Source organism: Sus scrofa, chromosome 1 (genome assembly GCF_054392235.1).
Source record: "Sus scrofa isolate SSC_HxYL_T2T_F1_AM1 chromosome 1, Sscrofa_HxYL_maternal_Yorkshire_Landrace_v2.0, whole genome shotgun sequence".
NCBI classification, from domain to species: Eukaryota; Metazoa; Chordata; class Mammalia; order Artiodactyla; family Suidae; genus Sus; species Sus scrofa.
Genome location: NC_139383.1, coordinates 156551387 through 156693374, shown reverse-complemented (window position 1 = coordinate 156693374; position 141988 = coordinate 156551387). Strand labels below are relative to the sequence as shown.

At 50.9% G+C, this 141988-nt stretch overlaps 1 protein-coding gene and 2 long non-coding RNA genes across 11 annotated transcripts; 2 read left to right on the top strand and 1 right to left on the bottom strand.

Annotated features, from left to right (window-relative positions):
* Window positions 1-62737: 62737 nt before the first annotated feature.
* On the top strand, window positions 62738-104412 carry CTDP1 (CTD phosphatase subunit 1). 4 transcript variants are annotated; one of them, XM_005660586.4, is made up of 13 exons: window positions 62738-63210; window positions 70607-70690; window positions 71561-71654; window positions 73782-73910; window positions 75441-75591; window positions 77999-78089; window positions 80109-80275; window positions 80771-81709; window positions 82959-83100; window positions 83243-83446; window positions 89752-89914; window positions 100468-100646; window positions 103677-104412. In XM_005660586.4, the coding sequence occupies exons 1-13, from the start codon at window positions 62906-62908 to the stop codon at window positions 103816-103818; spliced, it is 2790 nt and encodes a 929-aa protein (XP_005660643.3). In that variant the 5' UTR covers window positions 62738-62905; the 3' UTR covers window positions 103819-104412. The 4 variants fall into 4 exon arrangements, 3 of the variants coding, with proteins under 3 accessions (XP_005660643.3, XP_013849438.3, XP_013849439.3); XR_002345811.2 differs by lacking the exon at window positions 89752-89914; XM_013993984.3 differs by lacking the exon at window positions 83243-83446.
* A 7920-nt stretch (window positions 104413-112332) lies between these two features.
* On the bottom strand, window positions 112333-125885 carry LOC146406810 (uncharacterized). The gene is made up of 2 exons (XR_014840585.1): window positions 124745-125885; window positions 112333-124596 (listed from the first exon to the last, which is right to left on the bottom strand). It is a non-coding gene; the product is annotated as an uncharacterized LOC146406810 (long non-coding RNA).
* On the top strand, window positions 124224-141425 carry LOC102165209 (uncharacterized). 6 transcript variants are annotated; one of them, XR_014840558.1, is made up of 7 exons: window positions 124958-125093; window positions 127652-127720; window positions 128340-128434; window positions 132586-132732; window positions 133504-133641; window positions 137630-137794; window positions 139090-141425. It is a non-coding gene; the product is annotated as an uncharacterized LOC102165209 (long non-coding RNA). The 6 variants fall into 6 exon arrangements; XR_014840571.1 differs by lacking the exon at window positions 137630-137794; XR_014840565.1 differs by lacking the exon at window positions 127652-127720 and having other exon boundaries at window positions 124973-125093.
* The last annotated feature ends 563 nt before the right edge of the window (window positions 141426-141988 follow it).

The following is a 141988-nucleotide window of genomic DNA, read 5'->3' as shown; positions in this document are numbered from 1 at the left end:
CAACAGCAAACAAGGGTTCTAGTTTCCCCACACCCTTGCCAGCACCTGTTGTCTGGTTTGGGGCTAACAGCCATCCTAAAAGGTGTGACATGATCTCATGGTGGTTTTGATCTGAATTTCCCTGATTAGTGATGCCGAGCATTTTTCATGTGTTTATTGGCCATTTATATGTTTTCTTTGGAGAAATATCTATTCAAGTCCCTTGCCCATTTTTGAATCCAGTGATTGTTTTTGTTGGTAAGTTTTAGAAGTTCCCTGTTTATTCTGAATTCTAACACATTATCAGATACATGAGTTGTAAATATTTTCACCCATTCAGTTGATTGTCTTTTTACTCTGTTGATACTATCTTTTAATGCACAAAGTTTTTAAATTTCCACTTTGCCTATTTTTCTTCTGTTACCTGTGCCTTTGGTGTCATATGAAATGATTTGGCAAGAAATCACTGCCAAAAACAATGTCATGAAGCTTTTGTCCTATGTTTTCTTCTAAGAGTTTTGTCGTTTTAGTCTTTGATCCATTTTGTGTGATGTTTGTGTTATGGTGTGAGGTAGGGGTTCAGCTTTATTCTTGTGCATATTCAGTGTGCCCAGCACCACTTTTTGAAAAGACTGTCCTTCCCTGTGGAACGGAAACCATCCTTGATGAACATCATTTGACAGCACACATGAGGGCTTATTTCTAGGATCTCAATTCTGTTCCTTTGGTCCACATGTCTGACTTGTTGCCAGGCCCACCGTGTTTGACGACTGTAGATTTGGGATTCACTTTGGAATCAGGAAATTATATAAGTCATATTAAAGTGATGTTGGAGAGTTCACGTTGTGGCGCAGCAGAAACGAATCCAATTAGGAACCATGAAGTTGTGGGTTCGATCTCTGGCTTCGCTCAGTGGGTTAAGGATCCAGCGTTGCTGTGAACTGTGGTGTAGGTCACAGATGCAGCTTGGATCTGGCATTGCTGTGGCTCTGGCATAGGCCAGCAGCCCCAACTCCGACTAGACCCCTAGCCAGGGAACCTCCATATGCTGTGAGCGCGGCCCTAAAAAAAAAAAAAAAAAAAAAAAAAAAAAAGGCAAATAAATAAATAAATAAATAAAAATAAAGCAATGTTGGAACTGCTGTCCCGGGTTGAGGGGTAACCTTGGCACGACATTTAAGTTCATCTCCTGAGGGAGTAGACCTGGACCTGTGCACAGGTGGGAAAGGTGTGCTGAGAAGTCAAGATTAAGGGCGAGTATGGTGACAGGGGTGCAATGGTCTCAAGGAGCTCCAGTCTACTGGTGACAGGGGCTTCCCTGCAGCTTTGACCATAGCCCCTCACTCATCTCCCAGGGCCAGCATTGCTCCTGTAATGCTGACACCTTGTGTGGCTGATTCTGCCCAGGCTGCAGCTGAGGAAATGGAGGCTAGTGGGCACAAGAGCCAGTCTGGGCCCTGGTCAAGGATTTGTGAAGCCTCCAGCAGGGTGGATTTGCACTGCCATGGGCACTCATGCCACTGACTGTGGGTTGACCGCCCCCCCCACCACCACCACCACAGGCCCCCCTCTGCCTCGCCTGCTCAGAGCAGGAGCTATAGGACTGGGCCTGGGACCTCACAGATGAGGTCCAGGAGCCCTGCCCAAGGTCTGTCACTTCCTCCTCTTAGGCAGGGAGGGCTTCCCAGCCTCAGCACTTGGGACTCTCTGCTGTGCAATTCCAGATATGGGGACCCCAGGCACACGTGGGTGTTTGGCAGCACCCAGCCTCCCCCAGCTGGATGCCAGTGTGTCCACCCCTTCCTGACAACCACGAGGGTCTCTGGATTGTGCCTGGAGGGGGCCCTGAGCAGTACCCTCATCACTGGGAGCCCTGGCTTGGACAGTCTGGGGGGGCCCACAGTCCTCTGGCCCCCTTTACAGGGATGTTCAGACCCTCCCCCGAACAACCTGGGAGAAATTCAGAGGCATTTCCACTTTTCTGGCATCACTTTCTGAAGAACTGCCGATACTGCGAAGCTTGCTTGGGTCAGATTCCAGGAACTTCCCGTTTTCTGCATCCACAGAGAATCACTGTGCTGTGCGTGGAGATCATGTGTATTCAGAACACACTCTGGCCACAAACACCTACTACTAAGACACATGGGCCTGGACTCCAGGCTCTACACGAGAAGGTTTGGGGTCCCTTACCTTTTGGTTCAGGTGATGCCCTCTGGTGCCAAGATGGCCTTTTCCTTTTTGGACAGTTCACAGCATCTGGCCAGTCAGTGCCACCATGAGGACGCAGCTGCCCTGCCAACATTGTTCTGGGGAAGCAGCATCTTTTTCAGAAAAACAATCCAGTCTTTCTCAGGTTTCAATTGGTAAAGCCAGAGGCACATCCAGTGGACACAGCCCTGGTGGGGTGTCCGTGGGCTTGGCTGTGAGGTCAGGATGTGTCCTGGAGGCTGCTGGCTGCTCTCCTGAGCCTTGATCCCTGTGCCTGTGGCCCACTGTCCCAGAGAGCCCCCGGCATCCACGTCCCCCCCGCCAAAGTCCCTGACATTCAGCTTCAGGTTCAGGAAAAATCAGCCCATCTCTGGTTCTACAAAGTCAAGCATCTGTTCATTGAGTTCACGTTCCTCTTCCATCGGAGCCACTGGAGCTGCGGCTGCTTCCAGGGGCCTGGGCGCAGCTGCCAGTGGAGAGCAAAAGGGGAGGAAGTTTCCAGGCTGGCTGAGCCGGGTCCCTCGACACTCCACTGTGGCAGAGCCAGGACCTAGGGCTCTCCCAGGACAGGCCAGCTGGTGACCGGTTCACATCCATCTTCCTGAGCTGCCCGCCTTGCCCCTCAGGGAGCCCTCTGTGGGCTCTGGGGCCCCTGCTGGCTAAAAGTGAGTTCTGTGTCTCGGTTGCCCTGTGGCTTTTGGACGCAGCAGACTCGAAATTAGTTCATGATGATCCAGACACACATGGCAGCTGGGAAACCACACGGGAGCCCTGCTGGTGGAGAAGCCGTCGCCAGTGCAGCCAGACGGAGATTTATAACAGTGACCTGGGCCTCATCAGGCCCAGTGACAGGGTGCCGACGGAACCGGTGCTTAGTCACCCATTTGCTTGGCAGGGCGGGTGGGTGAGGAAACAGGGAAAGGTCAGACAGTAGGAGTGTGTCTAGACCTTCTATTTTGGACTCTCCTCTGGTGTGTCCTGTAGCAACCTCTGGAAACAGGTCTTTCAGCAACATTGTAAAAAGCATCGTCCCCTGGCGGTGGGGGGGCTTCTCTGCACATTGCAGGCCCACCACAGAGTCTCCAAGGCCTCATTTAGAGGCTGGAGGGAGACCCTGGGGAGGCCCCTCAGAGCCCCTCCCGGCAACGCCCTGTTCCTGGGAAGGACGTACCACCCGGGAGGGGCCAGGCCCTCCAGAAGCATCCAAAGCTCACGGGCAGAAGTAGTTATTTTCCGTCCAGGCCTGATGGGAGCCTGCTTATAGCCCATCTCTCATTCATGTTCTTAGCTTTGAAGCAGAACTTCCGAGGGATGAGGAGGAGAAGTCACACGTGTGGCCTGGCCTCTACCTGCCCATGTCCAGCCACGGACACTGAGGCAAAGGGGAGGGTGGTGAGGAGCCAGGGAGAAAAAAAGAGGCTGCATAGTCTGGCCAGCCTCTCCATGGCCAGCCCGAGATCCCTTTCTGGTGGCCCTCATGCCCCCACACATGAGGCACTGGCTGTGGATGGGGGGGTGCTGCCCAGCCCGTCGAAGGCCCAGGACCCGCGGGCCCTGCTGTTGGCTCCTATATTCCTGAGGCCTGGGCTTTCTGAGCACCTGGACCTGGCTGCTCACTAGAAACACCTTGGCTCCGTCTGATGCGCTCCCCAGGTGGTCCAGTAGCTTCCCTCTTCCAGACAGTTCTTGGGCTGGGGTTCAAGGCCATTCCATCCATATTACTGGGGAAACCTAGTGTGCGTCGCCCTCTGGCTGCTGACCTGGTTTCCAGATACGCAGCCAGCACATTCTCTCCACCTCCTTTGTCTCCAGCGTCAGGTGGCCAATGAACCTGGAACTCTGAACAGCTGCGTGTCTCACTGGAGGCCCACCAAGCAGCAGGGCCATTTCCCAAACAGGTCTTTCTGAGGCTGCTCCCTCTGGGTACCTGGACCTCTCCAGAGACCCTGAGTCGGCAGTGTATCCATAGTGTCCCCCGCGTGGCAGCTCTGCTGCTTGAGGTGCAAACCCATCCAAGAAACCGGCCCTTGCTCCTCCTTGTTTCACTTCCTCTCCCCTTGCCATGCTTGGTGGGGCGGCTTCCCCAAATGCACTTGATGTAAACGTGGTGTCGCTGTCTTGCTGCGGGGCCCAGGGTCCGGATCAGACAGGCATGTCATAGGTTTGCTCCCCCAATGGGGACAGACCCGTCCAGGAGGGGCTTGCCCTGTGCTGTTCTTGTGGAGCTGACCTCTGCTGTCGGGTGGAGTGGTCTGACCATGTGCAGACTCGTGTGCGAGGCTCTGCTGAGAACCTGGGATGCTGCTCGGACCATCTCCCTTACAGGCCTCTTGCATGTGCAAAGTCTGCCAAGCACCCCCCCATATTCATTGAGGGTTAATAATCCAGAAGGATCTATGCAAAGATGTTATAAAAAACAAGGAAAGAGGGATAAAAACACACAGGGTAGACAAAGAACACACACCATCCAAGAACCCCCAGAACAGATTAAGCTGTACTGACTCAGCACTGTAAGTGCAAAAAAATGAAGGAAATAATCACGCTTGAACAAGAGCCCAAGCAGAGCTACAAGAGCTCGTGAAGGTCTCATGAGGCTCTTCAAGGAAAGGAAAAAATAAGAGGCAGAATATAGGAAAGACATGGAAAAGAAAATAAAACTGTCACAGGGTGAGGACACATAGAAGCTAAAAAATAGGAAACTAGACAGCTGCAAACAGAAAAGTGAGCAAGGCAAATTTCTTATGAACAGAGGGGCTGAAAAGATCCGAGAGAAAGTAATTAATATAGAAGACAGATCCCGAGGAAGAGAAGTCACTGGAACCCATCTTGTCCACAAATCTCTGGTGGACCTCAGTCCCCCTGAGCTCCCCTCACCCCTGCCCCACCTCCGTGCCTGTGCCATGTACCTCTCACCAGGTGGCACATGCGCTGGGGGCGGGTGGGGGGGTGCTCAGGCAGAGGCAGCCAGGGATCACCCCTCCTGGACCTGGCTCTTCCATCCCTGCGCCCCCACGGGCTCCTGGTGCCACCATGGCCCTTCTTGGTTCACAAGGCTCTCGCCAACGTGGCCACGTCTGGTGAGCAGCTGGCCTGGTGCATGTGACTCCAGGGAGCCGCTAGGAATGGCCCCATTCCCACAATTGCTGTGGTTTTTCTCATCAAATGACCTCTCAAAGGGACCCCCAGGGAAGAAATTTCCCCCACAGTTAAATTCTCGAAATAGTTGAGCTACTTTTGAATATTGGGTTTTTATTTTACAGACACTCTAGGCATGTTGTGGTTTTTCCCTGCTTGCATTCACTGCCAGGAAGCACAGCACACACTTGGCCAGCATGGGGGGTTGAACAGTGGCCCCCCAAATATGCCCATCAGGAAGCTCAAAAGGTGACCTGGTGTGGATTATGGGTCTTTGGGGATGAAACTCGGATAAGGATCTCAAGATGAGACAGTCCTGGATTATCTGATGGACACATACACCCAGATGAGGGCGGAGGAGAGAGGCCCAGGGCAGTTCGTCCTTCGGAGGCTCCAGCCTCCATCTCGGACTCCCGGCCTCCAGGACGGGGAGAGAAAAAATTCTCTGAGCCGCCTGGTCTGTGGGGCTTGGCTGTGCAGCCCAGGCAACAGAAGCACCCCACAGGGTGTGCTGTGAGTGACGTCAACCCGGATCCCTGCACCCCGATTTCTTACGAGGCTGCTGTAGTCCTCAGGGTCCTCTGGAGTCTCTTGTGGTATCTGCTGTCCACCTCCCATTAGCTGGGCATTGCCGGTGCATCAGGGATGTCAACCTCGCACCCCTGCCCCCGGCAATCCCAGCCTCAGTTCAGCCCCCTCTACTTCCTCACTTTTAAAGGCCATTGTCTAGAACACCCAAGGGTTTCCATCATCGATGTGACGCAGGAGACTCCTGTGGGGACCAAAGGATGGCCATGCCCGAGATCCTGTCTTCCTTCCTGGTGCCCCCAGCACCTCTGATCGGCCCTCCAAACCTCCCTTTGCCACGGCAAGAGGGCAGGTGTGCTAACGAAAAACACTTTCTCTTGTTTGTATTTATTTCTTGTCTGAGAATGTGGCCTGAGTCCACCCTCAGTCCTTAAGGTAATCTGGGCTTGGAGGGGCTTTTCTTTCAGCCCTTGAAAAAACGCGCCACTTCCTTCTGGGCTCCGTGGCGGTGACAAACCAGCTGCCAAAGGAACTGATGTTTTCTAGCAGTGACGTGTCTCCTCTGGATGCTGTCAAGACTTCTGATTTGTCTTTAGTTTTCAGAAGTTTAACCATGATGTGTCTTGACATGGGTGGGGGGTATTTTCCTATTTGGATTTGTTCTGATTCTTGATCTGTAGGTTCATGTCTTTTACCAAATTTGGAGAGTCCCTCTGGGACTCTGGTGACCCAAATTCACCATGTCTTCTCCACTGTCCTACTGGACCCTGAGGCTCCATCCATGTTTTTTTCAGCTTGTCTCTCTCAGCTGTTCAGACTAGATGAGTTCCAACTCCTCGAGCATCCCTGACTCTGCCCTGCCTCCCCTCTGCCCCCGAGCTGGGAGTCATTCTCTTGTCGAATATTTTGTTCTGTAATTTCCATTTGATTCATTGTAATCATTTCTGGGTTTTTGCTAAAACTGAGAATGCGTACCTGCTCGCCAAGTTGTTTTTGCACTAACTGCTCTAAAAGCCTTGTCAGCTGGTCCCAGCGTCCAACGGATCCAGTGCTGGTGACGCTGACAGTTTCACCCAAGTTGTGATTTTCCTGATCCTGGTGTGATGGTGATTGTTAAGTTTTATCCTGGCATGTATCCACTATGGCAGGAGGCTGTGGGTGGTGCTTGACTTATGTTTTAGCCGGCAGTCACCGGTCTAGGCTTGGCCACCCCCGTCCTGGCCACTCTGTGGGCTGCGGTAAGTCCCATGGCCATGCTCAGCTTGGGCAGTGCAGTTGGGTCAGGTTGGTGGTCTGGTGCCTAGGAGGTTACACTGGCCCTGCTAGGGCCCCCCAAGGGGGCGGAAGGGCCTTCCCCCAGGGTCCTGGTGGAGAGGGACTCTCTGGCCTGTGGGAGGAAGGAGCTTCCCGGGCACACATGGCTGTTGATGTGGGCCCTCTCCTGCCCGGCTCCTGGTCCTTGGACAGAGTCAGTCAGAGGGAGGGAGGCAAGGCTGGGCCGGGCCCAATCACTACCTTGGGGGGCTGGTCCCCCATCCTCATTGACTTAGAGAGACTGGTGCCCCTTCTCACTGTCTTGGGGGGCTGGGTGGGCCTGGCCCCCTCTTCCACTGTCTTGTCTCAGGAGGACTCATACTCTGTGCTCTCTGTGCCTCGGCCTGGGCCACCTTCCTCTGGCGAGCTGCTCTGCTGTGAGATGTTTCCCAACTCCAGGTTTGGGCCCAAACCTCTGTCATCCTCTCGGCTCCTACCCCCAGCTCTTCTCTGGCTGCCTCCTGCTGTTTCCAGAGTTTGTAGCTGGGCTCAGGAAGGAACAGAAGGGGCTTGCTCCTGCTCAGGTGAGACATGAGAACCATTTCACCCTGTTTGGAACAAGGCAGAGCAGTGGGGGTGGAGGGGTGGCAGGGAAGCACTGTGGGAGCCCCAGGGGTCCTGCTGCACCCTTCTCTGGAACCCTCCTGCCTTCAAAGGGCAGGGGCCGGCCTCATCCGATCCCTCCTTAGAGGTGCCGCTGGGTCTGGCCTTGTCCTCTTCAGCATCACGGCAGAGGTGAGGTCTGTCCTGGTCCTGGTAAATCTGCTTTTCAAAGGCCTGGACTAACACAGCCTTGCTGGTGGTCAGGACAAGGGGGAATGTCTGCCTAGAGCAATGTCCCCTGCCTCCTCTATCCCCGTGGATGACGTGCTGAGGGTTGGGGGGCCACTCTGGGCAGCCAGGCTCCCTGGCGGGTCCTCGTCTGACCATCACCCTCCTTGGCCACCAGAGCTGGGAGCCCCTTTCCTATGGGGGCTCCTGCGGCTGGTCTACCCCTAACCATGCCCCCTGTGGGGGGAGCTGTGGTTCCAAATGTTTGTGTCATGGCCCCCTGCCCCAGACTTGGACAGAACTGAAGGGCCAACGCTGGGCATCTGGTGAGCAACACAGATTTCTACTTTAAACCATTTCATGAGAAACTGGCTGGGGAGCGGGGTGCACCCCACCGGCAGGCCATTTATCCCATGCCTCCCTGGGGAATGAGGTGGGCTCGGGAAGGTGAGCAGCAGCCCCACAAGGGCTGGCTCGCAGCCACACAAAGGCGGCTCTGTGGCCCCTCCCCCACCCCACAGCCCTGCATCCTGACCCTCCCTCCCCCGCAGGTGCCCCAGGAGGGGCCTGGAACAAAGTGGGCCTCTGGATGGGGCCTACCTTACCTCCCCCCTGCCACCCAGCTCTAGTGGAGGGGCCAGATGTGCTGCCGTTCAGAACCTCTGCAGCCCCACCCGCACCCCCCCAGGGCTCCCATGGACTCCCGGTGCCAGTGGGACCTGAAAGCCTGTACACCTTCCCCAGGGGGGCCCTGGGACCCTGTGTGTCTTTCTGCATTAGTCCCACCCACAGGCTTCTCCCAGGAGAAGTGAGGGACCCCCACACTTAAGAAAGGACAGAGCCCAGGCCAGGCTCCTCTGAGAGATCAGAGCCGGGTGGGTGGAGACCAGCCTTCTTATTTGTAACATAAACGCAGCAGGCAACCCACACCTGGCTGGGGGCCGGTGAGGGGGGGAACCTCTGAGCCTTGTCAGCGGGCCTCTGGTGCCCTTCCAATTACAGCTCCATGTGGGAGGCAGGTGTCGTCATGGAACCTTGCAGACATTCAGCCACTAATTAGTTATGACCTTGGGCAGCTTCCCTGGGCCTCAGTTTCCTTTCGTAAAAGGAGGGCGGGTGAAATGGCAGCTTGCTGGGGGCAACAGGCACAGAAGGATGGGGGTGGGTGTGTTACCACCCAGAGAAACAGAGCCCAGGAGGACAGGGACACACCTGTCAATACACGCAGCCTCCAGACAGATCTCACAGAGCCTGGAGCCTCATGTGCAAAGGGTGGCCCCAAACTGCCCCTCGGGGGCTAGGGATGACTGCAGAACCCAGACTTGCTGTTCCAGAAAATGTGTTCAGACAGGACCCAGCCTCCTGGGAGCCCTGCTCCAGAGGCTCCTCCTGACTGTCACCCACAGGCCCAGGGGCACCACCTGGAGGGGCAAGGACAGCCCAGAACTGCCCTTGGTGGCCCTTCTTTGCCTCAGTCTCCGGCCTCAAGGAAACGTGCTTCTGCCTGGGCCCGATGCCACACAGGAGGACAACGGCCGTGTATCCTTGTGCTTGCGTGGGCTCAGGAGGGGCCAGGCCCCGTCATCACCATCCCAGAGCCCACCCTGCTCCCAAAGCCTCCTTAAGCACCCATGCTCGGGGTCCGGCACTGCCCGTGGAGTGAGCATTGCTAGGAACAGAGCTCAGGGCAGGCAAGCAGGGCCAGCACAAAGCCAGGGGCCACGCATCCCGTGAGTCTGTGCAGGCTCCACCTATGGCCTTGGTGTGGGGTCCCTGGGGACAAATAGCTATCGAATAGCTCTCGAGAGACACTTACAGGCCCCCAACCTTAGAACTCACCTGGGCATCACCACTACCTCACATGGAACCTGGGCTCACCATGCCCCGGGGCTCCAAGTGCCCAGTGAGCGGACAGAGGGGTTGCCGATCACAAACTGAGCCACACAGGTATGGCTGTGGACATTTCACCCACGCCCGCTGCCAGCAGTGGGACAGGGCTCCCCCGGGGGAAGTCCTGGGGACACGGACGGTCCATTTTTTGACCAAATCATTTAAATCCATTTTTCAAAACTCAGATCCCCAGCAAAACGTAATCTGGAGTGCCCATCATGGCTCAGCGGAAATGAAACTTACTGGCATCCATGAGGACGCAGATTTGATCCCTGGCCTCACTCAGTGGGTTAAGCATCCAGGGCTGCAGTGAGCTGTGGCGTAGGTCACAGACGCAGCTCAGATCTGGTGTTGCTGTGGCTGTGGCATAGGCCGGTAGCTACAGCTCCAATTCGACCCCTAGCCTGGGAACCTCCATATGCTGTGGGTGTGGCCCTAAAAATTAAAAAAAAAGAATGTAACCACCTTTTGAGGCCAGGAGGGGAGGGGGGAGGCTGAGGCTGGCTGGAACTCACAGGGACAGCTACAGAAGTGCTACAGGTGACGAGGTGTAACCCCTCTTTACAGGTAGGGAGACTGAACCCCAGCGGAGCCAAGAGCTTTGCTTGAGACTGAGAAGAAAAGAGGGTTTTATCTTGTATGACTACCATCCAACCGTCTGGTCTGTTTCTCATCAGTTTGCTGAAAAGCCCCAACCAAGGGGGCCACAACCAAGGCTCCTGCATCTGGAGGCAGTGAGGGTGGCTTCTGACTTCTTAAGCCAGAGGTCAGGGTGTGGCCAGCCTGGGAGGTAACCCCTGGGGGCTCTTGGTCTGGGTGGGGGGCTTCCTTCCTGCCCTGACTCCCACCCTTACCACAAAGCTGAGCCTCCCTGCTGCCCACAGAGTCACGGAGTGGGTGGGGTTCACACCATTTCGTGGGTTTGTTTTGTTTTTTAACCACTGGGCAGATTCTAAGGTCAAACTGGAAGGTTCAAACTACCAAAGGGAGCCCATCGCAAGTTGCTGGAATGTTTCCTCCAATGAATGTTTCCAATGAGAAATCATCAAATGTAAACCTAGAGATTCTGCCATAGCTTCTGTAACTGGCCAGGAAAATCAACCTGTATAAAGCTTTGTTTTGTTTGAACTATGCCTTATTCCGTAAGAATTTCATTAAAGCAATTATATCTTAATAAATGTGGCTAAGATTATGGATGGCAATTCATCTCATAACAGAACCTGCATGCATTGCAATTAGCAGCAGCAAATGAGCAGGACACAGCCAATTGCTGGGCCTGTGTAATGTTTTCATTACAGGAGTTGCTAATAATCTATTAATCTTCCTCTAAACACCCACCAACACGCACACATTCCTCACCTCAAAGTCGGTTCTATGAAATGGCTTTAAGTAAACAAAATAAGAAGCCAGGAGGCAGCATGTCAGCGTGTGATTTACGGCATGAATTGAACATCTTTGTGTGAACAGAGATACAATTAACCCCCAACAGAAAACTGTCACAGCATCAAATAGCTTCACTCAGGGCTGGCCCTGCAGGGCCTGGCCCACGCATCCTGCCCAGAACCGTCCGTGTGTCCAGAATGTGTCTGTCCCGGCCTGCCTTCCTTGACGAGTCTTAGCCCTGGATTCGCCCTGACCTGCTGGAAGCCCCCTGCAGCTGCCCCCCAGCCCCCAGCCACCTCCGCCACCTTGGAGAACAGGTAGGGCCTCCGAGGAGAAGCAGGCCAGGGAAGCCTCCCCTGCCTTCATTTGAGACAAAAACACCGAATCAGTTCATCTTTTCCAAATGCAGGTAAAACTGAATATTTCAAATGTAATGGGGCTCCTGGAATCTAATCTCACCTTTATCTTCTCCAAGGAAAATCAATTTCTGTCTGATCCCCCCAAACCGAACTCATGGTCACAGAAGACACCGTGGTTGATGAAGGCTGGAGCAGGGGTGGAAGGAAGGAGAGAAGGTGATCTGAGGGCACAAGAGTCCAGAAAACGGAAAGGAGTTAAGAGCTGATGACCTCTCACCTTCAGGGTTATTTGCTGCTCTAACCCTGAGTCAGTCGGCCAGCATTCCTGGGACCCTCTCTGCACCTATTGCTTTGCACTACTAAGAACACTTTGGCCCTGGCACAATCATTTTTAAATATATACGTTTATGGCAGATTTTTTTCAATACAAAAGATTACAAAATTGACTTAAGGTTGAAAGTTAGAGCCGAGGGGTAGAGGGATGGAGGGTGGGGGTGCCCTGCAGGGTGGCCTGTGTCCTGGAGGAGCTTCTTCCATGGGATACTGAGGGAGGTGAAAGGGACATTGGCCACTAGCTGCCGGAGCCCTTGTTGGGACAAGTGCCGGTGGGGAGAGGGGACGCAGAGGACCACCACATGGGGGTAAAGGGAGCTTCTCCTGCTCACACACCTGTACTCTGAAAGCAGCCCTTGGAGAGCCAGGCCTCCTTTCATGGCTGAGGGTCTTTTTGCCTTGTCTGCCAGGAAGCTCGGGGTTCAGGCCCAATCACCCCCCTCTCTGAATTATGAGACTCTTGCTCTTTGCTATTTTCACATTTTCACCCTCCTGTTGACCTGAGTGTGTTTTCTTTGCAGCAAATGGCCTCGAATCCCTCTCAGAAGCGGATGGGCAACATCTGGAGAATACAGCCAGCTAGCCAGTGAGACCCTCATCCACACCGTCCCCCCCACCAGCAGACCTACATCCCCTCTGGACCCTGAGGCCTCAGGGGGCAGCAGGGGGTCTACGGCCCGGCTCAGAGAAATGTTTTTGATGCGTAAAGTAAAAACGTAGGATCACAGCAACTGCACCACTGTTGTGGAAATGTTTCTTTAAAAGCACAGTCATGAGATAGTGATATTAACTCATTAAATAGCAATATCCAGTGACGGTTCTATTGGGTTCCACAATTTGGACATAGAGACACCTATAAATGGTATTTTGAGATTTCTACAACAGTGGCAGTGTGACTCAACCGTGGTCTCTGGTGATATGAACTTGATTCATAGCATCAAGAACCATCAAGTCTCCTTTTGTCTCTAAATGTCCTGTTCTGACACCCTCCAGGTGGTGAGAAGTCCAGGCTCAGCCTCCAGGGTGGCCTTGCTCCCAGGTGGTGCTGGGTCCTGGGGCAGGACGCCCTATGCCTACAGCAGTCCCCAGGCTTTGGGGAGCTGTGTCCCCGACACTCCCACACAGTCCAGCTCTGTCCATATCAGAGCCAAGAAGCAGAGAAGCCTAGCAGGTGCTTTAGGCACCAAGACAAGAATCCCAGGCAGGGGCCTGGTCTGCCCACCTCCTGCAGCCAGGAACAGACACCATGTCTGAGGCACCACCTGTGCCAGCCTTCCAGGCCTGCCCCCCACTCCCTGCAGCCCTGCCAGGCCGGCAGCCTCTCTTCCAGGCTTACGGGGCTCTCACCCCGACACAGGCTGCTTCTGCTTTCGGTTTCTCCCAGGGGCAGCAGCCCAAGGTACCCTTCAGGCCAGAATATGGACTGGTCCCCTCTCCCTGGGCTGTGCCCTCCCAGAGCCCCCAAGAGGGTGACTGCCCCCCGATTTCCCCAGGACTTGGCTGGTCTTCCTGCTGAGAGTCCAAGGTCCTGGCATCCCCTGTCCTGGGCACAGGGTCCTCACAGGCCCAGCATCCACCTCAAGCTGCAGGTTGAGGTATGTTGGTGGTGCTGCCTCTTGCTCCCTGGGGCCTGGGGGGCCGAGGGATGGGGGTCAGTCCTTCCAGGAGCTGTGAGCATAGATTGGGGAGTTCTTGCTGTCCTCCCTGCCACCTGTTCCAGGTGTGAGTGTCCTGGAGCCACAACCAGCGGCTCCCAACAGCGGCTCACTCTCCCCCAGGTTGGAGCCTGGAAACCTGTCTCGGTCCTGCTGAGCTCTCTGAGTACCTGGGGCAGGTCCATCCTCCAATCCAGCCTCTGCGCTTGTCATACGTCACCGCAGTCTCTGGCTCCCATCTCCTCAGGTCTTCCCCTGGGTCTGCACATCCCCTCTGAGGTCACAGTCAGAGGCTGAAGCCTACCCACTCATACAGCGCGACCTCCTCCTAGTGACCACATTTGGGAAGACCCTCCTCCTAGGCCTGACTCTGAGGTCCCAGATGGACATCAATTTGGGGACCATTGCCCAGTCCAGCGCACCCAGCGTCTGTAGCAGGGGCACTGCAGGTGGTCTGGGCACACTTTGGGGTCCTGGGACCCCGTGGAGCCTCGGTGCTTGAGCCAGCTGTGGGGGCTATTATGGACCCTTCAAGGGGGCCTCTGTGAACCCCAAACTGTGAGCATTCGAATGTCCTGAAACCCATCCCCCGGAGCCCCAGGCTGACCACAGGCTGCAGAGCCTGCCTCAGCCTGGCAAGGGCGCCCACTTGATGAAGTGGGGCTGGCTCCCCACCAGGGCTGCTCATGCCGCGCTCACACCCAATGGGCAGCAGACAGCAGGCAGCAGGCGGGAGCTTGTCTCCTCTGCATCTAGACCACCCCATCCCTGACTGAAACCCCAGTCCTGATGCATCACAAGACTCAGGAAGGTGGCCTTGGGGGTGCACTGTCTGTGCCCTGGGGCTTGGGAAGTCCTGAGGGCAAAGCCTAGCAGCCCCCTGCCATGTAGCCACTTCATCACACATGGATGCAAAGAAAGACTCAGGAAGCCACCCTCAGATCTGGACGCCTCTCCCAGCAGGACCAGCCACACTAGCAGTTTCCTGTGCAAGATGCCCTGTGCCTTTCAGGCCAAGAGCTGCTCTTCTGATCCTGTTTGTCCAACTCCTGTCCCAGCCCCAACCTGCTGATGAGGGCAAGTTAAGTCTCATCCTAGGGGCTCCCTCCTGCCTCTGCCGGGGCCTAGGGGCCAACAGGCTCCGGGAAGCCTTTGGGTCCTTGGCCCACAGCAGCTGCTGCCTGTGTTGTCCACATCCATGCTTGGCCCTGGTCTCTGCAGAGACCCCAAGGCCTCCACCACTCCAGGAAACCGAGAGGCCCCTGCATGGGAGAACAATTAGCTCCTCCCCCAACTCAGGTCACACGTGCGGCCTCCTACCTCCGATGTTGGGAGCAGGCCTGAGCTGACCTGGGCCTGGGTCAGAGGCCAGACACCCCTGTGTGGAGTCCCCTTGAGGCTGCCCTGGGGAATGGCTAAAAGCACTCTCCTACCTGCATGAGGTCAGGCTGCAGAGACCAGAGGGGAAGCCACAGCCATCCCCGGGCAGAGTCTAATGGTCAGTCTTGTCCCATCTGCTCCAAGCAGGGTCAGCAAGGGCCTGCCTGAAACCAGGCACTTCACCTGCTCTGAGCCACGTGGGAACCGCTCCACCTGTGTTGGGGGCCTGCAGTAGGAAAGCTGATACAGTCAAGCCTCCCTCCTTGAAACTCACAAACTCAGCGGCTTCGTTACCCAAGACTCCATCTCATCTGGACCCCTGGGGCTGGCACTCAGGAGCCTGGAACTGGCCCCAGAAAAGGCCTGAAAAATCACAAGATGCGGAGTTCCCATCGTGGCTCAGTGATTAACGAGTCCAACTAGGAACCATGAGGTTGTGGGTTCGATCCCTGGCCTTGCTCAGTGGGTTAAGGATCCAGCGTTGCCATAAGCTATGGTGTGGGTTGCAGACGCGGCTCGGATCCCGTGTTGCTGTGGCTCTGGCGTAAGCCAATGGCTACAGCTCCAATTAGACCCCTAATCTGGGAACTTCCATATGCCGAGGGAGTGGCCCTAGAAAAGGCAAAAAGACAAAAATAAAATAAAACACAAGATGCAAGAGGGGAAGTTTTTTCTTTTTAAATCTTATCTGAAGGATGAGATTTTATTCTTTCTGTTACACTGTTGTATTTTAAATTTACTTCTAAAATTATTTAATAATTTTTTTATTTTAGAAGAGTTTTAAATTTACACAAAAGCTACAAAAATATTACATACCCCACACACCTGACAGCCAGCTACCCCAAGGCCAAAGTCACACGTTATGATGGTTTAAGGCTGGAATATGCACTCAATGAACCTGAGTGATGAGCCATACTGACATGTTATTAACCAGACTTTGTAATGCTCAGATGTCCCCAGTGTCCCCTCACGTCACCTCCTGTCCTAGGATCCCCCCAGGTCACCACAGGAAACTTGGTGACAGGGGTTCCCAGGCTTCACTGGCTCTGAAGACCCAGATGGTCTCAGGTGAGCTGGTTGGGTGTCTTGTTCAACGCCCTGAGGTCGGACCTGGCTGCAGTTTTTCACGTGCTGAGACTTGGCTGAAGGGTTGGGGGAAGTCACGTTGATCACCTGAGGCACCTGTTAGGAGTGCCACCACAGGCACAATGATGGGGACGAGAGTGGGGGGGGGGTGACACGCTCCCTCCTGGAGGGTGAGAACCCACATAAGTGTTTGGAATTCACAGATTTTCTGTTCCTCTCTAAACATTTTTTAGCACAATAGTTTCTAAGCTTTTAAGAAAGTCATTGATTAGTCTTTGTTAGAGACATAGGGGTTAATTTGTCATCTTTTTCTCCCAGAAAATGCAGAAGAATGGTTTCCCCTTAGCTGTCCTATTGCTTTAGAAGTGGGGTTGCTGCATGCTCTGTCCCAGGCTGCAGAGGCGGAGGACTACTCCCAGGCCTTGAATCCTGTCCTCCAGCAGGTGGGGGTGACTGCGGCAAGATGCTGTGGTGCCAAACACCTGCATCAACAGCCCTGCTGGACGGGGGACAGGTGGCAGGAAGAGCACCCAGCCTCTGTGATGGGGCCACCAAGTGCCCCCTAGAGAGCTGGGGCCCCCATCGCGCCCCGCCCCCTACCCCAGGCCCACCAGGGACGAGAGCCTGAGATTCTCCTCTGCCCAGGAATGGCCTCTGCCTGCTCACTCAGGGCCTTTATGCAGGAGCACCCCTTCCCCAGACCCAGAGTGTAGGGTGGGGGCTACTCACCCTAGTGTCCTCAGCCCAGGAAAACCCCACGCACTGCTCAAAAGGCTCTGAGAAATGGCCTGCAGAGCCCACCCATGAAGATGAGCAAAGCCCCCAGGCTTCCCAGCCAGAGGTTCCAGCATGAATTCCAGCCCCATGGTGGCCCCACGACCCTAACCTTCACCCCAGGTTTCTCCAGACCGAGGCCCCTCTCTAGGGTCACCAAGTGGTATGGGCATCCACAGGGGTCGTATAGAGGGAGGAAGCCCAGTGTTGCCTGGTGGACACTGCTTCGGGACCTCGGGCCCACGGGAGCCCCAAGAGGTTCACTCGGGGTCGATGTGCGGCCACGTGGCATCCAGGAGCGTGGGCGGGAGGGAGCAAGGGCCATAATCTAATATCTTCCTTCTGCTTAGGATGATCGCACGCTAAGGGCTGCTCTCTCTTAATTAAGCTCGGCTCCCAAACCCTTTTAACCACGCAACTTTAAAAAGAAGCATGTGTCTTTCCAAATTAGCTTTGTATCTAGGAAAATAAGACAGCAAGAGTGTGTTAATGAACTTCCTTGAGCTCTAAGTGCCCGTCTGCGGGGAGTTTTATTTGCTTCAAAGGGAACAGCATCTATTGTGCTGAGAGGGAGATCCAGGCCCCCCTGGGCACCCTTCCCCCTTGTCCCCAGACTCTGCTGTCTGCACAGAGAGGAGACCAAGGTCCAGGGAGCTGCGGGCCCCTGCCTGGTCCACAGTGGCCTGGAATTCGGGACCCCCTGGGTCAGCCCAAACTCTAGTCTGTATTCCAAACGATGTGAAGAGTTTATTCCCAACATTTGTTAAGGCAATATGCAGACTCTGTCTGGAATGCATGCTTTTTATTTAAAAAGTCAGAAGAAAATCTTTTTCAAAGAGTGGAAATTTCACGGCACAGGAAGGGACTCTGACCTACCCAACCTTTCAAGGGCTGCTTCTGCTGCCATCTCAGGCTTCAGGTGTTTGCATTCTCAGCGGCAGATGCCACCACAACCCAGCGGGCTTCTTAGCGGGCTGCTCCAGGAGAAGTGGTTCCCCCTGGCCCCCCAGAGAAGTCTGTCCTCAAGCACAGGAAACGCAGCCACGGGAGTGAAAGCAGAGAGAATGTGTGAGGGACCAAGAAGATGCATGGAGACGGCCGGAAGATGGAGCTGGACCAGGAAGGGACACAGACTGGCAGCGCTGATGAAAACCAGGAGACCAACGCCACGTGAACCGACTTAGCAGAGGAGCAGCCACAGGGCTGACGTGGCTGAACAGAGGGGCTGCGTGATACTGAGACATAACCCCTCTGCTGCAAATGGAAACTCCTTTAGAACAGCTTTTCCAGAGCTTTATACACAGCTTTGGAAATGCCCCCGGTTATAACCACTTGCTGTCCCAGAAAAGGTGGAATTGGCAAACAACAGATGGGGTGTCTACACTGGGAGAGCTGGGGGTCTCCTACATGACCTGGGATGTTGGGGTCCCCCCAGCACTGACCTGGGATATTGGGGTAACCTACATGACCCAGGATGTTAGGGTCCCCCATCACTGACCCGGGATGTCAGGGTTCCCCAGCACTGACCTGGGACGTTGGGGTTCTTCACACTGACCTGGGATGTCAGGGTTCCCCACACTGACCTGGGATGTTGGGGGTCTCCCCACAGTGACTTGGGATGTCAGGGTTTCCTGTGTTTATAGAAAATCCCGGGGTCTCTCAAGCGTGGATTCTTCCCACAGCATCACCTTGGCAGTCTGTTCCTACCACCTGCTTATCACCTGGGGCTTGAGCTTTGCACCCCAAGCTCAGGTGCTGCCCAGTCCCTTCACAGAGGATGACACCCAAGCCCCCATCCCAGCATCATCCCTGAAGCCTGAGCCATCCAGGACCTGCAGGGCCAGGGCCCAGGCCCTAGGCCAACTAGAGGTCAGACATGGATGGTCAGGCCTGCATCACTTTCGCCCTCCTTGGGGACCAGCTCTGTGTCAGCCATGGGCTCCCAGCCTGCCTCACCCTGATTTGGCCCCTGGCAGCTGTGCTGAGGTAGAGGAGCCCTGGCAGGGCAGCCAAGGAGGCTTCACCTCTGCAGCTTGGCCAGGCCAGGTCAGGAGTGACTGAGATGTTTCCCCCTCACTTGGCCAGGCTGGCAGCTCCCAGAGGGTCTGTTTCACCTCCCTCTGCAGCCCATGGACCCCTTACATCCTCCTTGTGCTCATTCATCCACGAGTGTCACCAACCCCACAGGAGAATGGCTTGTGGCCAGAGGTAAAGGGGCTCAAGCCATCCTGCTCGTAAACTGGGCATTTGCTTTTTAGAGGGAACTTAGCAAATTAGCCCAAGAAAACACAATCTGAGAGCAACACCCCAGCCTGCATTTGGATCCAACAGTTGTACCTGCAGAATGTGCTCATTTTGCCCAAAACCCCACCTGGATGGTCCCCTCCCTGTCCTGGTGTGCACCTCCCACTCTGTCCAGGCAGGTGAGGGGATCGAGAATCCCCTGTGGTCCAGCCAAGACCTGAGGCAGGACCAGGGTGCGCCATGTGTGCAGTCAAGTCCCACCCACGGCACTGACACCTGGTGAGTCAGGAGGGAAATCTGTGTAGGTGCGTCTGGTTTGTTTTCTTTTCTGCTGAGGGGTGTTTGTCTCTCAAAACTGTCATTGGTGCTAATGAGCACAGGGAAGGGAGCCTTGGCTGCAGTGCCCTGCTGTGTGGGACGAGGGTGGGGCCCAGGCTGGGCTCTGACAGCCCCTTGACAATGCCCAGGGGAAGAGGCTCCCACCCTGAAATGAGGAGGGTCTCCTTTGTCTGCTCAGAGGGATCTGGCACTTGCCTGGCAGATCCAATGGGTGACTAACACGAGGCCATGGCCAGGACAGTGAAAGCAGCTGCAAGGTTCTGAGACGCATCAGACAGATGGAAGTTCAGTGACCCCACCTGGCAACCCTCAGCTGCTGAATTGGACAGGCTCTTGGAGTGGGATGAGGAAGGGGCTGCTCGGGGTCTGAGGCTGGCCTTGGCTCCTAGGTTGCTGCCAGTGTCCAGGCTTATACCTGACAGGGAGCCCAACCACAAGGCCTGAAAGAAAGAGCTGGTGCTGAGGCCCCGCCTGGCAGCTGGAACCCAAGGCCATCCCAGGCTGGAGGACAGTTGGGTCTCCTCTCCCACACGGTCACTTCCACATACATCAGAGCAAACCCTGGAACCCCTGATGCTCGTGGGAGCTGGTCGCTGGACGGGAGCCCCGGAAGCTGGTGGTGACCTGGCAGGAAGCTGCAGCTGCTATCCAGGGTTATGGGCCTTGGTTTTTGCTCCAGGCCAGGCAGGCGCGACCTTCCCAGAGGCCAGGGTTCCCAGAAGCTTGCAAGGCGTTGCCTGAGGCCACTCGCCATACACAGCGCAGGCAGTGCCGGCCACCATGAGACCTGGCTTGGCTCAGATGCACACCTGAAACCATCTGTGTGAGCAGGTCTTACAAATAACATCTGGTGCTCAGAACAGTAGCTGCTAAAAATGTCTATTTGAGATGAATGTGCAAGACCAGGGAACTTGCTGCCTCCTCTAGCCGGTTGCACGGGTCAGAGATGGTTCTCTTGAGGGTGCCCTTCCCAGCGTCACCCCACTTTGCTTCCTTATTGGAGCAGCTCTGTCCTTCCCTTAGAAGCCGGAAGGCAGGGGCAGAGCATCACCCCCCATCCCCAACCCGGGGTCTTAAACGGAAGGCGAGGCAGGGACAGGTAAGAGGGGAGGGAGTGTCCAGAAACCAGTCTGCTGTCCTTCTCTCTCTCTCTCTCTTTTTCGTCTTTTTGCCTCTCTAGGGCCACTTCCCGTGGCATATGGAGGTACCCAGGCTAGGGGTCAAATCGGAGCTACAACTGCCAACCTACACCAGAGCCACAGCAACACGGGATCTGAACTGCGTCTGCGACCTACACCACAGCTCACGGCAATGCCAGATCCCCCAACCCACTGAGCAAGGCCAGGGATCGAACCCGCAACCTCGTGGTTCCTAGTCAGATTCGTTAACCACTGCGCCACGATGGAACTCCTCTCCGCCCTTTTTTTTAAAGACAGGGTGGGGGTCTGGGCATGACTGTGTGTGACAATAAGATGGTCATGCTGGGTGCTAACTGGCCCTTTCCTTGGCCTCTGCTGAGCCCACTCACCCAGCAAGGGCGATGCTTGAAGGCTGTGCCTGTTAAGGGCATGGCACTCCTGGCTCTGGGCAGCGGACACAGTAAAAGTGCAGGTTGCTGATGGTCACACTCGGGAGGGAGGTTGATGGAGGAACTGCTTGACAGCGAGGCAGAAACAGCCTACCAAGAGTCCAGAAATCGGGAGTTCCCTTCATGGCTCAGTAGTTAACAAATCCGACTAGAATCCATGAGGATGTGGGTTCGATCCCTGGCCTTGCTCAGTGGATTAATGATCTGGCGTTGCCATGAGTTGTGGTGTAGGTCGCAGACACAGCTTGGATCCCGAGTTGCTGTGTCTGTGGCTGGCAGCTGTAGCTCTGATTAGACCCCTAGCCTGGGAATTTCCATATGCCTTGGGTGTGGCCCTAAAAAGAAAAAAAAAAAAAAAGAGAGAGAGAGAGAGCGAGAGAGAGACCAGAAATCCTGTTTAATGACCAGACTTCACATCTACAGTGGGAACTGACAACCACAGGAAGCAGAGCCCGGGGGGTAGACTTCTTGCCCCAGCCCCTCCACCTCACTAGCTCGAGTGCCTGGACCAGGGACACCAGCTGCTCCAGGCAGGGCTACCAGCTCCAGCCTCCTCCTGTACAAAGGGGAGACTCAAGCTCCTCTAGCTCCATATCCGGGACCTCGATGCAAGATTGATGTCAGCAGAGATTAATGAGAACTTTGTTCACAGATATTCAACATTAAAAACACATGGAGACATAATAGCAGAGGTTTCCCAACTTGAGCCCAGTGTAGGTTTTCTCCTGCTCAGTGAGGGCGGGCCTCCCTCAGTGCCCAGAAGACCACGTGGATGGGGACATCCGTAAACAGAAAGCCAGGCTCGCAAAGGAAAGGGCCCTGCGGCCAGGAGTTACTCCCACGTGTTTCACAAACAAGGAAAGAGGGTCTGGTCCACATGGTCACTGGACACGGCTGTCAGGACCAGGACAGGGACCAGGATCTGCGACCCCTGACCTCAGCACACTGGCCTTTCCTCTGTTTCACTCTACAAATTTTCCAACCACCACCAGGCAAATAGCAGCAGTTGGCCAACTGCCAGCATGTGTGACTCCAGCTGCAATTCTGTGGATGCCTGGGTCCACAGATCAGAGCTGGCTCATAGCACCCATGCAAGATGTCATTGTCCTTCTCCATGTGGACGTTTGTTCTGATCCAAGACCCTGGCAGGTGAGATGGCTGGTCCTAAGCACAAGCCCCATGTGGCCCCAGATTGAGCTGGTCCATCACACATATGCAGCGGAACAAGGTAATGCTAGCTTCACTAAAAAACACCCTGGAAAAAAGCAAAAAGTACTAATTTTTTCCCATCTCAACCCCTGGATACAGGTCTTTTTGATATTCTGTGTCAGCAACTGGAAACAACACAGAGGCCTCCTGTTACCTGTGCTCTGGTGCCTGAAGAAAAGCATGTGGTCCGCATGTGGGCTGAACCCGCCCTGCTTCAACTGAAAGAACAACAAAGGGTGGTCATTCAGACATGGGCATCAGCAGACACTTTCTAGACTTGAACAAGGTCAGCCTGTTGCTTTAAGGAAACAACAGGCAAAATTTGTAGATGATGACAAAATTTGAGCTTCCAAACAAAAACTGGAATTTTGGAACCCTTGTAACCACTTTTCTGAGGCAGTTCGTGGTGGTCTGGACAAACCTGACTTTCTGCTATTGTATAAAAAATGTTCAGCCTTTGGGGAGTTCCCGTTGTGGCGCAGTGGTTAACGAATCCGACTAGGAACCATGAGGTTGCGGGTTTGGTCCCTGCCCTTGCTCAGTGGGTTAACGATCCGGCGTTGCCGTGAGCTGTGGTGTAGGTTGCAGACGCGGCTCGGATCCCGCGTTGCTGTGGCTCTGGCGTAGGCCGGTGGCTACAGCTCCGATTGGACCCCTAGCCTGGGAACCTCCATATGCCGCGGGAGCGGCCCAAGAAATAGCAACAACAACAACAACAAAAAAAAAAAAGACAAAAAAAAAAAAAATTTCAGCCTTTGGAAGATTTGCACGACCCAAGGAACAAACTTTCTGCAAGGACCATGCATCCAGACCATAAGTCCAAACCATTCTCAGATGACAAATCCACTCGGATTCAAGGCAGATGAGGAGGCCAGGATGTCACAGTGATTTCACAGGCTGAGAAGCCTGTGGTGTGGTTTCAGATTCCAAAGGCAGCTCACCTTTAAGACACTCTATTGATCAAGTTTTGTATAGTAGCAAAGAATATGCACAATTACCTGCAAAGACAGAACTAGAAATAATCCAGCAATCCATCTTAGGGTTCACTGTGCCCCATTTTCTCTTATATTCCAACCAGAGCTGTCTAAACACAGACACAGATGTGAGAGAAAACAACTGTTAGACCAGACACCAAAGACATTTGCAAAAATGTAAAATGATGCCATTTTTTCTCACTAAAATTTTTGTTCTGTTTCATCAAAAATGTTACTTATGGCAACACTTGTTGGGTTTATTATTGCTCCTTCTAAATGAATCGATTGATGAGTATTTTAAATTTCTCAGTTTTAATTGCTAACACGGTGCATATCACTATGTGCAACCCACATAAACAAAATTGGGTGGGGGCTTTGATAACTTTGAAAGGAGTTATGAGTTTCCTGCAGACTAGTCACACTACCTGGAGCCTCTAAGAAGCCCTTTTGTGACCTCTTATCCCTGTCACAGCTGTAGAGGGCCTTCAGGAAAGCATGATGGGGACTGTCCATGACTGAGGAGCTGCCATGCGGAGACCCTGCCCCTTTCGGGGTTCGCAGCTATCCCTCCGGCCCTGCCAGCTTCTCTCTAGAGCCTGCTGAGCTCTGTCTCCCGCGAAGGTCTCTTTAAGGGTGTCAAGTGGCAGTCAGCCTTGTCTGGCCCCCCCAGCTTCTCTCTTAATTCCTCCAGCTCCAGGCCTTTCAAAAGGCTGTTTTCACTTACCAAAACTTCATTCAACAGGCCACCTGCCCCTGGGCACCGGCTTGCTGCAAACACAGGACAACAAACACAGGACAACTCCCTTCCTTGACACAAGAGCCCAGCGCGCGTGGTCTCCTGGGCTGAGCTTCTGAGTGGTGCCCCCAGATGCCACAGGAACTCGGGCAACTCAGCCAGGCTTTCCTGCCCTGCTGTTTGAGTTGCCGGACAAAATACTGGATGCCCAGTGAAGTTTGAGTTTCAGAACAACGAATAATATTTTCGTTTAAGTGTGTCCTGAATCTTTATTGTTCATCTGAAGTGTGGGCGGGGAGCAGGGAGGGTGCAGGTTCACCTCTTTGTGGCCCCTCCCCATATGAGGAGCCACTAGCAGGCCTCTGGGGAGGGATTCCCTTAGGCCCTGCGGGGGCCCCCAGGCACAGCACACAGGCAAGGGTGAGGAGGTGAGAGGAAGCCAGGGGTCCCGGGGCAGGGGAGGGGCTACAGTGGCCTCAGTGGCCTTGGGAGTCCAGCTGGTCCTCCAGGCCCTGGGACCCCCCCCCCCCAGAGGGGGTGCAGGAGGACTGGTCACTGAGTTTCAGGAGCACCGAGGTGTTGCAAGGTGGATAGCGAGGCAGGCACCTGGTGATGGGCACGTGCCACACACAGAGCACCCGCCTGGCCTCAACTCTGTGGTTCCCAAAGCGAATTCAGGGCACTCAGCCCTGGGTGTCCCGGTGCCTGTGGGATCTGTGCAGCCCAAGGAGTCTGAGAAGCCTGGGCGAGGCAGGCAGCTGACCTGCTGTTTGACTCCAGGGGCCAAGGTTGCTGAGAGCCTTGGGAGCGGGCCCTTCTCGCCTCCCTTGGTGGAGCACAAGGCTGAGGTTTCCCTGCCCACTTCCCCTTCTTTCCCACCCTTCAGGCCCACACGAGGTCCCTCTAGTGTCCCCCCTTCCTGGCGCCTGCCTCAGCTCCCCCTGCCCTGACCCTCAGAGGTTCCAAACCTTCACGGGTGTGACTGCACTGCCCAGATGGGGAGGTGACCAGACAGGGAGACCAGAGGGAGGGGACCTCCACCCCGATAGTCCCCCGGAGCAGGAGACAAGGGAAAAACAGAGCAGGTGGACATCCACGGGTGTGCCCCTGACAGCTCTGGGGAGTTTGGGAGACCTCGTGACAGGTGCGCAGAGAGAGCAACACAACTACAGAACGGTAACAGCCATACAGGGAGGAGGAGGGATTATTGGACAGGGCGGGGGTGGGCACGAGCTCAGGCGCTAACACAGTGGTTTGTCCACACTGCTCCCAAGTCCACGTCCAAAGCCTCCAGTTCCAGACCTCCCGGTGTCCCGTAGGCCCCATGGCCGAGCAGGGAGCACACAGAACACCTTTGGCCATACCGCGTATCAACCAGACAACAACAAGTGTGATGGGCTGTGGGGGCTCAGGGACACCCTGGAGAAACCAGCCAAGCACCATGGCCTAGAATCAGGGGTGGGGGGTAGGTGGGCCTTTCTCCTCGGGGGCAGGGGAGGGGCCTGGCTGCACGTCCTTCTGCACTTTTACCACTTCGATAAAATGGAAAGGAACCCGCAAGATGAAGCCCTCACAGCTGACTGAGTCACCTGCTGTCACTCGAGGCCCCGGCAGCCCCCACAGCCTCCCCAAGCTCTGTGTTGGTGGGGGGGCATCTGGATTCAGGGCCTCGGGGCCCAGGCCCAGGCTGAGCCGGCATTTCCAGTATGTGAGCGAGTGGATGAGTTGACTGAGGAGGGCTCAGCACAAACCAGCAGGCCTAGGCCAGGGGGGTTTCTGACATGGACCTGAAAGTTAGGCTGGTGCGTTTGCGTTGGATTTTGATGGAGGAGATTCTGTCGAGTTTGGATATCTTATCGAGAGAAGAGTTATTTCCCAAACGGGTCAAAGTAAACAATTTATTGTCCACAGAAGCAAGCCTTCCTCACCACCTCTGTCCCCCTCCTTTTGGGAGCAAAGTTTAGTGGTGACATTAAGACGACACACCACAGGGGACCAGGAGGCCAAGGCGGCCACAGGCTTACCTCAAGGCCCCTGGTGTAATTCAGCCCTCAGCCTCCCAGCCACGCTGCCACCACGAGGGGTCAAGTGTGCTCCTTACGAGGGTGGCCTGGCTCGGATGGTGTCACAGGCGGGGGGCACAGCTCTGTGCCCCATTACCTTTGTAACGAGAGGTCTCAGTGGTGTCGCAGGCATTCGGGTCGGGTCCAAGTAATGTGGAAAATCTTCTTTGGATCAATACAGTGAGCAGGGCGGAGACCGGCCTTCCCCGCTCCAGCTGCCAGCGAGCTTTTCTGACGACATCGCAGCAGACAAGCCTCGTCTGGAGTACGAATCGTCTGGCGATAGGTCAGAATATTTTTCCATAACCCTGGAAAGTATTTTCGGTTGACATGTGTGGATGCATTCTCATCCAGCAGTCGGATGCAGCGCAAATTCAAAGTCCCGGATCAACCTGTGACTTTCAGTAAAATGTCAGCAGGAATAATAAGAAAGCCCTGCTGTTCGTCTTAAACCTTCTCATAATGGTCAGTTCGGTTCCACAACAGAAGACAAAGGCCCGCCTGGTGACGCGGTTGGTTAAACTTGGTTTTCCCTGCCTGATGACACAATGGAAGGAAGCCTCCTACTGCAGAGTCTAAGTGAACAGAACAAAGAGGCTGGAGGATTTCACTACGAGGGGCTTTTGTTTCACTAACATGTTCATCCCTTCTCCAGTGTAGTTAGACTGTAGCCAGGCAAGGCAATGGACCAAAATCCGACTTCTAATCTGCTCTTCAAAGACACCGCTACTGTACAGAGCAAGGAACATCTCTTTCATTTTAAACAAACGTTGATAACTATAGCTCTCAGTAAAACAACAAATATGTTTCATTTTATTTCCTCTTTTGATTTTACAAATCAAGAAAGTCTACATGACGTGGTCTTAAAACAGTAAATATAACAAAGCCAACTTGCCTATGTTTTGCGGATGCTTTTCCTGAAAAGCCTACATCGGCCCACCTGCCAGCCCAGGCCACTGCCTCCTTGAACACGTGCTCTGGAAGGTGGGCACAGACAGTGGCCTGGGCATCAGTCCAGTTTCTGTTTAGGCTTTGGTTTCGGTCTAAAGAAGCAACACTTAATCACATATACTTCAATTGTCAAAAGTAACAAAAACTAACAAACAAAAAAGAACCACCCTTTCACCAAAATGTACTGAAAGCCTTCCTCATCCAGAAGCTCCCTCAAGTGCCTTCAATTTGGCAGACTAGGAGGGGTGAGCACAGGAGAAGCAGCTGTGGAAGAGGACCTGAGGAGGGAGGAAGCAAAGCAGCCCCCCACCCACCCATCCCGCACCAGCCGTGAGCCCTTGGATAGAGCGCACAACCTGGGCCCATGATGGCCACTTCGAGGCCAGCTCACAGCCTCTGCCCCTCAAAGGAGCTTTGGGAGGTGCCATTGGGAAATATACCACCTGTACCTGCTTGGGGGTCTGTGCCCTCCTGTGGCAGAGCTGGTGAGTTCTGTGCAAACAAATTGTGAACAGAGAAAATGGGTTTCTGCGTTAATGCCCTCAGAGTCAAAATGGCCAGTGGACCCAGAATCCCTCCCATATGCTTTCTTAGCAAAGAGAGAGGAAGGGAAAGACCTTTGCAGCCTCTGGAGTGATGCTATGTTCTCGTTCCCGCTCCAGTGTCCCCTATGACAGGCACACACTCGCGGTTCATGTCCTCTGGCCCAGCTACCCCGCAGGTGGGCCTGTGCAGCCAGGCAGGCATCCAGGTATGGACCCAGCTCCGGACTGGGTGGAGAGGCAGCACCAGGTGGGGACAGACTGGGCTTGTGGGTCAGGACCCCTGAGGGAGCCAGAGCCTCAGGGGCTTGGGGGCTCAACAAAGACAGGCATGTTAGGGGGAGGGGGATGTTGGACGGCCTAGGAGGACCCCACCCTCAGCTGGGTTTGGACGCAAGTTCCAACAAGAAGGTAGAGTGCCCACGGAGTGTTTTCCAGCTGAGGGGTGACCAGAGCTGGGTGTGCAGGGATCACAAAGGAAACTCCCTGGGACTCGGTCTCCATGTCCCGGAAGTGGGTGAGAGATTATCCGAGTTAACACGAGCACGTGCTTGAGAGGCGCCTGGCACAGTGAGCATCAGCAGAGTCAGAGTGTCACTGTCACCACAATCTGGGAGGCAGGGCAGCACGGGCGAGCTGACACTGCCAAAGCCCACGAGATGCTCTCCCGCAGGGAGCCAGTAGGGAAGGCCTGCTGGTGCCGGTCAGGGAGGCTCACTCGCTCCTGGTGCCACACTTCCCATATGCACAGCACCATCCCTTTCTGGATAAGCAGCTGTGAGCCGGGATCCACTGCCCCACCCTTGACCACGTGGCCCGGACCGTCCTGAAGAACAATCTGAAATGTGCACCAGCACTGGGAAGCAGGTCCCTTGAGTGTGCTTGACACAGGCAGTGGCACTGGACATGGTCCCCTGGCCTCACCACTCAGTGGGGCTGGGCCTGGTGGCCATGTGAGCATGAGAGCACCTCCCCCTGAGCCCCAGTGTGGGTTTTAGGGACATCTAAGAGGATTGTTAAACTACTGTCCCTGACAGGTGACACAGAGAAGCCCATGCTGCCTGTGAGGCCAGAGGGAGGATGCTCCGCCAAAAACAAGCAGCCATGGCTATCCAGAGGAACACGTGTCCAACCCACATGCAGGAAAAGTCCAGAGAAGGCAAGTCCATGGGCAGCAAGCAGCTCAATGGGGCCAGGCTGGACAGAGGGGGCTGGAAGGACAGTGGGGGCTGGACAATGGAGGGCTAAAGAGTCGGGATCAGGATGTGTGTGCAGACAGTAGGGCCAGACAGTGGGAGCCAGATGGTGGTGGGGTCAGACGGTGGGGCTGGACAGTGGGATGGACAGTGAGGGGTGGACAGTGGGAGTGGACAGTGGGGGCAAGACATTGGGGGGTGGACAGTAAGGAGTGAGACAGTGGGGGTGGGCAGTGGGGGCTGGAAAGTGGGTAGCAGGATAGTAGGAGGTGGACAGTGAGAGCTAGACAGTAAGGGGTGGGACATTGGGAATCGGGGGGGACAGTGGAGAGTGGGCAGTGGGGGTTGGACAGTGGAGCTGGGGGCCAGGGTGCAGGGCTGCTTTGAAGAGATGGAAATTTGTAAAATGGACTGTTGGGAAGACTCCACAGCTCAGTGAATGAACTGAAAATCACTGTGGGTTTTTTTTTTTTAAGCTAGTATAAAACAACAAATGAATATAGGACAAAAAAATTTGCCTGCCAGTTAAGTAAACAATGAATGCTGCCCACCCAAGCCATCAGCCCCTCAGGTTGCTGGATGGTACGCCCTGAGGGGACTCAGGGAGGAGAGAGCAGGCAGTTAGGATGCACGGTCAAGACTGATTTCAAGGAGCCTGACTCTTGCATCTTCCCTCACATGGAAAAGCACCAAAGTCATTAACTTGTAAAGTCTTGGGTTTTGTGACTATCAGTGATCTTCTGATGTCTGATCTCAAGGGCGTTTTTCAAGAAAAACTCCTGTATATCCCATCCCCCCTCCCAAAACCTCCCAGCAGCATCTCAGAACTACCATTCCCAGAATAAAACCTCACTCAAACTTTTAGGCTGTTCTTTTGTCTTCAGTCAACAAATGAAAGAACACCTGTGAAGAAAATATGGAAGCAGAATCACTTGCTAGAATCTTCTGTTCTAATTCCTTTGTTTTGCAAATGAAGAAGCAGATCTGGAGAAGCTGGTGAATTTCTCCAGACCCCTTGGTCCTCTGCTCCAGCCCACAGTCTTTCTAACGGTTTCAGCTAATTACTCAGTGTGTGTGGAAAAATGTGCTCCCTATTATCCCTCCTCACGACAGAAACCAGCCACATCTGCACCTGCTGAGACGGGCACACGCAGAGGCTGGTGTCCTCCGCACGCCAGCCCACAGCATGTTGAGGGGCATCAGACTGGAGCCTGGAGTCATCCCCAGTCACCCCACGTCTGCCCCCAGCCCCCTCTCCTGACACCCCAACTCTGTTCCCAGCCCTCTCTAGGCTCCAGTCTCCTCTGGGACCCTCCCCTGACACTCCAATCTGTCCCAGCGCCCTCTGGGGCATCCCCCACTGAGCAAGGCCAGGGATTAAACCCATATCCTCATGGATACTAGTCGGGTTCATTACCATGGAGCCACGATGGGAACTCCTAAATATAACTCATTACTGTCCTAGATACACTGCGGACCCACCTTCAGGCCCTCTGTTTTGGTGACACCTGCAGACAGAGCCATGTGGAGGATCCAATGTACCAAATCCAAGTCCATCCATCTCCCATGTCCCAGTGCTGACAAACCAAGTCCTGCGGAGGGAAGACCAGGTTCTAAAATTCCCCAGGTCACCTGCACCCACAGAAGAAGGCGTTCCTTATGCCCCTGCCCTGTGCTCTGAGGGCAAGACCGCTGGCCAAGGCTGAGAGAAAGAGAACCGGGTGTAAGGGGCCCTCAGGGAGCTGTTAGCTCAGCACTGTTATCTTACACACCAGGAAGTGAGGGAATTGGTCCAGATTCCGTACTCACAGGATCTGCATTTGGGAAGGCTGACCCAGCCCAGCCCTGAGGGGCCATCCAGCACAGCACTCTCCCCTGCCATTGGACATGTAGCCCAAAGATAGCCTCCTAGAGTGGCCCTCAGATCCAGCCTCCAATACTAGGACAGGGAGACCCTCACTCTCACAGCATTGTCAGAATCCCCTGGTGATGGCAGGTGGAACCAGCCTCAGGGTGAAATGGAACCAAAAATTTCAAACAAAAGAAACTATTTGGTGTCATTGAGCTGCTGGATCAAACCATCCCTGAAGCCTGACCCTGTGAGCCTGTCAGCTGTAGGGGCCATAAATTTCCTTTGCTATATTGTCATATAAGTGAGTTTGAATTGACAGAATCCTAATGTATAACAGCTGGAAGTTTAGTTTCACTGAGCCTTGAAGACCCCACCTAGGCCAAGTTAAGCTCTAAGTGGTAATATGTCAGGAGAGTCCCAGCACAGGGTCTTGTAAATCCTTGCTAATCTACAGGGTTAAGGGATGGCATTAACTGGTGCGGCCACCATAGCACCACCTTGGAGATCACGAACCTCATGACGACATATCTGCCATGGGAAATTCAGGTATAGGGGGTTTCTATTTAGAGCCTAACCCTCAATATTAAAGAAAATATTTAAAATATTAATAACAACAACATTATGCTTTTGAGAGCAAACGGTTGCAGTTCAAGAGGCCAGCAACCTGTTCTGAACATTTTTTAAGTAACATTCTTGTGAAGGCAGTTTAATTACAGCACGGAAATCCAGAGAGGCCAGGGGTCAAGGGACTTTCCTGTGAGCCCTCACTGTGAGCTGGGATGTCTCACCCGCAGAGAGACGTCTCTGGGGAAAGAAGAAACAAACCAACCGAAAACACTCATGATGGATCCCAGCTTCCTCTTTCAGAGAAAAACCGGAAGTTTCCCTTCCGTATTCCTGAGGACACCATGGCAGGTGCGAGGACATGGGCCCCTGACTCACAGGCTGGACCCTTGTAGCCGAGTCCCCATCCCGAGCCCGTCACCCGACACAAGTCTGCACAGTCACCTGGGGAGACGATGACCGGCCCTGAGTCAGTCCATCCCTTTGGGTTGAAACTTGGAAAATTTCATTTTTCTTTTTTGGAAAAGTATCAAGAAAGACGAAACAAAACAAAACAAAACAAAAACCCTGCAGTTCTAGGAAGTATTTGTGCTTCCAACGCAGTTAAAGATTCACAAAATGCAGCCACTGAGGCCATGAGGGGGCAGCTCAGGACTGGACAGACAGAGGGAATGGGACTGACAGCCAGGAGCAGGTGAGGACGCATAGCAGCGCGCGGAACGTGACGCGGGCCATCGCAACCAAAGAAGAGATTCTTCGATAAATGGTCCAGAGACCACTGCTCCGCCACCCTCGGAAGATGGATCTGTTCCTGATCCACCTCCAGACTTTGTGGGAACTTGGAGTGTCCCAGCAGGTGCCGAGACCGAGGGACAGCAGTTGGCCACACCCCATGTGGCTCCATCCTCCCCAGATGCCATGGGGGTCCTCACCCCACAGGAGCCCAGTCCTGGGTGGGATCTTGACAGGGGCACCTGATTGGGGTACCTGCCATGTTTGCTGGGGGTTGTGGGCTCAGGGTTCTCTCTGCATGTCCCTCAGTGGGACGTCCAGGCCCAGCAGGAGGCCAGTCTCCTCTGAGTGCCAGGCGTGCTGCACCCCCTCCTCCCGTGCAGCCACCAGAACAGGCCCCCAACCCACTCCACATGTTCCCCTAGGCCTCAGGCCCACCTCTCATTTCTCTGGTCACAATTTCCTTTTCCATTCATTTTACACATTTTATTTCACATGATTTACCTTCAACCTGTCTGGAACTAGGCCAGATTTAAAACAATGAACAAGCTGCCTCTTTAAAGTCTGGTTGGGAGTTCCTGTCGTGGCTCAGTGGTTAACGAATCCGACTAGGAACCATGAGGTTGCAGGTTCGATCCCTGGCCTTGCTCAGTGGGTTAAGGATCCACTGTTGCCGTGAGCTGTGGTGTAGGTCCCAGACGTGGCTCGGATCCCACATTGCTGTGGCTCTGGTGTAGGCTGGTGGCTATGGCTCCAATTAGACCCCTAGCCTGGGAACCTCCATATGCCACGGGAAGCAGCCCTAGAAAAGGCAAAAAATAAAATAAAATAAAGTCTGGTCACTTCCACTTTATGACAGTCAGTCCTCTGCGGGTTGACTGGTCTGGCATGCAGGGCCTCAGGGGACAGGCTCCGTGGACCCTCTATTCTCTCGTGTCCGCTCTGTTGCTCAAAGGAGATGGGAATGGCCTCTGTATCTGAGTGGTTCAGATGCAACAGCTGGCACCTATTAGCGCCCACGCGGCCCTCGGGAGGAGCTGTCAGCCTGGGCTAAGTATAACTGCATCGTGTTCCACGGCCACAGCCATCAGGAAGTCACCGGAGTGTTCCACCCACTTCTGGAATCTGCATTTGGGAGAAGCCTGTGTTTAAAAGCCCCTAACAGACAGCTGGCAGTGTGGACGTCCCCCCCAGCCCAGAGCTGGCCTGATGTGAAGCCAGCTTGACAGACTCATTGCGTCTGGCACTGGCCAGCTGGCCACGCACAGCAACTCCAGCAACTCACGGGAGACGGTCCATTTGAGAGAAGCCAGTGCAGTGACCGGCCAGTGAAGACTTTCGTTTCTAACACCCAAATAAGCAGGTGTCAGGCTTCCGAGAGAATTCTAAATCGGAGTTTTAACTTGAAGTGAAGCAACCGGGATGCATAAGCCAGGCTGGAGGTCATGTTCACAACCCGCCCTTGGAGGAGAAGCCTAGCGATGAAAGGAGCAGACCCAAGCTGCTGGTGGAGGCTGGCCAAGCAGAAGGGGCCCAGCCCGGAGCAAACCGGGGTCTGGCAAGGAACAGCAAGACCCCTGGAGCTGCCGCCAAAAACCATCAGAGGCTTCTATGCTGTGACCCAGTATCGGTGTTGGAGCCTCAGGGACGGTTCTGACAGGCCCTGGGCCTTGAGAAGGGCCCCCAGGCACTGGCTGCCCCAAACTGGCCACTCCACATCTCGTTCCCCGGGGGCCAGAGAAGGAAAGGCAGGGTGGCCCGGCTGGGTCTCAGGTCCCACTGATTAAGAGCCTCAGTTTCAGGTCTGGCTGCTTTGGAGGAGGGTGGGCAGGAGAAACAAGGAACCATGGTTCATGCAGAACCTGCTTGCCTCCTGCAGCCCCTTCCAGACTGCAGGCCAGGCCGCAGACCTGAGTGCTTGGGTGGGTGGTGGGTGGACACATGACCTGCAGGAGGCCAGTCTAGTGGAAAGTGACGGGGGCAGTTCCCATGTCCTCGCCACCCTCACGCCCCAACATGGACGGAATGCACACGCCAAAGGCATGTCCCCAAACCCATGGAAACCCTGCAGACGAGGGCTAAACTGTGTGGACCAGCCCAGATGGAACCCCTCTGGTAGACACCGCACAGGCCCAGGCCAGCAGAGGGCTGCCTGGCGCCAGACCCTGTCTCAGGCAGCAGGAAAGGAAACCGCAGGCCCTTGAAGCCCCTGAGAGTGGATAAGGAGAAAGTTCTGGAGCTACGTGGGAAGATGTAGGAGATTTACTGAAGCAACTAGTTGGCATGAACTGTTGTCTTCTTGGTTTTGAACACCTGCTCCAGGGTGTTGCAAAGACATGGAAACGGTGCTATTAGAGTGAACCAGTCGGGAGAAGATGTAGAGTGAAAACACATCTAGCTTTCATCTCCATTTAAATTTGATCGCTCTGCTCAAGCACAGAGATGTTGTAAAACAAAACGGCACAGACAGGGGAACAGGAGGCAGCCTGGGAAGTGGAGGATGTGTGGCAGCAGGAAGGACAGCCAGATGAACCACCGGCTCCCAGGGGCTGGAAGCCAAGTGTCCAGACAGGCTCTGGCAAGGGCCAGAGCATCTTTTCTGGGACTCCCACCGGCCTGAAGGAAGATCCCCAGGGGAGTTCACAGGGCGTAACCCTCACTAGAAGCTCCCCCCCCCCACACTTCCCTACCCTCAAATAGAAGCAGACCTCAGAGCAAACTCTCCAACGTGAAAAACATCAACTTCCAACAAGAGCTTATGCAAGCAGGCACTGTGCAGGAGAAAAGCTTAGTATTGTTTCAGAAACGTGTCACAGGCAGAAAATATATGCAAACCCTCTGTTTACAATAGAAAACACAGCAAACACAAGGAGCCCTGGAAATTAGAAATATGGTGACCAATGTTAGGAAATCTACCAGGAAGTACAGTTTAAGGAAAAGAAAGCCACAGGCCCAGCCCGGAAGGGCTACATTTGGCTTCCAGGAGCCCCGGAAAGGGGAGCACATTTAAGAAGGAAAAGAGGAAATCAAGCAATAATGGAGAACAGCTCCTTGGAACTGGAGGCGTGGTCTCCAGGCGGACACCTGACTTGATCCTACAGAGACGTGCCGCCGGGGCAGGGGCTGCAGTGTCCTGGGGGACAGGGAGACAGAGTGGGTCTTGGGCTCAAGAGCAAGGCTGGAGGCTGGAAGTCAAGACGGCAGGGCATCATGCCTCAGAAGATTCCAGCGAGAATCCTCAAATCTAAGGATGTGGAAACTGCCAGGATAGCAGTGGGCTTGCTGCAGGCAGAGGTGTGGTGACAGTGCTGCTGGGTCTGTGCCTTGTGCACACGGGGTGGAGGCAGGCTGGGCAGAGGCGCCAGCTGTGAATACCTGAAAGGCAGCCAGAGCAGCTGGTAACCCAGAGATGGAGGAACTGCTGAAAGCAGCTTGGAGATGGAGCAAGTGCCCCTGGAAAGATGAAGCCTGGTCTCTAAGAACACACTCGATACGTTTAAAATAAACGCTGACCTGAGAGATATCATCCTCTGATGGAGAGAGCAGTGCCGGCCGGATAACTCAATAAATGTCACCTGTCTTTATTATCATTGCTATTATCCTTAGGGAGGCTTCACTTGAAATGAGTATATTAATAATTAATATCAAATTGTCTTCTCGTGTCTCCCAGGGAGGAGGAGATGCTGGTGGGATGTGGAAAGTTCATCAGTTACTTCAAGTCTAATCGGCCTTTGCGATCCGGGTCCAGGAAAACACCATTGATCTGCCATGTCTCTCAGGAGCTCTGGACGTCCACGTGCTGGGCTGTGGCAGAGCAACTCTGGGTCCCACGCCAGGTGCACAGCCCAGCACACCAGCAAGTCTCTCCTGCTTGGGACACCCATGTGCCTTCCCCTCAAAGTCACTTCCCAGTGACCCTCTCCATGTCTGTCCTGTTAAACCCACAGCCCTGCCCTGCACTCCGGCAACCTGGTTGCTTTTCGAGGCAACTCATTTCCCACTGGACAGACATTGACTTTGCCTCCTGACTGTCCCCTGGAACTGAGGTCCTGCTGTGTCCCCTGCACATGGTGGGCCTGGATGACTCTTCCAGGCTGCCAGTCTGTGGCCTGCTCAGGGCAGTTGGGCTGGCTGTCACCGCCAACCGGTTACAGACCCTTTAAGGCTCTGGGCTGCTCACTGCTGGGTGGGTGGTCTTGTAGCAAGTCTTGTCCTGAAGAGAAAGGCCTTCTGCTCCTGCGGACACCACTCACTGCTACTGTGGGACTGCAGCCCCTTGACGGCACCAGCCCCAGACTCCCGGCTGGTGGGAGCAGCGGTCAGCCCCATAGAGAGCTTCAGTGGCCAGGTGGAAGCTCCAGGGTGGGGTGACTGCCCTCTCCAGGCCTCCAGACCCTGCTTTGAGCTCAGTCTTGCACCTGCCACACAGCTGATGCAGGCTCTCCTCAAACCCAAATTCACAGCAACACAGGGCTGGGGCCAGGGGTGGGGAGGATGAAGGAAAAGGTGGGAGTGGGTGGCCGGCAGCATCACTCCAAGTTGAGACTTGAGGGAATGGCAGGCTTCTTTCTAGAGCCTGAGCTCAAAGCTCAGCTAGTGTCTGAGTCCAGGAACATGGAGTACCTTGGATCAGTTTTTGTTAATGCTGAAATTTAATCTCATTTGTCCTTTTATGTGAGTAAATTTTTCTTTCTTTCTTTCTTTTTTTTAACAGGTGCACTGCGGACATATAGAAGTTCCCAAGCTACGGGTCAAATTGGAGCTGCAGCTGCTGGCCTACACCACAGCTCACGGCAACGCTGGATCCTTAAGCCACTAAGTGAGGCCAGGAATCAAACCCACGTCTTCACAGATACTAAGTCAGGTTCTTAACATGCTGAGCTACCATGGGAACTCCTCATGTGTGTTTTAATGCTTTTGGGCAGGGGGATTATAAACTTAAAGCCAAAACAGAGAGGTGGATGGGGAAGACATTGTGCTGTGGCCGCCACACCACCCGGAGTCCCTCCCGGAGGCGCTTCTGTCTCCAGGCGGACCTATGCCCAGCCACAAGGGTGGTGAGTCATGTCCAAGGACCCCAGGCCTGCAGGGCTCAAACACTTCCTCTTTCCGAGGCACAGTCAGTGTCCGGAGAGCAGTTTGTCCTGTGTGTTGTCCACCAGACCTCACAATATTTTCCTACTCCTGATGCATGGGAGCAGGTTTCCACGGGATGGTGGGCTTTTAAGGAAGCTAAGGTAAATTACACTCAATATTAGTTTATACTTGTATTTTAAAATATTTCTTAATAGTATGATGGAGTCCAGAAAAGTAAAAGTAGAAGTAAAATAAATGAGAATTCTGACACTAAAAAAAAAAAAAAAAAAAAAAAAAAAAAATCCCAAAATCTGAACGAAGATGCAAATATAGGACAGACATGGAGGTGGGTATTTATAAAGGGCTGGATCACATCCTTTTTCTGTGACAGGCTTGCTCCCTGCCAGGGCTTTGGTGATACCACAGCGTCAACATATATGGAACAACTTCTGTTTAGGGCAAAACTCTCAAGTACAAGGCTCAGGCCATCTTGAGGCAGAATTCTACTTTCAGGGAAAATAACTTATGTGCTCCAATTTACTCTCTGTAAAACATGAAATAAGCTCAAGGAAGTAAAGGGCTGGACGCTTTGCTGGCTGCACTTCCAACCCCTCCCCTCCATCTCTTCCCAGGAGGTTTCCTTCCTGGCCCCCCACATGCACTCACTCCTGCAGCCCATCATCGTCCGGCCCCCAGTGCCCACCGTGAGCAGGGGTCACCCCATAGGGCCGACATGAAAACTACCCAGGTCACCCATGCTGCACCCTCAGGGGAGCAGGAGCCCTGACAAGACCTGGGTGTTGATGAAATGACCCCAGGAGTCCCAGCGGATGGGCCTGGAGTTCTGGAGCCGCCCGGTGCTCCCAGAGCCAAGATGATGAGGAGGGGCCAGTGAGGAAGGTCAGATCACCAGTATTCCTCTGCTGAGGGCACCGCCACCGCCAAGGAGGGCAGACTGCAGGGAAACGAGGGCAGACAGAGCCATCCAGGACCTCCAGGGCAAGGGCGGAGCAGGAGCACAGCTCTCTGATGCCCGCAGACCCTTGGCCCCAAGGACCAGCGGGTGTGGACAGTCCATACCTCGGTCCACATCTGCTGGTCCTGGTGACCTGATCCTCCTTGTCCCACCTCTTGCTTGCATTTCTGAGACCCAGCGGGAAAACCAGGCTAATGTCTGGCTGCCCATCCTGCCAGGATCCTGCTGCCCTGCTCCCAGGCCAGGGCTGATCTCTGTGTCTGTGCTGCCTCCCAGGATGGGCATGTGAGCATCAGATCTGCACACAAGCTCCAGGAGGGAGTGTTCTGTGAGCTGGGGTAGACAGGAGGGCAGGGTTGGGGGAGCGCAGAGAGCAGCCAAGGGTGATGGCAGGGGGCCCCTGTCATGGCTGCATCAGGCCAAGCTAAGATTTAATAACAAAGAGGAACCAGGACATGACCTCACAAAGGGTGCCTCTCCTGGATGTGCCCCAGAGAAGGCAGGCTCCATGGGGCCAAACACCCGGCACAGCTCAGCCACTGGGCGGTGTCTCCCGAAGGAGAGGCTGTCTACCTGGCCCGGGTCTGGTCTGCTCTGCTGCACTTTCTTGTTGTGCCCCCGGGGGTAAGAGGCCAGCCGCTTAGGAGACAGTCTGATTTCTGTTTTCCAGGTGGAAAAGCATTTCTTGGTCTAATCTTCTGTGAAGTTGCTCCAGCTTGTTCACTCGACACACAGAGTGGGGACAGAACAGTCTTGAGCGGCTGTGCTGTGTGCAAAGGAGTGAAGGCGCTGGCTGGGGGGGTGCTCTGGGGGGTCCTGTTCTTGGAAGACTTGGGAGAGGCTGGGCCTGCTGGCTTCTGACAACCCAGAGTGGGAGACACAGCTGCCTGGCCAAGTGGCCGAGGCCTGCATGTGGCCTCTGGCAGGAAAAATGTCCACTCTGGTCTGGTGACACCCCCAGATGTGGGGGAGGGGCCACACCAGTGTCATATCCCAGAGCCTGGAGTGGCGCTCAGACAAAAACTTATCTTCCATGTGCTGGTCCACCAGGTTCTAAGCCGCTGCTTTTAAGGGCTCTGAAGTTGGGCAGCTTCCAGGTTTTTCTCAAGAGGTTTCTGGGGAGCTGCCTCTCTAGGCCTCCTATTGGTGGCCTTGCCTCTCTGGGCCAGAACCAGAAAAGAAGGGGCCTGGGCTGGTCCCCCGGCATTGTCCCAACCTTGTGAAAAATGTTATCTTTTTAAAATGAGAAAGTATGATAGACGTTCTATATAACTATAGAAACTATAGTAGAAAAAATATAGCTATAATAGAAAAAATAAAAATCTTAAATAAATAAATAAACAAAATGAGAAGGTGCTGTTCAACTCCCATTGCTCTGCCATGCATCTTTGCCCATGTCTGGACTCTAAATTAGAAACTCTGACCTAAAATGCTGTGATAGGCTTAAACGTTTGGGTGAAAACATCTCTTGAGAAGTGTCTATAAGGGCACTTATTTTGGGTCAGTGTAAGCCGGGTGGGCTGCCCGGCCTTGCACCTCTAGAGCCCCTCCTGCTGTGTTGTTCTAACTGCTTTTCTTTCCTTCTCCAACCCGGTCACGTGGGCTAAGGAGAAGCTTCTGAAGGGCTGGAGAGGCTCTCAGGACACTCTCTCCCGCCCAAGAGGTGCATCGTGGCAGGGATCGTGGGGAGACAGGCCTGAGCCCAAGTCGCCGCAGGACCAGACCCACTGGGGTCTGAGTGGGAGGAAAAGACCTTAACCTCTAGCTCAGGGTCCCTCTGTGTGGGACGGGAAGAAAAGAGTGACATCTACGTAAAGAACGTCACGAATTCCCTCATGGGATGGATGGAATGCGGAGGGAAAAGTACAGGAAAGGGCATGAATATTGTGGCCCCCATGAGGCCAAGGGTGGAGTGCAGAGTGGAGCTTCACCCCAGGGACGCTGCGGCTCGACACCCCGCGGGGTGCACCTGAAAGAGGGGTCCTGGCAACTCTGTTGTGTGTCACGTTTTATCTGTCTGCCAGGGGAGGGGGACTGGGCCTGCAGACTGATGAGTCCAAAGCAGTCCTCACTTTCAAAGGACCAAAGGCAGCTTCACCACAGGGCTGGTCCTTCTGATAATGGTTAGCTCCTTCCCTGAATTTTGACTCTTTTTTTTTTAATCTTTTTTTTTTTTTTTTTGGCTGCACCCACAGCCTGCAAAAGTTCCCAGGGCAGGAATTGAACCTGAGCCACTGCAGTGACAGTGCCAGAACCTTAACAAGATGTACCACCAGGGGAGCTCCCACTGCATTTTTTAAATTGCAGTAAAAGACACATACAATGTACCATCCTCGCCATGTTCAAGAAAACAGTTCAGCAGTACCAAGTACAGTCACACTGTTGTGCATCTGTCACCACCATTCATCTCCAAAACCCTTCTTCTCTTGCAAGATTGAAACTCTGTCCCCCTTACACACACCACCACCCCTCCCCAGCCCTGGCCACACTCTCTACTCTCTGTGAATCTGGCCACTCCAAGTCTCTCACATGCTGTGACGGGTCCGTTTCACTCAGCTCAAGTCCTCCAGGCTCACCCATGTTGTTGCCTGAATCAGAATCTCCTTCCTTTTTAGCAATAAACAACACTGCCTCGTCTTTTACTGCATTTTGCTCTTCTTCATCAGACCACTTTGGCTCAGGGGACCGTGCACTGGGGACCACACATATCTTTTTGAGATCCTGCGTCAATTCTTTGGTATATCCCCAGCTTCCACTGTATTTGAATAAGCGAGCTCATCTTTCTCTGAGCTACTTTTTACACATTTGTAAATTTAACTCATTTAATTGAAATGTACTGGTAATTACTGTTTTTGACGTTGATAACCAACACCATCTACAAATCGGTTTTCTGCTAATAAAAATCTGTGAAGAGAAAGGAAGACAGGGGGATGAGAGGGAGGGAGGAAGACGGCAGCTCTGGAACCTCTGCCTCCCGGCCGAGGCCAGACCACTGAGTCTGCTTTTCCTCGGCGGCGTCCGGGTGTCCTGGTGGCGTCCCAGCCAAAAGCAGCACCTCCTGCTGGGCCTTTTTCCTTCTGGACCCACAGGCTGTTCTGATGCTGCTGCCCCGGGTTCTGGGATTTTCATCAGGAGTGACGACTCTTAGGTCCCTTTCTAGGTGGAAAATGGCGGGGAGCAGTGAAGGGGGTGCCCTTGCAAACCTTCACCCGGGCCTCCCAGCTCTGGGTCACCTAGGCCCCCACCTCCCGGCTGGATGGTTCACCCACTTGCTGTTGGTGTGACGACCTCAGAGAGGCCCTGCCTTCCTCTCACACTTGCAACCAGGATGGTCTGTTGTTCCAAGTGAAGCAGGGTGAGCCCACCTGAGGCCCCACCCAGGACCCCTGGCCTCAGTGCCTCCCACTCTGCACAGCATGGCAGCCTCTCTAAAGCCTGAGCCTCTCCCCTGTTCATTGAACTGGGTCCTGCCGTTTCCATGTGAGGACACTGTCCTACAGAAACACTCACGGCTTACACGTGTGCTTTTAAAGGTCTGATGGTGCCCCAGTGTGGTGACAGGGAAGAATGCAAACCAGAGCCACGCAGTGCACGTGACCTACACACACCTGAAAGGCAGTGCCAGGAACTGGAGGTAACTAGCGAGGGTGGCAGTGCCACACCAGCTTCTTTACAGAACTCTGGTCTTTGTAAAGTTGGAGGATTTTGTTAGCTTGTTAATTCTTTGAGACCAGGTACTCTGTTATCTAGCTTATTCATTTACTTGTGAAAAATTTCATATTCCTTAATGCATGTGTATCCCCCAAGCATTTCAGACAGATGGTTATAATGGAAAAACACCCTTTCATGCAATATGACCAGGCACCACCACAATGTGTGAGCGAAGACAATGACTTAGTAGTGAATCCCGTCCTGTGGTTGCAGCACTGTGATCCAGAGAAACCCCACGCTGTCTTGGGTTTCTTTTTCTTTCTTTTTCTTTCTTTTTTTTTTTGCTATTCTAGGGCCGCACCTGCAGCATATGGAGGTTCCCAGGCTAGGGGTCCAATCAGAGCTGCAGCTGCCAGCCACAGCCACAGCAACGAAGGATTCGAGCCAACATTACACCACAGCTCACGGCAACGCAGGATCCTTAACCCACTGAGTGAGGCCAGAGATTGAACCCGCATCCTCATGGATCCTACTTGGGTTTGTTAATCGCTGAGCCATGAAGGGAAATCCTGTCTTAGGTTTTTTCACTCCGATGGCCTTCCCCACCAGAAAGCCTGAGGTCACCCCACACAAGGAGACTCAGCGTATGTATTGGGCAAGAACTTTCTCGTGCTGGGGCAGAAATGATTCCGAGAAACTATAACACAGCGAAAGATCCAGAGTTAGAAGACCAAGATTCAAGTCCATTTCTTTGGGACCCATGAAGCTGCTCAGCTGTTCCGAATGTCAGATTCCGCGTTGAGAAAGTGGGAAAAGGCTTTTGCCTCACAGGGTTGTCACCAACATCGTGGGAACACAAGGTGAGCACTCCTAGAGGAGAGTCAGCGGGAGGCTGCAGTGTCCATGTGACCACCAACTAGTGCACACTTCCCAATCTGGCTCTGGCTTCCAAGGTGTGAGCTGCCTCCCAGATCCTCCCTGTCCATCCCCCTCCCCGGTCCCTGTGTCACTGAGTGTATGGTGACAGACAGGTCCCCACTCATGCACAAGTGACCACTAATTCCATAAAGGGCAGGCCTCCCGAGGGTGCTCTGAGAAAAGGACTCTGGTTCAGGGAGGGATGACCCTCAGGCACACTGGCACTGATGGCCTGTTTCTGGAAAGGAAGTTTCCCGCTCTCACTGTGGGGAGGGCTCCTCCCGGCCACTCTTCCAGCGCTGTTCCCAGACTCAGGGCCTGAGCGCCCACACACTGCTTTTCCCATATTCACATGTCGCTTGTGCTATTTAGTTACTTAATAGCTTTCTTTAATTATAAATGTAATCCTTAAAAAACAAAACCTGTCCTCCCAAATAAAATAACACCGTGGGCTTAATGTATTTGTTATATTTTTTCTATATGTATATAATATATAATAACTATATAATGAGTAAAATAAAACATGTTTATCCATGTCACCTAAAAATCCTCTCTTGTACCAAAGGATTCAGTGTAGCAGTTGGGGAAAATTGTTTGAAAAAATTGCCTTTGAGGGAGCATGCCTGCCTCGCCTGCATAGTGGGAGGTACCAGCTCTGAAATCCCCTTCCAGCAAGAGAGCCCCCTGGGTCCCCTCTGCAACCCCCCACACCCCACGGCACAAGTCAGGGGGTCGAATCTGCAGATTCGCTGAAGGGATGTCTCCATCTAGTGGCTGGGCCCTCTCATCACACTGAGAAGCAAGCTCCTGCTCTGGCACCTGGTTGGGGTGGGTGGGTGGAGCAGGGTTTGAGGTTTTTTCCTCTTCTTCTTTTTACATGGCACACACACCATATGGAAGTTCCCAGGCTAGGGGTCAGATCGGAGCTGCAGCTGAAGCCTACACCACAGCCATGGAAACAGGGGTATCCCAGCTGCATCTTCAACTTATGCTGCAGCTTTTGGCAATGCCAGATCATCAACCCATTGACAGAGGCCAGGGATCTAAGCTGTGTCCTCACAGAGATAACGTCAGGTCCTTAACCCACTGAGCCACAATGGGAACTCCCAATGAAACAGTTCTTGAATTAGACAATACTGATGGTTGCTTATCATTTTGAATATACTGAAACCTACTGAATTGCACACTCTAAAGAGATGCATTCTGGAGTTCCTGTCATGGCAGAGTGGAAACGAATCCGACTAGGAACCATGAGGTTGCGGGTTCTATCTCTGGCCTCGTTCAGTGGGTTAATGATCTGGTGTTGCCATAAGCTGTGGTGTAGGTCGCAGACAAAGCTCGAATCTGGCGTTGCTATGGCTGTGGCATAGGTCAGCAGCTGTAGCTCCAATTAGACCACTATCCTGGGTACCTCCATATGCTGCGGGTGTGGCCCTGAAAAGCAAAAAATAAAAAAAATAAAGGGATGCATTCCATGACAGAAGTCATATCTCAGTTTTCCAAAAATGTGAAGGATTCACTATGAACAGAAGAGAAAACACTGTCTAGCCTTCCTTTGGTGAAATGAAATGATCTAAAGCATGGCAAGGGTGTCTTTTTCTCTGCTTTGTCTTGGGGACATGAAGTTTATCCAGGGGCCAGAGGTCTTAAAAGTAGAAATCAATTCTTTCATTTTTGTTTGTTTGTAAACCACAGCTACAGTTCCTATTAAGCACAGTTTTCCCAGGAGTCCTTATCTGATATTCCTGAGTTGTTTCTTTTTAAGGCCATTTCACCCTAGAAAGTGCTTTCCAGCTGCAGCTACACAGATCTGAAATGTGCAGCATATGCCTTTGCTCTTGCTTCGCTGCGGAGTTGTGGGTGTGGTTAAATTATGATGTTTTATTCTAAGGGGAGGCTAAGAAACATCTGCTGTTTGATGGAAACCATGTGTTATACAAGACACTACGTCAGGCATTTTAACACGATGTATTCCTTACAATTACACTTACTAAACAGAACACCATCACAGAATTCCCACTAATGTTCTCATCACACACCAACTCAAGAATCTCCCCTGTAACTCACAGGGGATTGATCAGTGCAATTATTTTGTAAAGGTCTTTGTCAGTGGATTCAAAATAACCAGAAACAGTAATTATTATTATTTAGGATTCAAGTGTTAATTTTCCAGCTGAGAGGCAGCCTCAGCCTCACTCAGCTACAGGTGTGGATACAGTGGAAAACAAAGCCTCTGTGCACAGCTCGTTCTCTGGGAGAACACTGAGTGGTCCCCGCCTGCCAGGAGCGCGCTCCCACAGAGGTGTGTTAGACACATGGCCTCAAGACCTCCAGCGCCCAGGGCGAGCCTTAGCTCTGCCACTGTCACAGCTCACATCTTTGTGCCCTCAGCTGGTCCTCCTCATCCATAAGCCTGGGGAAGTGCCCTCTGTGGGGGCAGCAAAAGTACCAACCCCAATCTGCTCCCCAGAGGGCTTTGCTGCCCCTCTAGCCTCGGTGCCTCAGCCAGAGCCATAGCAGGGGCCTGAGCAGGGCCGAGGGGGAAGCCCATGTGGCATCTAGGGAGAGTTCTGATGGCCACCCTCCCTCCAGTGAGGCCAGCACTGCAGCTCTGCTTCTCCCCACTCAGTCCTGATCCCGCTCCTCCTCTCACACCTCACACCTCAAGCCCACCTGCACGTCAGCCACAGTCCATCAGGCGGAAGACGGCCCTTCACACCAAAGCATCATCTAGCTCAGGGTGTCAACAGGTGTGAAGCTGAGCCATCCTTGCTAGACTAGCCAAGGAGAAAGAAAGAGAGGAGACACGATGGGCAAAACCGGCCGTGGAGGAGGAGCTTCGGCTACCAACTGCAGTGAAAAGGATCATAAGGAAAATGAAGAACTTTATACCAATGAAGAGGAAAGGCCCACATTCCTGCAAAGACACAGATGATCAAAACCAACTTAAGAAGAAACAGAAAATTTGTTAAGAAATTCAATTGGTGATTTGAAGTCTTCCCACAGAGAAAAGGTCAGGCTGGCTGGCTTCAGGGATGAATTCCACCACGTAGTTAAAGAAAAGCTGTTTCAGAAGAAGACGAGGTAACACTTCCCAAACTCGTGCTATGAGACCTGATCACCCTGATACCCAAGCACACAAAAAATTCAAAGAAAACCTCACACCAACATCTCTCATGAACATGGACATAAAAAACCTTAATAAAATACAGCAAACTGAATCCAACAGCGTATAAAAAGGGATTATAAACCATGACCAGTGGAATTTATCCCAGGAATGCAGGTTGGATGAACATCTGAAAATTGATCAATCAATAGATGTGGGAGAGTATTATTGACAAAATATAACACCTATCCATCATAGAACAAAGAAAAACCTCTCAGTAAGCGAGGAAGGAACATTCTGAACCTGGTAATGGACATATGAAAAGCCTATACATCATAGAAAAACATGTTTCTCCTTCCTAAGACTGTGAACAAGGCAAGGGTGTGGATTCTGCCACTTCTACTCAACACTGCTGGACAAAGGAAGAGAAGGAAAGAAAGGAAAATAAATTGAAGAATAAATATTGAAAAGAAGAAATAAAACTGTCTATTTACAGATAACTTGATCCCATATAAAGAAAATTCTGATACACCAAAAAACCCCACTAGAACTAAAAAATGAACTTACCGGGTTTGCAGGATCCAGAGTTCCTGTTGTGGCTCAGCAGTAATGAACCTGACTAGTATGAGGACACGGGTTTGATTCCTGACCTTGCTCAGTGGGTTAAGGACCTGGCGTTGCCATGAGCTGTGGTATAGGTCACAGGTGCAGCTCAGATCCTGTGTTGCTGTGGCTGTGGCTTAGGCCGGCAGCTACAGCTGATTCAACCCCTAGGCTGGGAGCTTCCATATACTGCAGGTGCGGCCCTAAAAAGCAAAAAAAACCCACAAAAGATTGCAGGATCCAAAGTCACTGTGCAAAACCCATTTTCATACAGTCAACCCCTGAACAACATGGGTTTGAGCTGTCCAGGTCCATTTATATGCTGATTTTTTCAATAAATTCATATACGTAATGTATCATCTCTTCCTTATGATTTCTCTTTCTCTCTTTTTCTGTTTTTCTTTGGTCTTTTTAGGGCCACACCCACAGCATATGGAAATTCCCAGGCTAGGAGTCAAATCAGAGCTAAAGCTGCTGGCCTACCCAACAGCCACAGCAACACGGGATCCAAGCCACGTCTGCAAACTATAGCACAGCTCACAGCAATGCTAGATAGTTAACCTACTGACGGAGGCCTGGGATCAAACCTGCATCCTCACGGATACTAGTTTGGTTCATTACCACTGAGATATGATGGGAACTCTCTTATGATTTCTTAATAACATTCTTTTCTCTGCTTATTTCTTTATAATATAGTACATATTACATATAACATACAAAATATGTATTAATCAGCCATTTATATTACAGGTAAGGCTTCCAGTCAATAGTAGGTTCTTTGCTGTCAAGTTCTGGAGGAGTCAGAAGTTATGCACAGATGTTTTCCTGAACAGGGGTGCTCCTAACACTTGTGTTGTCCAAGGGTCATTATTATCAACAAACAACCTGAAAATGAAATCAAAAAGAATTACAATTGCATCAAAAAGAATAAAATACTGAGTATTAAATGTAAAAAAAGAAATGCAAGAGTTTTTTTCCTGCCTTTTTTGTTTTTGTTTTTGTTTTTGTTTTTGTTTTTTTTTAGGGCTGCAACTGCAGCATATGGAAGTTCCCAGGCTAGGGGTTGAACAGAGCTACAGCTGCCAGCCTGCACCACAGCCATAACAACACCAGATCTGAGCCGTGTCTTTGACCTACACCACAGTTCACAGCAATGCCAGATACTTAACCCACTGAGCAAGGCCAGGGATCAAATCTGCATCCTCATGGATACCAGTCGGATTTGTTTTCGCTGAGTCACAATGGCAACTTGCAAGAAATGCAAGATTTGGTCACTAAAAACTATAAAACATAGCTGAGAGAAACTACAGAAAATTTAAGTACATGGAGAGGCATTCCATGCTTATAGATAAAAAGATTTGATATTATTTATATGTTAATTTCCCACAAATTATAGAGAGTCAATGTAATCATTATCAAAATGCTATCATGTTTTTATAGATATTGACAAACTAATCCCATTAATTATATGGACATGAAAAAGACCTAGAGTAGTCAAAACAATTTTGCAAAAGAACAAAATTGGAGAATTTACACTACTGGATTTCAAACTTACTATAAATCTAGAGTAATCAAGATCATCTGGTGTTAGCATAAGGCTAGACACAAAGATCCATGGAACAGGAGTTCCCATAGTGGCACAGCAGAAATGAATCCGACTAGGAAACATGAGGTTGTGGGTTCGATCCCTGGCCTTGCTCAGCGGGTTAAGGATCTGGTGTGGCTGTGAGCTGTGGTGTAGGTCACAGACACGGCTCGGATCCATTGTTGCTGTGGCTGTGGTGTAGGTTGGCAGCTGGAGCTCCAATTGGACCCCTAGCCTGGGAATCTCCGTATGCCGTGGGTGCAGCCCTAAAAAAAGGGGGGGGGGAAGATCAATGGAATAGAACTGGAAATTCGAGGATGTTCATCGTCTATACTATAAATTTTAACACAAGTAACATTTTAAAGAGTCATTGGAGAGAGATTTTTTTCTATTAAAGGCTCCCTCAACCCCATAGTATATTCTCAGGTCTAACTTGTGCTCAATTCAGAGAACGGGCTGACAGGCCATGACTTCAACCTGTTCTGTTTAGAATTACACGAACACAGTCATCTTGGGACCTGCTTTTTATAACTCTCTCCAGTGGCTGTAATGGAAACTTGGCAGTCATAAGATGAGAGCAAATTAGGAAGTAACTTGTACATAAATTACACGTGGAATTTATGCAGGAAGATTATTTCCTCTAATGCAACACTTAAACTTTTATTATGAAAGTTTTCAAACATTCAAAAATACTCATGTTCCCATTACCCGCTCCCAACGATTATCAGCACAGAACCTATCTCCTTTCTGCTGTACCTACTATTCCCGGAACCTACCTGTTTAGAAATAAACCCCAGGTACCACATTATTTCATCCATAAATATCTCAGCACATATATCTAAATGATATTCTTCTTAAATCCATAGCCAAATAAATCACCTGTATTCTCCTATGGGAATCTAAAAAATAAACAGAAGAAATCCTCCATAAGCTCCATGGACTCTGCATTCAGCCTATGAAGCCCAATGCTCTCTGTGAACAGCTTTTTTACACCCATCTGAGGATGTGAAATCAAATGAGTCTCACGCTCACTTCCCCCTTAAAATACACTTTCCAGCAGCAAATATCACAATAAGCAGTGGTCAGGAACCTGCTGTCCTGCCGGGCCCGAGTATGCGAGATAAAATGGACAGACGACCCACGAAACGCACTGGGGTCATCTCAGGTGGCAGCTGCAGCCCTAGGAAAGCTGAGCCTCAGTGCAGAAGAAAGGCTTACCTTCTTGTTCTAAGCCTGATTCAAATGAAACCTGTGCCTGGAGATGTGATCAGCTGCACTCTAAAATGTTTTGGGTTTTTGTTTGTTTGTTTGTTTGTCTTTTTAGGGCCACGCCTGCATCATATGGAAGTTCCCAGGCTAGGGGTAGAATCCTAACTGCAGCCGCCAGCCTACACCACAGCCACAGCAGCTCCAGATCCAAGCTATGTCTGTGACCTATACCATAGCTCACGGCAATGCCAGATCATTAACCCAATGAGCGAGGCCATGGATTGAACCTGCATCCTCATGGATACTAGTCAGGTTCATTAACCACTGAGCCACAGACAAAATTCCTAAAATGTTTTCTTAATAGGACTTGAAATAATTAAAAAATTAAATCTGAGCCATATGGCAAAGCTCAAATAGTCAAATGCTTTGATGCCACTTCTCCACCACTACAACTGAAACCACAGTTGGGAAAGAGGCTGTGTGCTCTCTGGATCATAACCTCATAGGAATTTCCGGGGGAACCAACCACAGGCTTCACAGCACTTCCTTTTACTAGGAAGTATAACAAGAGAGTAGGAATAAGTACAGTCTGTTTCTTCTCTCAGGATTGCCCAATTGCTGCCAAGCGCTAGGAAATGCTCCTGAAAAAGTCACTGTTGGTGCAAGACACAACCTAGAAGATCCCGCCAGACGTGTGTGGGGTTCTGAAGCATACCCTCTATTCTGGTAGGTTTGTGGGATTATTTAAAGGGAATGTTTCTGACTGATGGTTATCCTGTATATGAATTGGCTACACAGCCGACTAGTTGTGGTCTGGAGTCATGAAAGCATAGGCATTATCACTCCACGACTCCTCTTCTCCCAGAGAGCACAAGCCACGGTCTCCCGAGCAGCCCTCTCCGCTCCCAAAAGCACACTGTAACTACCACTGCCCCCTTTGAAAAAAAATGGTAGAATGTTTCTTTTAGCCAGAATACATTTGTTTTCATTATTCCTCTCTTCTCAAAGAGGCATTTTACAGAAAGTAAAGTGCTATGCAGCCAAGCCCCACGAGTGACAAAGAGTCAGTAAATCGTTGATTAAGCCAGAACAGATCCGGTACTTACACGCCTTGCACAATCAATTTAGACTGTCTGTGTACCGTGTTGCACAGAACAGCAATTCCACTCTACGGTCACTCCATCAGGTGAAAACATCCCACACACAGACGTATGGGCTGTGCAGACACCTGGTCTTACAGCGGCTTCTCCTGCAAATGACTTAAAACCCTTACATCACAAGTGTCTCTTTTCCCAGACGTGTCGGTGGTACTCTTCCTCCAACAGGAGCTCTCCTACCTCCTCCTCTTCCTCTGCCTCCTTCATCAACATCAAGGGGCTGGTGAGCACACGACTCCTCCAAGAATGGAAACTTGAAGTACAGACCAGAAAAGGAGAAACCAAGGGGTAAAAGAGGGGAAAACAACCAGGAGGGGAAAGGGGGTGGGAGAAAGAGGGGAGGGGGAGGGGGGAGGGAGAGGGGAGGGGGAAAGCAGAGGAGAAGGAAGACGGCGAGGGGGAGCAAGAAAATGTTTTCTCCCAATCTCCTTGGGATCCAGTTAAAAGCCAAGACAAGAAAAAATCAAAGTGCATTTCCACTTGGGGCGGTACAGCAGTCTGGGAACTCCCAAAGGCCCTCACATACAACACAGCTGGATCTCTGTCTAGGACTAAATTCTCTGTGCCAGCGCTGGGCCTGAAGTCTCTCAGACCAAGGAATCCCTAATAGGCTTGATCCAAGGAAGGAACTCCAGTTAAAAAACTCAAGAAACACAGATGGCCTCAGAGAATGTGCCAATGTCAGGACCCCTCAGGGCCACAGACCAAGGAGGGAGCAGGAGAGGCGAGCTCCCGAAGGCAAGCCTGGGGGATTCACAAGTGTCCTCATCGGGGCCTCTGGTTCTCAGGACAGCAAATGTCACCAGGATTTCCACAGATTTCAACCAAGTGTATGCTCACAATGAGCACCAAGCATAAAGAGAAACACTTCTAGAGATGAGAATCAGTAGGAATAGCTACAAATACAAACCAACTCAGACCCACAGGGATATCAATTATTCAAATGATCAGATTCAGAATCTCGAAAATTAGGTGTGAACTATTTTTTTTTTTTTTTTTTTTGTCTTTTGTCTTTTTAGGGCAGCACCCTCAGCACATGAAGGTTCCCTGGCTAGGGGTCAAATCATAGCTGCAGTTGCTGGCCTACACCACATCCACAGCAACGTGGGGTCTGAGCTGCGACCTACACCACAGCTCACAGCAACACCAGATCCTTAACCCAATGAAGGAGGCCAGGGATCAAACCCTCATTCTCATGGATACTAGTCGGGTTTGTTAACCACTGAGCCATGATGGGAACTCCAGGTGTGAACTATGAAATAAAAAAGATAAAATTATAAAGATGATGTGCAAGTAAAAATAGACTATAAATGAAAAGGCATATTTGAAAAATATCCAAACAGAACTTTCATAAATGAAAAATATAATTTCTGAGATAAAGCTTCAAAAGATGAGTCAGATGACAGATTACCAAAGATAAGGAGAGATGAATAAACTGGAGTCTGTGTTTGAGGAAATTCCCCAGAAGGCTAGATAAAGAAATAAGAGGAAGAACTTTTAAAAGCTTGAGAGATGATTAGAGAATAAGAAGGTTCCGCACATACACACTCAGAGGTCCAGAGACTAAAAACAAATATTTAAAAAGATAATGTTTGAGAATTTTCAAGAACTAATGGAATTCATAAACTCACAATGTATTTCAAACAGTATAAACAAAAAGAAACCTCACATTGCAACACAATTACAGGCCCTCAAAGGCAGTGAGAAGACCATCATCTACAATGCCAGGAGAACCAGATTAACAGAATTTCAACAATAAAAAATAGGAACAAGAATGCAAGAAAATGTCTTCTAAATGAAAAAAGCCATTGTCACCCTACGGCTGTATATCTATCAAAACTACCTTTCCACAATGAGAGCAACATACAACATTCTCAGATAAACAGAAACTGATTTTAACTACAGAAGAACTTTACCAGAGGAATTTTTTTTTTTTTTTTTTTTTTTTTTTTGCTTTTTGGGGCCGCAGGTGTGGCGGATGGAGGTTCCCCAGCTAAGGGTTGAATCAGAGCTGCAACTACCGGCCTACACCGCAGCTCATGGCAACACAGGATCCTTTAACCCACTGAGCAAGGCTAGGGATCAAACCCACTTCCTCATGGATCCTAGTCAGGTTCATTACCGCTGAGCCACGATGGGAATTCCTACCAGAGAAATTCTAAAGAATGTATGCCAAGGTGAGCCCTAATCACATGGATAAAATGTGATTATTTACATATAACATAGTATATACAAATGTGTATTATGATACATATCATACGTAATCATATATTACATAAATATATTAGATATCTATCATTTTAGTAGAACCAGTTTCTTTTCATTGGAATCTTATCTCCTAACAAATTTACTTTTATTTTTTTTAAAAAGGGAAGATATCAAATGTAAGAAAAAAGCGGTGAAAAATCAATTGGTCAATATGTTAAAGCAAAACACACATTGCCTTTAAAATAATATCTAATTTGGAGGTTGTAAAAAAAGCAGAATTGAAATATTGGCAATTATAGCGTGTAAGTCTGGAGAAGAGAGGTATAGTGTTTTAAGATCGATGTATTGTTTGGAAGGAAACTGGAATGTTACCTTTAAATTTAGTTAAGTTAGGAATACAAGGTTCTTTTGGGGTCCTGGACCCACCCAATTCCAGTGTGCATCTGTGTGCCATGTGTGTGTATGTATAACTATGTGTGTGTGGTATGTGTGTGTAACTGTGTATATGTATAATTGTGTGTGTGTAACTGTGTATATGTGTAATTGAGTGTGTAGGCTTCCCCACACCACAAGCAATTCTCAGATGCCAGCAGGGTGCCCAAAAATTCAACTTGATCCTGATGCTGGGTCCCTGGAGAGACAGAATCAGATTTTCCAGGTTGAGGGCTCAGACCCACAGGACAGCCTCACTGCAGACTCCAGTCTGAAGCCCAGGTTTCCTGCTCCTGATCCACTGGTCACAGAATTGAGATCCTGGCGAGGTCTCAATTCAGGATGCCAATCACAAGTCCAGGTTGTTCTTGTACTTCTGATCAACTCGCTATGAATTAGAGGTTCCCATGGACCCTACCCCGGTTTCCGCTAATTTGCTAGAACCGTTCACAGCATCTAGAAAATCTGGTTTTCTTACTGGATTACCAGTTTATTTTAGAATACAGTAAAGCATACAGGTAGACATCCAGATGAAAGAGGGGCACAGGAAGAGAAATAAAGCTTCCACACCCCCCACCCCGGGTGCACCACTCTGCTAGGTCCGCACGTGTTCACCAACCCAGAAGTTCTCCAAACCCTGTCCTCTGGGGTTTGACAGAAGCTTCGTTGGTTAGGCACTGTTGATTACATCACTGGCCACTGGCAATTGATTCAATCCCCAGTCCCTCTCCTCCCCAAGTTCAGAGTGGAGGAGGGGAAGGGGTGAAAGCTCCAACCCTTTAATCACGTGGCTGGTCCTCTGGCAATCAGCCCTTACCCTTGGGTGGGGTCCAAAAGTCCCTTCCTGAAAGCATTTTCAAGAGACCAAATATTGTCCCATTCTTCTTAGCACTCAGGAAATTCCAAGGGTTTTGGGAGCTGCGATCCAGCTACTGTGGATGAAGACCAAATATATACTTTTCCTAAAAATTGCAATATTGCAAAGGTAAAATTTCAATAGTGGTCACCAAAAAAAAGAAATAAGAAAAAAACGTAACAGGAAAATAAACAGAAGAGCAGATCTTAATATATCCCCAAAGAGAAAAAGATGATAAAAGAGAAAAGATATCCATAGAAAAATTGGAAAGTTAAAAATAAATATATTGGACTTTCCAGTTAAAAGATAGAGATTGTCAGAATGAATTATAAAAGTCTAGTTATACGTCACTCAAAAGAGAAATATCTAAACTTAACGTATAAAAAGATTAGAAGTAGAAGTGAAGTATATACCAGGCGAAAATTTATTAAAAGAAAATTAAGGAGGAGTTCCCGTCATGGCGCAGTGGTTAACGAATCCGACTAGGAACCATGAGGTCGCGGGTTCAGTCCCTGCCCTTGCTCAGTGGGTTAACGATCCGGCGTTGCCGTGAGCTGTGGTGTAGGTTGCAGACGCGGCTCGGATCCCGCGTTGCTGTGGCTCTGGCGTAGGCCGGTGGCTACAGCTCCGATTGGACCCCTAGCCTGGGAACCTCCATATGCCGCGGGAGCAGCCCAAAGAAATAGCAAAAAGGCAAAAATAAATAAATAAATAAACAAATAAATAAATAAATAAAAATTAAAAAAAAAAAGAAAATTAAGATAGTCATATTACTCAAACAGGATTTCCCGTCGTGGCTCAGCAGAAACGAACCTAACTAGTATCCATGAGGATGCAGGTCGGATCCCTGGACTCTCTCAGTGGGTTAAGGATCCAGCGTTGACATGAGCTGTGGTGCAGGTCCCAGACGCAGCTCCGATCTGGCATTAATGTGGTTGTGGCGTAGGCTAGTGGCTACAGATCCAATTCGACCCCTAGCCTGGGAACCTCCACATGCCGTGGGTGCAGCCCTAAAAAAAAAAAAGACCAAAAAAAAAAAACGTTTTAAAAGATAAGAATTACTCAGGATGCAGAGGGCTCTACCTATTGAAAAGTTTCAATTCTTCAAGGATATAAAAAGTTAATGTCTATACCTTAATAACAATCTCTGCCCCCCATTTGTGTATATATATGTACAATTGTGTGTACACACACACAATCAATAAAACTACAGGGAGAAATTGGCAAGTCCACTATCACAGAAGGAGATTTAAACATGTATCTCTCGATCATTGCTTGGTCAATCAGGAAAAAAAAGTAAACCTGGGAAATTTTAGTAACATATTCAACAAGCTTAATTTATTGGGTAGATAGAATCCCGATTTAAATAAGGAAAGAAGATATATTCTTTTGAAGCACATACTAACCATATTCTAGAGTTATGCTAATTGAATTAAATTTCAAAGAAGTAGTATCATTCATCTTATGCAATTCACTTAGAAATCACCAATAAAAAGATGGAGAAAATTCCCATGCATTTTAAAATATATTTCTAAATAACCCACTGGTCAAACAAAGAAAAAGATCATAATGGATATAAATGAATTATCAAATGACTGATAGTGAAAAAAAACTACATATCAAAACTAAGAGAAAGGCAAGGACATATATGGCCTAGAGTTTTTACTTTAAAAGAAGATAGACTAGGGAGTTCCCCTTGTGGCTCAGTGGTTAACGAATCCGACTAGGAACCATGAGGTTGCGGGCTTGATCCCTGGCCTTGCTCAGTGGGTTAAGGATCTGGCGTTGCCGTGAACTGTGGAGTAGGTCTCAGACGCAGCTCCGATCTGGCATTAATGTGGCTGTGGCGTAGGCCAGTGGCTCCAGCTCCAATTAAGACCCCTAGCCTGGGAACCTCCATATGCCACAAGTGCGGCCCTAGAAAAGACAAAAAAAAAAAAAAAAAAGACAAAAAAATAATAAAAGTAGTCTAAAATTAATGCTTTAAACATGTGATTAAAGATAAAAGGAAAAAAAGAGTGAATCCGAACAAACTGACAAAATTCCTAGAAAACGCAATTTCCAAAAATGACTCAAGATGAAAACAGAAGGTCTGAATAGACCAAGAAGTAGGACAGAAACTGAATCATTAGGGTAAAATCTTTCCATAAATAAGATACAAAGACCAGAAGATTATAAAAGCTAGTTCCACCAAATTTTCAAGAAATAGATCATTCCACACCTATAAAAAAATTTAGAAATAGAATAAAAACAAAAAAAAGAAATAGCTCCCCAACTCATGAAACCTATTGGTCTTGATACCAAGTTAAATAAGAATACAGAAGAGAAAACTTATGGACTATTCTCACTCATAAACATGGATGTAAAAATATTAAGTAAAATATTGGGTAACTAAATAATATTCGGACTGAATTGGGTTTATCCCAGGAATGCATAATTTAACTTGGTTATATAAATAGAATTCATATGTGTGTATGTATATGTGTGCATGTATATGTATGCACATACATATACATATATATATATAAAAGACATATACATATATATATATAGTCTTTTTAGGGCCACACTCCCAGCATATGGAAGTTTCCAGGCTAGGGGTCAAATCAGAGCTACAGCCGCCAGCCTACACTATGGCCATAGTAACTTCAGATCTAAGCCGCATCTGCGACACATGGTAACTCACAGCAATACCGGATCCTTAACCCACTGAGTGCAGACAGGAATCGAAGCTGCATCCCTATGGAGACTAGTCAGGTTCATTACCACTGAGCCACAATGGGAACTCCTATATTTTTTTTTTTTTTTTTTGTCTTTTGTTGTTGTTGTTGTTGCTATTTCTTGGGCCGCTCCCGCGGCATATGGAGGTTCCCAGGCTAGGGGTCCAATCGGAGCTGTAGCCACTGGCCTACGCCAGAGCCACAGCAACGAGGGATCCGAGCCGCTCCTGCGACCTACACCACAGCTCACGGCAACGCCGGATCGTTAACCCACTGAGCAAGGGCAGGGACGGAACCCGCAACCTCATGGTTCCTAGTCGGATTCGTTAACCACTGCGCCACGACGGGAACTCCCTATATATTTTTATATACGTAAAATTCCATATAATTTTAACAAAAGAGAAAAGCCATATGATTACCTTGAAGATGCAGAAAACTTTTGCTATCATTCTAAAATGATCCTAAGAATCTTTTAAGAGGCTCAGGAAAGACTGAAGTTTCTTTAACCTTATAATGGATGTACAAAAAACCCTCATCAGGGAACTGTTGTAAACGTCTCCCTTAAAATCTGGAATAAGACAAGGATACCCACAATATCTGATCCTGTTCATCACTTCAGAACAGAGATAAACCAGCACAGTAAGGCAAGAAAAGAAATACAGGGGTTCCCGGTGTGGCTCAGCAGTAATGAAACCAACTAATATCCATGCGGATGAGGGTTCGATCCCTGGCGTAGGCCGACAGCTACAGTTCCAGTTCGAACACTAGCCTGGGAATATATGCCGCAGGTGTGGCTCTAAAAGACACACACACACACACACACACACACACACACACACACACAAAAGAAAAGAAAAGAAAAAAATAAAGCTATAAAACTTGGAAAATAATAAAACATTTATATGTAAATGATACAAACTTCTACATAAAAATCCAAAGAATCTACTGATATACTATCTGAAATAAAAGAACTTACTAAGGTAAATAGGTGTAACATCAGTTCACAAAAATCTACTACGTTTTTATATATGAGCAGAAAATCGTCAATTTTTAAAAAGTTTTATGTATCAACAAAAGTACTGACAACAAAAAATAAGGAATAAATCTAACAAAAAATGTACAAGTCCTATATGCAGAAAATTATAAATCCTTATTGCAGGATTTTAAAGGAGGCCTAAATAGATAGAATGATATACTGCATTTACAAATGGGAAGATTCATATTACAAAGATGTCATTTCTCCTCGAACCGAATTATAGATTCCATACAGTTCTGATCAAAATTCTAACAGGTTTAAACCATAAACTTGACACACTACTCCTAAAATTTATGAAACAAAGGCCAAGAATAACCACAAAACTTCTTAAGTAAACTACTGTGGGCCCAACTGCCTTCCCAAATACCATGCCTTGCAGTGAAGTTGTGGCAATTAAGACAATGCAAGAACAAATCAGAACAGAAAGTCCAAAATAGGCTCATATATTTATAGAGACTTACTGTGTATTAGAGATGGCATCACAGCACAGTGAAAAAGAGATAAGCTTTTCAATAGAGAGCTGGGACAATTGGTTACCCACATGGGAAAGACATCAATCAGATCCCAGCTTACAGCATAAACAAAACATCCATTTATTACTATTTATAGACTTAGCTGTAAAAGGCAAACTTTTACAAATTTCAGAAGTAAAAAAGGAAATAAAAGAACTTATTAAGGTAAATGGGTGTAACATCTTTACAGCCTCAGGTTAGGGGATGTATTCTAAAAATTAAGGACTTCTCAAAAGATCATGAAAAAGACAAGCCAAAAGCTGGAAGATGTTGTGGGTAACATGTAACAATAAAGGATATATATATATATATATATCCCAAAAACATAAGGAACTACTCAACAAGAAAAAGAGAAACAACCCAACAGAAAAATGAGCAACAAACTTGAACAGACACTTCATAGAAAACACAAAAGGTAAATAAAAAATAGGAAAAGATACTAAGCCAAAATGGCTAATAGAAGAATGAAAATTAAAACCACCACTCGGATTTTCATTTAGATTGGCAAAAATTAAGTCTGATAAAACCAATTTGCTGAAGATGTGGTGAGGGCATACACTGAGACAACCATTTTGGCATTATCTCACAAATCTGAACATTTGCATACTCTGATTCAGCAATTCCACACTCACATACATATCCTCAGATTTTTAACCAATGTGCACCAAGAAACATGCAGAGGTATGCTCACTGTAGCAATTTTCATAATACCAAAAAGTGAAAACAATCCAAATGTCCATCTAAAAGATAATGGATAAATATATCCTGTTGGGAGTTCCCGTCGTGGCGCAGTGGTTAACGAATCCGACTAGGAACCATGAGGTTGCGGGTTCCGTCCCTGCCCTTGCTCAGTGGGTTAACGATCCGGCGTTGCCGGGAGCTGTGGTGTAGGTTGCAGGAGCGGCTCGGATCCCTCGTTGCTGTGGCTCTGGCGTAGGCCACTGGCTACAGCTCCGATTCGACCCCTAGCCTGGGAACCTCCACATGCCGCAGGAGCGGCCCAAAGAAATAGCAAAAAAAAAAAAAAAAAAGACAAAAAATATATATATATCCTGTTACATTCATACAGTGAGCTACTATACAGAAGTCACAATAAAAACTAGGACCATATAAAGTGCTATGAATACATCTTAGATATAGTGATGAATAAAAAAGCCATTCGTAGATTGAAAAACATGATGCATTTTATAAACCCCAAAAACAGGCATGACTAAACAGTACCTTTGTGCATACCTATATACAAATGCAGCAAAACACTACATAAAAGGAGGACAAACATGAAACAGAGGATGGCGGACGCCTCTGGAGGGGAATAATCAAGGCGATGGGATGGGATGGTGAGGAGTACTTATAACAATATTGGTAATGTTCTAGATTTTAGGTTGGCAGATAGGTTCATTTTAGCATTGCAGTCTTTGATACGTACATAATTTACATACTTTTTAAATCAGAGGAGAGAACAAAAGGAGACAGATCCAACTGAAGGCGATGACAGTCTGCCTCTGGGACATTAAGGGTATGGTTCCACACCACCACAGTAAAGCACATATCACAAGTTCTATGGATTTTTGGCTTCCCAGTGTATATAAAGTTATGTTGCACATTAGGTGTTCAATAGTACTGTGTCTAAAAAAAAAAAGGACATACCTTAACTTAAAAATATTTTCTTGCTAAAAAATGCTAACAGTCATCTGGGCCTTCAGCAAGTCGTAATCTTTTTGCTGGTGGAGGGTCTTGCCTTGATGTTGACGGCTGCTGACTGATCAGGGTGGTGGTTGCTGAAGACTGGGGATGGTGTGGCAATTTCTTAAAATAAGACAACAACGAGGTTTGCCACATCAATTGACTCTTCCTTTCATGAACAATTTCTCTGTAGCATGCAATGCTGTTTGATAGCATTTTACCCACAGTAGAACTTCTTTCAAAATTGGAGTCAATCCTCTCAAATCCTGCTGCTGCTTTATCAACTAAGTTTATGTAATATTCTAAATCTTTTGTTGTCATTTCAACAATCTTCACAGCATCTTCACCCGTAGATTCTGCCTCAATGAACCACTTTCTTTGCTCATCCATAAGAAGCAACTCCTCATCTGTTAAAGTTTTATCATGTGATTGCAACAATTCAGTCACATCTTCAGGCTCCACTTCTAATTCTAGTTCTCTTGCTATTTCCACCACATCTGCAGTTACTTCCTCCACTGAAGTCTTGAACCCCTCAAAGTCATCCATGAGGGTTGGAATCAACTTCTTCCAAACTCCTGTTAATGTGGATATTTGGACCTCTTCCCACGAATCACGAATGTTCTTAATTGCATCCAGAATGGTGAATCCTTTCCAGAAGGTTTTCAATTTACTTTGCCCAGATCCATCAGAGGAATCACTGTCTATGGCAGCTATAGCTTTACGAAATGTATTTCTTAAGTAGTAAGACTTGAAAGTTGAAATGACTCCTTGATCCATGGGCTGCAAAATGGACATTGTGTTAGCAGGCATGAAAACAACATTAATCTCATTATACATCTCCATCAGAGCTCTTGGGTGACCAGGTGCATTGTCAATAAGCAGTAGTATTTTGAAAGGAATCTTTTTTTCTGAGCAGTAGTTCTCAACAGTGGGCTTAAAATAGTCAGTAAACCATGTTGTAAAGAGATGTGATGTCATCCAGGCTTTGTGGTTCCATTTATAGAGCACGGGCAGAGTAGATTTAGCATAATTCTTAAGGGCTTTAGGGTTTTCAGAATGGTAAATGAGCATTGGCTTCAGCTTCAAGTCACCAGCTGCATTAGCCCCTAACAAAAGAGTCAGCCTGTCCTTTGAAGCTTTAAAGCCAAGCATTGACTTCTCCTCTCTAGCGATGAAAGTCCTAGATGGCATCTTCTTCCAATATAAGGCTGTTTCATCAACATTGAAAATCTGTTGTTTAGTGTAGCCACCTTCCTTAATTATCTTAACTAGGTCTGGATAACTTGATGCAGCTTCTACATCAGCATTTGCTGCTTCACCTTGCACTTTCACGGTATGGAGACGGCTTCTTTCTTTAAACCTCATGAACCAACCTCTGCTGGCTTCAAACTTTTCCTCTGCAGCTTCCGCACCTCTCTCAGCCTTCATAGAGTTGAAGAGAGTTAGGGCCTTGCTCCGGATTAGGCTTTGGCTTAAGGGAATGTTGTGGCTGGTTTGATCTTCTATCCAGACCACTAAGACTTTCTCCATATCTGCAATAAGGCTGTTTCGCTTCCTTATCATTCGTGTGTTCACTGGAGTGGCACTTTTAATTTCCTTCAAGAACTTTTCCTTTGCATTCACAACTTGGCTAACTGTTTGGCGCAAAAGGCCTAGCTTTCGGCCTATCTCAGCTTTTGACATGCCTTCCTCACTGAGTTTAATCATCTCCAGCTTTTGATTTAAAGTGAGAGATGTGCGACTCTTCCTTTCACTTGAACACTTAGAGGCCATTATGGTTTATTAATCTGCCTAATTACACTTAGAGGGCAGAGAGGAGGGAGCGAGATGGGAGGAAAGGCTGGTCAGTGCAGCAATCAGAACACTCGCAACATTTACCAATTAAGTTCACTATCTTACCAGGGCATACCCCCAAAACAATTATAATAGTAACATCAAAGATCACTAATCACAGATAATCATAACAAATAATAATTAAAAAGTTGAAATATTGTGAGAAATACCAAAACGTGACCCAGACATGAAATGAGCAAATGCTTTTACAAAAAAATGGTGCCGATAGACTGGCTCCATACAGGGCTGCCACAAACCTTTAACTTGTGAAAAAATGCAGTATCCACAAAGTGAAATAAAGCAAAGTACAACATAGTTATGCACATACTACTGTTGAGTTGTCTGCCTCCCTTAAATTACATCAGTTTCTGCTTCATGCACCTAAGGGTTCTGTTGTTGGGACAGGTGCTTCTGTCCAGTTCCCGCCAGAGAGTGCAGCTCTTCAAAAATCGAATCAAGAAAGACCTTGAGGGCAGCCGCAGTCCACCACGTCCACTCCTCCCAAAGGCTGGTCTCCAGGTGGTTCCAGTCTCCCCAGGCGGGCACCAGGGCAAGAGGGCTGGGACAGTGCGGGGAGGGTCGGAACCAAAGAAGACCCCAAAACAGGCACTCTTGGGGGATGCAGGGAACCTGGCGCCCACCAGGTTCCAAATCCCAACCGCGCTCCGCATGCTAGGACAGCAGCTCCACGAAACCCGCGTGGCATGCCGGAATTCCAAACGCCCCACTGGAACCCATGGGACAGCAGCGCACCGGTGGCGCACCCTAGGCCTTGCAGTCCCACAGGCAGCCAGCCTCAACGCCAGCGAGAGGAGTCGTGGGTCAGCGCCCCGCGTTGCATGCTGGGACCGCAGAGCCTGACGGTGTTTCTGGGACAGAGGCAAGTTGCATGCCGGGACTTCAGCCTTGTAGTCCAAAGACACCCCCAAGACTTCAGCAAATGGAGGACTGTGAGACAGCCAAGCACCGTGCATACCGATATTTTAGTTCTCAGTATACTGGATCTCAGCAGCCCAGGGGAACTGCAGGATACAGACTCTCATTGTAAGCCCCAGCCGCTGTGCCTGATGGGAACTCGTGACACAGAGGGGCGCATTGCACGCCGGGAATTGTAGTCCCACCACGACGTCCAACCTCAGCGTTTGATGGGGGGGGGGGTGCGCGTTGTATGCTGGGACCCGCGATCCCAGACGCTGGTGTTCGTGGGACGGATGGGGACTAAGAACACTGTTTCCACCGGAATCAGCCCCATAGGTGTAGTTCTAGGATGGGGCTCACTGCCCGTGGCTGGTGCAGGACCTCTAGGGCCCCGCGTGGGCGTGGTTTTTAACTCGGGTCCTCAGTGCATCCGCGCACGCACGCGGCGGCACGTGACATCGCACGCTGTCCCGGAAGTCGGCGGGGAACGGGCGGCGGGTGGGAGCCGGTGCCGGGGAGAGAATCGGTGCTCCGCAGCTGCCGCCACCTCCGCCTGGGCCTGGGTCGCCCGCCAGCCCGCGATGGGCGCCGGGCCCTGAGCGTCCGCCGCCGCTTTTCCACAGCAACTCCGCCCAGCTGCGATGGAGGCGCCGCCCGGCGGCCGCGTTCCCACCGAGGGCGCCCCGCCGCCGGCGGTGGCCGAGGTGCGCTGTCCCGGCCCCGGGCCGCTGCGCCTACTCGAGTGGAAGGTGGCGGCGGGCGCAGCCGTACGCATCGGCTCGGTGCTGGCTGTGTGCGAGGCCGCAACCTCCGCGCAGCCCGCCGGGCCCGCTCCTGCCCGCGCGAGCTCTGGGAGCTGCGTGCGTACCGAACGCAGACTGAGGTCGGAGCGCGCTGGTGTGGTTCGGGAACTGTGCGCGCAGCCGGGCCAGGTGGTGGTCCCCGGGTGAGTGGGAAGGGGAGGACGGGGCCGGGCCGGGCGGGGCGGCCGGGTTGGAAAGAGGTTCTGGGCCGGGAGAGGGAAGAAGGGCCGGGGACAGGAGGGGGTCCTGAGCTGGGAACTGGGTAGGAAAAGTCTCTGAGGCTGCAGTTGAACGGGATGCACTTGGGGAGAGCTTTAGAATGTAAGGCCCACTGTTGTGTGTCTGCATGTTTTTCTAAGGTCAGACGATAGTCACTACTTGTGACTTAATAATCAGAGGCGGCTGGGTTTTTTTTTTTTTTTTTTAAAGTTCTCAACTACCAAAATTGAATTCTTTAGAAAACGGTTGTGTTCCCTTCTTTTTTCTGTGATAGGATTGCACGTTTGTAAATTAGGAAAACATGGGTCTATAGCGAGTACAGGAGGAATCAGACATGCTCCATGCTGGTTGTCGTGGTAATAACTGTTGGGAGGTGTGCACTTCTTTAGATCCTAGTTAGACCCCGTGAAACGTTGCCTGTAATACCTAGTGTAGTTCTGCATCAAGCTTAGGAAGGGGGGTGCAGCTTTGGCACAAGTAGGTCAGTGTGCAAAGTAGTAGTACACCCTCCTACAATAGGCTTTTGCTGTGGGTACCTCTGTTTTAACCATGTAGCATGACTTTTTTTCTTCTTTGAAGTGTATGAGCTCGTCAGTTCATATTTTTCTAAGTTTACCAGTGCTGTGTGCAAAGGTGTATATACATGTGGTTGTTTTCAGGAACAGAACCTGGGGCAGGCGAGCATTCCCGACTCCTGTTGTAGTGGCTCCTGTTTACCTTACCTCTGTGGAGGCCACAGTATGCCCTGAGTGCTCCCTTTCTGCCCACTCTCATCCTGCTACTCCCCCTGTGGACTGAGTGACCTCTGGTTGTTGAGCCTCTTCTGCTCCATTCACACAGAAGCGAATGACCAGGATAGAACCACCTCCTCCCCAACCGCGGGGAGCCTCCTTCTCCATCTATGTCTCTGTCATCTTGGGAGGTAGAGCCTAGTCCTCAGCCTACTGCTCGCCTGCCAGTACCTGCCCACTGAATGCAGGCGGGGTGGCCTAGGCTGCATCCTCCACTGGAGCCATCTGCTTGGCCTCCTTTAGAAGGGAGGGGCTCGCTGTGCTGGTGTGTTTAACACACTACTATGCTGTTAGCATGGCTTTGAAGTCAAGTCTTACCTGACCATTGCTTGGGCACTAATGAGCCTGTAAATCCGTCAGCTAAATGATGAAGGTGCAGCATGATGCTGGTGTTTCACTGTGTAGAAAATCCCTGAGGGAAAGAACTCCTCTCCATGCTGTTCTGTTCCTCTGACTGCTCAGAAAAGGCCGCCAGGGCCCAGACAGGCCAGTGGCTGTCACAGCAGTTAATGAGACTTCATGTACAGTGTGTTGATCAGTCCCGCAAGTCTGAGTAACCCAATACAGTAAACTCACCAATCAGCTGAGAAAACAATCTTCTGACAAATTCCCAGCTGGGAGTAGTTTTCTGTCTTGTGTGTTTTGTGTATTTGAGATCTCAGATCTGCAGAGGTTCATCACAGGGCCTTTTGAGAATCTGAAGAGTGATAGCATTTCTCCTGGAACACAGGTGTGCGAGGTATGTGTAAAGTACCAGACCAGAGCTGGGCTCACCTAGCTGGAGTCACCCTGTCTCTGTCATTGCTGTCATCAGCAAGGCTCATCCTGACCACATCAGAGGTGGTTCTCAGGCAGTGAACGTTTCTAGAAACTTAAAAATCCTGCCTTGGGGTGGAGTTAAAATAATCACTAGATTACTCTCGGGACCTCGAACAGGATTGTATGTTTTTGTAGTACTTCATGCTGTCAGGTGGTGGTGGGGACTATCCTTGCTCCTCTGACAGAGGCAGGGGCTCTGATGTGCCGGCGTCGGCCCTGCTGAGTGAGGCTTCCCCTGGCTCCTCCGTGCTGCTCTCTCCTTGGGCCGTGTTTCATCCAAAGCACCCCAGTGTGGGAAGTGAATGGAATGAGAGTCTGTTTCTGTCTTCATAACATGTATGTGAGTTGAAATTATTTTGATTTGGGAATATTCTGACAAGGCACCATCTGCCAGAAACTAAATCTGTTAATTGTTTTCTTGATGATGTCCCCATCCCAAGTCTGCTTTTTTTTTTTTTTTCCCTGTTATTCATAGGCATACATTGAAGACTCCAAAGAAAAGGAAAATATAAATCTAAAATAATCAGGGAAGAAATATGAGATAAAGACCGACACAGGAAGAGGCTGTGTAGGTGTGTGTTTGCATCTTTTACTGACACCTGACCAGCTTTATCTGTGTCCAGTAGCCATTCTGTCTTCAGGGAGAAGGTGCAGCTCAGCCAGAGTTTGGAGGGAGTCAACTGAGGAGCAGGACAAAAGTATTACTGAATAAAGTGAAAACCATTCCAATAAAAGCACCATTATTGTCTCTGGCTTTTAAAATAGGAAATCTTAGATTTGAGGTTGCAGGTTCGATCCCCAGCTTCCATCAATGGTTTAAGGGTCCCTTGATGCCTTGAGCTGTGGTATAGGTCAAAGATGTGGCGGCTTGGATCCCACATTGCTGTGGCTGTGGCGTAAGCCGGCAGCTGCAGCTCTCCCATTCGACTCCTAGCCTGGGAACCTCAATATGCAATGGGTGCAGTCCTAAAAAGCAAAAAAAAAAAAAAAACCCTTAGAATAGAGTGCAACCTGAGATTAGTACCCCATTTCAGTGTTTGAAATTAGTGAGGCTATTTTAAAATTCTAAATGCAGTTCAGTTGGTACAGTGAAATAATTGTCTGCAGAAGTCTTACCTGGGAAGCAAGGGGATTACTTTTTCATCCTGGTATCTGTAGAGTCTTGGAGTTCCCATTGTGGGTCAGCAGGCTGAGAACCCAACGTAGTCTCCATGAGGATGCAGGTTCAGTCCCTGGCCTTGTTCAGTGGGTTGAGGATCTGGCATTGCCTTGAACTGTGGTATAGATTGCAGATGTGACTTGAATCTGGCAGTGCTGTGGTTGTGGTGTAGGCCAGCAATCTGCAGGTCCAATTCCACCCCTAGCCTGGGAACTTCCATATGCCACAGGTGCAGCTGTAAAAAGAAAGGGGGAAAAAAAAGAATCTTAATGAATTAGTCAGTTATTTCAGTTAAAACATTTTATCATTGGCCATGGACATTTGTCCTCTTTAAAAGATTACTCATTTAAAGACACTTAATGTCTGAAACTTTAGAAATTGTCACTTTGTTTAATTGAACCCATTATACTTAGTCTGTACTTCAGATGGATATTTGTTTTGTTTTCCAGTGTTCGGTTAGCAATAAACCATTGGCCTTTTCATTTCCTGGTTCTATGTACACATGTGATTTATTTTTGCTACACTTCTGATTTTTTGTCATCTTGTCAGATCTTTTAAATATACTCCTTTGAACCAAATGGGCTTTGAAGCATGTCTTCCTAAAACATGATAGGTAGCCTTTAAGAAATTGTAGTGTTCTTTAAATTAGATTTATCTCCATTTTCATGTTTTCTTTAAAGTTAATTTTAAAGTGGAGTCTGTGCTATCAAACATCTGGTTACAGGGATTGAGTGAATTTTCAGTTAATAACAAGTGATGTGTACCATGTCAATTTGTCTCAGGAAAATGACTTTATATAAAAGGCCTATATATGGGAGTGAGAATCTAGAGAAAATAAAACAGATCAATTTTATAGTATTTGCATCATGTTTTAAAAGATAGATATACTCCCTAAATATTATAAATAGATTTTAAATATTACTCATTTGGCATTTTATATTTACAAAATTCTTTAGAACTTCAGGAAGACCTTGAACTAAATTTTAACCTGCTTGATGTTTGTATTTTGAAGTAGCTTTTAAAAGATGTTCATGATTTTCCTGCGCTTGGAATTGTGGTGGCTGTTGGTTCCATGCTCTCTTGATGCATTTCCTGTGCTGCCTGGGAGGTGGGCTGATGGAGTTGAGTCCACCTTGCCAGTAGCTGATATGTGTGTTCGCCCCGCATTGCTTTTCATCTGAGTATGTGGGGGGTGGAGCCGGGGTGGGTGATTACTGCTTTTTAAGGATGTAGCACTTCTGGCTGACAAGTTGTTTTAAAGGATTTGCATCCCTCCAGAGTGTGGCTGGAAATACTGTTGAAATTCAGAGAGAGGGGAGGCAGATTGGGGAGGGGAGCCCCTCAAGCCTGTTTACTTAGGATGGGGAGCCCGAATGTGCAGGGTTCTACCCGCCTCTGAAATATATTAGGAAAAGACAGTTTCGGCAAGTTAAGTCACCCTAGGACACACCATGTACAGTTTTAAGGGAGTTTTGTATAGACTGTCTTTGTAAAATTTCAGTAGCAACTGTAGATTTGTGATGGCACCGGGAATGGATAGTCCATTTTTATTTTAGTTCCATCTTTAGACTTTGTGTTTTACAGCCAAAGATTCAGTAACTAGGCCAGGGCTGGCCGAGGTTCTTGCAAGTGGCTGTGTTCTGGCTCTAAGTGACTTCTAGCCCTGCTCCCAGCTTGGATGACAGTGGGATATGCCACTGGTAGCCCAGCTGTGCTCCCAGTCACAGGCACTCCACTCACCCATCCCTGTAGAACTTACAAACTAAGTTCTCTTTTTGGCTTTTTGCACGTAATTTTTCAGACATAGAGAAGAGTTACAAGAATAGTACCAAGAAGTCTTGTATAAGCTTCACCCAGATTTGCCAAATGGTGACACTTTACCTTATCTGCTTCATCCTTCGTTCCTCTTTCACACCTTGTTTTTTCTGTAAAGTTGAGTAAGTTGTAGCATGCTAGAACTTTATTCCTAAATACTTGGATTTTCTAAAAAATAAAGATATTCTTTTACCTATGTACAGTCATCAGAATCAGGAATGATGTTGGCATGGGCTGTTTTCTTCCCTGCAGATCTCCCCGATGGGCCCATAATGTCCTTTGTAGCAAAAGAAACCCTGGTATGTTCAGCTGTCAGCTCTGGGTCTCCTGTGACCTGGAACAGTCCCTCTGTCTTTCCCTCCTCTTTCTTCTCCTTGGTGGGGAGATTTTGAGACCAGCCCTGTCTCCCAAGCAGCCGGTTGGTTCTGTGTCAGTCGTTCAGTTAGGGAGGTGTCTGTGGTAAGACCTTCCTTTTTCTCCTCTGGTAATTAAGTATCACATGAGAGAGACTTTGTTTCTTGTAAACATCGTAAAGCTCAGGGAGCATGGCCCAGCACTTTTTGAGTTGGATGATGGTCTTAGTTGGCTGTTTTTATCAGAACTGTACAGTGGTGATGTTTTCCTGTCCATCATTCCGTCCCCATTTCTTGGTCAGCTTTTTGCTGTAAGAAAACTAATTTCGTGTAGACTCAGAAGGTCTTATTTTCTTGGATCTTGTGGATTGTATTGCATTACTGTTATATGTCCTGATGCTGCAATTATCCTAGATTTGCCAGCTGGTGCCTTTCAAGGTGCCCTTATCTTAGAGCGTGGTCCTATTTTCTGGTACAGATGGCTTTTCCTCTCCCCTCCCCAGACCTGGAATCAGCCATTTCCCCCAAGAAATCCTGCTTGCTTTTAGTGGAGAATGACATTTAGAAGTCACCGTCTGGGTGCACGAGAGTCTCTGTTTTCCCCTAACACACTTCAGTACTCAGATGCTCAGAGCTTAGAAGAGCCCCGTGGCTCCTAATCTATGCTACAGAGAGAGGCAGTCCGCCCCGCCCAGGCCTAGTGCCTGAAGAGCCGCCCAGCTCCCTAACCTCCCTAACGTTTGCTCTTTCCAGTACACCCTGTGCCCTCCGCCCTTGCCGTCAGCAGACCTGAAAGCTGATGAGTACACAAAATTCAGGGGACTTTGATGCTTCTGTATTCTGGGGGGAAAAAACTTGTTTAGAAATTGCATGTCATGATTTTATTCATGGGCAAACCTGGAAAGTTAATTCACGACTGGCCTGGCATTCTGGGGCCTGTCTCTTTGGTAGAAATGGTGTTTCTAGAATTCGCAGCACGGCAGACCCTTGAAGGTGTGGTGGATGAGGGTGAACATGAGCCACCCTGCAGCCTTCTGCCCCTGTCGGCAGCGGTGTCTGCAGAGCTGAAGAAGAAAACATGTGGTGCCAAAGATGATGTCGCTGTTGTGCTTCTTTCTGATCCCTTTCCTTTCTCTTGGCCATTCTATCTCTTTGGGGGATGTTTGCCTCCTGTGCAGAGATGCAGGAGTCAGCTGGGATACGTAGTGTTGTGCTCAGCTCTGATCCTGGAGGGCAGCTCTGAATGATCTTATAATTGACACAAGATGCAATCAACCCTCCATATTCTCAGGTTCTGCATCTGTGGATCCAGCCAAACTTTGAAGCATCTGGGGTGAAAATTCTCAGAAAGTTTCGAAAAGCAAAGCTTGAATTTGTTGTATACTAGCAGGTATTTACATAGCATTCACATTGTATTAGGTATCATAAGTAACCTAGAGATGACTTATTGTGTCCAGGAAGGTGTGTGTGGGTTATAATGCAAACACTAGGCCATTGTATTTAAGGGACTTGGGCATCCTCAGCTTCTGGTACCTGCAGGGTTCTGGAACCCATCCCTAGCGGATCTGGAAGGACAACTGTCAGGTCTGTGTCTCCTCCTCGTAACATGGGCTGGATGTTTCTGAGATGCTTTACCCCGGAAGTTTTACCCCATCAGCTGTGCCTTCGGGAGGAGCACTGATAGTGGAGGCCAGCTCCCAGGTCACCCTCCCAGGCCTGGGAACCCTTGAGCCTCCGGTGCTCGAGTGGCCTGTACCATGCTCATGGGAGAGCATAACCTGGATCTAAAGCCCACCTGCAGAGACTGCTGCCTGGCAGCCAGAGTTGGATGTGAAAGTACCGAGAAAATAGTCATTTCTGTGCTTAGGAAAACTAGGAACATGGCAATAGTTCTATCAGAAAAACTTAGATTAATCCTAGCTTTCCTCTAGACGGGGACTAATACATGGGCGATAACAGTCCTTTATTGTTTGTTGGCATTATACCAAGTTGTTCCTTACTCTATTCATGGTTTCCATTTTTGAAAGTTATTTGTCAGAAACATAGGACAACCGCATGTAAGTATGTAATGTATGTTGATAATTTTCACGTTGTCCTCAAGTCTCCTCTTCTGACAGGATGGCCTGGGTTTGCCCAGTTGTTCTGTATGTCCTTTGTTTTGTTTTATGTGAGGGGCACCCAGAGATGAACGAGCCCTTCATTTTGTGGCCAGAGCAGGGAACCCAGGAGGGTGACGTGACCTCCCTCAAGTTCCGCCAGCGTCACCGGGAGAATCAGGGCCGCAGTCTCGGTGTCTTCATGCCCTGCAGATGCTCTTTCTAGAACAATGTGCTAAACCAGGAGATTTGAGTTCTGACTGTGGCTGTTCCCATCTCTTTTCCAGAGCGGTTCTGGTGCGGCTGGAAGGATGTAGCCACCCGGTGGTCATGAAAGGCTTGTGTGCTGAGTGTGGCCAGGACCTAACCCAGTAAGTGCTGGCGGCTGCAGGGGGCATGGGATGGGATGAGGACCCCTCCATTTACCTGCTGACATGCAGCAAAAATCCATCAACTTCCCTGGGGGGTGCTCTTTTCTGGTTTCTTTGAGTTCTGGAACCAACTTGAGTTGTCTCCTGCTCACAGGTGTGGTAGGAAATGCCTAGTGGCTGAGATTTACTTCCTTGTCCCATCTGAGCAGACCTTAGGGCCCCTGCTGCTGGGACCCGCCATCCCTGAAGGTAGCCTGGTCTTCACCACCCCAGGCCCTCAGCTTGAGACCAGGGCTGCTTTACCACTGTTGCGAGTGGTTTCTTCGTTTGTCCGTGTGGAGCAGTGTGGGCTGCTCTTTACTTGCTTGTTTTTTTGTTTTGTTTTGTCTTTTTAGGGCCGCTCCTGTGGCATTTGGCGATTCCCAGGCTAGGGGTCTAATCAGAGCTGTAGCCTCCGGCCTACACCACAGCCACAGCAATGCCAGATCCGAGCCGCGTCTGCACCTACACCACAGCTCACAGCAATGCCTGATCCTTAACCCACTGAGCGAGGCCAGGGATGAAACCCGCAACCTCATGGTTCCTAGTTGGATTTGTTTCTGCTGCGCCATGATGGGAACTCCTTTACTTGCTTGTTTGTGAGCCTCTACGTGTCATGGTGACCATCATACTGTTTTCAAAGAGAATTGTGATAATGAGTGTGCCTGTTGCTTAAATTTTTTCACCAGTTTTCCTGTTTGTTTTCAATGGAGGACATTTCAGCAGCTGTCCACAGAATAAAATTCTGCACTAAGCTTTCCATGAATATCACTCAAAGTGTCATTGAAACCCTCTGGAACCTTGCTCAGCAGTGTTCTTCTCCTTCTGCAGGTTGCAGAGCAAGAATGGGAAGCAGCAGGTGCCGCTGTCCACAGCCACTGTGTCAATGGTGCACAGTGTCCCGGAGCTGATGGTGAGCTCCGAGGTAAGTGCACTGAGAGCCGTGAGCGTGTCCGCGAGCCTGTCTTCCCTGAGGAGGGCAGTCAGAGGAAATCCAGGCCTGCCTTCAGCGCTGGTCCTGGATGAGCACAGTGCACGGTGCTCACTATGGCGTATGCTGCCTGCCTGCAGGGTGAGGGCTGCCCTTCTTGCTCTTTCTTTCCTAAGCCATCTCACTGCAGAGGCACCCAGGCCCCAGCACCAGGGGCTGGGAGCTCTCCCAGGTGCTGCAGCGGGAGCTGTTGGGAGCTCCTCTGAAGGAGCGTGTGCGCAGGTGTCCAGGAAGAGAAGAGGCTTCTTCTTAGCCATCCCAGAGTCACCCAGCAGTGTTGGTCAGAGGCAGCCTGCTGTCTGGCCAGGGTCTAGTGAGTGCTCATCTCCAGGACAGAGCACGAGGTGCAGCACCCTGGACAAACGGGGCTCTTGTCCTCACTGCAGGGCAGTCTCAGAGCTGTACATTTTTGTAAGTAGGTAGGTAAAAATATTTTTCATTGTGCTTTTTTTTTTTTTTTTTTTTTTTGTGTGTCTTTTTGCCATTTCTTGGGCCGCTCCTGTGGCATATGGAGGTTCCGAGGCTAGGGTCTAATTGGAGCTGTAGCCACCAGCCTGTGCCAGAGCCACAGCAACACGGGATCCAAGCCAGGCCTACAACCTACACCACAGCTTGCAGCAATGCCACATCCTTAACCCACTGAGCAAGGCCGGGGATCCAACCCATAACCTCATAGTTCCTAGTCGGATTTGTTAACCACTGAGCCATGACAGGAACTCCTAGATTTGTGCTTTTAAATGATAGATAGCTACTCCATTTTTCACAGGAAAGACAAAATGCCAGATACATGATTCTGGTTTCCCAAGTTACTGAAATTTAAACAAATGCAAATAAATGCGTGTTTAAAGCAAAACAAGGAAGTTTGGGGATAAAATGAGAAGAAGGTGTCACTCATTGTTTTTGCTGAGATCATAACCCATTCAGGAACAGACTGCAAGTCCTGTCTGACCCAGTCAGGACCACTTGTTGGGTTAATAGGAGTCAGTGCGTATCAGTTACCATGAGAAGTGGTAAAATGACGCAGCTCTAAGGTAACTCTCACCATCACTCATGTCCCCTTGGCTGATGCAGGGTAGGACCAGGGCTCCTTTCCAGAACAGCGTCCCACAGTGGCCAATGTGGGGATATCTGTGCTTTGCCAGCTGTGGACCCACCTGTGTCTCTCTCCCCAGGGTAACATGGCAGAAGCCCAAGGTGGCGTTGTCCCACAGCTCGGCTCCCTGTGCTATCCTAGATCTGCACCTCACTGGCCCTGAGTGGCTCCAGAGCCTTCAACTGAATCTGTGTAGACACAGCCAGTTTCTTCTCATCCCCCTTTGACTGGTCTATACATTTAATTAAAAATTCACATCACGAGTTCCCATTGTGACTCAATGGGTTAAGAACCCAACTAGTATCCATGAACATGTGGGTTCAATCCCTGGCCTCTCATTGGGTTAAGGATCCGGTGTTCCCAAAGTTGCAGCATAGGTTGCAGATGCGGCTCAGATCTGGTGTTGCTTGACTGAGGTGTAGACCTGCAGCTGCGGCTCCGATTCAGCCTCTAGCCCAGGAACGTCCATATGCTGTGGGTGCGACCATGAAAAGAAAAAATTAAAAAATAAAAAAGCATTCACAGGGAGTTCCTGTCATGGCTTAGCAGAAATGAATCTGACTAGCGTCCATGAGGATGCAGGTTTAATCCCTGGTCTCGCTCAGTGGGTTAAGGATCCAGTGTTTCCCTGAGCTGTGGCATAGGTTGCAGCCGAGGCTTGAATCTGGCGTTGCTGTTTCCATGCGTAGGCCGGAGGCTACAGCTCAGAGTTGACTAGCTTGGGAACCTGCGTATGCTATGATGCAGCCTTAAAAAAAAAAAAGAAAAAAAGGCACTCACAAATCAGGCTGGCTTAAAGCAGTTTGGACGGAACAGCCACTCTAGGCAGCTGGGGCGTGGCCCTGGGCAGAGGGTGTATGGGCGTGGAAGGCAGCACCCAGCTTCCTTTCCGGTTCCTCATAAGGCTGAATTTTACTTTGGATCCAGATGTGCTTACTTTGTCATTTCTTTTCTCTTTGCACCTGTAGCAGGCTGAAAAGCTGGGACGGGAAGACCAGCAGCGACTGCATCGTAACCGCAAACTGGTGCTCATGGTCGACTTGGACCAGACCTTGATCCACACGACGGAGCAGCACTGCCAGCAGATGTCCAACAAAGTGAGCAGCTCCTGGGCAGGGGAGGTTTGGCTGGGCCAGCTCAGTGAACAGCACACGTCAGCAGAGATCTGTCACACTCATCTGAAAACACCTGGTTGCCTAGGCTTTAGGCAGTGAATAGGTGGTAGGGACATGTGTCCTCCTGCAGTGGTCACTCTGCCCCCAGAGTTGACGCTCCGGGTGTGGGGGACAAGGAGTGACCAGTGAGTGGCTGGAGTCTAGCCCTGTCCCCCAGGAAACGGTGTGTTTGGTGACATGAGTTATCTTTGTAGGTGGAGGGAGCTTTCACACTTGGAGGACATGCACCACCAGCTGTTCGCATGCGCTACCAGGCGGTCTTGTGTGTCACAGCTGCGGTGCTCACTCAGCCAGAGCACGAGTGTGCCACCGAGACCACTACCACCACCGTGGCTGCCCAGGGCCTGGCTGCCTTTGATGCTGGGTGTTTTAAATCATTTCATTGAACACTTGGAACGAGTTCTAACATGCCTCTTCTGGCTCTTGTGTCCTAGAAGGTGTCCTCCGGGCCACTCAGCTACTTCTGGGGCTTCACTGTCCCCCCCCCTCCCCCGACACACATACACACTCTGGTCAGGCTCCTCTGCTGACCCCTATCTGGTGTCCACGACTCCTGGCCACCCGCTTGCAATGGCCCCCAAACCTGCCAAACACCTGCTGGTGACTCTAGAAAGCTACATTTAGTCCTTCCTTCACCTCAGAGACCCAAACTTCAGTTTTTAAAAATGTTTCTATTATAGCTTTTGGACTTTTTAAGTGTTGGGTACGATCAAGGTTGTTCATACAATGTATGCTCCCAAACGTTTTAACAGGACAGCCCCATCATGATGGGTGTGATGAATTTAAGATCAGTAAAAAATTAACTGGGTCTCAGGTCGTTTACTTTCCATTTTTAGTTATTATTACTGAGAAATTTAATGATGAGCAGAATTTAAGGGATCCAAATCTTCCTTAAGAGAGTAGACATATTTGCATGCTAATCATGTGTGAGCAGACCAGTATTACTGATTTTGCCTGTCCCCTGAAGATGGCTGAGGTCACAATCTTCAGCTTTGCACTGTGTTAGTGAAGCTGCATCTAAAACTGTCCGTGGGCTAGACCATTGCTGGGGCTGTGGTTTGCTTCCATCACTGCTTCTTAAAGACGCTGTCAGTGGGTCCCTGGAGACTGCTGAGGCGGTGGGTCACTCACTGGGGGTGCTGGCTTTGTCAGTTAATGAGGCCCAAGGCTCCTGGTCCTGAGGCAGCTGAGGCGCCAGTTAGCACAGTCACACAGTGACCACAGGCCGGTGGTTCCCTGGTGGCTCTGGGTGGTTGCTGTGCTCGTCCCAGGTAGCACTGTAGGTGATTACATGGCTGCCACAGCAGAGAAGGCCAAGTCCCCCTCACAGAAGGTGGGAAAGGAAAGTATTTGTGGGAAGCGAGTGTCCTTGGCTGTATGTTGACCCCATCCGTGGCCGCAGGCTGCCCTCCAGGCTCTTGGGGCCCTGTCCTAACCAGCTGTCCTCTGCAGGGCATATTTCACTTCCAGCTGGGCCGGGGTGAACCGATGCTGCACACCCGCCTGCGCCCTCACTGCAAGGAGTTCCTGGAGAAGATCGCCCAGCTGTACGAGCTGCACGTCTTCACTTTTGGCAGCCGACTGTATGCACACACGATCGCAGGTGGGTACCCTGTGGAGACACGATCACAAGTGAGCACCTGCTCAGAGGGCTTGCTTGCTTCTGGTTTCCAGTGGTGTTTGCGTGAAGGTGAAGGAAAGCCTGTCTGGATGCAGTTTCATCTTCCAGCTGGCGGTTAGGGGCGGCTGGGCACGGTAGATGAACGTGCTGCAGCTCATGTCTGCTGGGAGGGCACCTCCCCACTCTGCTGGGCCCACCAGACAAGCTGCTGCCCCTCCCATTAGCTGCACACTGCAGGCCAGTTTGGAAGTTGGTCAGTACCACAGATAGACGGGAAAGTAGAAACTTTCTTTATAAGTGTCCTTTAGAAAACCATTCATTGGTTTGAAAATAGCTAGGATCACGTTGCTGGTGTTTGTCTGCGGGAAGCACTTGCAGCACAGATGGAGCTCTTTTACCTGGAGGGGAACAGCGCGCTGCGTCAGCCTGGGCCTGCTGTCCCAGGCTGGGCTTTGTGGTTCTGGGCTGGCCATGCTCATGCTTGTGCACAGGACTCACTGGCCTCCCCTCTGGCTGGGGAGGGACTGTAGGACACCTGCTTCACCCTGCACAGGCACAGCTGGGCTCCCGCCCACCAGGACCCAGCCGTGGACACTGGTACCTGCACTGTGACATAGTCACAGCTCCTTAGGGTTAGTTACTACAAGGTTCCATACTTTTAAATTCAATTATTTTGGCAGATCAGCCTCAGTCTTTTGTTGACGGGGAAATAGATTTTGAATCCCTCTTGAAGGTTTAGTGCCTTTGTAGGAAATGTTCATCACAAACATGGAAGCGGCATGTTAAAGGTAATCCACTTTATCAGTAAAACCCAGCCTGTTTGCCTGCAGTCGATGGCTGCTCTGCGGCCACCCGGGAGACAGGCTTTGGAGACTGGCCAGCTCCTTTGTAGAACTCACACTGCAGTGCCCAGCGTGGGAATAGTGTGTGGAGCCCTTCAGGTGCCCTTCTCCAGTGGTCACTTGGCAGGACTCAGGTCCCTGGGGAGGTGTCCCCGTGGGTTAAGAAGTCCCGTGGGTTAAGCTGTATCTTGAGGTTCTCGGGAGCAGACTGGCCGAGGCTCTGCTGTGTGCTACAGAATTCCCACATCCAGCAAGTCCAGACAGGGGTGTCCCTTGGAAACTGCAGGCACTGTCCCTTGAAAAGTGGGTGCAGAAGCCCTCGGGGTATCATCTCAGCCAGCAGGGCGCTGAGACCAATGAGGCTTCGCTCACCAGGACCAAGAGCAAGTTTAGGGCCCGTAGGATGGCTGCCCCATGGCCTGAGGCCTCTGAGAGCCCGTGGCTTTGAGCCCAGCATCCACACACAGTCGTGGCATTTGTTGCTGGAAGGAGCCAACTGATCATCTGTGTCAGTCTGATCATTGGCAGATGCCAGTAGAGGCCAGGTGTTCATTCCAGCACCTAACAGTGGTTCCTAACGATGACGGCTTCCATAACTTCTTCTTTCACCTTCTAATTATAAAAATTTACTGTTTTCACAGAATATGTATTTTCAGTATAATTAAGGGAGAAACATTTTCATTGGGGTTGAATTGATAAAAGCTTCACGTGCTTTTGTTTAATGTAAAGACTGATAATCCTACTAATTAGTTTTAAGTTTAGCCACTGAGAGATTTTAGGGTTTCTATAGAAATTACGTTCTTTGTATGGTTTTAAAAAAAAAAATAGTATATTGTTTCTTCTACGGATGAGTGTTTTCTGTTGATGAGATTGTAACAACTTGGCGATGGGGAGGCTCTGAGCTCCAGGGGTGGCGATGCCTCCTCATTGCAGAGGGTCCTCAGGAAGGCCACCTGGGCCCAAGGGTGAGGCATGCAGCACTGTGTGGAAGCGTGCAGGCTTATCAAACTGTGTACTGCGGCATGTCTGCATTAGTCTGGAGCAGAACATGATGGGATGGTGCATAGATTGTGGTTTCAGAGGTCCTGTCACAGGCAAGGCGAGCTCCAGGAGGGCGCAGTGCTGGATGGAAGCCAGTGGGAAGGGGACGGGGACTCTGGTGGGAGAGGGCTCACGTGACATTATGAAGCTGCTGCCCTGTGTGTGAGCAGCCTGCAGAAAACACAGCTTACACTGTTGGGGTGAGCTGAAGGTGGTGCCCAGACACCCTGCCCTCCCCTCCCCTCCGCTTTACGCGGAGCCCCTCTCTGATGGTGGGTGGACATGGTGAGGGCGCTGAGCTGCCCAGGGAACCTGAGCCTTGTTCCTCCCCCTCTCTCCTCGCAGATTGCTGGTTCCTGGGTGGGCACTCTCACCCAGGGTCAAGAGTCAGCGTCCTCACCCAAGAGGAAGCACTCTGCCCTGGACAGTGTCACAGCTTTGCTGCACATGGGGCCAGATGCCAGTGCGTCTTAGACATCTGACCTTATCCTCTTTCCTTTTCACAGGTTTTTTAGATCCTGAGAAGAAGCTCTTTTCTCATCGAATTTTATCGAGGGATGAATGTATTGACCCGTTTTCCAAAACAGGGAACCTCAGGTATGTCCCTGGCTGTGCGGGCTGCGCTGAGCCTCAGGCCTGCGGGTCTGGACTCGTTGTCCCATGACCGGCCCCCTTCCCCTGCCTCTCCCTGAGCATCCAGACCTTGGTGGCTCCTGGGGGACTCCGACTGGAGCCCAGGACAGCAAGGGTGTGGGGGAGGGGCTGTGAAATGGAAGGGGACGCGTGGAGCAGCCGACTGGGCAGAGGAGCCCCCAGAGCCTCCACAGGGGGCGGGGCGATCATTTTTGCTGAGTCAGGAGTTGATAGAGGATTTTGGCCTTGGTGTCAGCATCTCAGGGGTTATACTTTTGTGGGACCTTGCGTGCCGTCATATCTGTAGTAAGTTATAAACTCCTAAGTCATGATACGATCTGCTCCTGCGCTGCCTGTTCCCACTTCCCTCTATCTGCCTGGGCTACCCCGTCCTGTGCTTTCCAGCAGGGTGCTCCCTCCCGTTGGGAGGCTGTATTATGTTCTTGGGAATTTCTTGCTCACTCTGTATAAGAAATTTCCCCATTTCTACCCAGAAAGGTAGGCTCCCCTCATTGTGACCCTAAATCAGATATAACTTTTCTCATGAGTGTTGATTCCTAACAAGACTTGGATGGCAGCAGCTGTGGCCTCAGTGGCCTTTTGGCCACCCTCAACTGCTGTCTCATGTTTTAGATGTAGGGTGTCCACGAGACTGAGAGCTATGCACACCTGCAGGGAAAATAGGACCCTGCAAGGACTTGTTGCAGAAACAGGCCCCTCCTGTTTCCGAGAGCAGATTGGCAAGGGCGAGAAGTGGAGAAGCAGTGTGACGACTTGTTCAGGGGGATAGCCACCCCCGATGAGCGTGGTGAGGCTGTGGGCACTGGGCTGGTGCAGATGGGGCAGGCAGCTGTGAAATCATTGTAGCTGCCTCTTAGGGGGTCACCTCTGGGAAACAGACTCATACAAAGTGATAGTAGTTTTGGACCCATGAACACTTAGTTGTAGCCTCTTTCAGCAGTTTGAGACCCCGAAGGACAGTGGGCGTTTCTCCCAGGTTTGATTCTAGATTCAGGGAGCCAGGCAAGAAGCACCCATCCTTCTGCATTTTGAATCTTCACACCTGCCTGTCGGAACCTCAGGATTGTAGGCAGAAATCAACCTGAAAGACCACGGAGCTCACCTGCACCTGTTAGGTGGCTTTTTGGACCCTCATTAGCGTTTCTGCTCACCCCATACCTCCTAATAGCTTTTGGAAATAATAGACCGATTTTGGACTTGACTCAGGTACGAAATGGTGGTTTATTTCAGACAGCTAAGATCTGAGTAAGGTCTTGCCTTTGTGCCTGTAACTGAATGTTCTCACCTGTGTGCTTGTAAATAAAGTTGTTGGGACATGGCCAGGCCCACTGGGTGTAGCCAGCTTCTCTGGACGAGGGCTCTCCGTGGCCCCTAAACACGAAAATCCTCAATCTCTGGCCATTTTTTCTTTCTCCCTCCCTCCCTTCCTTCCTTCCTCCCTCCCTCCTTTCCTCCCTTCCTTCCTTCCTTCCTTCCTTCCTTTTGGCTGCCCCATGGGGTTCCCAGGCCAGGGTTTCCTCCCTTCCTTCCTTCCTTTTGGCTGCCCCATGGAGTTTCCAGGCCAGGGATCAGATCTGAGCTGCAGTTGCAACCTGTGCCGCAGCTGTGGCAACACTAGATCCTTTAACCCACCGTGCCTGGCCCAAGATCGAACCTACATCCCGCTGCTGCAGAGATACCGCCAAACACAACAGAAACTCCACTCACTGGCCCTTTAAAGAAAGTGTACTGATTCCTGCTCTTTGAGGGGTGTCACACAGTGGAAAGAAGCATAACTGTCTCAGTGTTACTTCTGGAAACAGAGTTTGTGTGGGAGCTAAACAAAAGCCCTTCAGTGCAGCCTGTACCTGTGTCTGCTTAACCTGCTATCTACTGATTACAGATAAAAGATGATCTTGACTTCTGATTGATGATGATTTTTTGTCCATTGTACTAGTAGTTCTGATATGCTTTTACTTCCAGAAATCTGTTCCCTTGTGGAGACTCAATGGTTTGCATTATCGATGACCGAGAAGATGTCTGGAAGTTTGCCCCCAACCTGATAACTGTGAAGAAATACGTGTATTTCCAGGGCATAGGCGACATCAATGCTCCATCTGGGCCCCGGGAACCTCAAGCGAGAAAGAGAGGTGGGTGGCCTCCCCGGCCGGCAGATAGAACATTGGCTTCTGTCTCTTGTCTCTGTTGTGGCTGCTGTAAATTCAAGATTCATTGTGAAGTTTCGAGCCATGCGCTTGCTGCTGCAGTCGCTGAAGTAGAACTAGAGGTGAAGGCAGGAGGGGTGAGACCTAAGGGCAGCCTCGGGACAGAGCTAGACCGCCTGGCTTGAGCAGCCACCCAGAGCCTAGGGACTAAAAAGGTCCCGCACATGTGCCATTGTGCCTAGATGAGCCCAGCCCAGGGACTAAGAGTGTCCTGCATTTGCTGGGCCTGGATAAGGCCTGCAGACTTAAAGTCCTGGCTCTGGCCTCACAGCGGGTATTGCTGCCCAGTGCAGAGTATAGTGGCGGCGGCGGCAGCCATGGGAGGTGGTCTGTTTACTTCATCAGGAAGGGTCCTGTTAACTAGTAAGTAAGGGTAACCTTTTCTTGTGTACACATGTGTAGTAAATCTTTTTTCTAAAGGTGCCGATGTCACAGAACAGCCTGCATCCGTCAAGGACCCTGAGGAAGGCAGGCAGGCATCTGGGGTCGAGCAGAGCAATGGCCTCGGAAAGTCGGCGAGGGAGCTCAACGGGGGCACTGCCCCACGGGGGGCCTGGCCCTGGTCCGGGCAGGAGGAGGAGAGGGGCTCTCGGCCCACCAGCCGGGGGTCCTCAGCATGTGCCCAGCAGCGGGGGCGGACACTGCCGGAGAAGAGGCCCGGGCGGGGTCCAGCAGGCCCTGACCTAGACCTGGATGTGCAGGGTGACAGCGGGAGCAGCAGCAGCGATTCTGAGGGCCAGCCCTCCCCCGGCGCCTCTGATGGGGAGAGTGGGGATAAGAGGACCCGGAGGAAGCCTCGGGACACTGGCTCGGCCATAGAGAGGCCTTTAGGGGTGAAGCACTGTGGGGAGCCCATGCCCGGAGTCCAGTTGGACGTGCAGGAGGAGGGCGGCCGGGATGGGCTCTGCGGGCTGGGGGGCGGCAGTGCTGACAGGAAGGAGGCAGAGACCGAGTCCCAGAACAGCGAGCAGTCTGGCGTCACAGCAGGCGAGTCCCTGGACCAGAGTGCGGAGGAGGAGGAGGAGGGGGAGGAGGAAGACGCTGATGACGACGACCACCTTGTCCACCTGGAGGAGATCCTCGCCCGCGTGCACTCCGACTACTACGCCAAGTACGACCGCTTCCTCCGCGGTGAAACCCAGGAGGCTCCTGACATCCGGAAGATTGTCCCAGAGCTCCGGAGCAGGGTGCTGGCAGACGTGGCCATCATCTTCAGTGGGCTGCACCCCACGAACTTCCCGATTGAGAAGACGCGGGAACACTACCACGCCACAGCACTCGGAGCCAGGATCCTTACCCAGCTCGTGCTGGACCCCGATGACCCCGACAGACCCACCCACCTGATTGCTGCACGGGCAGGTAAGTCCACCCCTCCGCGAGCTGTTGCGGCTGCTGTACAGGCTTCCTCCGTGGGCCGCATGCTTGGGGTGGAGGTGGGGCTGCAGTTTGTGCCAGAGCGAGTGTGGGCAGTCACATAGCTACTGGGACACAGCCTCTGGCTTAGAGAAGTGAGCTCGGAGGCCGCCTAGGACCTTACCACCCCCTGGACTGACAGAAAGAGACTGAAGCATGGTGGGGGGTAGTCTCATGGCCTCAGGCTGCTTCCAGCCCAGGGGACACCCTCAGGGATGGGCAGATCCTGAAGGGATGCTTACACCTAGTTGCTTTTAAAAAATAAAGGGAATGAGAAAAAGAGAACCTTATCATTTCCTTCAATGAAGCAGTTTAACATTTCCAAAGACTGCCTCTGCCCCCGCGCCTGCACAGAGAAGCTTGTCCCCCAGGCCTATGGTGGGCCTGTGACGTGTGTGCCCAGACACGCCTTTCTGTTGGGGGTGGAGGAGGCTGTCTGTGGTGAAAGACTGACCAGCCGACCCTAACTGGGAGGGAAGGGTGCCTCTTCCCCCCCACCCCATCTCCCACCCTCTCTCCTGCCCCATCCTGAAGTCACTGTTTGCAGGCATATGCTTGGGACAGTCATGGCCACTGGGCTGGCCTCTACTCTCATGGTCATGGTCCAGCACGGTCCTCTCTGAGGTTGTGCTGGGCAGGCAGGGGTCCTCTGACTGGCACGGACACTTTTCCGAGACCTGGCCTTGTGCACATGGGACACCAAGCCCCATCTGCCCTCCCTGGACTCCGCCCCATGCGGAGGATCTTGTGGGTTTCTGAGCAGGTGGCAGTGAATCAGGGGTATGGCGCACGGAAGTGGGGGTCTCCACGCAGCTGGCCGAGGGTGCAGAGGAGGCAAGGGTGTGGCTTGGGCTTTTAGACAGGATAGGTGGGAGGGGTTGGGAAACATCCTTTAGAAGAGGGTAGGGCCACAGCTCGTCTGTGGGGTGTATCTGTGCCAAGTGCCTAGCTTTGCATGGGGAGACCTACTGGCCCAGGCTTGGTCTGCTCTCATGGTCTCAGCTCCTCTCCACCACACCCACGCACCCGGCTTTGGGGCCCGAGAGTGGACACTGATGTAGAGAAATCATGCCAGGGTCTGGGCCCTTCACCAGTCCCACAGAATGGTGCCCTGAGGGATACCCTCCAGGACCCCAGCCCGCCTGCTGCTGTGCCCCCAGCAGCAACGCTGAGCTGAGCGGGTGTTTCATCGCAGGCACAGAGAAGGTGCGTCAGGCCCAGGAGTGTGGACAGCTGCATGTGGTCAACCCTGACTGGCTGTGGAGCTGCCTGGAGCGGTGGGACAAGGTGGAGGAGCAGCTGTTCCCGCTGCAGGACGACCATGGCAGAGGGCAGCGGTGAGCACCACCAGCCTTGTTTCCTGTGATTGCCACTCCCAGGCCTGGTCCCTCAACCCAACCCACAGTCTGAGGGTGTGGGAAGGTGGCTGGGGCATCCCCGTGGGTTCCAGCCCCTCCTCACACCCACTTGTCCCCACAGGGAGGACTGCCCAGCAGCCTTTCCCGACAGGCAGGGCGTGCTTCCCATCACCCTGTGCCACCCAACGCCTGTGCACCCCAGGGCCCCGCCCGGCCCCGAAGTTCGCATCTACGACGCCAGCACGGGCAAGCTCATCCGAAAGGGTGCTGTGGGCCCCGGACCCCCTGGCTCCCTGCCAGTCCACACGGAGCTCTCCTCCTTCAGGTACAGGCACCCTGCACACAAGGACATCCTCCTGGGGCTTAGCCGGCAGGTGCCAGGGTAGGTGCATGTGCGACGGGCCTGGGCACACTGCCTGCCCACATGCACGCCAGCCCTGCCTGAACCTCCTTCCATCCTGTCCCAGAACTAGTTCAGCCTGGACATTCACACACTCATCCCGCCTTCAGTCAGGCCCAAGGGTGCGGGCCTTAAGCTGGATGGGCCCCTTCTGCCTCTCCCTTCCTGCTCTGTGGCCCCAGCCCTCCCTGTCCTGCTCCTGACTCACCTCAGGCTGAGGGCCATGGTGGCTGTAGCATTTGGTAAGTAGGAATGTGGAGAGAGAAACCCAGGGTGGTTGGATTGGTGCCACCCTGAGGGCCTTGGCCAGTGGTCTCTGTGCAAGTTCCCTTCCTGCACATCGATTGGTGATTGGGGGTGGAGGGCCTCACAGACCATTTTTTGAACAACTAGGATGCAGATTTAGATGAGGAGTTTGAAACTTCATTTTCTTTTTGAAGAGTGGCCAGGGCTTTGAAGCGCCTTGATGAGTCTTGCTTCTGGGCCCCACCTTTCTGGAGCCCAGCCCTTCCTAAGAGTTGCCACACACAGTAGCCGTCCCATGTGGCAGTGGGTTCCTTCTGCCCTGGCTCCTGGCAGACCTGCACTGATTGGTGTGGCTCCCCTAGAGCACCCCATGGGTGGACAGTGACACTGCAGGGTTGACATGAGCAGAGTGGACACAGACAAGGAGCCTCTCCCGAAGGTCACGGGGTGTCCATTGATCCTGCTGCTGGGCTCCGAATGTGAACAGACAGATGCCCTGGTTCAGGCCGGTTTGAGTTGAGCTATTGGTGATATATTTTATTTGTAACTAAACGCACCATTGCTGATAAAGCGTTCATTTTTTTCCAATAACGTGTTACTTATCATTTAAAGAGACACGTTATGGTCTCTGCTGCTGCTTGTTCTCCTGTGGAGTTAGTTTCTAGAAATGAGATTATTGGGTTTAAAGGTCATGTATGTCTTTTTGAGGGGGGGTGTTGTACCTGTGGCATACGGAAGTTCCCAGGCTATAGGGGTCAAATCCGAGCCGCAACTGCCAACCTACACCACAGCTCATGGCAACGCCGGATCCTTAACCCACTGAGCGAGGCCAGGGAGCGAACCTGTATTCTCATGGATGCTAGTCGAGTTCGTTAACCACTAAGCCATAACAGGAACTCCAGATCATGTATGTTTTTAACTTTAATAAACAAGGTCAGTTATTTTGCCAAAAAAGTGTTGCGCTTCAGGGTCCCAGGCAGGAGGACCCAGCCGCTCCTTCCTTCCTTCCATCACAGGTCTGTCTCCCAGGCGTACATCCACTCTGTCCATCTTTGGCTGCCAGCGAGGGTGGCCGCCTCTCATGTGTTGGTCAGCCTTTCAGATTTCACTTCAGTGGGTTAGCTTTTTATATCCTTAATTGACTGTTTTTTCCTTCCGGGGCTTTTGAAATTTCACCTCTGTCCCTTTTGGGAAATATTTAGTCTAAGGTAGGAAAGTGTTCTGATGACGACATGCCCTCATGGCTGCAGGAGGAGGTGCCTGTGCCAGCAGCCTGTGCCCAGGCTCTTACTGAGCCACGCTGGAGGCGGCAGCCTTTTTTGAAAATGCGGATTGCTGGGCTTTGTCTTTAGCGCAAATGTTTAAGGTGTAAACACGTGCGGCTGCTGTATTCACTGTCAGATCCTTTCTCAACATAGAGTAGGTGTTTGGGGGTTTTCTCTGTTGCCCGAATACCAGCTAAATGGACTGCTGGTCGAGTGATGGTCCAGCTGAAGCACCTGGTGGGCCCCACCATCAGGACAGAAACGTTGCCATATTTTAGAATAACTCGTCCACCTTGTCCTGGTTTGCAGCTCTATATTTGCATCCCAAAGAGTCTCGGGGCGGCTTGTTTTCTCCACCCAGCCTGGTCGCCTGTCCTTAGACTCCTGGCTTGGGCAGACCTGCATCTGTTCAGCGTGTTCTGTTTGTCACCACCAGGTGTGTGCTCATCGTGCCTTCCTTCTTCTCTGACCCGTTCTTTAAAGTGTTGAGATCACCCTCATTTCTGAGCTTCCTCCATATGAAAGTAAACCCAGTGGTGTGCAGGGCATACCTCCCAGGGGACCCGCCTGCCCGCAGGGGCCCTTGTAGATGTGGCACAGGCCCATGGTCTTTCTGCTCCTGTCTGTGTTCAGGTGGGTGGACAGTACAGCACACAGCACCCTGCAGCATTTACTGGAGACGCGCTCAGTTCCTCTTAATGGGCTCTGGGCACCTCCCCCAAGGGAGAGTGCCAGCCTTGAGGTCAGAACCTGTGTCCAGGGGTTCTGGTCCTGGCGCGATAGTGCTGCTTTGATTGGGTTAACCCTCCTGCTTAGGACAGGACAGCCAGAAACTGCACAGAAGCTGGAACAAGCTTGGGGTTGGAGGCCACTGGAGCAGGTCCTGGAAGGGAGGCTGGGCAGGAGGAGCCCAGGGCCCCCAGAGCCTTCAGAGCGCAGCGGCTGCCACATTGAAAAAGCAAAAGGGCAGCAGAGCAGATGAAAAGGCAGAGCTTCTCGACAGAGAATCACAGCCTTTGAAAACAGCCATGTGGACATGCCAGACTGAAAGTGACAAAACCTAAAATTAACTGGAAAATATTCAAGCCAGCTGTGGAAGGGAGGGCTGGGAAAGGGGAGACATGGGACAGGCGGGACCCCAGGGTGGGGACTAGTCAGCTCGGAAGTTCCCAGCCAACTAGGAGCAAGTGCACAGATCCCAAGGTTCAGGGACCACAGGCTAGACAGTGGAGAGAAGCAGAGCAGTCAGGTCTAGTGAAGCTCCTCGCAAACCAGAGCTTTACGTATGTTGTGTGACAGTCTATGCCCCACGTGCTCTCAGTTAATGCTAATGTCTGAGATTAACATTAGTTAATGTTGGTACATTAATAGTGCATTATACTATCAAGTGACATTGTAGTTATGTATTCGTTACATAATGTATATAATTACGTAATGGGTTGGTTTTTACCTCTTAAGTTTTAAGGTAATTTAAATTTTAATTTAAATTTCTATGTAACGAAAAATGTTAAAGCAACTTGGTTTTTTAATTGCTACGAGAACGTTAGGGCTGATGGCATCAATGTGTCATAAGGTCACCTCTGTAAGAAAAGCTGGGCATTTGGTACAAATCCAGCTGTGCACACACAGGAGGGATTGGAAAGAGGGTCGGGTCTTCTGGGGGCATCGTGAGGCAACCATGGAACGTCGTTTGGAAAGAGGGTTCCCTGGGCCAGCAGGCCACTTGAACACCCTGGGATGGCCTCTTGCAAACCTCCAGGCCACTCTGCGCAGGCGGCCCCGAGGACAGGGGAGCGGGAGCACCTGCTGAGTGAGTCCCATGCAATGGCCGCAGTTCCGCCAGACCTGGAGGCTCTGGAGAGTTGGTCGTTTCAAGGCAGAAGGCGTGGCTGTGTTGGATGGGACCTAGAGGGCCATGGGTCCTGCCTGGTGGGGGTAGATGTGAGAGAGGGAGGGGCCTGTGATGAGGCTATGTTTCCCACTGGGGTGACGGGGATGGCACGGCCACAAAAGTGAGAGCATTTCCGACTTCATGACAAGGTTCTGTCATAGCCCTAACCTCTCACTGTTGGTGTGATTCTTCCTTTGACTCACTTCCAGCCATTTGCAGCACTGACAAACCTCCCTAGGCTCCTAGCAGTGGTCACTGCTGAGATTGGCTGAAATGATCATCACTTGGAGCAAAACGACACCGTGGCTCACATTTCACTGAGGTCTTACTGGTTGTGTGGCTCCCATTTCCGTTTGATAGATGTCGTAATTTGGGAGTTCCTGCTATGGCACAGTGGGTTAAGAATCCAACCGCAGCGGCTTGAATCACTGCATAGGGTAGGTTTGATCCCCAGCTCAGTGCAGTGGGTTAAAGGATCCAGTGTTGCTGCATCTACAGGATAGGTTGCAGCTGCGGCTCGGATTCGTTCCTTGGCTGGGGAACTTCCATATGCCACAGGTGAAGCCATAAAGAAAATAATAAAAAATTAAATTAAAAAGATAGATTTAATAATTTGAACTGAAAGCATGCTGACAGGGAGGACCTGCGCATTAAAATGACAGAGAAATGCAGTTTTACAGGGATGTGTCATTGTAAGCAAAGTACTGTACTGCCATTTACCAGCCATTCGTGGTTTTTAGCATCTGCTCTCATACTGTTGAAAATAAAATCACAGACATTGGACTTATTTTTTTTAAATGTGAAGAACAAAGGCATATGGTCTGAAACTGTTTGGAATATTTAAAAATTAGGTACATCTTGGTGTTTCATTGGTCCAGCCTTCCTGGAAGTCAGTGGCAGTGGGCTAGGGGTGAGGAGATGTAATTCAGTGCTGTCTGAGAGCAGACTCGCCGATGGGGAGGTGAACTTAGAGAAGGTTGATAATCAAGCAACACGTAACCACGTTTGTTCCAAAAGGTATGGAATTTACGTGAACAGTAGCCTTGGTAATGTTTGGCCCTGGCTGTCTTTTCTGTGGAAAACATACTCACTGGGCTTGTAGTTTATGCTAGAGTTGACTTTATAGGAAATTTTCTTCTTTAGTGAACTTGGAAGTGTGCTTTACAACAAAGCATTCATTTTTTTCTCTTATGGTCAGACCGTTTGGATGCATGGGAGGGTGTGTCTGTGGTGCACTGAGTCACATTAATCCTGTGGGGCTGGTGGGTAGGCAGCTACAGCCGACCAGCCTGGTCCTGCTGAGAACCAGAGAGGCTGACACTCCCTGACTCTGCTTCTCCTTCCTCACCCGGGCAGGAGCCAAGTGCTCTCCTGACGGGGCCTGGGTGCTAGGAGTTCTATTCTCTTAACTGTCAGGATGCGGGCACGGCAGTGGGACTCTGAGGAGAATGTGTGCTGACCACAGACATGCGGGTGTCTCGTTTATCTGACCTCAGGCAGCCACCCAGCACCTGCCTTTGGAGAGTGGGCACCACAGATGCCAGGTGTCTAGTGTGCCATGTCCTTGAACCCTGGGCCTCCTTCTTGCCGCAGGAGTGGTGTCTCAGCCGTGTTCTGAGCCTGGAACCCCACAGAGACCCTATTGTGACAGCATCCCTGGTGCCAACAGGCAGCTCCTTCCTTCCTGGGCACTTGTCAGAGCTGAGGCTTGGACAGTTGTGAGTTTCTGTAATTCTTGCTTTGATGTTTGGGTTCTGGACAAAAGTGCCGGCCCGTCAGGGGCCTTGGAGTCCGAGGTCCCTGGGAACTCATGTCCTGCGGTCCACGAGTACAAGGGTGGCCCTGCACAGGGTTTCTGGGGCACTGCAGGGAGAGTGGCTGGCCCTGCAGTTTGTCGCAGCCAGCCTCAGTTCACAGCCCACTGTGATAGGCTGGGCTCCGAGGGGCGCTCCCTGAGCCCAAACCGTGGGTTGCCCTCTGGCTTCCCCTGGCCAATGAGGTTTTACTAGGTCGTCTTCAGCTTTTTGGTGCGTGAGCTCTGGTGGCCAGGAGCTCTGCAGGGCTTCCTCACCTGATTCCCACTCCACATCCGGCTCATACCATGCCCCCTGGCAGGTGTCCCTGACCTGACACCTGGGGCAGAGTGTGTGCAGAGGGGGCAGAAAAACTGCTCTTGTGGCCCTGAAACTAAGTAGTAGAGGAGTCACTGTTCTTAAGCCTGGGGCTAGCTTTGCAGCAAAGCAGCCTTAAAACAGAAGCTTGTTTTATTAATATTTAAGGTTTAATAAAACCAGACACACACAAAACCCTGAATTTTCTTGTCCTCTGTGGACGGACAACTTTACCTGTGGCCAAGGCCGTCTGTTTCTTAAAGTTGCCATCACAGACTTTCTTTCAGCCTGGGTGATATAGACACGGTTGTTTCTTGAAATCATACAGCTGGCTTGAACTTTTTTGGGGGATAAGCAGCCCTTCTGGCTGGTTTCTGGGAGCCTGCCCACCATCTGTCTTCACCTTTGCCCTTTGTTCTAAAACGGGTCCAGCCAGGAGGACTCCAAAGGGTGCGGTTTGTTGATGAAAGAAGGTGGGTGTTCGTTTGCTCTTGGGCAGAAGAGGGTGAGCCTGGCCTGCCCGCAGCCTGGCTGGACCGGCAAAGATTTGGTTTCATAAACAAACCCTGATAAAGCCCAAGGAGGTACCGTGTTTCCGCAGCTGAAATATCCTGTGTGTGTGTGTGGTACCTATTCCGATTCAGGAATCTGATTCAGGGCTGGAATGGTACATTCAGAGTGACCTTCCTCATGTGGGGCCTATAAAATTCCTTGCAGAGCGGTTCAGCCACACCAGCAGCAGATGTTTGGTGAAGACTCGCCAGATAATCAAGACGGGGAGCAGCCTGGTCCTTCTAGAAGAAAGCGCCAGCCCAGCATGTCCGAGGCCATGCCGCTGTACACGCTGTGTAAGGAGGACTTAGAGAGTATGGACAAAGAGGTGAGCCCCCAGGCCAGCCCCCTGTGTCCTGGCCTCCACGGCCTCTGGCGAAGGGGGCGGACGGCGCTGCAGCACAAGAGTTGGGTTTCTGATCCTCCACACTCTCCGGGCCCTGGGCACCTGGCAGTGTCTGGGAGCTGTTGTGATAGGGGGGCTCCTGCCATCGAGTGGGTGGGGCCGGGAGGGCCCAGGACAGTCCCCACACTTCATCTGGCTGAGGCCAAAAGGTCATTACCACCTCCCCAGATATGCCCATGGTTCAGGCAGCACAGGGGTGGGGGTCCGGGGTTTCTTTTAAGTGCTCGGTCTGGGGAATAATGATAATAGGACCCAGAATCCTTTTTGAATTGACGACGAAACAGGCTTCTCCTTGGGACCAAAACAAAACTAAAGTACAGGTAATTATGCAAGTCAGCCACCTGCCTTGGGTCCACAAGAGAACCTGCGGGAACTCCCCCTGGCCTGCCCTTTGGGCCCTGTATCCTGTGCCTCCCCAGGCCCCAAGTGCCCCTCCTCAGTCATGGGTCACCTGCTGGAGGTGGCTTTACGGCATCATTCGTGGGCTAATTGTTCTTCACAAGGCTTGTCAGGGAAACAACCCCTCGCCCCCAGGGTTCCTGGTCAGGACAGACGCTCCCCGCCTCTGCCCATTGGATCACTATCCCAGGGGTCCTGTCATCTCAGACAACTGGGGGCACTGAGTGAACACAGGGCCAGGGCATCTCAGCTCATTTCCAGCAGTAGCAGGAAGCGTTCGTGGTCCTAGTCGGTACAGTCCTTCCAACAGCTCAGACCCGCATCTTCAGACAGCAGTTTATCCCGGGACACTGCAGCTTGTTTGTGGGTGTGCCGAGTGCCTCTCTCTGCCATTTTCTGCCTTTTTGAAGGTGTAGCCAGTATACATGCTGGGTTTTTCTTCATAAAATGTTTTCTCCCTAAAAGACGTCTCTATCCCCTAGCCTGTCCCCTCGATCTAGGATGACCTTTAGTCTGCATGAAGGAAGCGTCCTGCTTGGGGTGGGGGTTGGGCAGTGCACCTGGACATTCACTTCCCTTCTGCCCCGGCCCCCAGTCCTCCCAGTGACCACAGGTGGGTCCCTACAGACACAGTGCAGTTTGTCAGCAGTGGCACCAGTTTTGCCACTTGTTGTGTTTGTATCAAAGGAAATTAAAGTGTTAAGTACACCTTCTGTCACTCTGAAACCCAACTCTCCTTTCAGAAATAAAACATAGTTAAAACCTTAGATTTGGCTCCTCAAAAATAAGAGATTTTGAAAGACAGTGAAATCCTGAATCTTGGATTGCAGTGAACGTGGCTGTCATTCGGGAGCGAGGGCATTTGGTGCCCAGTGACCAGGTTGGGAGCTGGAGCGGTGCCCACTAGGTCCCACTTCCCACTGTTTCCTCAGAGGGCATCCCCACAGAGAGCAGCTGAGCCAAAGAACGTCCAAGCCCTTGACGCTTAGTAAAGCACGACTGTCCCCTGCTCCTGGGCCAGGTCCGCACATGGTGTGGGGAGGGGAGTCCCAGACTGGCCCTTCAGATCCGAGTCCCCGAGAGGCTGTGAGCCTGGGGCGGGCACAGCCAGTTTGCCGATTGGCTGTCCTCACCTTCTCCCCTGGTGAGGAGCCCTGGTCCTGAGCCCTGCCCTTGAGGTTTGAGTTCTTCCCCCACTTCCTCCAGTCCTGGGAGGTCTGCACCCGGAGAGCTCCAGATCAGGGGAGAGAATCCATGAAAGTCATCCTGAAATAGGGGGCTGGGTGCCCACTGGACATTTGCTGTGCAGGGAGGTTTCAGAGTGAGTCTAAAAGGCTGTTGTTTTCCCCGAAATAAGCTCATCAAAATGGGTTTAGGAGAAAATGCCAGAAGGCGCCTTGTGCTGGAATCGATTCTGACAGGAAACTGTCATGTCTGAGTGAGTCTGGGAGATTTGGTGCCTCAGAGATTCTTGCTCTTTTGAGACAACTTGAAATAGGTTGCTTTTTCTCAGCTTCACTCTGGTTTCTGTAGGCATTTCTATACACTGCATACTTATGAAGTGGCCTGCTTTTTGTGCATTCTCTCTTGATTTATCAGCAAATTATCTTTCCATTGAATGACAGATGTTCCTGAATGCAGTGGGCTAGCTGCTGGAAACATTGGTTTCCAACATGCTTCAGTTCTAGGAATCCCGAAACTTACCTCAGGTCACCGCAGTTGTGCACAGTTGTCAGGTGACATGCTTGACTTGTTTCAGTAAATGGGGGGGTCCTGGGAACTGTGATGGAGAAACATGAGATTAATGACCCAGGATAAGTCCTGAGGCCCCTGCGCCCACCTGTGCTCTGTGAGGTGACCCCACCCGAGCACTGGATCTGAGCCTGTGGTAGTAGTTTAACCCACCAGAGGGGGCTCTTCAGTCAGGCTCTGACCCACAGTGACAAGTGCTCCAAACCTTTAGAGCTCCACAGCGCAGCTCCCAGCCACCCCCACTTCACATCCAGCCCCTTGTCTCTGCCACTCTCACTGAAAAGCTCACTGTCTTGCCAGCATCAAGGTTGTCTTGTCCTCACTGCCTGCCCTATGTTGCTGGCAAGGACACACCAGGCGCACAGGCTGGCATGCATAGAGCAGCCTCTTCGTCAACCCAGGGTCTGAGGCAGAATCTGCTCTCTACTCCCTTCAGGGTCTTACAGAAGCAAATGCAGGTCTAACGTGATTACACCTGTTTGTTTGAGTCCTGTTACTGCCATATGGTTATGTTTGTGTATTTCATACTTTTACATGGAAAAGCCATTTGCTGAGTAGAGGCTCAGCAGCGTCACGTCTGCCGTGGTTCAGGCAGAGGCAGTGAGGGTGCCGGCCAGCGTGAACAGGGCCCAAGTGAGCAGGGCCGGCGTGTGTGGCCTGTGTGCAGAGCCAGGGCAGCTGCCCACAGCAGCCTCCAGCAAGGAGAGAGTATAGACTTTGTAGTTTGGGGCTGGTTTGTCCTCCTTGACCATAGGTTTGTTTGGACCCATGGGCTCCATCCAAGAAGAGGGAGCACGTGTCATTCCCCCTGTGAGCATGAACACCTGTCACTGGAGGAGCTGAGGCCTCAGACACAGGCTTGTCGGCTGGTGGGTTCAGGTTTGGTACGAACTAACCAGAGTGTCCCGAGGTGGTCCCGTGACCCTGAGAGGCCATCACATGCGCCATGTCTATCCTGCAAATGATCCCACTTGCCTTCTTAGTCCCCTGAGACTTCATGGTTTCAGCCTGACGCCCTCGCCCATGGTCCCTGTTGCTTCACATGTGGTGGGGCCGGTGCCCCAGAGAGTCTTCAGAGTCACTTCTCCCACCTGACAATGCCTCGCTCCGTGCTGGCAGCAGTACTGTTGTGATGACTCTGGGTGAAGCAGGCACACTTCCCCTGGGCTTCAAGATGCTGAGAAGGAGCAGGTTTACCCCCAGAGCTGCTTGAAGCCTCTGCTCTGGGCAGCAGGAGGCAGGTGCAGGTGCAGCTCTGGCAATGTTTCAGTTTGTGTCCGTCAGTCAGGACCGTTAGCGCCTTCCTGATTCTTTGCCCAAATTATGATTCTCTTTAGGGTTAACGGGGTCTTATATTCTGCAGGGCATTGTTTTAGAATTGTCGTATCCCCAAGGTTGTGATGTCTTCACATAGCACTGTTTTGCTAGTGACAGGATTTAGTCATATGTATTTTCACATTCAAGGCAAACTCACAAGGGAGGCATGGAAAAGAGCTCTTCCTCACAGCCTTTGCTCAGCAGCATCTGCTCGAGCTCTGGTGGGAGGCAGCAAGTGCAGACGTTAGAGTGATGAGGGAGCAGGGAGGGGCGGCGACGGCCTGGGCCTCCTCCCCACCCCCACAGCAAGTGCAGCACTTGGACCTCTCAGGTCCCGCTTAGCAGCAGCAGGCATCTCACAGCTGCAGGTGCGTGGGTGACACATCTGGCGGCAGGAGTCTACCTTCTCTGCACCCCTCTCCGTGGGTCTGGCCTGTGGACCGCTTGCACACGTGTTTCCCCTGTGCTGTGTGGGCTTCTGTTGCCATTTCTGCTCATCTCACCTTTTCTTTCACTGGCTCTTTGTTAGGAATCAGTGCCATTCTTGCTCCTTCTGATGTTAGGTCTTTGTTGGTTCCGCCTTAACAGGACTCCCACCCAGAACCTGATTGTTTGTGTCTGCCATTTTTTGAGGTTGATAAGTGTTTGTGGTGGGAAGTGTAGGTCTCAGCTGCAACACGGGAGGAAAGCCCATCCTCGTATAGAAACACACAGCAACCCATACTGAAAGGTAAAGTTTAGAGGCAGGTGGCTAAGTGCTAGCCCTAAATGATCATAGACGCCATTGACAGTGTTTTTATAAGTGAAAGCGAGGCAGGGCTGGCTTTTGGCGCCAGCCAACAAGAGGCAGGCCTGCCACCTCTCCTGCCCTATGACAGCAACAGAAGCCTCGGCAGAGCAGGAAAAGCAGGACCCTGCACTGTCACCCTGGGAAGGGGCATGGCACAGCCAGAAGAGCCATCACAGTAGGGGGTTTCCTGGTCTCTGCCCTGGGCTGGCCCTGTTGTGGGGCTGCCCTGCTGGGGGCAGGGGATAGCCGGAGGGGACAGGGATGCCCTGTCATTTATGGCTTTTGCACCATGGACAGCTTCAGCCAAGCACAGCTGTGCCAGGGCTCGGGGTCCCTGTCTGGGAGAGGGCGCCACAATTCTGCATATGAGCCAGCCCAAGCCCCAGGCTCACCCCGAGTACAGATGCAGAACAGAAGAAATCACAAGAATTGCTGTTATGGCTCAGTGGGTTAAGAACCTGACTGGTGTCCATGAGGATGTTGGTTCAATCCCTGGCCTTGCTCAGTGGGTTAAAGATCCAGCATTGCTACAAGTTTTGGCGTAGGTTGCAGATATGGCTTAGATCTGGTGTTGCTGTGGTGTAGGCCAGCAGCTACGGCTCTTAATAGACCCCTAGCCTGGGAACTTCTGTATGTCACAGGTATGCCCCTAAAAAGAAAAAAGGAAAAAATAATAAATCAGAGGCACGAGAGCTGACCCACCATGGAAACCCACCCTGGGTGTGGGGTAGATGGTATTGCAAAGGTGTAAGACTCACGTCACAGTCCATAGATGGCAAGACGGAACTTTCCATCTTAGCCTGACTGGGCTGGTCACCTGCAGAAACACAAAACTTTGTTCTCCAGAGCTTCTAACAGGATGTAAGAGTCAGGGTATCCAGGACCCCATTTAAAAGTTACTCAACGTGCGAACACAGGGACTGGCAATTCCTGAGAGGTGACAGCAGGTGCCTGCCCCCAGCCCAGGCAATGGCTCGTTGCACAGGTACTGCAGCAGTTTGCGTGGCTGTGCCCATGGCTATCAGGAAAGACACAGCCTTGCAGGGTGCAGACCACGAAGAGGAACCAAATGGAAACATCAGACCTGAAAACAGGTTCATTGAAAGTCACCAGAAGGACCCCCAGTGACAGGTGGCAAGGAAAGACTGACTAAGCTTGAAGACACATACAAAAACCACCCTGAAGAACAGCAAGGAAACTTGCCAGGCGAGGGGACCAGAGTCCCAAGAACACTTGGGTTGAATCAGTAGTTGCATGTGTGTGTCACTGAGTCAAAGAGGGAGAGATTGGTGTGGAGAAGATACTCAGGGAAATAAGGGCTGAAATCCTCATATTTGTTGAAAGATCAATTGACTGGCCTTGATGGTACAAACTGATTTGGCTGGTTGCAGACGTTTTCAGAGGCACTCGCTGTGTGCGTGCTTCTTTTCCTCTGGGATCATAGCAGGCTGTGGAGAAGGCCACATGCAGGCTTCGTCAGTGTGCGGGGAGGAAGGAGGACTTGAGACGGTCACCAGGACGGGGGTGCAGCCCTGCTTGCTTCTAACTGCAGGGTTGGCTGAGGCTAGATCACGCATGTCTCAAATATGAGGGATCTGAGTTCCTGCCATGGCCGAGTGGGATCAGTGGCATCTCGAACCCTGGGACACAGGTTCAGTCCCTGGCCCAGCACAGTGGGTTAAGGATCCAGCATTGCTGAGCTGTGGCATAGGTTGCAACTGTGGTTTTGATCTGATCCCTGGCCCAGGAAATTCCATATGCCTCTGGGCAGCCAAAAAAAATACGAGGTGACTTTACGCCTGTTTTATGAGCAGCACACATTTGCAAAGAGTTTGGTTTTGAGGCAGCCTGAATCTTTTCCTTTATCTTCAGCCATTTGCTTGGCCAGGTTTGCCATGGGACGCATTTCGGTTTGTGTAGGCTGGTTAGCCTCCTGGCACTGTGGGGTCGGTTTCCCACTCTGAGAAGCAGGGACGCCACGGTCTCCTGCTGAGATTTGGGGCAGGTGCTCCTGAACCAGCTGGTACATTTACAAGACCAAGATTTATATGGGTGAACAGGCTTCCCCAGATAAGGTGTCCAGAAAATCAGTGTGACGAAGTCGTGTGCATATCACCACAGTTCTGTGCTCTGCTTTAGGACGCTGGCAGTACTGCGGTTACTGTCAGGAACTTCCCAGATAATTTGGGGATAACATGTATTGGGCTTTAGGAAAAAAATAATTGATACTGAAAATAATGTGTGAAAGTAGCATTGTAATATTATGACAGCAACATGGAGGCATGTGAGGACTTTTCTCATTTCCCAGCACGCCTGTTCCCGCAGACCCGCTGGGTCTGCCTGAGGAAGAACTGGTGCATGCTGAGGGTGGAAGGATTATTGAGAGCAGCCAGGCTGCCAGGTTGGTTGCTGTTGAAAGCTCGGGGCCGGTGAGACAGGGGAGAGCGTTTCTCTGTTACCGCCTCCCTGGCCATGTTCCGCCAGGGGAACAGGCAGACTTTTTGGTGTTGTCTCCCTGAAGCTTAAAGACTAGCTGAACTTGGGAGACGGTGCATGTGTGTACACTGCTGCCTTCCTTTCCCCCTTTTCCCCATCTTGGGAAAACGTCATTGGAGAAAGTTAGTTTAAAATGTCTAGAAATGCTTCTGGTTCTGTTTCATGAGAATGCGGTACGTTTGAGAGAATGACCGGGGATGCTTGTTCTCTGGCCAAGAGAGATGTTTCTGCTGGTCTGAATCCCCTTTAGGTGGTATCACTTCTGTCTTAGGAGAAATTTATTGCCTGAGACTGAAGCTTGGAATTCATGTGACTGGTCATCGGCATGATGTCCCAAAGAGCCTCCCCCCACTGTGTCAGATTCCCTCTGCAGGTAAAATAACAGAGCAGTGGAGGAGGAACGTGCTGCTGGAATAGGCTGCACTGCCCACATCTCTGCGTTCCCCCCAGCCGCCCCCACTATTCTAGCCCCAGACATGCAGTTTCCATATCTCTCGGCTGCCTCATCTCCATATGTCAGAATTGTTCACGGTCCTACATCTTCCAAGTAGATAGATGGAGACATTTCCAAGAGCGTCTGATGCCGTTCACATTCACTCTTTTGTTTGAGAGATTGTGTACATGAGTAAAAAACGAATTTGTATTTCTCTTCACTTAGTCACTTTTAGTTCTGAAGATTTTTAAATATTTATATTATTTTAAAAGTAACATTCATAAAGTAAGTAGTTCATTACAGATTACTGTATTTCAGAAAGCATGGTTACCTTTTGGTAAACACAAGCCGTGGAAAGACAGTGTCACTCTCAGTCGAAGGCAGGAGAAAACACATTTGAGCAGGATTCAGCCGAGGCCACATCCCAGTGCCACAGGTGGCTTGCCTGCAGGTCACATTGGGAATCCCCAGGCCTGCTCCCTGAGAGACCCGTGCGCCCACCCAGCCAGGTGCTGATGCCCAGGGGTGAACCCTTTGTGGGGCGCCCTGCATGCAGCCCAGTCTGGGGTCGCTCCCCAGTCTCTGAGGTGCCGAATTGTGTGCTTCAGGCAGGCTTTAAATGACCAGCTTTTTTTTTTCCCTTGAAGAGATAGGATGCAAAGTGAAAGGATGGCCTTCAGTATTTTTAGACCAAAATTTAGTGAAATATTCAAAATAGAGTAAGTACAGCCAACTAAATATACCAGTGAGTGTAAATGCCGTAACTTGTTAAAATTAATAAATCAAGGTGCTCTTTGTTAAATGACTTTAGCTTAGCCCAAGAGGATGTGTTATGGGTAAAGCTCGTGACCACCTAATGATGAATTAGCTGTAGACTGGAGTGTTTCTGTACTTAAACACTGAGGTCAGTGTGTAGGCACGTGAACTGTGCATCAATAGGCTAGAAATTGGGAGTTCCTGTCATGGCTCAGTGGTTAACGAACCCGACAAGTATCCATGAGGATGCGGATTCAATCCCTGGCCTCGCTCAGTGGGTTAAGGATCCAGCATTGCCATGAGCTGTGGTGTAGGTCGCAGGCACGGCTTGGATCTGGCGTTGCTGTGGCTCTGGGGTAGGCCAGCAGCTACAGCTCCAATTTGACCCCTAGCCTGGGAACCTCCGTATGCCGTAAGTTCGACCCTAAAAAGACAAAAAAAAAAAAAAAAAAAAAAAAAAAGACTAGAAATTAGAGACAGTGGTGTCAGAGACGTCACCCTTGGCCTGAGCGCTCTGGGTGTGGCTGGTGGTTCCCGGTCAGAGCTGCTCTGTATTGGGCTGGGGTGTGTCCACTAATTTAATGGGGGGTAAAAACTGGCTGGTCCTGAGCTGTGGTGCTTTGCTGCAGGTGCCCTGCCATCTGGCGTGCCTCCCGCACAGGGAAACAGCCTGGTGGAGCCACGTGGAGGAGGGTTGCACAGGACGCACCGAGTGCTGCGGGCATAGGAAGACACAGAGGGGACCCCATAGGTGCCCTGGGTCTGAGACCTTGCAGGAGCCCCCTGACCCCAGGGCCTCGTTAAAAATGAGTGGTTTGGAGTTCCCATCATGGCGCAGTGGTTAATGAATCCGACTAGGAACCATGAGGTTGTGGGTTCGATCCCTGGCCTCGCTCAGTGAGTTAAGGATCCGGTGTTGTGAGCTGTGGTGTGGGTCGCAGACGCAGCTTGGATCCCACATTGCTGTGGCTGTGGTGTGGGTCGGCGGCTACAGCTCCGATTCAGTCCCCTAGCCTAGGAACCTCCATATGCCACGGGTACAGCCCTAGAAAAGGCAAAAAGACAAAAACAAAAAAACAAAAAATGGGTGGTTTGTGGGAGGAAGTCAAAGTTCTCAGGAGTTAAGTCCATCTCACAGCCCTCCTTCCTTTGCGTGTTTTCTCCACATTAAACCACAGGGACGTAACGACTACAGAAATATGAAAAGTTCAAAAAAGCCCAAAAGCCTGCGTGGCCACGTCCCTCCTCAGGGTCCGGAAAGCGAGCTTTCCTCTTGCGCATGGTGTCCCAGGCTGCTCCGCCATCGTCAGGCCCTCTCCCCGGTGTTGGGTGGAATCTGTCCTTGGCGTACACGTGTCCTGAGTGTTTGCGGGTGGGCACTCATGCTCGGTTGTCAGGGAAGGGAGCATTACCTGGTTTTGCTGTGAGACCTTCATCTCTGGCTGAAGGTGGTGGTTGAGACGCTCCCAAGCAAACAGCACCCTTTGTCCTTCCCTGGATCCATGCTCAGGGCGGGCTTGCCGGGAGCCGTGTGTTCAATGTCGAGAACATGGCGTTGTGGACCCCACCCACAGGCCCACCCCAGGTCAGACTTGGTGCAGATAATAGGTCCCAGGTGGTCACCGTCCTCCAACCTGCCAGCCACCTGCCCAGGGTCCATCTCTGCCAGGGCGGCTCAGAACTCAGGGAAGCACATCATCACAGAGGTGGTGAAAGACAGCCAGCAGCCAGGTGAAGGGTCCGGGCAATTCCAAGGGACATGGGACCCAAGGACAGAGCCCGACATGTCACTGCTTCATGAGAGTGACATGAGAGAAACAGAGTCTGTTTCTTCCCAGGAACAGAGCTGGGATGTCACTGTATCCTGCCTCTGTCCCTTCCCTGGAACAGAGCGGGGATGTCACTACGTCCTCCCTCTGTGCCTTCCCAGGAGGATGCCGCCTGCCTGTCCTCCTCTTTGTGCTTCCTGCTGTCGGCGCCCCATCCTTGGTTGTGTCAGGTGTCACTAGGGCCCTGCTCCTCCTGTCCCAGCCCCCCTCACTTGACGTGTCCTCAAACAGGCCTGAGGTCTGTCAGGGAAAAGGGGGGCAGACCCCCATGGACACAGCTGGGGCTCCCCATGCAGCACCTATCCCCCAGGCTCTGCTGCTCCTCGAGCACAAGCAGTTGGCGAGTGCCCTGCTCGTTAAGTACAAAACCTGCCAGGCACTTCAGGCAGAGCCCCCGTTAAGAGTCGTGCAGCTGAGAAGCGGCTTTTGGGTGTTCTGCGTGGCCTGTCCCGGGCAAGGTGGGCACGCAGGAACAGACAGGCTAGGCCACCGCCTCTTTACATTGTTCATCCCGGGCGCCTCTTCCATGCTCCTCTGCCTGCAGACCCTATCTTGGAGTTTTTGAAGGTGTCCCTTGTTCTTTTCATGGAAGTGGGGCCTGTGCTGAAATCTGCAGTGGTTTTACCCCTGGGAGGGAGTGTTGCGTGGGCTCTTCAGGAAGGTGGTCTGTCTCTAAGTGTGCTGACTCTCGGCCCTTTGTCAGGTGGATGACATCCTAGGAGAAGGCAGCGATGACAGTGACAGTGAGAAAAAGAAGCCAGACGATCCAGAGGAGCCAGGACCCAAGTCTGGGGAGCTCGGGGCCCTGAGGGCCCAGAGGGGGCACACGCTCAAGTCAGCGCCACCCAGCGAGAGGCACGCAGCCGATGGCCGGGGGCCCAGGTGAGGGCGGGCCCAGGTGAGGTGGGCATTCGTGGGCCTGGGTGAGGTGGGCATCATGGGCACCTTTGTCTCATCCTTGGAGTTATGAGGTGTTGAGCTGACTACAAGGTCTGTGGGCTGGTTCTCCTGTGACAGGCGTCTTGGGTGGAGCCATGCTCACCTGGGTGCAGACTGGTCTGACCACCACTGTCAGGAAACTATAGAAACGTGTCCCAGATGTTTGGCTCCAGAGCCCCAGCGCCCTCTCTCCATGTGGAGAGTATTGGGTGGTCAGCCTGGGCAGGGCTCTCATTTACACCCAGGAGGTTTGTCCTTCCCGGAGGTGGAGGAAACTGGGCCCTGTGGCATCTGTGAGGAAGCGCCCCTGGTCTCGAATGCCATTAGACGTGGGGTGGGGTAGAGTGGGGATGGGGCATCTGCGCTGCTAGCAGCCAACTCTGGGACCTGAGCCCTTGGCTTAGATCCTGCGCACCACTCTGCACCTGTTTGTGGGTGTGTGAGGGCGTCCTCCACACGCCAGCCTTACTTCCCAGCTGCCCTCCTTCCAGGAGAAGTCTCACTAGTCTGCCCTTCTACTACACGATGCTCTGTGACAGCATCTGGCCAGTGCACCTTGTAGATAAAAAGTGTGTTGTTATAGTTCCACATGCCTCTCCCTCCCTGTGGGCCGGACCTGGAGCCGGAGCCCAGCCGGTCACTAAGCACACGGCAGCAATAGGCCCTGGGCAGAGGGAGCCCAGGCCCCAGGGTTGCTACAGCGTAGCAACTAAAACGTCTAGTTTCCAGCAAAAAGAATCATGAGACAGACAGAGGAGGATCCACACACAGAACAGAAGGCAGAGAGCAGCTGCCTGTGAGGGTGACTGGATAGTGAAAGACAAGATTTCAGAGGAGCCACAGGAAGCTGCAGGATGGAAGGAGCGTGTGGCCCGAGTCCCATCAGAGATGAGAGTGGGGGGCCCAAGGTGAGGCCAACACATGGCAGCACTCCTGGAGGAGGCAGAGAAGTGCTCCAGATGCATCCTGGAGCTGCACACCCTCCAGCTGGGTCCTCCAGTGCAGGCGCTGAGGCCCTAGAAGCCGCCAGAGGAAAACCCTGAGAACCCGAGAGCTTAACTGCAGGCACTGAGGCCCAAACAGCCAGGAATCGTATACCCAGCAATATTGGCATCCATGGTGGGGGCTGCAGCACCAGACGTAGTGAGCTCGAACACAGGACGTGCTGAAGGATCCCCGCCCGCCCCAAGCAAGGCGCCCAGAGGGTGTGAGCGCCCACGAGCCTGGTTCTCTGCTTTGCTCAGCTGAGTGAGGCCGCAGCTATGAGAGGACATGTTTGCACTTGCACCATCAGCCTGTGACACGTGCAAGTGCTAACCGCACGGGGCGGGGATAAATAGGAGCCAGTGTGACCAGCACTGGGGTGTGCCTGTGGCCTACTTTGTCACCTATTAGAGCATCTGTTTAAAAGAATGAAATCCTCGGGAGTTCCCTTCATGGCTCGGTGGTTAGCGAGCCTGACTAGGATCACTGAGGATGCAGGTTCTATCCCTGGCCTTTCTCAGTGGGTTAATGATCCAGCCGTGAGCTGTGGTGTAGGTCACAGACGTGACTCAAGTCCCCCGTTTCTGTGGCTGTGGCATAGGCTGGCGGCTACAGCTCTGATTGGACCCCTAGCCTGGGAACCTCCATATGCTGTGGGTGTGGCCCTAAAATAGTGGGAAAAAAAAGAAGGAAATCCCCAAACATAGCAATTTCCATGTAGGTTTTTTGTGTTGATGAGCAACCTGTGTTAAACAGTTATAGCTCAGGAGGCAGGCTCTGGTGTGAGCCCTGACCAGGTGGTTCCTGAGCTTCAGCCGCACTAGGATTCACTTGCGTGACGAACACAGAGGACGCAGGGAGAGAGGACAGAGGCGCAAATAGATCAGGTAGCTGGGCATGGGTCCGAGTGCCCTTTTATGGCAGAGCCAAGAAAGGAGGAATCTACGCGCTTGTGTTTCCATCATGTCCTTGCTTTATCCCACATGGACTTTGAGATGATTTTCAGGCCTTAAATTTTCTCCAAAGTAAATCTGTCAGCATTTCTCTAGGGGGCTGTGCAGTTGGTGAAAACAAAATACAAATACTGCCTGTTCTAAGAGGAAAGGAAGCTAGTATCAGTTAATTAGTAAAATTCAATTGTGGTGTGTATATAACCAAGACTGAAGGTTTTGCCTGTTCCTAGTCAAGCTCTTTGTCATTCATCACAGAAGGTCTGAGGTCCACGTTCCCAGGACTGGGAGATGACCTTGTGCCTGTGCCGCCTGCACATTAGCAGGCATCTCCCTGGGGCTTGGCTCTGGGGACTCTGACCCCACCTGACAAGTCTCTCAAGGATTGAGGGCCGGTGCCCATGCAGCCCACGCTCTCCCCAGGGGCTGCAGTGCAGCAAGGGCTGCAAACCCAATTCAGGAGGTTTTAGTGACATGTCACCCCTGAGCTGCCCTCCCAGGGTCCCTCATCTTCCTCCTAGCTCTACCTGTGCCTCCCACCTGGGGACCACAGAACCCCCCCACCCCCCCGGGGACCTCAGACCAACCCCTCTCTCCCAGGGATCATAGGATCCCCACCGCAAGGACCACAGACCCACTGGGCTTCCTAGTGTGAGCCCCAGGTCACTCCCAAGCTTCTGCGATCGGGCCAAAGCCCCTTAGGGTGTGTGAGGGTCTCTGTGCCCAAAGACCCCCCGTCACAGACCTGTGGAGTTGGAAGGGATGTTTCCAGGGTGCTGTGTGAGCATCTGTCCAGTAGGTGATGGGCACGCATGCTGGTTAACAGTGTTTGTGTCCAGCCCAGTGGCCTCGCCCCCACAGTGCCGTCCTCCATCCTCTCCCACATCCTCTTGGTCCTGGGAACACAGAGTTGGTGGGACTGGGGAGCGTGAGCACTCTGCTGCCTGGGCTCTCGACCTCAGCACCCAGCCCATGGTTGCACCAGGCACAGGGCTCTACCCCATACCTGAGCATCATGGTGCTTGTGCTTCTCTTGTAGGGGCCACAAGAGGAAGCTGAACGACGAGGACGCTGCCAGTGAGTCCAGCGGGGCATCCAGCTGCGAGGACGAGGAGGGGGGCAGCTCGGAGGCAGATGAGATGGCAGCCGCGCTGGAGGCCGAGCTCGGTGACCTCATGTGACTACAGGGTGGCAGGCGACTCACCTCCGGCCTCCCTGGATGGGGCCACCTCTTCTCCACTTGTTTTGCAGAACTCCACCTACAGAAACACATTATTTTGCAGAAATAGGTGTTTTTAGAAGTTTTACTACAGGAAAGCCTACTTTTTACGGGACAGCGTCGTGGGGAATGTGGGCCATGCCAAAGACCCTTGCTGAGCTCAGCCGAGCTGCACAGCAAGGCCGGAGTTGGTGGTCTGTAATCAGGAAGACAGGGGTGTGGTGTTTTTTCCCTTTAAAGACCACAGAGGGCTATTTAGGGTGGAGACTGGGGACCTGACAAGGCATAGGAACCATGTAGCAGGGACCCAGCACCCTCCGTGACCCGTGCTTTTCCACAACTGAAGTGTGTATGGAAACAGCACAGTGAGGACCGCCTGGTCTCTGTAGCCGCAGGTGACTTGGCGGCACTGGGCCCACAGGTTTTGGGGTGAAGGGCACGGCCCGTGCTGGCTTTTGGCTCTTGTGTGAGATCAGATGTAAAGTTTTGTATATCTATTTCATATGTGACCCACCAAACAGATTTTTCTTTCATTTAATAAAAGTCCTTTTTGTAAGCCTTCTTCTCTGCCGTGCTCCATCTGCACCACGTGGAGCCGCCCAGGCACCCTCCCTGTCGGGTCTTGTGGCACAGAAGGTCTGTCCAGAGATCCCCGGTGGATCACCAGGGCCTTGGAATTTAAACAGGGAGAAGTGATCCTCTCCGAAGCCAGTCCACCGCCCTGAGCTTCCTCTCACTGGGGTGGGTGAGCTTGCACCAGAGCTTCAGGCATGCAAGGGATCAGTGTTATTTCTGATTGTTAGATTAATGAAAATTAGATCTGATACGTCCAGGGAAACCAAAGGCAATTCTGATTATAGGAGCTCACCTCTGGCAAGGCCTGAAACGAGGATCCCCACATACACCAGACAACTGGGCACGTGTTCTTTGGAAACCCCTGGGCACTAGCCTTGGGCTGAGGCCCCAGGGGGAGGTAACAGTGGTGCATTTGCCCAAGCCTGCCCTCAGGTCCAGAGTCTGGGGAGAGAGGACCCCCGGCCAGGGCTGGGGCTGTGATGTGTGTGAACCAGCAGATGCTGTCAGTGACGCAGTGGACACAGTGTTATGCTTGCTTAGCGCCCACAGGTCATATGAACCCTGCCTCCAGACACGTGCACACTTAATGTGTGCACATGCATGTGGGGGCACACGTGCACACAAGTACACACACGTACATGCCACCACCCTGGAGCTGACATTCACACAAGATGCAGGTCCCTGAGGGCACGAACTGATAACACCTCCAAGGGTCCACTACATCTTGGCACTGAGCCAGAGCGGAATAACCCGCATCAAAACCAAAGCCCTCTAAGGGCCTGACCTTGGCATCTGAGCTCCGCGCAGCAACGCAAGTTGACAAGGTCACCATGTGATGTGTCACTTGAGAGGCTGCAGTGAGTTCCACAGCATTTTCTGGGCAGCTGCTCCCCAGCCCTGCCATCTCCCCAGAGCCGACAGTGTTCCAGAAAAGCCCAGATTTGTTAGGGGACTTGTGCCACATGGGGTGAGGGGCCCCGGATGGGCCAGGTCCACTCTGCAGAGAGGCCCCCATGAAGCCTGGGTTCCTTGAAGTGTGGAGGCAATGACCTGCTTGCCCTGTACAGGGGTTTGGACATCTACCACCTCGGAGCCCTCGGCCTCAACCTCTTGCCTTCCTCTCTGTGGGTGGTCCCCATCCCAGGGCAGGGTCACTGGGGAGCTGCACTGCCCACGCACCGCCTGTGGGAGACGCCATGCAGGTCCTGTCCAGCCTCATCCCTGGGGGTGGAGCTGCCACCAGCCCACAGCCTGGGAGCACTGTCTTGCAGCGAAGGAAGTGGTTGAGGTACCAGCAGGGGCAGGCGGACAGCCGAGCCACCGGCCCGAGCCTCCCAGTGGCCAAGCTTTCCAGGGCTCTGCCCTGCATGGTGCCCAGCAGGTCCTGCCAGGCTCAGTGAGAGGGTTGTGTGGGGCAGAGATGAGGGCACAGCCCGCACTTCCAGAGTAGAGGTTCATCACAGATTCTCAGCGTCAGCTCCATCAAAAGTCAGGGCAGGTGTGCACCGTGTCTGAGGGCTCCCTGTCTCCAGTTGGGGCCTTGGAAGCCATGGCACCTGGGAGCCAAACAGACCCTCCGGGCTCTGGCAGCGACTCCACCCATGCTCCCTCCATGGAGAAGAGACAGCGGCGCCTCTGTCCAAGCCCTGAGCGTCAGCAGCACCAGTCAGACCACCAGGCAGAGCCCGGGGACCTGCTGTTGCTTCAAGCACCACAGAACAGGTTTACCAGAACCAACTGCTTTGGCAGCTGCTGTCCTAAACCAGCACCAGTTATTCTCCCTCTGGTTTCCATGCCCACCTCCCCCAGCTCCGAGGACTTTCCCCACCTGCTCCCTGAAGCTCCAGCCTTTCCCCTGACGCTGCACTGTCTCTCTTGCATCACCCAGGGCCGGGCCCACAGTAGCACTTCCCATCGAGTGAGTGTGAATAGTGGTGATGACGCAAGAAGAGAAGCCTCTGCCTCAAGAGGGGGATCTCTGGGCTGATGGTCCTGGACGGTGCCTCAGAGGGACCCCGAGGTGGCCCGCTGGCCTCCCTTCTGGCAAGGACCTTCTGCACTTGTCTGAGCACATGCTGGGTCTGCACACTGGATGCAGTTTGAAGGAAGGTTTTCCTGTGAGTAAAATAAGGGGTCAGAACAGCAGGCATAGCAGTGCTTGAAACAGCACTGGGTTAAGCAGCCTGACAGGGACCCAGCACTGAAAAGACATGTGACTTCGTCCTCTCCTTTGAATACAAAAATGCAAACCCAGGGGAACCCCCGAGCTCCTCACAGCAGGTGTTTATCTTGCCAAAGCCCCACGGCAACATGTGGGCCAACATGTGGACGTGTGTCTGGGAAACACCCAAGCTGCAGTTGCTCCTCCCATTCAGGGTCCCCCAAGGTACACATGGTGAATCCAAAGGAAGCGGCCCTGGCTCAGTGAGCACCCACATCCCTGATTGTCTGGGGAGTAAGTCGAGGGTGTAAATTCTAGGGTTTAAAGTTGGGGGTTTCTGTTTGGCCTCCACCCACGTGAGCTACATGGAAGAACCTCCCGGCAGGGGCACTGGGGCTGGGTCCCTAGCGGCCACCCACCCTGCTCTTGCCGTCCCTACACATCTGGGGTCCAGCGCTGATCCTCCGGGTCAGTAAGGTGAGGAGCTTGTGTCGGCAGCCAGCTGATAAGGAGAGGCTGCTGACTGACCTGGTGTCCTGCCACTGCCCACCTCACTCTGTCCCCGAGTCTGGCTCTCGCGCTTCGTTCTGTCCTCAGGCCCCTGGTCCCCCCAGGCCCTCGGTCTATTTCTGCCAGGGGTTTCACCCATTCAGTGTGGCTCTTCTCAGGTTTCCCAGAGTTCAGGCCTCGCTGTGCATCCTGTGAGAACACACAGGGCCAGGTGTTCTCCCTGAGCCCAGGAGGCCAGGTCCGCTGGGATTAGAACCGTGGTCAGAGCCATGGCTACAGGTTACCACTTGGTTTTCAGAATATGTTGGGGGGAGGCTTCTGAGACCTCCAATTACCCTGTCATCGAGCTTCTGCACTAATTTTAGCATCTGTTGATGATCTGGCAACAATTACTGCTGTGATTTTTGCCCAATAGCGGGGCCTGGAGGCAGGGCCCCTTCAGGACCCCTGAGGCCCCTCTTGCCACCTGCCTGAGGTCTAGGTGCACAGGGTGGACCCAGGGCTACGGCCAGGCTGTCAATGTGTCACCTCAGCACCACACGTACTGGAGAGAGACAGCACTGGTCTCCACAAGTGCTAGAGACCAGTGACACCAGGTGACCAGGAGCCAATGACACCTGCTCCAGGCAGGAGGCAGGGTGTGTGGACCACTCCCAAGTGAAAAGCTGAACTGGAATTTCACCTCCTAATATCTGAGCTATATAGATGAGGTTTTGATTCTCTTTCGATTTTTTTTAAACCTATTTTACCCTGGAAAGCAGCCTAGATGAATAAGCAAGCAATGCATTGCAAGATTTCTGTATATCAGAACAGGAACACCATCCCCAAGGCAGGTCCAGCTGCCAAGATGCTGGGTGCCTGAGAATCTCTGGAGCCATCGACACCTGCTCCAGGCAGGAGGGAGGCTGTGCAGACCACTCCCAAGTGAAAAGCTAGACACATGATGACACAAAAAGTACAGAGACAAACCCCCACACTATCCTCGAAAGAAAGCAAACCCTGTGAGTTGTGATGAGGCACCTTCAAGGTTCTACGACATCCTCAGAGCCAAGAAGGGCTCAGTGGTGAGGAAGGCCTCCCAGACAATGATGGGGGCGCCGAGCACAGTGCCTCAGAACATCCAGAAAGGGGTTGCCAGCTTCTTTTCCACAGGCCCAGTGGAGGCATCGTCCTGAGCGCCTCACTGCTTGGAAGGACAACCTGGCCTGCATCTCCTCTACATCCCTAGTGGTGAAGATGAAGTGGGCAGAAGGTATTTAATGAGATTAAGGTAGGATTAAAACGGGGATCTTAGAGACCAAGACTTGTGAGGCCTTGTAAATGGGCAGCCCTGGTGGACGCCCTCCAAGGAGAATGAACGCAGCTGCCTTAGATTCTGGCTGCTGCAAGGCTGGCAGCAGGCCCTGGAAATAAGATCATCAAAGGACTGACAAGTGGGATCCTGAAACATCCAGAAGGAGAGGCTCGGATGCGGGACACAGGGCTGGACCCATGCTGGGAGACGTGCCCCAGACTGCATCGGGCGCTTCTAGTACATCAGGCTGTATGTGTCAGGAAAACAAAGACAGGCAGTGTTACCACAGAGGAGGAGTCGTGGAGCCTGCACCCAGAGGTCAGGGCCACACTTGACCAGCACAACAGAGGAGGACTTGCATCTCCCGCATCTTTCCTGCCAGTCCCCTCATTCTCCCACTTGGGTCCTGTCCTCCATCCTGGTCTGACGTCTATGCCCCATGGCCTCTCCCTGCTCGGCCTCCGCCCACAGCTAACCCCTGGCTCTGGTCCCCACCAAGTGAGCTTCTTATCATGTCACGGACAGGACAACACTTCTAGAGGGACTCATGACATGTGTGCGGGGTCCAGGCAGCCTGTGAGCTCTCCTCTTGGCCTTTTCTGGGTCTCTGTAGCAGGCAGGGCAGCGAGAGCCCGTGCTCTGGATGAGAGTCTCCCTGACTCCCCTCTGTCTACGCCCGGCTTCCAGGAGACACTGTTTACTCATTTCATGAGCCTGTGTTTCTGCTTTGTTTCCACCGATGGTTACTCGGGTGCCCTTGGGTCTGGGGCATTTTCCTCATCACCCCAACACAGAGTCCAAGTGTCCTCATTTAAGAGGCTTTGTGGGGAGTTCCTGTCATGGCTCAGCGGTAACCAAACCCAACTAGTATGAGGACACAGGTTTGATCCCTGGCCTCACTCAGTGGGTTAAGGTTCCGGTGTTGCCGTGAGCTGTGGTGTAGGTCAAAGACATGGCTCGGATCCCCCTTTTCAGTGGCTGTGGCAGAGGCCGGCAGCTGTAGCTCTGATTCAACCCCAAGGCCAGGCACTTCCATATGCCACAGGTGCAGCCCTAAAAAAAAAAAAAGAAAAAGAAAAAAAAAAAAAAAGAGGCTTTGTGGGCACAGTAGCTTTATTCATAACAACCTTCTCCACGGTTTTGGTGTGAAAGAAGACTCTGCCCCTCGGGCTGGGGTAGGGCAGCCCCCACCCCCTCACCTCCACGTCCTCTGCCCAACCAAGCAGGCTGTCGTCCAGAAACTGGGACCTGTTCCCCTGTGAGGCCCGGGGAGACCCTTCCCCCAGAGCACATGAGGAGAAAGGAAAACCTGACACCCATCTCCAGAAAAACCTTATTAAGGGATTCCTGTCCTCTGTTTAAAAACTTCAGTGTTAACTGGATTATATTAGAGATAAAATATTAAAAACATGCTGAAGACAACACAATGCCTATATCTATGGTTTATTTCTCTCTATATATACACATAACATATTTAGCAGTAGTTTTTCATTTCTGCAACAGAAAAAGCATAAACATGAAACCCACACGCATATGAACTTCACTTTCGTTTGCATCTATTCTACTGTAAACACATATGTGCAGCGTGAGGAGGATGGCGCCAGGACTCAGGCACATGCGCAGCCCAGGCCCGGCGTCCTGGGAGCCCGAAGTGGGTGCTGGTCAAACCCTCTCAGCAGCTCTGGTCATTCCACCTGCCCAGGAGTTGGGGGGTAAAATGAGCCCTGAAAACGGGCTGAGGTTTGGATTTCACTTCTCACCTGTGGGCTGTGCAGCCTGCACAGCAACACACACCAATGACACGCTCTGGACACTCATGTTAGATGGTGCCGGGCACAACAGAGCAGCGGACGTGATGGGACACATGAGAGCTCTCGCCCTCTGAACGATCCCCTGCTCCCACAGGTGCTGACCTGCTGACCTCAGGGCCTCGAGGAACATGGGTCCGACCTTTGTGGCCAGGATGACCAACGTCCAGGACTCAGTCAGGACAGTAGGTGTGTGTCACCCTGGCTTGGGCTTGGCTCCATATCTGACCTTGGCCCACAGTGTCTACAGGGCAGGAACGTGTGGCAGGGAACAGGTGGGTTGGGGGGCGATTCCAGGGGACCAGACCTGGGCTGAGCAGAGCATGTGTGACACAGAGGCACGCCAGGTCTCTCCTAGGGAACAGGGCAGCTGGCCATCAGGGCCTCTGCAGACTTGGCTGCCACCCAAGAGTGCCGACCGATGCAGCTGCCTCTGTGGTGCGAGGGCTCCTCCCAAGGTTGGGGGGGACGGCACAGGCCAGGCTGGCGATGTGAGGCCACGGCAGCACAGGTGGCCAGGCAGCTGCCCATGGGGACCGGGTGGTAGGCTCTTTACTATGTAAGTGGGAGCAGAAACCAAGAGTCCCATAGTGACAGTGAACTCATTTGGGACGTTGGTCCCCGATCTATTTATAGGGGGACGTGTGTGTACATGAAACATACATGAAGGGACTGCCTGCTGAGAACTGTACGCAGCTGCAGCTGCAGACGTGGTGAAGTCTCCAGCCAGGTGTGGTTGAGGGATTGTCCTGCTGACCCTCTCCTGCCATTTAACTCGGGGGTTGAGGGGGCGTCCTGTACCCTCGTTAGTCACTTAAAAATTCCAAGTCTCTGAAGCTGCTAAAAGTTCATTCTTCTTTTTTTTTTTTTTTTTTTGTCTTTTTGCCTTTTCTAGGGCCGCTCCTGCAGCATATGGAGGTTCCCAGGCTAGGGGTCAAATTGGAGCTGTAGCTGCCAGCCTATGCCAGAGCCACAGCAACGTGGGATCTGAGCCATGTCTGCAACCCACACCACAGCTCACAGCAAGGCCGGATCCTTAACCCACTGAGCAAGGCCAGGGATCGAACCTCAACTTCATGGTTCCTAGTCAGATTCATTAACCACTGAGCCACGACAGGAACTCCTGAAAGATCATTCTTTACATACAGCATTTTTACCACTTAAAGAAGGTTGCTTTCTTATTTATCCGTACATTTAACAAATATTGATTTGGTCCTGGTCACTGCACTTGGCACTGGACATAACAGCCATGAGGCGAAGCAGACTGTCTCTAGGATGGTGTTCTATGGGACAAACCGTCTAGCAGCCATTACTCAGCAGGCCAACCTGTGGTGGGGGCGGACAGGCAGCTGTGGGAGGTGGCTCCGTCTGCCCTAGGGGACCCCATACCCTCTCCCAGCTCCTGGCTCCAGTATCTGCAGCAGCACCTGGGCCAGTCCCCTTTGTCATCTACTGGGACTGACGCCTCCAACCTGTGCCCAGGTGAAAAGGTGCCACAGGGCACCTCAAGGCAGCTGAGGACAACATGGCATCTGAGGGTGGCTGCAGATGGACCTCTTGTTGGCCTCAACTGTGAATCTGGTTGTAAAAGTTGAAACTGGATCTGGGGGAACGTGCTCAGACAGGGCCTGGAGGGGAGCCCATGACAGTGGGGCTGGACTCAGCATGGTTTGGGGGCGGAGGGAGGCTGCCTAAAGTGTCAGGTGCAGCACGCAGAGTGGCACCCAGGGGAGGGGCTCCACAGGAAGGCATCCTGCTCTCAAGGGTTCAGGTGTGGTGGGTGGACCCTTTCATTTAACATTGGCCCGGTCATGCGTGGAAACATCCAGCTGAAAAATGAGGCGGTGGCCAGGTCTGGAAAAGGCTGTGCTGACCGCTGAGCTGCTCACCTTCTGTCTGAGCCCAGGTTCTAGAGTCACCATGTCTCACTGGACACGGTTCTCCTCCAGAGCCACTCACAGCGGGACCAGGGTAGACCTCCTACCAGGGCTGAGAGCACACTGCGATCCACTGGGGCTGGTTCGTAGCATCTGCCAACCTCTTGCTGGAAATACTCCCATTTGGGGCTAGTTTCTGATGCAGCACAAGAGACACCAAGAGTTAATACAGGACAGCAGTAGGGATGGATGAGTTTTTGTTTGATGCATTTATTTCAAGGTCAGTTCATGAAAATTAATTTTCATAGTGGCCCCACAGTAAGGTCTGGCTGCTTTTGCCCTGCACAGATGCTAAAGAGCAAAGCTTCTTCATCAGCATTGCTCTGCTGCCCATTTGGTGAGTCGTGCTCTGCTCTGCTGGTCCCTTTATAGCCCCTTAAAAGCTTCCTTCTTTTCACAGCATCAAATAAATACAGAGCTCGTCAGACTTCGGAGACAGGGAGGCCAAGCCTCTGGAACTTGGGTGCACACAACGAATGGCATGGGTGGGGGGGTGGGGTCTCCAAAGGGGGGCGGTGCCTGTGCCCTGGCACATCCAACAGGTTCCTGGGGCACCGGCCGCCCTCCGCAGACCACACTACTAGCAGCCACAACCCGCTCCTTTAAAACTAGCTTCCCCCAGATCAGGCCTCTAGTTACTTAGACGCAGCCTGCCTTTCTTTCTACTAACTTACTGCAGGTTTTCAGCTGCTTTCAGTGCGCACATACTAAGCAGACCTCTACACTGATAAGAAATCCTTCTGTAAACAGACACCCCCAGGGATATTTAACTGTGTAATCACATAGCATGAGATCTGCACCCAGCATGGCAGGGTGACCCTTGGGGCTCCAAGCCTGCAGACACTTGCTCTCCAAGGTCTCAGCCCTGGTGTCATGATCTTGAGCAACTTACCAGCTGCAGCACTGCCCAGATGGTTCAGGAATGGCTGTAATTGGGCCTGAATCTTGCCGGCCTTTCTGGACCTGCTTCTCACAATCACCACAAGGCAAGGGGACTGGCCTGTGGTTTATCAAACAGCAAATGTCTCTGTTTCAGTGCTGAGCAAATCACTCCCTGGCTGCGCAGGGCAGCACCGCAGACTTGAACTACTTCAGGCTCAGTTTGCAAATGAAGCTGAGCCCAGCGCTTCCTGTGCCCCTGCTGGTGCTCCCACCACATCCACCAGATCCCTCCTGGCCCTGGGCCCTTGTGCTGCAGCCTCCCCCGCCAACTCTCCTGGATGGGTCTCCCCGAGTGCAGCCCCCTGGGCCCATGCTAACTCCTCGTTGGCTCTGTGGGGGTCTTGACACCGCCCTTGTCTGCGCACCATCCAGATGAGCTCTGTCCACTGAGGGATCTGGACCCCACACCCTCCCGGTCGTCTCCGTGTGAACCAGGCCAGAACCAGTCGCTGCAAACTCTGTCTCAGAAATCTCATCTAGGGACACTCGGCGGGGTCACCCTCCAGAGAAGACTTAGAGACATAAGTTTGGCCCCTGCCACGTTCCTGTGTCCTGGAGGGTGGACCCGTGGGCATAGCTGCTGTTTTGATGAAGATAAGGCTGGGAGGTCTTAAATTATGTGCTGGTTGTATCTGGAAAGAGTGCAGGTACAAATCATAACGAGGGATCTTCCTCCTCTGCGTGTGTTTGTTTCATAACAGCATTTGTCTTCCACAAGACCCGGAGTTACTCTTGAACCTGTGGGCTGTTGCATTTCCTTCTAACATCTAAGTTTTCGGTTTTGCAACTTGGCCAGAGTCCAATTTGACGAAAAAGAAAAATTTCAAGCTAGCAGCATTTGGTATTTTTTTTCTCTCAGGGGCAACTGTTTCTCTCATTGCTTGGCTGTCTCGGAGCCCCTGCAAGAGCCGTTTCAGGAAGGCTCGAGGGAGCTTTCAATCACCGGCCTGCATCGATTTGAAAAGCTGTGGAGTGCCTTTTTATTTGGGGTTCTGGTAATCTCTGGCTTGCAGGTGTTGAGGAATAGGGAATTTTCCAGTCTCTCCACAGCAAGTACAGCAAGGTAGCATCCAGACACTGGCCTCTGCCTTTCAAGCCTCTGCAGGGCCCAGACTGCTCCCTGGACAGTTTCCAGAACTGTGTACTGACCAAGGGACGGAGTAGCCCACAGGGTGGCCCCATTGCTGTTGACCTTGAAGCTGGGGGTCTGTCTTATAGCCACTGAATCAGTCCTGGCAAGTGGCACAGGGCCCGGCTCAGGATGGCCCAGAAAACCGCCTTTGAGTGAATAGACAGGGGCAGATGAATGTTCACAGTTGACTTGAACAAAGTGACACTTTCTTAGAAACGTTGTCATGTGTTGGACGACCCGGTTTTAGTGTCACCCTGGGCTCGGCTGGCTGCGGGGGTGGCCTCTACCCCCTCCACTGGGCCCTGTCTCTTCCAGCTTCTGTCTCTCCACCTATAATGTGACCTGAGTCCCTTCCCCAGAATTCACTCGCCATAGGAAGCTGCTGCAGGACCCAGGGTGGCTGGGGGCGCTGGGGGCCCGGGGCTACATCTGACACCTGAGAGCTGCAAGCTGAGCCTGAACTGGGCTCGCACACCACACCTGTCCCCAATGCCCAGCAGGGCAGGTCACACACATGCCTTTGCATGAAGCCAGTGTCCCCAGGGGGGCCCCCCACCCCCAGCCATCAGTGCATAGCCACTCTGTCTGGAGCTGGACAAGGATTCAGGGAAGCTCCAGCGGAGAGCAGGTTTAGAAAGACTTTTTGATGTTCTTCAAATAGATCCTTCCAAAAAGCTACTTCCATCAACACTTATTATCTTACTATTGAACCAGGACAATTTTATACCCAAAGCAAATTTGGAGCCAGCGTTCTTGGCTGTTAGCAAGGAAGATTTTTACTTATAAGTCCTTACCTGGTAATTCTATTCCCCATTTCTGATAACATGTAGGAAAGGGCATACCCTTGGGGGCGGGGGAGAGAGACGGGAAGCGTGCAAAGGGCGACTTAAAAGGGCAGCAAAAATAGCCTGCAACCAACTTGAGGGTAATGTGCCCCCCTCCAAAGAAGTCTTGCCTACCCAGGGCATGCCTGTTCTGTTTGTGACATCACTGAGTGATGATGTCACACTGATAACATGACAAGGATGACACATGGGACAGCATCTGCCAGGATGGGGGCCCACAGCCCGTCCCTGAGACCACCAGTCCAGCTGCCTTCAGAGGCTGCAGGAGATGTGACCTGGCCCACCCTGTCCACCAGGGTCCCAGAGCCAGGCCACTGCTCCTTCCTCCAGACGTGGGCCCCCTGTGGAGACTGCACTCCAGACACCCAGGTCTCACTGGGCTCTGTCCTGTCACCTCCTGAACTGACCCTTCTCACTCTTCATCCAAACACAGAGCCTACCCCCCGGATGTGCCCCATCAGTGTCCCAGTGGGGAGGACTGGGATGAGATGCCGATGGTGAGATAGAAAATCCCAGGGGCCAGCAGCAGCACTTTCTCATTCTACAACAGTGTCCTAGCTGAGAGCTCGGGGGGCACCATCCACAGAAGACCACCCTCACATAGGACACAAGTTCACAGAAAGCTGTCACACTCGGGGCTGGGCTTTGTCCCAGAGAAAGGACACGGGACACCAACCTCAGCCTCTGTGGAACCTGTCCAGAGTCTGTGAGCAGCACAGAGCACTTCACCCAGGGCAGCTCTGAGAGCCAGTGCCCACACATCCGTGGGCTCCACAAGGGCGTCTGTGGTTGGCGGCTTGGGGTCCCAGGCGGAACCTTTCCCTGCGGGCAGGTGCACTAACTCTCCCACAGAGAGGGGAGGGGCTTGCTCTCTAGCCTGAGTACCCATCTGCAGCCCAGCAGCAGGGGCACAAAGTTGGGTCTGTCTGCTGCCAGCAAAGAACATTCTAGCAACTCTGCTTTTCCAGGCTGACTATAAAGAAAACAAGGTTTTGTTTTGTGCGGACTGTGCTTTTGCAGACCATGTTCACCCACGCGTGCTCAGCCCCTGCCTCTGAGAGTGGAAGCTAAAGACCAAGCCGGATGCTCCAGCCCTGCAGCACCTGAGTTTCTGCACAGCCCTGCCAGGTTGTCAAAATGCAGTGCTGCCTGGCTGTGTCACCATGCCGACAGGTGCAGGGCCAGATAACAGGTCACACAGGCTTCTAACCTGACCCTCGAGGAAAAGGGTAATTAGTTCTGGAACCCCCCCAGGACCGAGCTGACACCCCGTAAGGAGGCCATGGGGACTTGGTGCGATGATGTGCATGCAGTGGCTGGTCCAAAGAGGCCTCACGACCACTCACAACCTGTGGAAGCCCTGGAAACCCCAGTGCAGAGGAGCAAGGCCGAGTCACCCAGCCCCTGCGGTGCTGAGAACAGCACTGCCTGAGTCCAAGCAGCATCCAATGAGCATTTTAAAGACAGTGGCACGTCTGACCCCGAACCACCCATCTTCTTGGACACCAGGAGGTGAAGATCAGGAGGAGCCCTGCTCACAGGTTTTATTCCTCAGCAAGTTGTCTCTTTGTAACTGGGCCAAGGTAACATCGCTCGGTACTTTCAGAGTGTGAAGCAAAAGGCACAGGACCGTCAGAAATCATCAGGGATCCTCAGAAAGATGTGGACATGCAGAGCGAGGTACATCCAGAAAATAGGCCAGAGCAGAGTCAGCAAACTGAGTGCTGGCACAGAGTGAGGGGCAGGAGCAGCACAATAACCAAAGGAATTTCCAGCAATTAACGCCCTTCACTCCTACAGCTCTGCCCAATAAAGGATTTTGGAAGTGAAGCTATCACTGCATCACTGCTTGTAAACTCAAAGGCCATCGTTTACCCTTAAAGAACTTTGTGCCTAGCCAGGCATCAGGGGCAACAGATGCTGTTCCCCACCCTGGAGGAGAGACACTGGACCAATACCTGCCTGTGACAAAGGGGAATGCATCCCGACAGCCAGAATGCCTGCACCATTGCACCTGTCTACCTGCACATCACATTTATCTGTACCACCACACCTATCTCCACATCACACCTGACACCTCTCTACAGATCTGTCTCCCCTACAAAAGCAGAAGCTTCTTGTTAACAGGAACAGCTTGCATCACAAGCAACTGACACAGACTGACACCGAGGGGGTAATTTAGGAAAGTTCATGAACAAGTGAGAAAAAGTTCTTTTACAAGAACGAAAAATTCAGCTGAAGTCAGTGTCCATGCACACCAGCCAGTGCTTCTCTTGCACATCTGATGGTCAAGTCCATAGGAAATGGGAGCACCCCAGGTAAGAGAGTCACTGTGGGTAAAGGGCACGTGGACTAGGCTTGCAGGAAGCTGAGCAGAAGAGGCAACGCATGCGTTTCTCACACCCATGATGGCAGTTTCTTCCGAGGCGCTCGGGCTGGCAGCCCCTGGGCGCTGCAGGTTCTCTGACGGGAGCAGCGCCTGCTCCCCAACAGGCCTTGTGCTAACTGTCCCTACTTCAAACACTAGCTCCACTCTGGATCCCACAGAGGGGAAGCGAGAGGACTCAGGTGATTTCTCAGCCAAGCAGACAGGTAAAGTGCTAGCAGATTCGTCTTATGAAAAATTGTGATGGAGTGGGAATTATTTAGCTTGGAGAGGGAGAACACAGGCTGAATTTGACTGAGGGCTGTTGGGGGCAATGAGCAGCCAGGAGGGGCACAGGGCCATTCCTGACATGGCCACATATTCTGTCCCTATTTTTTCCTGTGGTCATTTTCATTCATTGCAATGAGTCAGCCCTGAACCAATGAGAATAAACCAGGTTTTGCCTTTTCTATTCCTCTAAATTTTATCTGCGGCATCATTCAACTTTGTTCACCTATAAATGAGAGCAGGATGGATGAGAGTTAGTCCAAGTGACCTGTAATCCGTGTCAGCTCTAACATTGCGATTTCCAGAGTTCCCGTTGTAGTGCACAGAAACAAGACTGACTAGGAACCATGAGGTTGCAGGTTCAATCCCTGACCTCGCTCAGTGGGTTAATGATCTGGCGTTGCTGTGAGCTGTGGTGTAGGTCACAGACGTAGCTCAGATCCTGTGTTGCTGTGGCTCTAGTGTAGGTCGGCAGCTACAGCTCCAATTAGACCCCTAGCCTGGGAATCTCCATATGCTGCAGGTGCAGCCCTAAAAGGACAAAAGACAAAAAAAATAATTAAATAAATAGACAAATAAATAAATAAAATAAAATGGGCAATTTCCTTTTTTCAGTCCAACAGAGGCTTCAGGGCAGGGGTGCTGTGTCCTGCAGTGGCTCTCACCCACGGTGGCCTGGCAACCCCTCTTGGGGCTTTTGGCAAGGTGTTGAGAGTCTGGGTCACACCAGGGGTCAGGGTATTGCATCTCGTGGGTGGGGGCACAAGATACCCCTTGGGGACCCTCCCTGATGCCACGGGAATGAGGGCACACCCTCGGGCACCGCTGCTGTCCCCTGCCCAGCTTCCTCTTAGAGGCACTCCTCCTCCCCCAACCCAGCCTAGTCTGTCACGAGTTCATGCCTCTGGACACAGTGACCCAGTCAGGGGTGGACACAGGACCTGAGCTAAACCACTCAGACCCCTCCTGGGAGTGCAGCCAGAACTTCCTCTCCGCTTGGAATTTAGGGGCCTCGGCTCATTGCAGCGGCTGCCGAGAACAGACCAGAGAGGACAGGTGTGCCAGGACACATGGGCTGAGGCCACGTTTACACCTCTGGTCAGGTCGTCCTAAGGCTGGCTCCCCTCCAGGGAAGTGGGCCGGGGCTTAGTGCCACCGGCGGCTCAGTGGTCAGTCCACCCACTTCTGTGACAAGTATGTCCAGTAAAGGCACAAACTGCAGACATAAAACAGAAAATCCTTCACTATTTAATGGCACCCTGAGGAATCGGCGGGTAGGGGTGTGTGTGGCCAAGCCCGTAACCCCCCTTGTCTGATTTGAGGCTGGGGTGTGATTCCCTCAGAATGTTTTCTCTCCTTCTTCCCTTCTGAATGGGAAGAAATCGAAGACATTAGATTTAACGTTCCTTCTCTCTGTTGTTCAATGGTTGGAAATAATGTTTTCAATCCTTAGTATTTTACCAAACTGCAAAGAATGTCTTTGCAGAGCAGGGCTAGGTAAAGTAAAACTTTCTGGGTGAATCGCACGTTTTCCAGGTTAAAGCACAGAGGTTGGGCGTCAAGGTTTCTTGTAGGTATGACTTCTTACTGTTTATAAAGGTTCTGAAAGTTACCCAAGTTCTTTGTAGGAAATATGAAAAATATGAAAAATGCATAAAAGCAAAAATCACGCAAGCCCACAAGTGAGGGCACAGCGTGCAGAAGCTGTGCCTCCATCCTTTGGCCTCTGGCGCATTTGAACCAGCCTGTGTCAGTGTCAATGCAACATGACACAGCGTCACATCCTGCCCCGACCTAAGCCTTCATCTGTCCACAGCGGCCACGATGTGGGATGTCTGAGCAGCCAGAGCGAGTTCCCCATGCTAGGACCCAGGACAATGTGAGGTTGACGTAATTTCATGTTTTTCAGAATCATGAACATACACCTATAAACGTTCTTAGAACCCAACTTTCCCATCTCCAATCTACTTCCTTCAGAGAGTTGTAGGAGTTTTGTTTTTTATTTTAATGGTCACACCCATGGCACATGGAAGTTCCCGGGCCAAGGGCTGAATCTGAGCCCCAGCTGCAACCTACATGGCAAATGCAGTAACTTGGGATCCTTAAACCCACCGCACTGGGCTGGGGATCAAACCTGCACCCCACAGCAACCCCAGCCACTTTAGTTGGATCCTTAACCAGTTGCACCAGGGTGGGAACTCCTTCAGAGAGATTTTTAGAACAGGATGACTGGGACAGTTGGAAGAGGTCATCTAATGTAATAAGGAAAACAGCATCTTTAAGTTTGCATTTTTTTTTTTGTCTCTTTGCCTTTTCTGGGGCCACTCCCGTGGCATATGGAGGTTCCCAAGCTATGGGTCGAATAGGAGCTGTAGCCTCCAGCCTATGCCAGAGCCACAGCAATGCAGGATCCGAGCCGCATCCGCAACCTACACCACAGCTCCCGGCAACACTGGATCCTTAACCCACTGAGCGAGGCCAGGGATAGAACCCGCAACCTGATGGTTTCCAGTTGGATTCGTTAACCACTGAGCCACAACGGGAACTCCTGCATTCTTTAATTATAAGTGAACTTGAACAGGTTTTCCTAATATTGGTTGATATTTTTATTTTTTGTCATTTTAGTCCCTTTGGAAGGAGCCATGCTCTTCCCATCTTGGGTTTTGATCCCTAAGATCCTCCATGCAGCACTCTCAGTGTGATTTTTCTGGCTGAGTTTGATGCTGGTTTGAGGCTGCAGTGCCCAGCAGGCCTGGCCCCGAGGAGTGTGAATGTATCTGCTGAACTAGATGGAGTGAGGCCTGTCCCAAGACACGTGAATGGCCGAGGGCTCTACTCACAAAGACAAGGGGGGTACTTCTCTTCAAAACATCACTGGTGCCATTCAGGAAGCAAAGCAAGTCCCAGTCATCCAAAACCTTACTCAGTATGCGATGCAGGATTCAGCACTTCAAATAAGTTAAAATGTTATTACCTCAAATTTGAGGCTGTTTCCGAGAAGCATGACACAAGCAGAACAATGTTAAATTCATAAGCACAAAATTGATGGAAGCATTGAAAGCCTGCTGCATTCCACAGTGAGTTGAAATTAAATGATGAGCCACTCCTGGAGAAATACTGTGGGGCTCACTCGATCATGAATATTTCATAATCACAAAAGTGACAGTGAGAGGTTACATGAATTGCCCATTAAGGCCCAGATTCTGAAGTTTATAGATCAAAAGAAGCACCTGGGCTCCCGGGCTGGGACCAGGAGTGTGGTCTGCTCACTGGGATGAGAGGTCCTGGTCTTGGGAAGTGCTATGGGCTTGAGGAACCTCAAACGTGAAACCCTACCTTGATGGAAAAGCTGGTTGCTTACTTGCTGCAGGAACCCATGGCTGCTTTTAATGAGAACTCACCTGAAAGTTACCTTTGACCTGATTTGCAAGATTAGAATGTGCACACATTGCGGAAGCACATCTCCTTCCTGAGTGAAAGGCTGGCCTATTCTTGAACCTCCTGGATGACATGCCTGAGCTGTAGTCGATGGCTTCCCTGAGTGTAGCCTGTGAGGATAAGGAAGCAGGAGAGAGGTGAGAGCTGCGGAGGTTGGGCGGAGGATGAAAGAGGCAGACAGAGGAGGAGATCTGAGGCAGCTCAAAGGAGCCGGTGCTCCTGTGATGGGGGCTCTTTGATCCCTCAGCCTGCAATGAGTAGACAAAGAGGGGGTGCAGGGAGCACAGAGCTCTGCCCGTGTGCAGGAGCCGCCATATGACCCGAGCCAAGAGGCAGGCTGTGATTCTGGTGGGAACAACCCCCGACAGGAGAGGAGCTGTGACAGCGTCAGAAATGGACTTCTTCTTCAGGAATAAGGTGAGAGGGAAAAGCAAGATCAGGAAGACAGACAAATGCAAGAATGCAAGCATCTGGAAGGCAGACAGACCCAGAGCAGATGAGATGTCTGCAGAGGGGAGCTCTGAGCACCTTGAACCCAGAGGGAAGATGGACAGAAGAGAGAAAGTGATTCCTGTCACCAGGGGCCAGGCCTTCTTTGTGTGGGGGTTGAAAGCACACTATCATTGATTGTGATGGTTGTGCAACATTATTTGTGAACATTCTAGAATCCACTGAATCATACACTTTAAGGGGATGAATTGCATGGTATCTAAACTCTTTCTCAATAAAGCTGTTACCAAAAAAAAAAAAAAAAAAGAATGTATCACCTTGTTTTGAAAAGGAGACAATAAATGAAAATTCATAAAAATTACAGGTAAATATTTAGAAGAAAATTCCTCCTTTGGAAAACATTGGTAAAGAAAGTAATTAGACACCTATGTTTGTAACAGTATTCATTCCTTTTCTTACTTATACATTCACAGTAAACAATAACACATACTTGGCTGCCAGGACCTATCCATGCTAAAGATAAGGAAATTTACAAAAAATGTCCCTGCACAAAGGGCTTCCTGTTTGCTGAGATCAAGAAATAAGTAAATGCATAAGCAAACTTTCTGTTTCTTTAAATAAAGTTTCAATTACATTCATGGCAAGAATTTTCCACTAGTAGCTTACCAGTCAGTATTTACCAATTTGTTACATAGTCAAGAAAGGAGGTTAAGATATACCTGTAAAGCTGTTTTGGCAGAGTATTTTATAATAGTGGCAAATTGGAGAAAAAACACATGTGATAGAGTTTCAGTTAAAGTATGGTACCAGCCACAAGATGGACTCCTGTGCAATCATTTAAAGTGATGTTGGAGCCTGGAAAACATTGAAGACATTCGTTTGCTATCAAATTCAGTGAAAATCCAGGAGAGACTATGATGGTATTTTTGTATAGAGACAAACAAAAATATATTCTTATGTTTTAAAACTCCAAAATGTCTTGGTAAAAATAAGTCTCAAATAGTAACAGTGATAAAGTCTAAATGAAGGAGATGGGGAGATACTGGAACTTCTTTTCTCCTTTGTATTTTTCACAGGTTTACTAATTGTCTACAGTGAAACAGTTATGTTCCAAAAACATTTTGCAAATGTTTGCTCCTTTCCTAAGACAGAAGCCATGCAAAAATGCAAATGCATCAACCAGTGATGACTTTAATATTATTTAGAAAAAGCAATGATAACTGTGTTGGGAATGATGGTACCAGCTTCTGCAACCCTGGCCCTGGCTGCCCATCCTTGTGGACCATCAGCAACACATTTCTCAATCATCAGCAGCAATGGGATCCCTTTGGTCGCTGCCAAAGGGTCTAAAACCTGCAGCATTAGCTCCTTATTGACGTAGCCTAAGTGTGATTTCAAAACAATCAGAAATATGGAGTGAAGCAGGTCACACAGCCCAGCCTCTGCCAGAGGGCTGCCTGGTTCCTGCAGATAAAATGTGTCCACCGTGGGTATTCTTTCATATAAGTCAATTCCCTCTCCCTATAACCAAGCAACTAGTTCAGTGTGTCTGGAGCTGGGAGGGGATGGGTTCATTGCATTCTGCACATCACACTGGAAACAAGGTGCACAGTCTGCAGGGGGCAGTGAGGGTGGAGTTGGGCCTGGAAATTGCACCCCCCCCCCCCCCGCCAGGGGCCTGGGGACTATTTAGCCTGAGAAATCATACATACCACCCACATTCATATAAATAAAAGCACCAGGTGCTGGGCACTCCCTGGGTGCCAGACCCTGCAGATAGCTTTCCATGCTTATTTTTTTTCTCTTGGTTTCTCAGGGGTGGGAGGGCTTCTGTGTTAAAGGGGTCCTCCTCTAGTTCTGCCTCAGAAGCTACAAATATCCAGGGGTGGGGAGAATCCTGCCCTCCTAGCAGATTCTGCTCAACCCAGGGAAGACTCCTAACTGATGAAGCTGAGCAAAAGGAGGGGACAGCCTGGCACCCAGAAATTATCACTTCCTGAGGGAGAGGTGGCCTTTCCCGGACACGGTGGTGGGGCTGGCCTCTCTGGCTCTGATATTCAAAGAATGTTTCTGGGAGTTCTGTTGTGGCTCACGGGTAACAGGTAACTGGTAACGAACCTACTAGTATCCATGAGGACACAGGTTTGATGCCTAGCCTCTCTCGGGAGGGTTAACGATCCAGCGTTGCGGTGAGCTGTGCTGCAGGTCACAGACATTCCCGCGTTGCTTAACTCTGATTCCACCCCTAGCTTGGGAACTTCCACTTGCTGCATCTGCAGCCCTAAACAAACAAAAGAAAGCTTTTGAGGAAAAAAACCTTTCCGAGGTCTTGGTGCTCAGGTTCAAACTGGAGAGGAACATCTTCCTGTGAATGCAGTGCTGCGCTCGAAGAGCAGGCTCTCGAAGACTGGCCTTGAGTCTCCAGACACACAAACTGCCCTCCTCAGGGGCTCTTGCGCCTGATACCGAGTTGAGAGCCCCGGCCTCCCCTCTGCCCTAAGGGCCGCTGGGGGTGTGCCTGAGGGGTAGGGATGGGAGGGTCTATGCATCTGAAGCTGCGGCTGTGTGTGTTGGCGAATGAGTGTGTGTGCGTGCCTTTAGCGTCCGTGGGCGCGGTGCGCAGAACGGGGGCCGGTGCCTCATGCGCCCCAGAGAGTTCGCTCCGAGTGGAGCGTCCAGGGTTCCGTTCGCCCTGGGCCTCGCGCCACCGTAGCCAGGCGGATTGCCGAGGCCGGGCCGGGCCAGGGGCAGCGCGCAGGGCGGTGCCAGAGCGGCAGCCCGCGGAGTCCAGCCCCGAGGTAAAGTTGCGTGCGGTGGGGCCAGCGATCTACCTGGGAGGGTCCCGGGGCCAGAGCCGGGACAGGAGGTGCAAGGGTTCCGCAATGGAGTATCCCGGTGCAGGAGCGGGGGCGGAAGGGGCGTGAAGGTTCTACACCGGAGGGTATCGAGCAGGAGCAGGGACAGGAGACGCAGTAGAATCTACACCGGAGGATTCTAGGGCCAGAGAGGAGACAGGGTGCCGGAGCCGCGTGGAGAGATGGTCTACACTGCAGTCTCTCGGGGTCGTATCGGGGACGGAGGTGGTCTATCCCGTAAGATCCTGATGCAGGAGCGGGGTCGGGAGGGGTGCAGGGATCTGTACCTGAGCATCTGCAGCGGGAGCAGGGCAAGGTGGGGAGGAGCCGCGGGCACCTGTCCCGAAGCGGCAGCGGCCAGGCGCGCGCAGCCTGTACTTCCGTGCACTGACCAGTGGGAGCAAAACAGATTCCGGGAAGGATAGTTAAGTGCCCCTCCCCTCACCCCCCCCCCCCAGCCCCCAGCCTGGCTCCGCGTTCCCAGTGGAGCCGGCGCCCGGCCCGAGGCGCGCTAGGGCTCCCGCAGCTTTGTACGCTTTTATGGAGGTCCCGGCGGCGGTGGCCAGAGCCTGGTTCCGGCTGCCGCCCAGTCTGTCCTTGTCAGATCTGCACGAGCCCAGATAAGAGGAAAGACAGGTGGGGCGAAGCGGCGTCCGCGACCTGGAGTGTGACCTGAGTAGGAGAAAAGGTTGGGGGCACCCGAGGGGGGGCTACCAGGAATCTCCCAGGCGCCCACCCTGGCTGGCTGTGGCGCACCCGGCTCCGCGAAGAGGGGGCGGGACGTGGGCGAGTCTCGCGCGCTCGGGTGCACTTTCCTCTGGCCTTCCTGCCGCCCCTGACAAGCTCAAGGGAACGTCGCCCCTTATGCACACTCGTGTACGCAGACTAGCCGCACACACACGCTCGCACACACACACTCGCACATACGCTCGTGCCGCCGCCCTCCCAGACTTGCCTTCTCTGGCCGCGGCGTGGACCTGAATCGGAGAGAGGGAGCCCCGCGCTGGCAACCTGGAATTCTGCAAACGCAGAGCCCAAGCGCGCCCTGTGCCCTCCCAGAGGCTCCCACACTTGCCAGCTCAGCCTAGGTTGGGTGCTGGGGCTGGGGAAGCAGAAAGCAGCCCGCGGGGTCGGGACAGTGCTTGGGGGAATGAGGTGGGCAGGTGCTCAAGGGATCCTGGGCTTCTTAGGATGGCAAGCGGGGATCTCTCTGAGCCCTTAGTGGTCCCATAAGGCGATAAGTCCCCGGCCAGCGCCTGCGCCGGCTCATGTTTGCACTCTGGCGTAGCCGGGGTGGGGGTGGGGGTTCTGGTACCTCCTTCCAGCAGATTCTTTCTGGGTTTTGGCTCTTCAGCCAGGGCTCTCTGGTCGTGAACTGGGACTCCCTTTGTCTCCTCATCTGAAACTCCAGCCCAGAGCCTGATTTGCACTTGGTTGGATTTTACTTGGCCTTTGGAATTCCCAGCCTGGGCCTCCCATTCTCCTCCCTCCCCTGGGGCTGCAAAGAGCTGTTTTACTGAGTCCTGGACTGAAGGCGAGGGTTTGGAGCAAGTGGCCATTGTCAATGGACTTTGACTTTGTTGGTGCATGTGGCAGTGACTCTGCTGGGAGGTGGCCCCTGTTGTTCACTCCCCAGCCCTTCTCAGGGCAGCTGCTGAGGGGTCAGTTAGGTGAACCCTCAGTGTCTTCCTTCTAGCAGAGATGAGAACCAGAGACTCCATCTCTGCTTAGAAATCCAGGGAAGGCCCCACAAACCCAGACAGGTTTAAGCAGAGGATGGTGTTCGCTTCCCCCACCCTCCTCTCTAGGATCGTGCAGATCTGCAGCTGGCCTCCAAAGGCTTCGTGACGTTTAGAATTCCCGGTTAGTCAAGGATGGAATCACTCTGGCTTCTCTTAAACCAAGTTACAGGAAGCATTGTGGCAATTTGGGGACTGGAATCCACTTTCTATGGATCCCTGTTGCTTGCTAGCCACACACATAGTAAGGATTGCCCAGTATTGCCAGCAAAAGACGAGTGTTGGGGACAGGTAATGAAAACAATTCTCAGATCCCTTCCAATGCCAGTGGAAAAGTGTTTTGGTCCCTTTTGTCTTACAATTTGTGTAAGCCGGCGGCTACAGCTCCGATGAGACCCCTAGCCTGGGAACCTCCATATGCCGCGGGTGCAGCCCTTGAAAAGGCAAAAAGACAAAAAAGTTGTGTGTTTGCCCGTTGCAAAAGTTTTTTTTTTTTTTTTAGCATGCTGATATTTCCATAATTTAAGAAAAATTGAGTGTTTTTGTAGGCATGGGAGAAAGGGAAGGAAGCAAGTTCTTGGCTGGCACTGAGGCCTGCACATGCCAGATGCTCAGAAATATGTGCTGGTTGATTCATTGTTTGAGCGTAATTAAGAGTTTCTAGCCAGAGTATGGCTGGGAGCTGCATTATCATAATTATAGGTGTACGTGCCATGATTAATAGGTCTTGTGGAACACATAGGTTGGTAGGAAATGATAAAATGTTGGCGTTTGCCCTGGCAAAAGCAGGTGGGGTCAGAGTCCCAAAGACTTAGCAGCTGGGGTGGGGGCATTTCCCCCCCACACACTGGCTCCTGCTGTTCTCCCACCCAGGCCCCAGGAGGGCAGCACGGCTAAGGGGTGTTTGGGGGGGGGCTACTTTGATTCTGCAGCCCTTGGATGTGAGGGGGTGGGAATGAAGGGGAGCAGACGAGGCAGGGTCAGGATGTGTCGATGCTGAGGGGTTAGAGGATTCAGGAGAGGGGCGCTGGGGATGGTGGGCTTTCCATGTGAAGTGGATCCAGGGGATCCGAGCATGGCTGTGTGTGTGAATCTGAGTGTCAGAGTCCTGATGGTTGATTTCATGAGGAATAGGGACATTTAGGATGAGCCATGGAACCCCCACTGCTGGAGATGCCCCTCCTGGTCAGACAGAGGAGGGTATCTCTGGGCAGCCCAGGGCCAGGGTCCCGGCATCCCTCCCCCACGGCAGTCTCAGCTGCAAGACCTCACACCTGTGGGCACCTTCCAGGTACAAACTAGTTACTCGGAGCCGTGTGCCATTAATGCAGCGAAGAAGGATGGATGTGTGTTGCTGTGACACAGCAGATGCACGGCATCCTGGGACTCCTGGGCTCTGAGTCGGCGGGCATTGTCAGGGGCTGCTGTTTTAATTTCCAATTCCTCTCATGTCAGATGGGCAGGCTGCATTGAACCACGTCTTAGCTCTGTCTTTCGGAGGAGAAACTTGTTTCATGAAAAGGAGTAAGTAATACATTCACTCAAAACAAAGCATCCAGTATTTTAATTTGATTGTGTGTTTAGAAGAAGACAGATTAAATGTCATGTATAAATAGTGCAGAAGACCTTTTCGTTGCTTTTTGAATCAACGAAGCTGAGCCACTGAGAGCAAATTGTGCAGACCGAGAGTCGGCTGTCCCCTTGTCCCTGATGCCCAGCTGCTCCTGAGGGGCCCAGGCTCAGCATCCCCTGTCATCCTAGCCCTGGCAGGGCCTCTCCGGATTTAGTGGTCTCTCCCTTGGCCTCACCAGGCACCTGCCCTCCCACCCACGCCTGCTCTTCCCTCATCCCCAGCTCTGCTTGGCCTCCCTTGAGGAGGAAGCAGGCAAGCTCCAGTGGAGGCCAGGGCCCTGGACTGCAGTTCCCAGAATTTAATGACCTTCCAGGATATTTTTAACCATCTCAGATATTTAAATGATGGAGTTTAAATCTTAGATTAGACTTGAGAAGTTGGGCACATGGAAGTCAAGACTAGATGACGGCCCAGCAGAGCCTCAGAAACCCTCAGGCTGATCTGCAAGTTGCATCAGTATTTATGAAATTCTAGCTTAAAGAGGCAAATTTATTTTTTTTTTTTTTGAAGGATTAACCTTTTCCAGCAGAAGAGGCTGTGATCTCCAGGTTCCTGAATCAGTCCTCACTGGCCCTGCAGCCGCACGGCCCCCCAGGACTCAGGAGGTGGGAGTGTATGTGGATAGAGGGTCTGCCTAGCTGACCTGGCTTCAAGGGGCCCCTGCGCCCCAGCTGGGTGTCTCCACACGCCCTGCACCCCTCCCGCCACCAGTGAACACCACGTCTGTCCAGGGCTCCAACTGCTGGTTGGAGTGGGACCTGGGGTTCGGGGTCTCAGTGGGGGGTCTGTCCGGGTGACCCTCACCACTGGGAAGGCAGGGAATGCTGGCTTGTGGGTTATGTGTCTCTGCAGCAGGAACAGAACAGAAAGCATCAGCATTTCAGTATCACGGGTGTGGTTCCCTGTGTTCTGGTCACAGCGTTAAACGCATTCACAACAATGGGAAGGCCCTGCTCAGGCTGTGCTTCTGGAACCCAGATCTTCTCTTCTCCCCTGGGGAGGTTGTGGCCTGGCTCTGGGCGCTGGCTCAGGCCCCTGCCCCTTGCTGGATGAGCCCCCCAGCGGGCTCCCCATCCCAGAGTCATCAGCTTGGATTTGAGCTCGTCTGGCCATCTCTGTGCATGTGCACAGTCTGAGCCGCTCCACCCCACCAAGCAGACTTCAGAAAATCTCCCTGAAGAACAGGCAGGAAGCAGGTTCTCCTTCTGTTTCCTTTCTTTCTTTTGGGGGGGTGGAGGACGCGTGTAGATTAACATGGGAAAAAATGCATCACAAGTTTTAAACTCGTTATGTTTTATTTAACTTTATAGCAATTAATGCAGTGGCGTGAAATGCTCCAGTGAAATAAAGTACATTAAAAATGAATGCCCAGGAGTTCCTCTCGTGGTGCGAGGGAAACAAATCTGACTAGGAACCATGAGGTTTCGGTTTCGATCCCTGGCCTCGATCATTGGGTGAAGGATCCAGCGTTGCTGTGAGCTGTGGTGTGGGTCGCAGATGTGGCTTGGATCCTGCCTTGCTGTGGCTGTGGTGTAGGCTGGCACTTGTAGCTCTGATTGAACCCCTGGCCTGGGAACCTCCATATGTTGAGGGTGTACCCCCCCAAAAAATGGGGGAAAATGGCCTGAAAATGGGTCTACTATGTTACAATTGGGTCTTTATTGCCACAGGATGGGAAAATGGACTGAGGCTCCCTATGTTCAGGACTTTCTGACCCTTCATCACACTTACTCTATGCAACTCCTGTAATCAAATGCCTGAGGAATCAGAAACTCTCTTGACATTGCAAAGGATCCCCTTCTAACTTTCCCCAACTCAGTGAGGGAGACTGAACTTCCCCTACTCCTACCGGTAACTCTTACCATGGCCTTCACATGTAAACAGAGCCCACTTTTCCAGAGACTTCGGCCTGGGGTTAATTAGTAGAATGTCAAGCCAAGAAAAAAATGCGTACAAAGAGGCTTTGAAACTCAAGCATGTACATTTAACTTATTCCATCTGTTTGGTTTTGCCAGGTCAATTGCCATGACCAGGATGGTTATGATTCTCTATCTTTCCTTTTACATGTTGTTTGTTGTTAGAGAGAGAGAGAAGCATTCCCATCGTGGCGCGGTGGTTAATGAATCCGACTAGGAACCATGAGGTTGAGAATTCGATCCCTGCCCTTGCTCAGTGGGTTAAGGATCCGGCATTGCCGTGGGCTGTGGTGTGGGTCGCAGACGCAGCTTGGATCCTGCGTTGTTGTGGCCTCTGGGGTAGGCTGGTAGCTACAGCTCCAATTAGACTCCTGGCCTGGGAATCTCCATATGCCCCGGGAGCGGCCCTAGAAAAGGCAAAAAGACAAAAAATTTAAAAAATAAAATAAAGAGAGAGAGAGCTCCTTTACCAGAAAATTGGAAGAACAATTGTTAGAATTCACCCTTTTGTTTTTCTCCTGCAGGAATCAGATTTTGTTATTTCCATGTGTGTTTGCAGTTGTCTATTGTATACATGTGCTAGCGCTGGGAAACTCAACTTTGTTTCCTAAATGCAGCCCCATGAAACACATTCTCCAGAATTGGACCGCTTTCAGTTTCAATTAGAAACCAATGAAATATAATAAGATACTAAGACATTCATTAATAAACAGAGAAATTAAAGGTATTTGGGACTATTGATGAATATGTTTGGTGCCAACCTGAAATATTCTATAGTAAAAAGCTCATGCTTTTTAAAAATTATTGGTGTTTATGTTTGCCAGTATGCAGAGTGCTTATGTAAAAGACAGTTCATGGTTGCTTGGGAAAGTAGGATGTGTTGTGTTTTTTGTTTGTTTTTGTTTTTGTTTTGCTTTTTAGGGCCGCAGCCATGGCATATGGAAGCTCCCAGGCTAGGGATCGAATCAGAACTACAGCTGCTGGCCTTTGCCACAGCCACAACAACGCAGGATCTGAGCAGTGTTTGCAGTCTACAGCAGAGCACACAGCAACGCCAGGAGTGGGAGAAGACCACCTTCTGCCTCATTCCTTTTTTTTTTTTTTTTTTTTTTGTCTTTTCAGGGCCGAACCTGTGGCACATGGAGGTTCCCAGGCTAGGGTTCCAATCAGAACTGTAGCCGGCCTACACCAGAGCCACAGCAATGCCAGATCCGAGCTTCAGCTGCGACCTACACCACAGCTCACGGCAACGCCAGATCCTTAACCCACTGAGCAAGACCAGGGATCAAACCCAGATCCTCATGGATACTAGTCAGATTCGTTTCCACTATGCCCAACAGCAATTCCCAGGATATGTATTTTAAATAAAAGATATGAGGAATGGCATTGCATTTTATTAGAGAAAAAGTGAGTCTGTCTTAGACCTAGTTGTTCTGGATGAAAAAATAAGAAACAGACTAAGATTTTTCTTTACAACAAAATGTTGTAAAATTGTAAAGATTTTTTTTTTTACAACAAAAAAGTTGTAAAAGTTTTGTGGAAAAAGGGAAGTTTGGTTGGCTACATGGATTTTGTTGGAAGTGGGCTGAGGCAAGACTTGAATTTGGTCTCTCTGTTAAGGAAACAAGGTCCTGTTTCCCCCCACCCACCCACCCCCCCGCCCCGTTTCCTCCTTTTCTCCCCCCTCCCCCCAATGCTGCCTTTGGTAACAGATTGTGTAAATTTCTTTGCCTTTGAGAGATTTGTGTTTGCTTTTAAGGTCTTTTGTTGCTTTGGTTGAGTTAATAGGTTTTATTTCACAATGTTCTAGGATTCTATTTGACTAAGCATTTTTAAAAGTTTTTGTTGGTTTTAATAACTTCCCAAGTGTCAAATTCTGAAGTTCTTCTGACCTCTACCTAAATTGAGGTGCTTCAGAGGGTGCTTGGGGCATCTCAGAAAAATATTAAGCTAACTGGGATCACTTCACAGATTAGATCAAGGAACATTGTCAAATAAAAAATTTTGTTACATGTAGCTAAAGGTCATTACACTTTGATAAAAAAAATAATTTCTCATTGTCAGACTTTTGCCATCCTGATGCCCTTTGTAACATGGCAACAGTCCATTCTTAGATCAGGGAATTTAAAATGAGTAGCTGTGAATTAAACAGTCAGGGCTATGGGAAATCTAAGATGGCCATTTGGCTTTTCCCGGCTCACTGACAAACCTAATTTTTATTTGATGGGTTAAAGCTTTTGCTGACTGTAGGGATGATGCCCTCAGATCTTTTCTAAAAATGACTAGAAAATGTGTTTTCCAGGAGTTCCTGTTGTGGCTCGGTGGTAACAAACCTGACTAGTATCCATGAGGACGCAGGTTCAATCCCTGGCCTCGTTCAGTGGGTTAAGGATCCAGCATTGCCATGAGCTGTGGTTTAGATTGCAGACTTGGCTTGGATCTGGCATTGCTGTGGCTGTGACATAGGCTGGCAGCTGCGGCTGTGATTTAACCCCGAGTCTGGGACCTTCCATATGCCCTGGGTGTGGCCCCGAATAAGAAAGAAAGAGCGAAAATGTGTTTTCCACTTGGGATATACGTTCTGTAATCTCCAGTAATCAAGGCACCTGCTTTACTGGACAAATCATACAAACCTTAACAAAACTTCTACAAACTTCTTGAAATTATCACCATCACTGTCATCCTCAATCATCAGGCAAGATCAACAGAACTAATGGAAAAACTGGACTCTAACAGAACAAAAATTAATGATATGAGATTAAATAAACTGCTAAGTATGGTTATAATTTTTATAACTTTTTTATCTGACATATTCCTGGCTTTTAATCTGTATTTTTCAGATGGAGAAAAGCTCTTCCCTTCAAGCTACTTCATGAATTACAACAATTTAGTCATTTACATCTCTGCGGAAAATTAAAGCATTTTTCTGTTTTCTCTGCCTTGTCCCTCCAGAAATTGCAGGCATTTGGGTTCTGGACCCTTATTAGGTAAATAAAAAACTGTCTCCTGAAGTATAAATACCTGCTCTGATCATGGCCATAGATATAAATTTTTTTCTAAGGTTACCCAAGCTTAATCAGAGCAATAAGCAAGACTTCAGCCAAGGAATAGAACTTCCCACAATTTGGGGATAGATTTGTGTGGTTAATAGCAGACTGTGGTGATTTAAGTAACAATTAAACTATCTAGGGATAACCAGCCTAATAACACTAGGAACTTGGGCTGAATGCCTTAGGGACAATGCCAATATTTAGTTTCCCTTAAGGATAAGGGCTTGTACCAAACGGATGAAGCCAGACAACAGCTAAGCAAGTTCCTGATATTCTTATATTCTTATTTATATATATTCTTACATATGTCTTTACTAATACTGCCAACTCCGTTATTTTTATTAACTGTTTTACAAAATTGTTATATCTTACATTGCCAGATGTGTAACGGAGTCTCTGATAAAATGAATAATTGCAACAGTATAGCTCTCGATATGAGAAGGAACAACAAAAGAGGATATTTTCTTGGACCGTAAGAGATTAGTAAAACAGGTGTGGTCTGGAGACTTGGGGCTACTGTTAATACAGTTTAGTCCAGTAATAGTGCATTGAGTGGCCTATGGATGAAAGCTTCGCCAGACCTTGGAATGAGCATTCCTGGGCCTTGGAATGAAATGAACATAAAATGCCTCCCAAACCATAGTCAAATGTATGACCATGAGGAGGCCACGCCGACTGGAATTTGGCACTTGTCATCTGCCTCTACAGGGATTAAATCATGAGCCACTGAACCTGCTGACCTTCAACACTCGCTGGAAGAACTTCAGGATGGAAGTCAGAAATAAGGCCCTCTGTGCTCTGGGAAAAACTGGCAAAACAGGCCTTCAGAGAGTTAGATAGTTTCAGGTAAGGATTTTTATGCGCCCAGATTCTTGCCTCTTGTCATATGTAGAAAAGCACTAGAATTGTTAACAGTGACATCTGCCTTGAGCATTGAGGAAAAGTGGTATTAAAATCACAATAAGTTAGCCATGGTTCAGACATCCAAGGTAATACTAGGTGACACTTTGGACATCATTTCACACAAGACTTTGTATCGCTGAAAACTTGTTTTATGAGCTGTGTCAGACTTGATGCCACCAGGTGTTCGCAAAGCAGCTGGTAGCAGCAACCTTACATTTTCAAGGTCTCCTCTTGTATCTAGTGCGTTTTTAGACAATGAAATTCCTTCTTTTTTTTTTTTTTTTTTTTCCTTTTTCACTCGAGGCATACGGAGTTTCCCAGGCTAGGGGTCGAATCGGAGCTGTAGCCACCAGCCTACCCCAGAGGCCACAGCAACGCGGGATCCAAGCCGCGTCTTCGACCTACACCACAGCTCACAGCAGTGCCAGATCCTTAACCCACTGAGCGAGGTCAGGGATTGAACCCACAACCTCATGGTTCCTAGTCGGATTCGTTTCCGTTGCACCATGACAAGAACTCCTGAAGTTGCTTTTGATCATACAGGAACAAAAAGAAGAGACATATATAATGACCAACAGCTCCTGCTATTTATAGGTTAATACCACATTTAAAAGTTAAAAACCTACTTAGATAAATGTAGACAACTGACCACCTGGCTATAAGTCTCCTAGAAGTGCTGGGATCAGATTAGGTTTCAGGTACGTTCTAAAAAGCGACGAGATCTATTTTGTTTATTAACATTCTGTTTGTCACTTCTCCAACTACTTCTGAGTCTGTTACACCTATGGTAACTGTATGGCCAAACTAAATGGCTTCATTCCTTTGGACGGGGGAACACGAGCCTTGGCTCTATCTAAACTACACTTAAAAAATATTACCGGATATAACCTGCTTCTTCTTCCACTTGCTTGGGCCTCCACTTGCAATGGTTCGTTTATTAACATTTGGCCTCTGCCTTTTTAATCTACTTGTTAAGTTTGTCTCTTCTGCATTACAAGTTTCACATCAAGATAATGGTGATGCGGGAGTTCCCGTCGTGGCTCAGTGGTTAACCAAACCAACCAGGAACCGTGAAGTTGCAGGTTTGATCCCTGGCCTTGTTCAGTGGGTTAAGGATCTGGCGTTGCCATGAGCTGTGGTGTAGGTCACAGGCGCAGCTCGGATCCTGTGTGTCTGTGGCTGTGGTGTAGGCCAGCAGCTGTAGCTCCCATTTGACCCCCAGCCTGGGAACCTCCATATGCTGTGGGTGCAGCCCTAAAAAGACAAAAGATAAAAAATTTAAAAAAAAGATAATGGTGATGCAGACTCCAGCCACTCCTAGAACAGGTCCTGCTGGAATAACTACAGAGTCACACTGGAGCCCCTGAAAGGATAGAGCGAGAGCTCTGTGGCCCCAATTAGGTAGGATCTGTGAGCCCCTGGCCAGCGTGAAGAAGCTACCGAAGGGAGACCTCAGCCCTTCATTTTTCCAATAAAGATTTTGGGGGTCCAGTCTCTTGGGGGAGATTTGAGGTAGACCCCTGGGCTGAGAACAGCTGGGACTTGTTATGCGGAGTACATTGGGCCTGGCTTCTCTTTGACACCAGTTAACGGAGAAAGTTAATGGCAGGAACTGTGCTCTGCTGGAGTACGAAGATAAGATGACCATTTCAATCACTCATGGGGTCAAGGAGACCTCCCCAGTCACACACATGCAGAAGGATTCCTAGGGGTCCAAAGGGAGGGAGCACCAGGCCATACTAAGTCCCAATACCATCCCAGAACCCTTTGCTCTTGTGTCTGTCTTGGCCAAAAGATGTGCACACATATGGAGGAAAGTCCTGGGTCCAGTCTGGTGTGAGAACTAAAACAAGATAATTGGCCAAAGGAAAACAAAGACCCAGAAGATCTGTGCCGTGTAAGTGATTTACGCCCCCTCTCTGGTGTGCCCCTCAGTGAGGAGAATGCCTGCACCCTTGCTCCTCTTTTGGGTGTGTATTACTGGCTTGCTTCTGACTTTTTTTTTTTTTTTTTTTAAGGCAGCATATGGAGGTTCCCAGGCTAGGGGTCAAATCGGAGCTGTAGCTGTCGGCCATGGCCACAGCCACAGCAACGCAGACTCCGAGCCGCATCTGTGACCTACACCACAGCTCATGGCAATGCTGGATCCTTAACCCACTGAGCGAGGCCAGGGATCGAACCACGTCCTCAGGGTTGCTAGTCAGATTGTTAACTGCTGAGCCACGACGGGAATTCCTCTTGCTTCTGTCTTAAATAAACTACGTTTCTGGGTACTTTCCCACATGTTGTGCTCTGACTAGAATAATAAACTTTATACACTGTTTTTCATGGTCTGTGCCTCCTTGAAACATTTTGCTTTCAGCAGAGGGCAAGAATCAGGGCAATTCTCCTTTTAGCCTCAAGCTAATCTGGTTTTCACCCAGACTGCCCAGGTTCAATTCCTGAGCAGAGAATTAAGATCTGCCAAGGCCATAACTCACTGCTGACTCTCTAGAGATCAAACGGAGCCTTAGAAAGTCCTTTGACTCCACCTCTGAAATCCAGTTTGCCCCATGCGGGCCTCAAGAATGAGTGATATTGTGGAAGAATTTTCTTTTTGTGGTTCGTCAGGAATGTATGCAGAGACACTGGGTGGGTCAAATCTTTAATGTAAACTTTTCAAAAAGTACATACTTCTGTCCAGGGAAATCCAAATTGTTCCCACAGTCAAGGTTGCCTCAGAGCGTGGGTGTCTGAAACCCACCAGTCTCTGAAGGCATGAATGCCACAGTAAAAACAGCCACTGAAACAACTGAGGCCCAACCTTATGGCAGCCACATTTTACCTAACCTATATCTAAGATGTCTGTGAACAAGCTTTTCCCTCTCCCCAGAAATTGATTATATTTTTTTTCTTTTTTTTTTTTAGGGCCACACCTGAGGCATGTGGAGGATCCCAGGCTAGGGGTCCAATCAGAGCTACATCTGCCGGCCTGCACCACAGCCACAGCAATGTGGAATCCGAGCCACGTCTGCGACCTGCAACACAGCTCACAACAACGCCAGATCCTTAACCCACTGAGCAAGGCCAGGATCGAACCCGGAACCTCATGGTTCTTACTTGTTTCCACTGCACCACAAGGGGAACTCGATTGTATTATTTTTAAGAGAGAGGCTTGTCCTTCATTTATTCCAGCCTTGGGGAAGGAGATCTATGACTTTGTGTGTTACCCAGTTCAGGATAGGACTCACGCATTCTAGGTGTGCCCTCCTTTCACCAGTTCCCTTGTCAGAGACCCCTAAGCTCATTTCAGCCGGGAAGGACTCTTCCGTGGAGAACCTGGGCAAGGTCACATTACTACCCCTTTCCACAGGGAAGCTATTCTGAGCAGAACTGAGCCTTGGATACACAGGTCTGGCTGTTCGCCCTGTCACTGCAGGCCTGGCTCCCTGAATCCGTCTTACTTGGGCCCACACAGGGTCATGTATCTTATGCTCCTCAAGCAGCCTGTCCCAATGAACTAACACCAGAGGGTGGCATCCAGCCTTTTCCTGGACCCTGAAAAGAATGAGATTTTCCCTGTGGCCACTTGATAGTTTCAGGGTCCATGAAGCCTCCAGAAAAAAAAGACTGCTCCAACTCTTGTATCCAATTCAACCAATCCTGACCCAGTGGGGAAATAGTTTTCTTCACTGAAAACAAACAAACAAAAAAACCACTATGCAATCCAACGCTTACACAGAGTGAGGAAATCACAAATACTTTCCTAGAAGGTGAAGCCTGCAGGTAGCGCAGTGCCAGGCAAAGAGGTACTTTGTTGTCAAGAAAAGTGTTTTCTCAGTGGCACATCTGCCTTCAATTTCCCTGGGGATGGGAGCCTCCAGTTCAGAATATCCAGGACTCTCTGCATTCGACCTTTGCACAAAAAGCCCAATGCTTTATTCCACTCCAGTTGGGAATATCTACTTTCTACCAGACACGTGCTGAAAGAAGCCTGGATCAAACCCTCAGGAAAATGTCCCTTTGGTCAGGCCCATGTCTTCTCAGTGTCCAGGGACTCTTCCAAACACAGTACTCCAAGTCAGTGACTGAAGTCTCCACAGGCAGATCTCAGCAGGTGAGTTTTTCTTTCATAGGTTGAGGGGTGTTCCTCTGGTGTTTTTCCAGACTCCTCAGTCAGAAACAACCACGTCAATATCTGAGACGATCTTGACTTTCATGTGGAACTGGAACAGACAGATACTTCCTTAGAAGGCTAATCCTTGGGCGTCTTCAAAAATACCCTAAGAAATCCTAGTGTCTGGGGCCTCCCTGTCATTTTGTGCAAGATGTTCTGAGCAAAAGCACTGCATTGATTGAATGCAAAATCACAGTGCATTCAATGGCTCTCAGGTAGCTCATCCCAATCTCTCTACATGTATTGGTGACCCAGCCCTTATGAGGAAACGGAGCGTGAAACTATTTTCCCGTGTCCCAGATGGATGTCCCTTGCAGTGTCAAGGGAGTCTTAGAAAATCCATTGTCTGCATCTCTGAATCCAGTTCACCTCATGCAGGCTTCAAGGTTGAGCGACATTGTGGAGTAATTTTCTTTCTGTTAGGAAAGCATGCAAAGACACTGGGTGGGTCACATCTTTAACACAGAAATTTCAAAATGTACATACTCCAGTCCAGAGAAAGCCAAAGTGTTCCACAGTCAAGGTTACCTCAGAGTAAATGTGTCTGATATCAGACAGTCTCTAAAGGCATGCATCTCCTTGTTTTCGTTTTTTTGTTTGTTTGTTTTTTGTTTTTGGTCTTTTTAGGGCTGCGCCCGCAGCATATGGAGCTTCCCAAGCTATGGGTGGAATCAGAGCTGCAGCTGCCAGCCTGCACCACAGCCACAGCAACATGGAATCCAAGCCTCGTCTTCGACCTACATCACAGCTCATGGCAACACCGGATCCTTAATCCACTGATCGAGGCCAGGGATCGAACCCGAGTCCTCATGGATGCTAGTTGGCTTCATTAACCACTGAGCTACAATGGGAATTCTGGCATGAATCTCCTCGTAAAAACAGCCATTAAAAAAAAAAAATGAGGTCCAACATACTGGAAGCTACATTTTCTATAACCTCTGACTAAGATGTCTGTGAACAAGCTTATCGCTCTCCCCAGAAATTGATTGTAACCTTTTTGGGAGACAGGCTTTTTCTACATTTACTCCAGCCTTGGAGAATGAAGTCTAAAGCCCTGCACGTTACCCAGTTCAGGGTAGGAGACACACAGTCTAGGCGTGCCCTCCTTTCACTGCAAAAGAATCCTGGCAATGGAATCTCCTAGTTCCCTTGTCAGAGACACCAAGGCTGTTTAAGCTGCCAAGTGGTCTTCTGTAGAGAACTTGGGTAAGGTAACTCATGACCTCTTTCCACAGGGAAGCTGTTCGGAGCCAGAAATGAGCCTTGGATACACAGGTCTGGTTGTTCGCCGTGTCACCCTGAGTCTATCTTTCTTGGTCTGATACAAGCCTGTACTCTCATGCCCCTCAAGTAGCCTGTCCCAAGGATCCAAAACCACGAGTGTGGCATCCAGCCTTTCCCCAGACCCGGAAAAGAAAGGACAAGATTTTCTCTGTGGCCACTTGAGAATTTTCTCAGTATCCACGGAGTCTCAGGGCAATGCCTGTGTTAACTCTGCTATCGAATTCAGCCCAGGCCTGAAATGTTACCGAGAAGGACCCTGTGCAGCCTTCATGTCATCTTCCTGCCTTTTTATCTATAGAATAACTTTAGTCTAAGAATCAGTGTAATAAGAGATGTGAGAAAGACACATAAATGCAGAGAAAAAGAAAAACAGTTAAGACAGAGTAATGGTAGTTTTATTTATTCAACCAAGTCAAGGGTATTTAAGTGAGTTCTTCTTCAAGGACTACAGATAATAATCTGAGCCATGTCCCTGAAGCTGGTTTGCAGGGGCTAAAGCCCCCATTGGGTAGAAGAAGTCAGCTGTAGGCTGCCCACAAGCACATGTAGATCCCAGACTGAAGGGAACCAAAAGGTTGATGACAGTGACTCCCAATTACCTCACCACCCACCAAACAGGAAAATGTCCATGAGTTGACCAGCCTTGCTCCTCAAACAGTAGAAGGCTCTCGTTACTCCCTCTAAGGATAGGCACAGTCCTCTAGTCATCAGCCTGCTGTGCTCCCTCTTTGCCTAAAGTTACATAAATATTTGCTTCTAGTGCCCAGAAAGGAGCCAAATCCTGCCCAGAGATAGGCTGATTTTAGTACTAGGAGAGCCCATCATGCCCATACTGGCTATACCTGGGCAGCAAACCGGGTCATAAGGAGTGACACTGTCCCAGAGTTCAGTGAGTTCTCAAGGCCTAGGGGATCTTATCTCTGAAGGAATCCAGGATCCCTGAGTTCCAAGGAGGAGCAGTGTGGAAGGAGCACAGAATCCAAAGAGAGAGAGTTTAAGTTGGCCCCCGCTCAGCCTCTTCCTAGCTCGGTGACTCTAGGCCGGGCTCTGAGCCTCAGTGACCTCCATCTCTAAAATGGAGAGAGTGAGTGGCACTCTTTAATGCGTTGTTAGGGCAATTGCTTGAGAAATGATTTGTGCAATTTTTGTTCCATGCTTGGAATGCATTAAGAACTAAATGGAAAGGCAGTCATGGTGGTAACCCTTTATCCAAGGTATCTGTTTTTTCTTTTGTTGATTTGGAGTCACTTTTAAGAAACTGATGCCAAATCCAAAATCATGAAGATTTGATCTTATGTTTTCTTCTATGAGTTTTATCATTTTAGCTCTTAAATTTAGGCCTTTGATCTGTTTGGTTAATTTTTTTCGTTGTTGTTGGTTTTTTTGGTTTTGTTTTCAGGGCTACATGCGAAGCATATGGAGGTTCCCAGGCTAGGGGCTGAATCAGAGCTGCAGCTGCTGGTCTGTGCCACAGCCACAGCAACACAGGATCTGAGCTGTTTCTCCAACTTACACCACAGTTCATGGCAATGCCAGATCCTGAGCAGGCTAAGGGGTCGAACCTGCATCCTCATGGATCCATGGGTTCATTAACTTCTGAGCCACAGGGGAACTCCTGAGTTAATTTTTAAAAATTATATTAGACAAGCGTCCACCTTCATTCAGACATTTATAATTTTACGTGCCTACATGTGTAATGACATTGTCCAATCAATATATTACCCATAGTTGTTACTTGTAAGGAATTTTCATTAGATTACAAAGAATTGAATAATAAAAGCAAATAAATTATCCCTAAAGAAATACTCTAAGGCTATAAAACATGTTTCTAGAAAGATTAACTTGTATAGTGAAACTTTTGATGTGGGCAGTTGTCACTGTCATAAGCAGCTATGCGCTTCCCTCTGGTGGTCACATGAGAAATGGCAGGAGTGCTGCAGAGCTCCTTGGTTCTATCAGCAAAAGATCATCCTTACAGGATTGCAGGTAGATCAAAACGAAATTTGTAACATTCAGTGTTTTAGAGATGCCTTCTAGTGGAAGTTACTGTCTTGTCACTTTACACTATGAAAAAGGCTTATTTCAAAATGCAGTATTTCAGGGAGTATTGGGCACCTGTGTCAAGGCACCAGAGAAGGCCAATGCCCCCAGGACCCTCAGGAGTTGGGAACATCTGATCCACACCACAGCTCTGGTTCAAAGAACATAGCATATCAAATCAAAGTATATTTATGGAATCCTTCTGATTATATTAACAATAAAATATTTTAGAAAATTTGAAAACTCACTCAAGTTATCTGTATATTGTCTGTCTCTAGGTGAAATCAACCTATACTCCTAGTTACTTTGTTACTTTATATCAGTACTTATTTGTCATTAAAAATTTTTGAAGATGTGATTTTAATGGCTGTATAACATTCCTTGATATATATAATTCCAAAGTTTCAGTTTCACCATAGACATATAGTACAAACAAACAAAAAAAAAGGTTTTAATTTAAACCTAGAATTTGCCTTTGAAACTTTTTTATTTTTTTTTTATTTGGTCTTTTGTCTTTTTAGAGCCTCACCTATGGTATATGGAGGTTCCCAGGTTAGGGGTCTTAATTGGAGCTATAGCCGCCAGCCTACACCACAGCCACAGCAACGCAGGATCCGAGCCATGTCTGTGACCTACACCGCAGCTCATAGCAACGCTGGATAGTTAACCCACTGAGCGAGGCCAGGGATCAAACCCGCAACCTCATGATTCTTAGTTGCACCATGACAGGAACTCCGCCTTTTAAATTTATTTTAATGGGAATTCCTCTGAGGAGCTAAAATTCTTATGAAAAGTAAGTTCTTTAGAGTC

Bases quoted from the DNA above. Each gene is read 5' to 3' on its own strand.
- CTDP1 (XM_005660586.4), top strand. From the start codon at position 62,906: ATGGAGGCGCCGCCCGGCGGCCGCGTTCCCACCGAGGGCGCCCCGCCG. The intron at 73,911-75,440 runs GTGAGCAGCTCC...TGTCCTCTGCAG, and splicing joins GCCAGCAGATGTCCAACAAA to GGCATATTTCACTTCCAGCT. The intron at 81,710-82,958 runs GTAAGTCCACCC...GTTTCATCGCAG, and splicing joins CCTGATTGCTGCACGGGCAG to GCACAGAGAAGGTGCGTCAG.